Source organism: Patella vulgata, chromosome 4 (genome assembly GCF_932274485.2).
Source record: "Patella vulgata chromosome 4, xgPatVulg1.2, whole genome shotgun sequence".
NCBI lineage: Eukaryota > Metazoa > Mollusca > Gastropoda > Patellidae > Patella > Patella vulgata.
Window position 1 is genome coordinate 57,193,659 of NC_065882.2, and position 144,179 is coordinate 57,337,837.

The 144,179-nt window shown below is 35.1% G+C and overlaps 13 protein-coding genes across 23 annotated transcripts in view; 5 read left to right on the forward strand and 8 right to left on the reverse strand.

The window, feature by feature from the left end:
• Positions 1-1,718: 1,718 nt before the first annotated feature.
• Positions 1,719-6,109, forward strand: LOC126817951 (uncharacterized). Its single transcript, XM_050545125.2, has 3 exons — positions 1,719-2,073; positions 3,324-3,796; positions 4,888-6,109. Exons 2-3 carry the CDS (start codon positions 3,341-3,343, stop codon positions 4,966-4,968), a joined length of 537 nt encoding a protein of 178 aa, XP_050401082.1. The 5' UTR covers positions 1,719-2,073; positions 3,324-3,340; the 3' UTR covers positions 4,969-6,109.
• A 1,260-nt stretch (positions 6,110-7,369) lies between these two features.
• Positions 7,370-11,982, reverse strand: LOC126817069 (cAMP-regulated phosphoprotein 19). The gene is made up of 3 exons (XM_050543855.2): positions 11,805-11,982; positions 10,645-10,752; positions 7,370-9,823 (listed from the first exon to the last, which is right to left on the reverse strand). Exons 1-3 carry the CDS (start codon positions 11,865-11,867, stop codon positions 9,626-9,628), a joined length of 369 nt encoding a protein of 122 aa, XP_050399812.1. The 5' UTR covers positions 11,868-11,982; the 3' UTR covers positions 7,370-9,625.
• A 46-nt stretch (positions 11,983-12,028) lies between these two features.
• Positions 12,029-18,896, forward strand: LOC126817067 (GPI ethanolamine phosphate transferase 3). Its single transcript, XM_050543853.2, has 5 exons — positions 12,029-12,916; positions 13,628-13,784; positions 14,357-16,100; positions 16,372-16,763; positions 18,136-18,896. Exons 1-5 carry the CDS (start codon positions 12,144-12,146, stop codon positions 18,316-18,318), a joined length of 3,249 nt encoding a protein of 1,082 aa, XP_050399810.2. The 5' UTR covers positions 12,029-12,143; the 3' UTR covers positions 18,319-18,896.
• A 998-nt stretch (positions 18,897-19,894) lies between these two features.
• Positions 19,895-24,136, reverse strand: LOC126817068 (neugrin). Its single transcript, XM_050543854.2, has 2 exons — positions 23,839-24,136; positions 19,895-20,694 (listed from the first exon to the last, which is right to left on the reverse strand). Exons 1-2 carry the CDS (start codon positions 24,126-24,128, stop codon positions 19,962-19,964), a joined length of 1,023 nt encoding a protein of 340 aa, XP_050399811.2. The 5' UTR covers positions 24,129-24,136; the 3' UTR covers positions 19,895-19,961.
• A 253-nt stretch (positions 24,137-24,389) lies between these two features.
• Positions 24,390-34,815, forward strand: LOC126819672 (m7GpppN-mRNA hydrolase). Its single transcript, XM_050547838.2, has 9 exons — positions 24,390-24,560; positions 27,143-27,294; positions 28,239-28,366; positions 30,019-30,117; positions 30,410-30,562; positions 31,827-31,939; positions 32,348-32,615; positions 33,500-33,581; positions 34,247-34,815. The coding sequence occupies exons 1-9, from the start codon at positions 24,481-24,483 to the stop codon at positions 34,366-34,368; spliced, it is 1,197 nt and encodes a 398-aa protein (XP_050403795.2). The 5' UTR covers positions 24,390-24,480; the 3' UTR covers positions 34,369-34,815.
• A 1,513-nt stretch (positions 34,816-36,328) lies between these two features.
• LOC126819674 (nicotinamide riboside kinase 2) lies at positions 36,329-48,962 on the reverse strand. Its single transcript, XM_050547842.2, has 7 exons — positions 48,813-48,962; positions 46,016-46,106; positions 41,269-41,326; positions 40,942-41,065; positions 38,456-38,527; positions 37,196-37,299; positions 36,329-36,907 (listed from the first exon to the last, which is right to left on the reverse strand). The coding sequence occupies exons 1-7, from the start codon at positions 48,857-48,859 to the stop codon at positions 36,810-36,812; spliced, it is 594 nt and encodes a 197-aa protein (XP_050403799.2). The 5' UTR covers positions 48,860-48,962; the 3' UTR covers positions 36,329-36,809.
• A 142-nt stretch (positions 48,963-49,104) lies between these two features.
• Positions 49,105-63,128, forward strand: LOC126819673 (coiled-coil domain-containing protein 124-A). Of its 2 annotated transcripts, none has more exons than XM_050547840.2 (5): positions 49,105-49,238; positions 52,887-53,062; positions 60,585-60,741; positions 60,957-61,086; positions 62,604-63,128. In XM_050547840.2, exons 2-5 carry the CDS (start codon positions 52,904-52,906, stop codon positions 62,791-62,793), a joined length of 636 nt encoding a protein of 211 aa, XP_050403797.1. In that variant the 5' UTR covers positions 49,105-49,238; positions 52,887-52,903; the 3' UTR covers positions 62,794-63,128. The 2 variants fall into 2 exon arrangements, with proteins under 2 accessions (XP_050403797.1, XP_050403796.1); XM_050547839.2 differs by lacking the exon at positions 49,105-49,238 and adding an exon at positions 51,777-51,924.
• A 2,136-nt stretch (positions 63,129-65,264) lies between these two features.
• On the reverse strand, positions 65,265-70,976 carry LOC126819162 (uncharacterized protein F21D5.5). The gene is made up of 8 exons (XM_050547037.2): positions 70,179-70,976; positions 69,742-69,923; positions 69,202-69,291; positions 68,373-68,493; positions 67,941-68,068; positions 67,505-67,636; positions 66,993-67,095; positions 65,265-66,550 (listed from the first exon to the last, which is right to left on the reverse strand). Exons 1-8 carry the CDS (start codon positions 70,582-70,584, stop codon positions 66,309-66,311), a joined length of 1,404 nt encoding a protein of 467 aa, XP_050402994.1. The 5' UTR covers positions 70,585-70,976; the 3' UTR covers positions 65,265-66,308.
• Positions 70,977-71,885: 909 nt separating this feature from the next.
• LOC126819159 (uncharacterized) lies at positions 71,886-86,107 on the forward strand. 4 transcript variants are annotated; one of them, XM_050547025.2, is made up of 6 exons: positions 71,886-72,004; positions 73,885-74,029; positions 75,167-77,860; positions 80,060-82,303; positions 82,660-82,820; positions 84,526-86,107. In XM_050547025.2, the coding sequence occupies exons 2-5, from the start codon at positions 73,900-73,902 to the stop codon at positions 82,815-82,817; spliced, it is 5,226 nt and encodes a 1,741-aa protein (XP_050402982.2). In that variant the 5' UTR covers positions 71,886-72,004; positions 73,885-73,899; the 3' UTR covers positions 82,818-82,820; positions 84,526-86,107. The 4 variants fall into 4 exon arrangements, with proteins under 4 accessions (XP_050402982.2, XP_050402981.2, XP_050402983.2 ...); XM_050547024.2 differs by having other exon boundaries at positions 82,660-82,797; XM_050547026.2 differs by having other exon boundaries at positions 80,060-82,228; positions 82,660-82,797.
• A 416-nt stretch (positions 86,108-86,523) lies between these two features.
• On the reverse strand, positions 86,524-94,863 carry LOC126819164 (annexin A7). Its single transcript, XM_050547040.2, has 9 exons — positions 94,710-94,863; positions 91,474-91,549; positions 90,996-91,090; positions 90,254-90,367; positions 89,494-89,584; positions 88,766-88,914; positions 88,075-88,252; positions 87,479-87,591; positions 86,524-87,006 (listed from the first exon to the last, which is right to left on the reverse strand). Exons 1-9 carry the CDS (start codon positions 94,713-94,715, stop codon positions 86,881-86,883), a joined length of 948 nt encoding a protein of 315 aa, XP_050402997.1. The 5' UTR covers positions 94,716-94,863; the 3' UTR covers positions 86,524-86,880.
• Positions 94,864-97,498: 2,635 nt separating this feature from the next.
• On the reverse strand, positions 97,499-109,333 carry LOC126819163 (annexin B9). 2 transcript variants are annotated; one of them, XM_050547039.2, is made up of 9 exons: positions 109,179-109,333; positions 103,908-103,983; positions 102,706-102,800; positions 102,373-102,486; positions 100,790-100,880; positions 100,448-100,596; positions 99,517-99,694; positions 98,396-98,508; positions 97,499-97,801 (listed from the first exon to the last, which is right to left on the reverse strand). In XM_050547039.2, exons 1-9 carry the CDS (start codon positions 109,182-109,184, stop codon positions 97,676-97,678), a joined length of 948 nt encoding a protein of 315 aa, XP_050402996.1. In that variant the 5' UTR covers positions 109,185-109,333; the 3' UTR covers positions 97,499-97,675. The 2 variants fall into 2 exon arrangements, with proteins under 2 accessions (XP_050402996.1, XP_050402995.1); XM_050547038.2 differs by lacking the exon at positions 109,179-109,333 and adding an exon at positions 107,636-107,659.
• Positions 109,334-111,700: 2,367 nt separating this feature from the next.
• On the reverse strand, positions 111,701-127,159 carry LOC126819160 (uncharacterized). Of its 3 annotated transcripts, XM_050547031.2 has the most exons (16): positions 127,038-127,159; positions 126,741-126,866; positions 126,121-126,383; positions 124,984-125,038; positions 124,635-124,783; positions 123,003-123,197; positions 122,130-122,166; positions 121,646-121,773; positions 120,392-120,541; positions 119,086-119,283; positions 118,108-118,162; positions 117,165-117,301; positions 116,114-116,305; positions 115,572-115,608; positions 114,599-114,729; positions 111,701-113,528 (listed from the first exon to the last, which is right to left on the reverse strand). In XM_050547031.2, the coding sequence occupies exons 3-16, from the start codon at positions 126,352-126,354 to the stop codon at positions 113,376-113,378; spliced, it is 1,851 nt and encodes a 616-aa protein (XP_050402988.2). In that variant the 5' UTR covers positions 126,355-126,383; positions 126,741-126,866; positions 127,038-127,159; the 3' UTR covers positions 111,701-113,375. The 3 variants fall into 3 exon arrangements, with proteins under 3 accessions (XP_050402988.2, XP_055956713.1, XP_050402991.2); XM_056100738.1 differs by lacking the exon at positions 118,108-118,162 and having other exon boundaries at positions 126,741-127,083; XM_050547034.2 differs by lacking the exon at positions 124,984-125,038 and having other exon boundaries at positions 126,741-127,042.
• Positions 127,160-129,331: 2,172 nt separating this feature from the next.
• The window catches only part of LOC130010347 (uncharacterized), an 18,034-nt gene continuing 3,186 nt past the window's right edge, over positions 129,332-144,179 (reverse strand). For 2 of the 4 annotated variants that reach the window (XM_050547032.2, XM_056100654.1), the window contains exons 2-15: positions 143,292-143,528; positions 142,222-142,276; positions 141,623-141,771; positions 140,914-141,108; positions 140,389-140,425; positions 135,529-135,659; positions 134,861-135,004; positions 134,151-134,372; positions 133,969-134,023; positions 133,211-133,350; positions 131,998-132,189; positions 131,209-131,245; positions 130,476-130,606; positions 129,332-130,095 (exon numbers count right to left, since the gene is read on the reverse strand). In XM_050547032.2, the coding sequence (XP_050402989.1) occupies positions 130,039-130,095; positions 130,476-130,606; positions 131,209-131,245; positions 131,998-132,189; positions 133,211-133,350; positions 133,969-134,023; positions 134,151-134,372; positions 134,861-135,004; positions 135,529-135,659; positions 140,389-140,425; positions 140,914-141,108; positions 141,623-141,771; positions 142,222-142,276; positions 143,292-143,528 (1,782 nt within the window). In that variant the 3' untranslated portion in view covers positions 129,332-130,038. Of the gene's footprint in view, positions 130,096-130,475; positions 130,607-131,208; positions 131,368-131,997; positions 132,190-133,210; positions 133,351-133,968; positions 134,024-134,150; positions 135,005-135,528; positions 135,660-140,388; positions 140,426-140,913; positions 141,109-141,622; positions 141,772-142,221; positions 142,277-143,291; positions 143,529-144,179 lie in introns of those variants that run through there. The other 2 variants (XM_050547036.2, XM_050547033.2) reach the window with 2 other exon arrangements.

Sequence of the window (144,179 nt, forward strand, 5' to 3'; positions counted from 1 at the left end):
ACTTGTAGTGTAGGCCATCGAAAGTATAAAAAACAAAACGAAATATAGATCTATATTTTAATTAGATTGGGGAATTTAGTACAATTTGAAAGAAGGAAGGGAGGATATTCGGGTATATATCACACTTGTGTAGACAATTCATATTCTAAAACAATGACTACCAATTAGAAACAAAATACGAAGTGACATTGTAGTGTTTCTATGTTGAATTAAAGATATCTTTCCGCGTACAAACTGTGTGATTTGATGATTTATTTAGACTAAATACATATTCAAACTAATTAATCTTTCAAAAATTTGCTTTAAATCCCTCTCAAAACCGGTATTGGCCGAGAAAGTTCATCTGGATTTTCCGGCGTGGTTTGCCCTTGTCAGTGGTGCAGGACGTAGGGCCTGGCAAGGACAGTTGTCTAGTCGTTCGGATGTGAAGAAAAACCGAGGTCCCGTGTACTCATCGGCGTGCACGTAAAAAGATCCCTTGGCAGTTGGAATTCGATATAAGAGTAGGCCGTAGCGTCGCTGTCCAGGCAAATTTTCCGTCATAGCACACCTATGGCGTTTGCCCGTCTTCATTAGCCCAGTCGGAGCAGAACAGTAGGGCGTTAAAGGAGCTAAATAGCTAAATCGCTAAAATTTGTGACCTACAAATTGACACAAATGAGTAGCAACGCATATATAATTTAATATGAATGTATATAAACTGATTTAAATTCAATCGTTTCCGTTTTTACTTTAATTTCAAATCAGTTATGTTATTATGGTATGCAAAATTCGCCAGAAGTCTCAATCGAATGGCAATATCTAGCGTCTGGTTATTCTAGTCTACATCGCTAGTATTTATTGCGCATGCTCTCCAGATATCACCTTTTGTCTACGATATCACCTTAGGTGGAAGTGGACGTAAAACCCCAGAAACGAACGAGATATCACCTCTGTGGGAGTGGACGTAAAATACAACTAACTCTTACACACACACAGATAAGAATGTAGCGTCACCGTTTGACATGACTTGTGGAATATGTCTGGGCCTCGTTCTTCCAGTCCCTTGTTACAAATGGCGCAGAAACGCATTATGGTACACGAATGGTAAAATGTTTATTTTGTCTTAAATATTGGATATCAGAATCCCATCTTTTCCCGGTAAGATCACAACATGAATGTTGATTTAATTTTACAAATAAATCGTGTTTTCAATGTTGAAGATTTTGGAAGATATTGAGTTAGAGACTGAGCTACTTTAAAATACATGTTTATTTCAAAAAAGGATGCGTTCGATTATGGTGCGCAACTTCTTGGGTTATGGCCCCCTTTTGGATCCTAAGACCATAATGCGCTTCAGTCCCAGTTGTATCAAGAGACTCGTGGGACGAGGCTAGACACATTGCACCAAATCGAACGGCGTATGTAGACTGGAATAACCAGACGCTAGAAATTTGCACTCGCTTGAGACTGCTGGCTTATTTCGCCGAACATAACTGATTTGAAATTGGAGTAAAAACGGAAACCATTGAATGTAAATCAGTTTATATACATTCATACTACAGTATTATATGTGTTGCGACCTACTCTTGTCAATTTCAAGGTCCCAAATGTTAGCGATTTAGCTCCTTTAACGTTAATCAAAATCGAATAAAAAATTGTGAACTCTAGAATGTACACATGGGCAATATGAATAATCTAGGAATTTGTGAGTGCATCCACAAATAGTAATTGGCGATAACACTTCGGTGGAAACGGACGTTAAATGAAGGCCTTTCACACACGCCAAACACACTTATCAGCAGTGAATATTCGCTTGGCAAAACCTCTATGAAACAGATGAGCAAAACAGTAGGCTTCCGTTTGGGGCTAGGCTGTCGTGGGCGATGTTGTCTACGGATGATGGAATACTTATCTGGATAATCGAGAAAACAACCCAAGAGAGTTACATCCCTTGTCAATTTCCGTTGTGAATGACGCCAACACAAGAAAAAAAAAGAGAAAAGGTGTATTTTGTTGGTTTAGGAAAAATAAATGGTCTGAAAATTAAATCTTGATTTATGGATTTAAACAGTTTTTATATGGATTAGTTTAGTAAGTATCGGTAATTTTTAAACAAGAAAATGTGCCGAAAAAGGTTTCAAATGAAATGAATAAAAACGAGACAGCACTAGCAGAATTAACCGTGTAGGCCCTATATACTGCACTACCCCACTAGTAATTAGTATACTATGACTAGGTTGTACAATGAATTTGGTATACGAGTACGACCTAGTGTTTAAAGTTGCAATTTCATATTTTTAAGTTATATTTTTAAAATTTATTAAAATAAAGCCTTAAAATAGATGGTATCTATAAACAGTCCTACCGTGTTAAAGAATAATCCTATTATTAATCATAATTCACTAGAAATTGGCAAAAATATCATTTTCAACTTCAAATTCAAACGTTTGAAGATAGCTATTCCATGGGCAGAATAGAAAAACAAGGGAGGTAATTTTTAAGTGGGAGAATAATACCTATGATCGTATAATAGTGAGTTGACAACCTATTGAGCAAAAGACATAGAAATAATTATGTTTTGTCTTTCTTAGAAAGTATGAAATTATCGCTTTAAGCTTACATACATGTACTGAGACACAGCGAAGCGTAATGAAGCTGAAATGTGATTTTGGCATGATTATAGGGTAGGCTGGACATTTAGTTTACTAACACACTGTACACAGGAAGATTTATAATAACATCGGGGGAAATATAACATAAACAACTTTTACTTTTTAAAATATAAAGTCAGTAACATGTGTTTGGACAGTCACACCTGACCTCATGCAAGGTTGCAATGCTGCTTCCAATGGCGCGGGTACTGATGCCCTCTTAAATATACACAATTTGGCGCATTCTTGGTACCGTATTCAGTTGTCAACCTTGCCTTGGCCTATAGTATCATCGCATCTTCCACAGAACTGCACATATTGTACTGACCCTAGCTTTTTAAAAAGCAGAGTATTATACCTCATACTCATGGTATTTTCAACGTTTCCATTTTGTCAATTCCAATTTTGATGTTCTTGTTGTGATCTGATGTTACATTCAGAAATTCATGATTAAATTGTATCCCAGACAAGATTTAAAATCAACTATATTTATAAAAGTGATGCGTCTCAGTATAGTTATACCGGGCTTTGCATCTTGGTACATTTCAAACTTATTTCGAATTACACCTTAATTAAAAGCCAAAGGACCAATTTCTGGACTATGAAATTTTCTTTTCCGAAGGGAAGCCGAAGCTAATTTACATTGTCAAATTGATTCTAAATGAATTAATTTTTTAAAGATTCTTTCAGTCAGATATTTTATAAATATGGCAACTAGTGGGGGTGATGTAATTGCAAATGAAATCGATTCGTCAGATGATGAAGAAGTCCAACGAAATACTGAAAGAACTATCAAACAACATCAAAAAGATATAACTTCTGAAGATCTCTCGAACCCAGATACACTGCTACAAAAACTAGAATCTGTTGAGCTTACTGAAGAAGATACAGAAGAATTGCTTCATGAAGCGTATAAAGTTAACATGAAATTGAAAGAGATTTTGAGGCGCCAGGAGCAAAATGATGGTATTCAGATGAGAAGGGTTCATACAGCTGGTGGACTTAGCGGTAAAAATGGAGGACCCAAAAAATTCAGTTCTCAGAAATCTCCTCTGCCTCCTATTTCTACAGATGTCGATGGTTTGACTAGAAATGCCTACACATCTCATGCTGGTACAAGAACTGCTTCTCAGAGGAATTCAAATCGAGTCACATCATCACAGGTAAGAATTCTTCTTAGTTGCTTCCCCACGACACCCTAGTCCCATTTTAAAACATGTATAGTACACCAGTAATCAACACATCATTACCACTACCAGTGGTGCAGGACAGGGTACCTGGTAAGTGGTGCAGGACAGGGTACGTGGTAAGGAGCAGTATCTAGTCATGTGGATGGGATAGAATTCCATGTCCTGTGTACAGATTGGCATAAAAGAACCCTTGACAAGTGCAAATCACAGAAGGGTAGAACATTAAACCTGATTTAATGTCTATCTTCTAATATTTATAGTATACAAGACATTAGATCTGGTGAAATTTTCAAAAAGATTGAAATCTTCTGCATGCAATTTGCATCCATCAGAGTCTGAGTGATGCAGAATTAAATTTCTTAGCCCAGGTCTGAAAACCAACTATGTTATGTAAACAAAAAAAACCTTGTGCTTTTCCCTACGCAGCCCCTTTCCAGGTATTGTTGTGCATAAATCTATACTTAAAACATTCTAAAGATAGAATTCACTATGCAACAGTTGTGAATGATTGTGGACTGCAAGAGAGCCACAGTGGGTTAGTATGGCAGTGCCCAAAAAGTTCCTTCAGATTTTCTAGCCTTGTCAGTGGTGCAGGGACTGGCAAGGAAAAAGGGTGTCCACCCATGTACATGTAAAATAACCATTTTCAGTTGTAATTCTATGAAGGGTAGGCAGAAACACTGCTGTCTGGGCAAAATTTCCCCTCAAAGAAAAAATGCATGGCAAAATTTCCCCTCAAAGAAAAAATGCATGGCATATGCCCATTTGATGTTAAACTATAAACCCCATTCCATTCTTTTGGACTGTGTTTTGAGCATGCTCATGGTGCAATATCAATATACTATTATTATTCTTGGAAAAGTCATTTATATAATATGGCCGACATCCATTTTTTTTTTTTACCTCGCATCTATTTATCATCACTTTATGTACCATTTTAAAATGGTGCTTGTAACAGCTGATAAAGACAGATAGGATAATATTTTTGATATATTATGGTGTTTCAATAATCACATTCATTATTTTACTGATCTTTTATTAACTATGGTGTCTTCTATTGACAGAGTAAAAGGAGTCCATCCAGAAGAAAAGCATCAGCAAAGGAAACTAAACCAGATTGGGATTCGAGATTTTCTTATGGCTAATCATTCTATTTTTTTTTTTTTTTTTTTTTTACTATCGTAAACCAGTATTATTTTCCATTAAGGAAGAAACAAAGGGAAAGAATAATAGCAAATTATATGCTAATTCTTTAAATTATTTTATCTTGTCATTAATTTAAAACAGCATTATACTTTACATTGATATATATTACATTCTATTATGATCTTGCCATTATGTAGATCTGCCTTCTAATGTACTTTGTAGTTTAACTAATTGTAGAAAGCAAGTGAGGGAAAAAACAACCAAACCTCCAAATAGTTAATTTTCCCTTTCTCATAATGAAATAGTCAAATTATAAACATATATTATTTGTATGTACATGGATAAATATGTGTTGTACATTTGTCTTAAATATATATATATATTTATGTCCGCATTATTGACTAGTTCAATATTTTTTAAATTTTTGTACAAATGTGATTTTTAGTTTAGTGTATTTATTGATATGTTATAAATAAGTTTCAATATTCTCACTGCTTCACTATCCATTGGTCCCTAAATTAAAGAAGACTGCACTTATTGGGGCACATCCTTCTCCATATGAACAGTTTTTGAGTTGATAACAGCTGAAATGCAAGACTAAATTACCTCCCTTCTTTTTACAGAAATTTGATTTAGTAGGCGTGAACAAATTTATTTCACTAAATTCTCAATCTGTTTCACAGAGCTCTTTTAATATCTCTGTTACAGATGACTGTTTCGACATGTGACGTCACATCACACGGCGTCAATCATTGGCTCAATAGCAAGTGCATTGTTTAAATAAGACGTTACTGATTTGGGCTAAATGGTGAATTTTGCTTATTTTAATACCCATTTACACTAAATAGGAAATGATTTTTACCTACAAACAATTCAAACGTCTTTATTTATTTTTCTAATAAATGCAAAAAATGTTTTAGAATTTAATTTGACGGAAGAAAAAAGTTAATATTTGGGACTCATTAAGTCGCATCCATGTCATCCTTATCAGTGATTGTAGCGACCTAGCGAACATTCACTGCTGATCAGTGTGCTAAATTCTAACATTGTTCAGGGAAGGGATTTTATGTAATAATTTTGAATCTGTGTATTTGTTCATACCCTTTAATAAATTGGACAATAAATGGAGAACTTGACAAATTGATTGTTACAGTCCTTTGCCATGACTGAACTATGCCTACTCAAAAATGCCAGCAGGAGATGAAGATGTATTATTACTAGCTAGGGTATTTTATAAAGTGGCATCTGTAACAATATTATGGCTGCTGCCCAATATTGATTTCAAATTCGTAAACAAGTTTTATTAGGTAGGACATCATGTAATGCTAGAAATAGATACCAGCCAACAGTGAGGCTGATGTCCCCCGCCAAAATGCCAAAATAAATAGATGACACATATTAATTAATAGCACATTTATTTTTTTCAAAAGTATCAAGCAATCAAACTGATTATCAACTATACACAAAGTTTCATCAGTCTCTATCAGATAGAATCAAAGTTATCTTGTCCCAAAGCATGGACCAATGAAATTGCTTAGCTCTGCTTAGCTTTAGTTCCAAATGTTAATGATTGAACTCAGTCAAGACATTCACCTAATGAACATCTACATCAAGTTTAAACATTCTACCTCAATTAAAATCAGGGTTATGTTCCAAAGTCTTGACCAATCAAATTGCTTATCGCTCAGCTTATCCAGAGCAGAAAATGCTCATTATCGAACTTAGTCAAGGTATTGATGTAATGAAACTAAACACCAAATTTCATCACTCTCACTTAATTGAACATTCTAGCTCAATTAGAGAGTTATTGTGTTTCAAAGTCTCGGCCAATCAAATTGCTTATCGCTCTGCTTATCCTTGGCAGAAAATGCTCATTATCGAACTTAGTCGAGATATTGATGTAATGAAACTATACACCAAGTTTCATCACTCTCACTTAATTAGAACTAAAGTTATCATGTCCCAAAGCATCAACCAATCAACTTGCTTATCTCTGCTTACCCTAAGCAGAAAATGCTCATCTTCAAACTCCATCAAGGCATTGACCTAATAAACACCTACACCAACTTTGAAGATTCTAGCTCAATTAAGGAGAGTTATTGTGTCCCAAAAAGTGGGACAGACAGACAAATATAGTTATATATTAAAAACAAAATATAGAGACTGGCTAGTACTGCCATTTCCTTTTTGTTGATCAAAATCACACCATATCCTGTCTTGTTTATGAAACTAAACATCTAGCTGACCAAATTAGGGGCATTCACATCATTAAACAAGAGTGAGGCTAGGCTGTGATTCAGTCTAGAGTTCACTCAGACTGTCATACCAGGCATATTAAAGCCAAAAAGCCAGTTACTATTCAAGCTCTAGTTACAAATAATACACGATACAAAATGAGAGTAACATTCAACATTTATTGTAATCATACTATAATATATACATTTAAATTCTGTCACTTAGCAATACTTAATTTATATATACACAAACATGATTGTTCTAAGATGTTCTTCAACCAAATAAGTCATTCTAAACAACAAATAAATTCCAATCTTTTCTGGAATCTCATTCATAACACATTTTTCAATCAAAACTATAATATTTCAAATTATTTTGTACACAAACATTAATATGTATACCCTTAGCTTAACCCTTAATAATGAATCACAACAGAATTACAACATAATTTGGATCAATATGTTTTAAAATACATCTTGCCGAGACACGCAGGGTAAAAAATAAATATTATGGGTTATATTTGTGACAAATCTGAATAATTCATTGCTGGAATAAAGACCTTTTAAAATTCATACACATTTTACAGTACCTTTCATAAAATTCAAGGAACAATTGTGCAAAAGGTTTTGTCTTATGTATAAAAAATTAATGCCTTTACTTGAAAAGTGACAATGCCTCTTTAGTCTCAATAGCAAAATTTAAATTTTTAATTCTTTTGATATTTATTTATAATTGAATCTTTTTTCAAAAGAAGAAATTTTCTGTGATTCTTTGTAGGAAAAGTGAATAATATCAATGCATCCATACTTTACCCAAGATGATTATAAAATTAACCCTCAGTCTAGTAGTATAAATGAATACCTTTCCGGCTATGGCTGTTGTGGTATATCCACTTACTTCAATTTTCTGTGTTGTGAACAAATAGCAATTGAGCAAAGAAAACATTAAGAATAGGCTTACAATATAAAAAATATGTTTAATGGAGAGAGTTACCTATTGTTTTAGAACACATTTATTTCAGGAGTATGAAACGACCACACCATATTTACAGTATCAAAGATATATTATCAAGAAATGTTACATCAATCTATCTGTAATCATGTTTTATGTTATTCTAACGTTTCTTTCCGCTGTGTCTTTTATGGCTATCTTAAAGGCCGACGCAAAGGGAATCCGAATCAGCTCCCCATTTCCCTTTTTTTCCAGTTATCTTAACCTTATATGTCTTTTTAGAAGCTACTGTCCTGAAAAACCATGTTAAACATTTATCGAGGGCTTAATTAACTCTTCAGTTAACTAAGCCAGGGAAAGAGTCAGACACTTCAGACTAATGTTACTGTTGTGGGAAAATATATTTGTCCATTTTTTAAAAGGAAAATAACCATCTACATTAGATATACATCAATTTTTACTTCCAGCTTACAAGTCAAATTCTCTAATTATAATTTATAAAACATAGATATCTTTGAAAAAGTCACAACGAAAACTATTCTCCATTATCCGCCACGTGTGCAGAGCAACCTTTTGAAACCAAATGAAAAATGTTCACCTACTTGGACAAGTTAACAATGCAAAATTCAATTAACAGCTTTTTAATGCAATATTATTTAATACATTCATCAATTCAATTAGAGAACACAATTAATATCAGTCATAATATCAAACATACACAATAAAATAAGCCATAAAATATATTTATATTTGGGATCAGTTTACTAGTCTTACACAAAATATATTCATACAAGAGTATAAGGGATAGAGATACATATTATTCTAATATAGGGGAAGAGCAAAGGTGCTTCTTTCGTCAATACTAGAACTCATCTTTTGATTGATGTATAAATCTCTATTCTACATGATGTGTCTAACAATAACTTCACATCATAAATCCTAACAAAATTCAACAGAGAGGAGGGATATAATATTTAATTTTCCTACATTCCTAATAATAAAATATAAATGATTGGATGATAGTGGGCATTGTACATGATAAATTTGACATAAAGTTAGGAACAGAATTCTGTTTCAAATGCAAAATATTTTACATTGATTTATCACACTGTAGTATCTTTAGTAATTTGGAAAAAAAAAGTATCATAAACTTATAATCTAATGAAAATATGTTTACTCTCAATAAAATCTAAAACAAAATTCCAATCATAACAAAATTTTATATATTTAGCTTCTATATCACAAATATGAAACCTGACCCAGACAAAATTATTTTACATGAAGTAAAGAAAAAAATCGCTTGGGTTACTTTTTGTTAACAAATATGATATCGCATTAGGCTGATCAGAAAACACCACCATCTTCTAGGTATCAAGTTCTTATTTGCACATCACATTATTTCAACTGTTAGGAAATTTCTCCTTGGAAGTTTGTTCTTATTTTGTAGCTCAAACTAGGTCATTTGTCACATCACTGTTTTCCCTCAATCAGCAACCTATCCACAAGCTTACTAGGCAGTGAAGGTTTCCTTGCAGGTAGATTTTCTGGCGTGGGAATGGCTTCTCCGATCGATTCTTGGATTAAAAGTTTTTCAGACTGATTTAAAGGCTTCTTTGGGTTATTTAGTTTTGCCTTGGCCATGTTATAATCACCAGAATCAAAGTATTTCTGCAAGAGAAATAACCCCAAAAACCATTAGTACATTTATATGCATGTTATATATATATATATATATATGTGGCTGATCATTACAATTTACATACGAGGCATCCTCTTTCATAATCCCACCTCAATTTTAGATTCAATTAATTTTGAAATTGATTGGAAAATTTGAAAAAAAACTACTGGGATAAAATAAATTTATTCGTAAGGTTCTAAATATATGGTTCTCCTTTGGAGACACCTCAACTTTGATGACCATTTTTGAGGTCTATTTAAAAATGACATTCAGTATTTTAGAATGTACATTTTCAGCTGTAAGGTGCTTGACAAAGGTAAAGCACCTAAAAAAAAAACCAAATGACTGAAAATAATACAATTTGGCAAAGCAATCTTGTATTTTGCTGTAAGTTCACTTTAATCATTGAAAATCATAATACACTCTTGAAATTTCAACTCTTGACAGTAACTGTGGATAACTGACAGAACAGACATATCGAAATTATGCTTTATAGTTGAATGTAGATGTATAAAAACTGACATAGATGAATACATATGCATAAATGATTGGTATCACACCATTCAATGTTCATTTATCTTCCAACAATGTCAATTATGTCATTTTATGATAATTTTTCTGTACAGGTTTATAAATAAACCATTTGGTGCTTCTAATTATATAATTAGAGATACATCAAAAGAAACATTTTGACAATCTACAACTTTAATATGGTCGCCTTATGTTTTAAGCTTACAATCAACAGTTACCAAGCAGTTAGCAGTGCCAGAGATATCCACATTAGAATCCTACAGATGTAATATATACTTACCCCTTTTTGGATTAATCTTTTTTGGAGAATCGCAGTTCCACCACCACCTTTCAAATTAGGGTATTTCTTTCGGAGACGTGCTTCTTCAGACTGCTCAACACCTTTTGGCTAAAAAAGGAATTAAAAACTGAACTCAATAAACATAATTTGGAGTTGATTTACGTGGCTATATACAGAATGTTGGCCTCTATGTACATGAACATCTGCAAAAAAAATGTAATTCATACTTACAGTGCTCACATCGGATAGTGATTTCACTATCTGAATATTTGACGTCATGATGTCAAGTGGTCAGGCTAAATTTAAATATTTTGTATGCCTATTTCAAAAGACCGGATAATTATAAGTGATAGGCTCTTGAATAGACTTGTGTAAATAATTAATTTTCGTCCTACATTCTGAAAAATGAACCCTCCCTCAATCAATGTAGGTGACAAAAATGTCTTCTAAAAATATTTTTTTTTATAGTTTGTTTTCACAGGGATCTGAAGCAAATTTTTGATAGATTAATTAGTTTGAATATGTTTTTAGCCCAAAATCACACATTTTGTATGCACGAAGGTGTCTTAAAGTTAAATGGGTGGTAACTGTTGATATTAGGAATGAACTGGCCATTAGACTAGGCTTAGATTCAGGGTTTTAAACTCTCTGCCATGCCCAAAAGACTGTATGTAGGCCTACATTCATATCTGGCAACATCTGAAAACATCAGCAGTAGTCTACAGTTAGAGACAGTCGATCAACATAAAACTAATTTAATGATAAGCATACTGCTCCCTAAATACTAAGCATCCCCATCAAAATGATCAAAATTATATTTTAGTTTTCTACGTTACACTACACTACTATACTAAGAGTCATAGGAATATAATTAAATATTATATTATATTATTATGTTCTAATCTAAGGATTTTTAGACAAAAAAACTTTCATTGCAGCTTGACTCTTATCTGCCTTTTTTTTTTTATTTTAAACCGTAAAAGAGGTTGATTTCAGTAACACTAAACCGGACAATTGTTTTCTACAAATCGTTATTTACAACCAGTGTACAAAAGTTGCAAGTTTTCTTCTTTAGTTCTTGTATGCAACCATCAGGCATCACAACAAACCAATCAGAAATTTAGAGCTGACAGATTGACTTGTACAGAACTAAATTATACCTGTGGCTGTTTGAAAACATCATCTTCAATGGGAGGGGTGCCACTTCCTGCTTCAGTCGCCATACTTCAAGAAGACAAGTTTTGGAAAGGTGAAAATTCACCAGGAGCTTCGAGTAGGGCCTACTTGGTTTTCAACGACTTGACAAAAATGGCGTTTGATGACGTCAATGAAAATTTCGACAGCTGACCAATCAAATTTGACGCATCACCTCGGTGCGCGACTATCAAATATGTCTGCGCCCAGGGCAATGGTAAATATTACATCTATTTTGCCAGGTTGGCGATAACTTTGGAAAGTAACCTTGAAATGTTTTAGTGGAGTTTTATAGGAACAATTACATGCAAACCATGTTTTCTGGCAAAAAGCAAATTGCCATTTTGCTTTGGCTCATAACTATTTACATAATTGGAATTCTTATATTTACGAAAGGATTCCTCCTAAAGCGAGTTGTTATAAACAACAACAGTAGCTGTGATGTGGATTTTTCTTTGAACACAGATGATCATGAGGAAGAAGGTTGCTGGATGCACAAGAGATTCAAGAAAGCAGTAATAATTATAATTGATGCATTGAAATATGACTTTCTGAAGTTCGACGAATCATACAAATTAAATGATACAGTGCCACATTTTAAGAATAAACTTCCATTTATTCAGAATTTATTATACAGAAGTCCTAAAAATGCCATGTTGTCAAAGTTTATGGCAGACCCACCTACAACTACTTTGCAGAGATTGAAAGGGCTAACGACAGGAAGTCTGCCAACATTTGTTGATGCAGGGTCTAATTTTGCAAGTTCTGAGATAATGGAAGATAATATAATTGATCAGATGGTAACAGCAGGAAAAAAGATAAAATTTCTTGGGGATGATACCTGGCTTGGTCTATATCCTGGTAGATTTTTTAAATGGTTCCCGTTTCCATCTTTTAATGTTAAAGATCTGCATACAGTTGACAATGGCATATTGAAACACCTCTTGCCCGAACTTAAACTTAATGACTGGGATGTTTTTATAGCTCATTTTCTTGGAGTAGATCATTGTGGTCACAGATTTGGACCAAACCACCCAGCAATGTCAGAAAAATTATTGCAAATGAATAGTATGATAAGGTGTGTTACTGTTTACGTTTGAATAAGAATTAACTGAACCCGGAGTATACATGTACATGTAGATGTATTTATATAATCATATAATCAAGTCCGGAAATAAGGCACTCTGTCACAGATGTTATCAGACATTGTTGCCGGTCAATTTGTTCAGCACACATCTGTCTTTTTTAAGTGTTTTTCCTAATAAATTTTGCAAAACCAAATACAAGCTTGGACAAAATGCTTGTTTTCTTTACCCGTCTTCATTAGCCCAGTGTAGGAGCAGAACAGTAGGACATAATACCCTATTTCATTTTATTTTCTTACATTATTGATTATAAACATAGTCTATTGATCAGTATATGCCTAGAATTAAGGCCCCTGTAACAGATATTGTTGTGTACAGATTCAGGCATTTGTCAAGTACAATTGGAGGGTCTAGAGCACAAGTGATCTAACTACCAACCATTTTAGTTGGTTGTTAGATCACTTGTGCTCTAGACCCTCCAATTCTTCTGGTGCATGTCATTTTGTTCAGCACAGATTGGCTTTCTTAAATCTTTCATACATATTTTTAATACATGTTCTCCCCAAATTCTATAGTACTAAAATCATTATTTAATAGAAATTTATCTCATTGAAGGATGAATATCAATCCCTTCCTAAATTTAATGTTTTGTTTAGTTGAAAATTGTAATTTTAAAATTTCTGTTATGTTTCTCTATGTGTCAGGAATGTAACTAAAGTATTAGATAAAGATACAGTATTATTTGTATTTGGTGATCATGGTATGACAAGAACAGGAGATCATGGTGGAGACAGCACTGATGAATTAGAAGCAGGGTTATTTATCTATAGTCCAGAGATTCTTACTGCTACAATGCCAAAGGTTTATGTGATACATTATGATACTGAATTAAGTTGAGAAATTTCCCAAATTCAACTTCAATTAATTCTTCTGTTTTCGGATCCTATAGATTTCTGTGCTTGATCATATCCACATTTACACATCTGCAATATAATTATGAAATGTGAACAATACTTAAAGTATTCCTCCTTTACTATGGCAGACTATTCTCTATCAAAGCATCTCTAGATTATTGCTTTATAGATTGAATATATCATAATACTTTTTTTTCTTGTCAATATTGTAAAGATAACCGTTGCAAGGACAGCAGAATTGAAATTACTGGTTGATGTCACATTTAGGACTTGCCCTGTGGAAATGACAATTTGGTCTGTTTTGGCTAGAATTAATTTGGGTTCTAAGAGCCAATGAATTTCAATGTTCTTGAGTTATCTCCCCTTTTTATCAAAGTCCCTTGAAATAGAAATTTTACAATTTCATCCAGATGTATGGTAATTAATATTGTTCTAAATATATAAAAGCTAAGCAAATCGATTTACACCTGATATACATGTGTATTTTCTTGTAATTGTTTCATTTATTGTATTTTACAGATGGATACTAGAGTGTTAGCACAGACAGACCTAGTGCCTACTCTATCTCTTTTGCTGGGTGTTCCAATACCATATTCTAACCTTGGAATGGCCATACCTGAACTATTCAATCATTGTCCTTGGTCCAAAACAGCTACAAGTGAAATGAGACAAGTCTATCATGTGGTCAAGGCATTAAGATTAAATGCTCATCAAGTTAGACAGTTTCTGAAAAGTTACTATGAAATCTCAACAGAATTTCCTCAACAGACCTACAGGGAATTGGAAAATTTGTTTGAACATGCCGAAAGTGATCTTCAGAAACTTCTGACGGCTATGGTAACCGAGGGTGAGACGGGCAGTGTTCTGACCAAAATGATTTACCTTAGAGAGCACTATGAAAAATATATTGAAGGTTCAAGAGAAATGTGTCAAAAGATCTGGGCCAAGTTTGATTTAGTGTCAATATCGTTAGGATTAATTGTGATGTTTTTAAGTATTTTGATTAATTTGTACTTTTATTTAGCTCACAAGAAAGAAGAATCAATATCACCAATTTCTGCATCTGTCATGATAGCAAGTAGTGTCATAGTAGGCTATGCTTTCCTTCAAGCTTTTTATATTGGTGATTTCATGAATCCATTCATGGTTTATCTCTTTAGTTTAGTACTGATTGTGACATTTTTGATTTTAATTAAAAAGAATATTAAATTAACAGAGAAATCAAAGGGTGAAAGGCATGCCACTTTCAAATTGCCTTCTTTTGATAATATCATTGCCACTTTCATTTTATTTTGTTATACGGCGGGTTATTTTTCAAATAGTTTTGTTGTTTTTGAGGACACAGTTACTCTGTTTTTTGCACAATCACTCATCTGGCTTCATGGAATTAAAACCTATATATCAAACAATAGAAATACCAAAGATCAAAAAAGTGAAATGACATTTGTGAGGCACAAAAAACAAAAGTTTGATATTTTTGAAAAATTAAGTCATTCAAACTTCATTATTCTGTATGTGTTGCTGACCTGCAGTTTATTATTTAGACTGTTAACTAATTTTCGAGTGTGTCGAGAGGAACAGATGCCCTGCAATGAAACCATGTTTCTTCAACCACTTACAAACTTTACGCAAGAAGAATCTGGACAGAAAAATATGAGATATTTTGTGTCACTAGCGTGTTTGGGATTGTTTGTTTACATGTCAAGAGTGTGGATGAAACATTATGGTAATTTAAATGGAGATACAGCAACAGTTTTATGTGCAAAATATCTCTTACCCTTTGCAACTGTTTGTGTTGGACTTCATTGGGCTATTCAAGCCCTCCCTCCAGCTGTACTTGATTCTCTGCCCAGTTGGCAACAAGTCATGATGGCACAAATTGTTTATATTTCTGTAATATCATTAATCATCTGTATTCTTATCAACCCATTGTGTCTTTATGTGCTGTATGTGAACAGAGATAATCCATTATCTGTACCAAATATGGGATTTTCAAGCCCACAAATTATTCCACAAGTGTTTAACCAATTGAAAGAACAGTTGTCAAGTAATGGACAAGCTAAAGATGAAAGACCACCAGTTGTGTATGGATTGGGTACTGTGTATACGTCCAGTGTATTGTATGTTGTGACATCTATAGGTGTTTTACTGTTTCTTCTACTCGGTGATGGATTGTCCCCCTCCATATTTCTGGCATCAGTTTCAGTTTTTCTTTTTATAGAGATTTACTCTGCTGATCTTTCAAATGGAGCTAAAGATTCAGGTTAGTACACCTATAATAGAGAATGTCTGAAATAATGGAAAATATATTCCCATAATTTCTTTTGCCAGTAAACAAAATTAAGACATAATTAATGTTATTCAATTGTTTTTAAAGACCAGCACAGACTGAACTGAATTGTTTTTCTCTCATCATCACAAGAAAAACAAATTTTATTTGACAATTAAACATCAAGAAATTCAAAAATGCTTCTCTTGAGAGGATTGATATTTTTTCCAGATGCCATATGTACATGTCATATTTTTCTTTTCAGATATAACAACAGTCAATTGGTCTGCTGTAGTTACACTTGGTATGTTGACATCACACTTCTTTTATGGAACAGGACATCAAGCTACCATTCCTTCATTACAGTGGAATGCAGCCTTTACTGGTTTCTATGGTGATTTCAATAACAACATATTACCAGCCATTCTCATGACCTTCAATACCTTTGCATCAAATATTTTTATGGGTTTAGTTTGTCCACTGCTTGTATTTTGGCCAAAGTTGTACACAAGATTAAATTCACTTATGTGTAAAAAAACACATGTTAAGGAAAAAGGGAAGTGGCAGGGAGATTTTGTATTTTTCAATGATGGTGAAAAGCTTAGACAGGTTTTCTACCAGTTGAGTTTAGCTGTTCTCTTATTTTCAAGCATCAAGGTAACTTATTATTCATAATTAATTTCCTGTTTCCAAAAATAAATTTTAATCAGTTCCAAAAAATATGTAATTTTGCACTCTTTGATGAGGTTGGATGATGAAAGCAGGTTAGCAGTAGTGAAAACAAAATATGAAGCATTTGCTATACTCTGTAATCTCCTAGTAGTCTGTATTGTGATTATCCAGTTTGCTGGCACTGACATGCAGGAAAGTCTCACATACATGCTCAATCTATATGTTTAAAAGAACATTTGGAACCAACAATGGTTGTGTTGTTAAAGGGAAACTTTGTTCACACTGGTGTTTTATACATGTATACAACCATTTTATGTACAACTATTTCATGTATTTATTTGCAAGCTTTTGCAGACATGGAAAGGAATGAAATGGGAGTCAGACACTTTGGTCATTTTGAGGCTAACATGTTGATTTGTACTATGGCACACATGTACATGTAGTGCGAGGGAGGAAAATTTTGTTAAGAATGTAATCAGGTGGACCTGACTATGCAACTCTAAGTGGGACTTGGGCATTGCTTCTGTTTCATCCATATATGCTGCACATGTCTGTCTGGATTAGCAGAAATGAAATGAAATGGGGTTTAACGTCCTACCTTTCTGCTCCTATGCTGGGCTAATGAAGACGGGCATACGCCATACAGTGTGCTATGAGGGAAATTTTGCCCAGGCAGCGGCACTATCGCCTACTCTTTTATCGAATTCCAACTGCCAAGGGATCTTTTACGTGCATTCCAATGTATACACGGGACCTCGGTTTTTCGTCTCATCTGAAGGACTAGACAGCTGTCCTTGTCAGACCCTATGTCCTGCATCACTGACAAGGGGGAACCACACCGGAAAATCTGGATGAACTTTCTCGGCCAATGCAGGGATCGAACACCCGACCTCCAGGCTAGCGAGCCAGCGTCTTACCAACTTAACCACGTGATCCCCTATCTGGATTAGCAAAAGTCTTGTCACAAATATGCCGATAGTATATAACACGTCTAATATTAATATTTCTATATATCAATCAACTTTCAACTCAATTTCGTGCGGTTTAATGATTGAAACCGAGACATTAGGTAATATATTGATACTACATGAGGGCTTTAGTCAGATTGTTGTTTCAATATGTTACACAATGTCTTGCTCAAGGCCATTAAACAACTGAAAATACAGAAACTCACCCGAGTCCTAGTATAAAAATATGTACATGTACCATTGGCACACTGCCCATATAATCGAAATAATGGTATGCCACATCTGTATTTTAAAGTTGATTATCACCCAGACATGCTAATCCATTGCCCACTTGACATTTAATAGTACAAACATGATATGGTCATCACAGGTGTTTTTTGTCATTTTAGCTATTTGGAGCAATGGGAGCAGCAGGTTTACACAGACGTCATCTAATGGTATGGAAAATATTTGCACCAAGGTTTATATTTGAGGCAGTTGGAACCATTGTTTCATTTACAGTATCATTTTTGATGTATTTATTTGTCATGCGCATTGATAATTCTCTTAGCAAATTTGTTAAAGAATTCTAAAAAATACAATATCCATGCATTGAATGTATATTATGAATCTCTTATTTTGCTACGTATCACAACAACATGTACCATGTAATATTTCTACTCTTGTAATAACAATTTGCATTATATTTTTTCATCAGTATTTATTTCAATGGTCATGCTGTCATGGTAAAATTAACCAAAACTAGATAGTATTTGTGTACATACAGTACAATGAGTACAGCCTCATTCTACATGCCCTATTTTCTGTGTATAATTGGTGGATCATCTGCTGTTGATGCCAAAGGATCAAATTTTTGTCAGCTAATTCTATACAGTTATGTTTTCTTTCTTAATTATCTGAATTTCATCTACATGTATACAATTACAGTTCTCACTAAAAGATCAGCTAATCAACACAAATCGATGGTCTGATCTTGTGCAAATAATGAGACATATACAATGTGGCTGTGGTACTATTATACATTAGTACTTTAAGATAACTATGGTACCAAAGTTTATTTAATGGTAAATTTTTATAAAATTGATTTTATACCATTGATTAAATGCAAATATATATATATAATTTTTTTACACAGTTCATAATAAGGAAATGATTAATTAAAATTTTATAAAATAAAATATACAGTGTATTATTCCTATATTTTTTTACCTATATATTTCTACTTAGGGGGAGCATGGTGGCTAAGTGGGTAAGACGCTGGCTCGCTAACCTGGAGGTCAGGTGTTCGATCCCTGCATTGGCTGAGAAAGTTCATCCAAATTTTCCGGCATGGTTCTCCCTTGTCAGTGATCAGTGATGCAGGACGGAGGGCCTGACAGGACAGCTGTCTAGTCATTCAGATGCGACGAAAAACAGGGGTCCTATGTACACATTGACGTGCATGTAAAAGATCCCTTGACAGTTGGAATTCAGAATAAGAGTAGGCCGTGGTGCCGCTGTCCGGACAACATTTCCCTCATAGCATACTGTATGGCGTATGCCCGTCTTCATTAGCCCAGTTCGGAGCAGAACAGTGGGACGTTAAACCCCATTTCATTTCATTTCTACATGTACATATAGAAGATGAATACAAGTGAAACTATCTATAATAGATATTTGGGAACATGCACAGCCTATGTCACCGTAGTCATGTCGTGTCCTACTCGTATGTATTCAGCTTCATAAACAATGGCCAGGTCAGACTCTTATTGGTCCATTACCCCCACCACACCTGCACTGAATATACAACTGTGCTCTTATTGTCCTTAAATGAAATGTGGTATTTGTAGTTAACTGGAGTGATAGAAATGAAAACATCTTACTGTTCTGCACTAACCTGGCTAATGAAGATGGACATACACAATACAGTGTGCTATGAGGGAAATATTGTCTGGACACCAGCACTATGGTCTGCTCTTATTTCGATATCCAACTGTACGTGGTATACACTGGCCCTTGTTTTTGTACGTGAGGCACCCTACCAATGAGCAGACCATATATATTATGCAGGGGAATAAATGGGGATTATTATGGATGCAGTGTCCATTTATTGTTAACAAGACCTAGCAAGTAGCTATTGATGAATTATCAATCAATAAAGTGAATAACTACTTACAAAAACAGTTTATTGCACAGTGTATCTTAATTATACATTTATAGGCTTATCTGTCAGAAATTATGGAATTTTGAACAAAAACTCTCCTTTATCATTATAAACAGTTTTACCCTTTTGGTATATTTGACCGTCTTTATGTAATTTTTGAGGAATGTCAATATTTAATGTCACATTATTATTCAAATTTTCACTCTGCACAGATGGATTTGACTTACTTTGATCCTTGAATTTAGAGTTTGAATCTTTGGGTTTAAAACAAAATATTAATAGTTCTTGTGGGTCTATTCTCTCTTTTTCTTTTTTCAGTGAAGATTTTCTTGTAAGTGATAATTGTTGATTGTATTTGGGGTACTTTTTCAATAAGTCAGAAAAAGGGGTAGGTCTGAATTCATAAAAATTAGTTTTGTTCTCTTCACTTTCCTCCTTGGGGAAAGGTAAATCAGCATTACCAGCGGCATTAAAAATAAATTGCAGTCTTTGGTCTTTTACCACACTTTCCTCCATTTTATCAGCTATTTCTATCCAATTTTTGAACACCTTTTTATCATGCCTCTCTTTTTGTTCTTCTGTAACTCCAATAAATTTTGATTTTACTATCTGGGTGACACCATATCTTGACACCGGAAAAACCTGGGTTAATCTATTTATAGACCATTCATCTGGATATTCTTTATGTAAATATCGGATTTGATCTTTGGCCTTCCATGTTAAAAGGTTTTCTTCCTTTTCTCCTTTAAAATATTTATGTTTTAAAATTTGAAATTTTAACCGTTTTCTGTTTTTTTCATCAATTCTGCAAATAAAATAAAAACATAATATAAGCAATATTTCTCTTGCCAACCAAATGGAATAAAAAATATAAAATTTAAAAAAGAAAAGAAAAAAAAAGGCATGACAATACAGTGTTTTGTAAGCAACTAGTTATGAAATCATATTAAACAAAATAAAATGAAGCAAGCTATTCATGTTACCACATGAATATTCAAGATACCCTTCCTTTTTTGGGTGGGTATATCTCTAGTCCTTTCTTATAAAAGTTTTAAAGACTGCGATTTTATTATTTTTATGCAATAGCTCTAATTTATGTAACATAACAAATGACGTGTTAAAACTATGGAAGCCTATAACTACCATTCATAATTTCTACTTTTTGCCTCTTCAGAACAGGAAAGTCGAAAAGTCGAAAAGTAGAAGTTACGACAAAATGTGAGGCGACAAGACGGTATACAAGCCAAAATCAACTCGAAAATAGGAAATTAAGAAATAACACACCGCGATAATAGCGCCCCCCGTTTTTTCTTAATTTCTACTTTTCGACTTGCATTTTGGCTTGTATACCGTCTTGTCGACTTTCGACTTAGTCATATTTTTGTATTTATTGATGTCAGTAAGAAGGCGCCAACACGCTATACAAGCCAAAATGTAACTCGAAAAGTAGAAATTAGGAAATTAACACACTGCGCTATTAGCGACCTATGATCTGTCGTACTGTCGACTTTTCGAAAAGTCGAAAAGTCGACAGTACGACAGATCATAGGTCGCTAATAGCGCAGTGTGTTAATAGTTAAGTTGTTGTAGTCTCTGCCTTCCAGGTCACATTTGAATACGCGCAATTCCCGTTAACAAAAATGTCTGTATGCGCGTATTCAAATGTGACCTGGAAGGCAGAGACTACAACAACTTCCTAGGCGAAAAGTAGAAAAGTCGACAGTACGACAGATCATAGATCGCTAATAGCGCAGTGTGTTAATTTCCTAATTTCTACTTTTCGAGTTACATTTTGGCTTGTATAGCGTGTTGGCGCCTTCTTACTGACATCAATAAATACAAAAATATGACTAAGTCGAAAGCCGACAAGACGGTATACAAGCTAAAATGCAAGTCGAAAAGTAGAAATTAAGAAAAAACGGGGGGCACTATTATCGCGGTGTGTTATTTCTTAATTTCCTATTTTCGAGTTGATTTTGGCTTGTATACCGTCTTGTCGCCTCACATTTTGTCGTAACTTCTACTTTTCAACTTTTCGACTCTCGTGTTCTGAAGATGCGAAAAGTAGAAATTATGAATGGTAGTTATAGGCTTCCATATAAAACAATCATAAAATGTCACTTCTCAAACAGCATACTGAGATATATTGGATATAGTAGCCTAGGCACTATTGTGAGGCTTAGATCTATAATTTTTAGACTTTATGTGGTTTATTTACAGGAGTCCTGCATCACGGACGTTTGTTTATGACTTAATTATTACACATCAAATTTAAAGTTGGAGTAGTTCCTTTCAGAATGGCCTCTGGACGAACAGAGTACTCGGACCGTTTCTGCGGTCTGTGCTTATTAAGCTCTAATATGAAAATTTCACTCAATCCCACCTCCGTTCTAAAGGTATTTTGGGATCCTTACCTTCTTTTCTTTACCGTAATTCTTTTTTGTTTACCAAAAGGAATCATTTCCCTGACACAAATTTAAAATCATCCAACAGTATTGTCAAGTAGAATTTTGTGATTGAAAAACATAAACAGAATATATTTGAATTGGTCCGCAATTTGAAGCCTGAGTCTTGTATTGGCGGATCAATTCAAACGTAGCATTACGGTGAAAAATAGAAAGTAAAGACCCTAAAATAGTCTTAGACAAACTTCATGTAAGGCTTAGAACAGATGTGGGAGTAGAGTATTACAGGTATTAGCAGTATTGTCATATTGCAGTTTAATAAGAATGGTCAGACTGTCAGAGGACTTTATTTATTCCAAAGCGGTAGCATGATTAACCCAGATCCACCATTATTTCAACTCAGATAATAGTAATTTATCACTGTTCGATAATATACTGTTGGCATTTTTAATTTAAAATCGTAACAATTGTGTCAAAATGTGATTTCCAATCAACTTTGGAATTTGTAACCAAATTACCATTATTTTAACTCATTTGTTTCAAAAATGGCCCTCAAAATGCAATTTCCAAGTAAGCGATTTCGTGCAATAAACGAATTACGTCCCTTTGCTACAACTTCCAAACTTGCTTGGAAATTGCATTTCCTGGGGGAATTTTGAGACAAAAACGTTACGATTCTAAATTAAAAATGACAATGTGGCATAAGTTGAAATAACGGCGAATGCTTACTAGTCCGCCAGTTCACTATTATTCTTATTTTTATGACTGGTGATCATCATGTAAATGCACACAAATAACGAACTCTGACAATAATACTAACGCAGCTCCTAACCAAGGAATATAATGCACCCACTCTGACAATGACACAACAAATGCAACCACCCTGACAATGACATAACACACTCACCCTGACAATGACATAATGGCACCCACCCTGACATAATGCACCCAACCTAACAATGAAATGTAACAACGCACCCACCCTGACAATGAAATCTATCAACGCACCCACCCTGACAATGAAATGTAACGAGGCACCCACCCTGACAATGACATAATGCACCCACACTGACATTAAAATGTAATGCACTCACAGTGACAAGATATACAGTCGTCATCGATCTGAGGTATTTGAATTTAGGTTTTATCATTCGTTATGTCAGGATTTATGTGATATCCATGTATGTCTTGCATTTTTCAAATCCTGGTAGTTGTTTCGATTGATCAATATCTTCTATATTCGAAATATCGTTCTAATGGTTTGTTATATTTACAGTATTGTGATGGTGTGCTCATATAAAAAAATGTTCTGAAACCGTTCTGTTGATACCCAAGTAACAATATTTTGACTCTTGACTTCCCTGTCTGACCGTGACCTTTGACCATGACAAAACATGGCCTAACAGCTTCAGTAGATATTTATTGTATTTTTTATAGCGGCGCATTAGTGCACCCACGGGCTAGTGCCAGTAGGAGTAGACCCCTCTCGAAATAATGGTAGATATAGGAAAATTGTCCTACTTCAAAGTAATAATGATATATACCTTTTAGCATGTTTCTTAATATTAGGATCCCTCAGATTTTCATTCAATGTTATTTGATCTTCTGTGAATTCCAATTCAAGTTCATCTTCGATTTCATCCACCATGTTCCATTCATATTTATCAGCATTACGCTTATTTAGTTTTTCAGGAAGGATTTTTATTTGACCAGGTCTGCTTGAGCCCCGTAAATAACGCACTGGCATCCATTTATAATGATGTAAATTTGAATTATGTAATATATTTACAGAAAATCCCAGTTTTTGGTACACATTCCTTAAAATAGAACCCATTTTGCAAAGGGAGGTAATGCTACGGGTTCTTGAGCCGTCTAAAAATTGAGCACGGATTCTTGAGAATCAAATGCGTAACAACAGAAAAGCAGACTCGTCAACATGCCCATAGTTGATTTGTATTTTTGTATTTTTCCGTAAAGACAAAAGCGTAGTCTTTTAACAGATTTATTGGCATCAATATCGATAGTGACTGTGAAAGCATTTCAAATTATGAATGATCCAAGTCCATAAAAAAAGTATGATGTTGGATTATTTCCGGTTGAAAGCTTCTCCTGTCAATAGAAACAAGAACAATCGAACAATCCGGGAATAAAAGTCATAAAGAGATGAAATTGTAATTTTATTAAAAATGGAAAACCAACCACAAAACCCAACACCAACCAGTACATCATATCCGATTCCTGCTTATGTACTCGACGATCTTTGCAGGTGTTTATACTTTATTTATTCGATAGAGTGGTCCATTTTAAAATTTAGAACTGATCATCGATATGAATTATATCATATTAAGTTAATATCCGATTGACTTTAAATTCCTACACAGTGTTTAAGGTTATGAGTCGAAGAAGTCTATTGATTTTCAGCGATTTCCAATAATTACTGCCAGAGTTATGGCCCTTGATCACTTCATAAAATCTTATGGCGCTCTAGAGGTGAAAGATACATGTAGTATCCAATGGCAAGTGACTTTAAATTTATACATTTAAGGTCATGAGGCGAAGAAGCCTATTGACAATCTGTTTCACAGAGAATTACGAGTCTCGTATAATATCTCTGTCATAGATGACTGCCTTAACATGTGCTGTCACAGCACGCGGTGTGAATCATTGGCTGAATGGCGCGTGCATTGTTTACATAAGACATAACTGCTTCGGAGAGAATGCTGCATTTTAGTCAATTTAATACCCATTTACACTAAATCGGAAATAATTTTTACCTACAAATACGTCAAACGCCTTTATTTATTTTTCCAATATATACAAAAAATGTTTTAGAATTTAATTTGTCGCAGGAAAAAAGTTAATATTTCTAGCTCATTAAGCCGCATCAATGTCATCCTTATCAGTGATTGTCGCGGCCAATCAAATATTCACTGCGGATCAGTGTGGCCTATTGAATTTTAAGTGATTTCGGATAATTACTGCCAGAGTTATGGTCCTTGATCACTTCAAAAAATTTGTGGACGTTCTAGAGGCTAAAGTTTATATCCGATTGACTTTAAATTTATACGCACTGTTTGAGGTCACGAGACGAAGAATCCTATTGATTTTCAACGACGTCCGATAATTACTGCCAAAGTTATGGACCTTGATCACTTTGAAAAATCTTGTGACGCTCTAGTTTATATCATCCAATTGACTTCAGATTGATACACAGAGTTTAAGGTCTTGAGACAAACAGGTATATTGATTTTCAATGAATTTTGATAACTTGAACAGCTAAATCCATGATATTATAAGTTTTGTATACTTAACATTAGCATGGGGAAGAACTTTATAAAAACCAAGCAAATCCTAATAGTTTTCTGATAAAATATGCGACAACTCTTGTTGACTGCCCAGACAATTTAGCTGCTGTGGACGTATGTTTCATTGCCTTGCAACCTATCTTTTACCTATTTCAGAATTATACCCCCTCTCCCACATGGCCAAAATTGAAGGAGAAAATGGGTTAATTTTATACGACTCAAATCTTTAGTAAATTGATAAAAGACCAACTGACATTAACCCAGGGATCTTAGTCGGCTGTTTTTTGTCGGCTTTAGCTGATTGATCTTTAATTTAACAGATTGGTAAAACAATCAACTGGCCACTATGGTATCATAAATCAATCTACTTTCGGCCGATTTACAAATTTGGAGGTTGTGTATACAATAGTGACTTTGCCAGAGGCTGTGGAAATCCTGTAAAAAAATTGAATACTTCATTTGTTCCACATTTTGCTACCTTGTGGCACAGTGTGTGTCGCACATTGTATGTGATGCTAAATTCATAATCTACACTAAGAGTTGTTTTGGATTACAAAGGTAGAAGAGTTCTACTCCTTTTAGAAATGTGAGTTTAATAAAAAGAAACCAAAAAACTGAAAAAAATTATTGAATTTATGATCCGTTTCAGCACCCTAATTTCAAATGGCCATATCTCAGCAAGTTTTTGACCTAGAGAGGTATAATTTTGGATTTGTTAGCTTAAGGCAATATACAAACATGCATTTTTTTTTTATTTTAAATTTGTAGGGGGTCATGTTCCCAACTTTCTGAAATTTGGTCCTCTTGACATTGAATAACCCCTCTAGTAATTTTTACTGGGATGGGATTTTTTTACGGCTAAATGCTCACTTGTCAGTCCCTGTGAATGCCTGTATAATGTAACAAGACATTTCAGTGAGAAAATAAGGTCTTCCTTACCCCGCTAGAGGCGAAACATTTTATCATTATAACCAGCAATATTTATTCAATACATGTATATATATGAGATTTAATGAAACTCAAAGAAGCAATGCGACTGCTGTTATCATTAATGTGATCAACTTTTGGGGGTTGAAACATGATTCCCAACTATTGGCTTATTACATTCAAATTAAATATTGATTTGTCGAGAAAGTTCATCGGGATTTTCCGGCGTGGTCTCCCCTTGTCAGTGGTGCAGAACGGAGGGCCTGACAAGGACAGCTGTCTAGTCATTTGGATGATACGAAAAACCAAGGTCCCGTGTAAACATTCGAATGCACATAAAAGATCCCTTGGCAGTTGGAATTCGATATAAGAGTAGGCGATAGTGCCGCTGCCCAGGCAAAATTTTCCTCATAACACACTGTATGGCGTATGCCCGTCTTCATTAGCCCAGTATAGGAGCAGAACAGTAGGACGTTAAACCCCATTTCATTTCATTTCAAATTAAATATTGACTGATGTCAAAAGTTTAATAAAGGATTTTTAGACATACAAAGTCCAGTAGTGACCGTAAAAGATGTGATATACATTTACATAGCATGATCTTCATTTTTTGCAGTCGATTCATCATAAATGTGCCAGAAGAAGAGAGACAGGAATCCATTCGAGTATTTTTCCAGATAGAATTGGCTCATTGGTTTTATTTAGATTTCTATTGTGCAGAACAACCCGAGTTACGTACATGTGGGATCAAAGATTTCTCAGTACAAAATATCCTTTACGTATTATTATTATTAGATAATACATGTACAAGTATGACGTTATAGCGCACAGTAGTACAAAGAAGGGACATAACTTGAATATCAAATCGGACAACAATAACTAGGCCTATATGCAATGAAACTACTACAATTTAGCATTTAAAGCTGGCCGATATTTGTCAATAAAATATGCCTCATTGGCTTCTAATTATAAATCATTAATATTGCTAGTTAGATTTTAGTTGTACATGGGAAAAACGCTAAATTTGCAACCACCACAAACATCTTTTTCCAAAAACTTTTATATTTTTGTGTATTTAATATCTAAGAGTTGTTATCTTTAACTTTTTATATATCTTTATATATATATATGGTTACTGTATTCTACTAATTTCAAAAATAAAATCATATTAAGGTGATGTATAAATATTATATCTGATGAGATAACAAGGGTTTCTCTTTGATAAAAAAAATGATAAATCAGCCATGTGTACACACAAGTCTGCCAAGTTCACTTGCAGACTAATCAAAATATTGGATTCATTGTTCTTTCTTAGTACTTTGTAACTGTTATACATCATTCAAACAAAGTGTTGGTCAAGTCACAGTAGTTCAATATCAGTATAGTCACAGAAACTGCAAGTTGAAATCATGAGATGACAATATCAAATTGTAACAACATGCGCAGGGCACATGAGCCCACTTCATTAAGAATGTCTGCTTTTTTGTTCAGTCTATTCCTGATCCATCACGAGAACTGGAACCTTTAGTTAGTAATGATTAAGGAGCTGATAATGCTTGAAAACATTGCTTCTGCAATGGTTAAAGAGCTTATAATGCTTGAAAACATTGCTTCAGGAATATGTATGATTGTTGGAACCATTATTTCAAAATAGTTAAATGTGTAGGTCACATGTATGAAGTGTATAGACAAATTTCCTTAACACCGAGAACTATTCAAACATTGCCCTGTACTAACAGGCACCCAAGAGGAAGTGGAAAAGAAATTGGCTGAATGGAAAGCATACAAACTGAGTGTTCCTACCTATGGTGCTATCATTCTAGATCCTGAAATTAAATTTGTAAGTAGTCCAAAGTTGTCGAATTACAAAATTGGGTAGGCAAGGAGTGATGCATAACTTCTAAAAGTGTCATTATAAGCAAGTGTGTTAAATTTCAAGGAGAAATTATAAGTTTCAATATATGCAGTAAATTTGTTGTAAAACCATTTGGCTTCAAATGAAATTTATGTATTATACAGGACACAGGTTTGTATGTAGATGTCTAACCTGTATGATATCAAGTCTTTTTCCTACAACAATTTTAGTACAATGTACTGATAACCTTTTTACTGCAATTACTAAAGTAATCAATTCGAGCCTCCGATCTGGTATTGTTCCTGACTCCTTTAAAGAACAATATTGGTGTCAGTCATTATCACAGATGTGATAGAACTGGTTAAACACGTTCCAAATATAATTTTAACATAGATTATTGCTACGATAGATGCGTAATAAAGGTTTCAACAATCTGAAGTGACGAACGCAAAAGGAAAACACGAGTTATCCCTCTGTATAACTGACTGAAGTGATGAGTGATAACAGATACATTGTACATGGGCGAATTTCTGCTCACTAATAATTCCTTCGAAGACCAAAAGTTGTTGTGTGAGACTGTGAGATCTGACAATTCATAAAAAGAATTGACCGTCACTAGATAAGAGAACACGAAAGAAAAATAGAAAAAGTCTGTGCATTACCATGTTTTTATTAAGTATAGAATGAATAAAAACAGGGGAATATACATCAATTATTTGTGGACACTATACAAATCACAATTTTTATTCGATATTGGAATATATTGGACCATAACTTCATGGATTATGGCCCATGTTTTTAGCTTGTGGACACTCTAGAGGTCACAATTTTCATCTGATTTTGCTGAAACTTAAAATGCATTTTTATAACCCCAAGGATCTTGGTTCCTTTCGATATTTGCGCATATCAGATCGTAACTACCTGAATAATGGCCCCTGATTGTACGAAAAATCAAGTTTTTAGCTTGTGGTCCCTCAAGAGGTCACAATTATTATCCGATTTAAAAAAACGTTTGAATATATCACCGTTACACTGTAATGATGCTTTAGTTCAAATTTCGTGAAAATCGGACCAAAATTGATGGACAAAATGGACACCCCTTGAACGCAAATAGTGTAAATGTATGGTATATCAAGGTTCTGGACCCGCTAGAGGTCACAATTTTGATCTGATTTTGATAAAACTTGATATACATATTTATAACCCAAAGATCTTGGTTCCTTTCGATATTCGTGCATATCGGATCATAACTTCTTAAATTATGGCCTTTGATTATATGAAAAATCTTTTTTTGTTTAGCTTGTTCTCTATCCATCTCTTGCAAAATATGGGCGTATCCTGCCTAGCAGACGTTGGTTGTTTTGTGCATACTTTTAAAAAAAGGTATGGTTATTGCTGGTACAGGAGGTAGACTATGTTACTCAGTCATATTTCTGAGTCTAAAGTAACTCCAAAGAAGAATTCTGTGTTCAGTACTACTACCAGTAGAGGGGTATTACATCAAATATTTTGGAACTTTATCCAAACATTAATGGCCATACCAAAAGTGGTCCTCAATAACAAAATAATATTGCTCACAGATTGAGTACTCAAATGACTCCTTGCATGTAAGTATAGATGTTAATATTCTATTTCAGTGTTTGCTGGTTCAAGGATGGTGGGTTAAATCAAGTTGGGGATTCCCTAAGGGTAAAGTAAATGCTGCAGAGGCTCCACATGATTGTGCCAGTCGAGAGGTAGGTAATGAAAAGTACCCCTGTTGATAAAATTTGTCAATCAGAAACAGAATATACAGGTTTTACACAACACAACAATGTCAATTGTTCCTGCCACCCTGTCACATGGTGGAAGGCTATTAACAGTGCTTAATTTCATGATAAGACTGATGGAATATACACATGCTACTATGAAAAGCTTTAAAATCTGTTATTAAATGTTTTAATATGATATCCGGTATTTATTAAATGAGTTTATTTTGTTCTTAAAGTCCTTGTTGATCGATTATATGCTTACCTATTTCTTGTACAGGTAATGGAAGAGACTGGATTAGATATAAGTAAGCTTGTTGATAAAAATGTCTTCTTAGAAACTCATATGAATGGACAATTAAACAGACTATATATTGTACCAGGCGTGCCTTTAGATACTCATTTCCAGCCCAAAACAAGAAAAGAAATAAAGGTATGTTGATGTTTACAACATGTTTAGTAATACTTATAGATGGGAGATTTGTAAAAAGATATTAATCCTTGTAGATAACATAGTGCATATTTAGAATGACTGTATATTGAGAGGTTGAATAAATTTCTGCTAGCTTTACAAGTTGTGGTCTAAGGGGAGATAACAGGTAAGTGGAAGAGTTATCTCCCCACCTTTGGGATATCAACTGCAAGTCAACCACTTGTGAAAATATATTGCTTAAGAGAATGTTTTAAATACTATTACTATGCACTGGTACACTATTGTTTTCAACATTAACTTTTATATGCACACACTCTACAGGTCAGGTTTTGATCTTTTTACTACAAAACTTGCCCAGAATGTTGAAGGAGGAACTCAATTGAAATTCAGTTACTGCCCTGGTCACCCAAACTTTGGGGATGCTAGATTTTTAGTTCAGATTCCAGAATGTTCTGAATTGACAGAATTGGAATTCAGTCCTGTAACAGTTCTGTCAGTCACAACATCTGAGCTAGTGTGAGTAGAATTGTGATGGTTGGTTGAGATATAGGGGGGTTGGATGGCTGAATGGTTAGCGTGCGCGCGCTGTATCATAAAGTCTGTCATTGAGTCAACTGGCGTGGTTTCGAATCCCCGGTTGTACGTGGCAAGGAGTAGGGTCGCCTGTCCAACCTCGTGGGTTTTCTCCGGGTCCTCCGGTTTCCTCCCACTGCGAATGACCCCTACGCGCAAGCGAATTATGTAAATAAAATTAAACCATATGTTAGTCCCGAAATGACCTAGTTTGTGTCGAGTGGACGTTAAACCCCATTTCTCTCTCTCTCTCTCTGGTTGAGATATTTTCTTATGCACTCAGCGTATGCGTTTTACCCAAAATCTCGCTTTTCAATTGATTGGCACTATTTTTGGGATTGAGATAATTCAATTGCAGAATGTTCTTTCTCAAACTTGCTTTGATTGTTCATCTAGTTCTAAGGAGGGTCCCTGTCGAAATTCAGCATTGTGCAGCAATTTATCTCAGGTTACTGCCCCTGTCACCTAAAACTTGTAAAATACTCTTTCTGGTCATCAATTTTTTGCACAGTTATATTTGCCCCTGAAAACTTGAAAGTCCAATTCAAAAAGCTGCTGGTTGGCATATATTCTGTGTCTGCCAAATTCAGTTAAACTTAAAATATTCAATACCTAAGAAGATTATTTGTCTCCAGTATTACCAGCAAGTATGTACCAATAAATTTATATGTTTTTACTGATTTTATTTTAGAGTATGCAGTGGTTTCCAGTGGATGCTCTACCTTCTAATAAAAGAGATCAGACATGTCGTACACAATTATCAATGAATCCTAATAATTTCTTTATGGTCATACCTTTCGTAAAGTAAGTTATTGTATTTCAAAAATGAACATGAATGTGTTCATAATGCTCTGTACTCCACAATACATAGGGGGACAAATCCAAATAAATTTGGAAGCATATAGGTATAGCAGATTTGGGGTTCACATCAATGTCTAATTAGCATGTACTCCCTGCCCCCCTATAATTTTTGTCAATTAGAAACGTGCAAATAATTACTGGACATAAGGGGATGCAATTCTTTACTAGTCATGATTGTCAGGACTTCTTTTTTCGCAGCACATAATTCTAAAGACCATGAGGGGTGTTGTATGTCCATCTGATATTATACGGTCCTTGATTTGACATAATAATATGCATTGTTTCAAATCCAAAGTATTACTTATAATTGAATGTTTGGTCTGTTACTGTATGCGTTTATATCTGATGTAGGCCTTTACGAAAGTGGATTGCCAGTAATACTGGTGATGCAGTGACGGAAGGAATAAAATCAAAACAAAGAAAAAATCAAGATACTGCTGAACATAGACAAAGACAGAAACGCTTTGCTCAACAAAATATGAATGAACTGTTAGAATTTTTACCAAATCGTAAAGATAGCGGACAAGAAGACTCAGTTCTTCAAAATTTATTTTCTGGTGTACCTAGACAGCAACCAACTCAGTCACCTAGACAAAATCGACAGCAATTTCAAATACTGGTGAGTGCTTATCAAACAGTTATGTATTTTGTACACATATATGTTCTGTGTGTGAATATTTATAACCCTAAGAAATAGTAAATTTTAATTTTTTTTCTAAGTATATTATTTTGATTTGTTATTTGTTGTAAAATTATATATTGAAATGGAAGCCTAGTTTTTGTCATTAAATCGTGTTATACCGAGACACTTGACTGCATCTTGATAAAAGATAAGTATTAAAAACAAGGTTGACTACTAAAATAGTTCCGTCTGTCTGTCAATTTAGTAGATGAATGTCTTGCAGAGATAAACAATTTGGAACTCTATAACTTTGCTTGTATTTGACTGAGGAATGCTGATTATCTTGCTTGGAGTTCTTAATTCTTATTGTGATGGGAGGGATGAAATGACCTTTAAATATGTCCATACCAGTAGGAATGTGGAATTTGTGCTATTTAAACATACATTATGCAAGAGCTAAATCTGTCTATTGCAGGTCTTCTTTTAGGCCTGAAATGTTATCTAAATTATTAATTAGACATTAATTAACGTATCCAGACCATAATCAACTCTCAATGCCATTGCTGGCCTGCGATTTTTACTGGATTTGAATACATTTTGTGATGGATGATTTAACGTCAAAATGGATAATCAAGACTGTGTTTTTTATCGTACCAACTTTAGTAATGATGATCGAGGCTAGGCCTAAAATTCAATCGCTAATATCTTGGTTCAGAGTGGAGCAATTTGATATTTTCAGCATATCCTCTTTACTGTATCTATTTTTTTAACTATTATAGCGAGAACTATCAACTCTTTATCTAATCTCCCATAATGCCCCTTAAATGAAAATCAGCTTTGCATCGTTTTGTTTATCCCCACGCTATTAATATTTTTTCCAGAACAGAGATGGTACTATCAATGGAAATCAAAACACTCGTAGAAATCTAAACAATCAGTTTGACACAACTAATATCAATAACAGTAAGTACACATACTTACAGTTAAACTTTTGGGAGTGATTTGAGTCATTTGACTTTTGGGAGTGATTTGAGTCATTTGACCATATCTATTGATAAATAAATGTATGTATTTTCACTTTTATTATAAACCTTCAAAATAACATCTATTAAATAACATTATTAATTTGGTAATATTTATTAGCAAGAATCCTGTCATTAACCCCTTCTCTTATTACACCAATGTTAAAGCTAGCGTCCTTTTCCATATCAAAGGTGATTTCAAGTTTCCTTGCTTAATTTTTTTGTCACTAAATGTCAACTTATGAACCCTGCTGTTGGCATCATTCCTCAAACAAGCATCTACTGAACACCCCAACATCTAAATCTTTATTTTGTGAATCATTTACCCCTCATGTTTGGAATAAATTATCAATAAACGAAAAGTTTCGGTATTGTTAAAACTGAATTATTTTTGAAGGTTTTTAATTGATTATATATTTGTTTCATATTGTTTTAACCACAACCATATATCATTACTATTTACATTCCAGTTGGATTTTGGCACTATATAAGTTAAATGAATTATTATATTTAAATATGTATATTACCAGTTTATTGTTTTCACATAAAGGTAAGACCGAATAATTAGTTGCATTATATTTAATAACATTATATTGGTCTTTTTAGGTAACACACATCCCAACCCAAAAGAAAGGCACAGAAAATCTCATCAAAAGGATAAATTAAATTCTGAGTCATGGTTGAACTTTAGACTGGATGCTGATTCACTTTTGGCCTGTATACCTTAATACAGTACTTGGAAATTACTGTGATCAAAATTTCATTATAAGAGAAAGTGATATGTGAAAATGTTGACAATAGACTATGGTATAAATAAGCAGAGACTTATTGGTTGCATAAATGGCGAAATATACTTGGACAGTTTTCCATGATAATCACAAGTAATTAGATCTACTGATAGTTATGTTTCTATTTAATGCAGCCTGTGTTTTAATGTATGGACATATACATTAGATTCTATCAAAGTTGTTCTAAGATTTTAACTCAAGATTGAATCAGTGTTTAGATTTTTCGTTTAAGAATTGGACTACAACAAATAGCCAATGCTTCCAGTGAAAGAATTGAGTACATGGTACATCTACAAACAATAAGAACTTTTTGACACAAATAGATCAAATTAGCAGAGATTTGTTATAAAAATGTGGTCTTTTTATATTAAAGAAGTTTGATTAATATTTTGACCTATTTTACTTTACAATTTGTGTAGCATGTAAGAATTAGTGCTCCTACGGTTAGGACTTTTTGTTATTCGAATAACCGTAGCTAATAACGGGTTTATAAATTGCCAATTGGTATCAATTTTCAACATAAAACAGGCCATGTCAGGACGTGCGAGTCATTGAGTCACTACTTATGATTATGTTTTGAATGGTGGTTACATTTTTTAAAAATGCCAAGAAGTATTTGGATTGGATTAACAATAGCGAAAGCCAGAACAAGGTTCGTCGACTTTGCCGTATGACTAAAAGTATTATTTTTTAGCAGTCGACATCGAGGGTGACACTTACATTCTAAGATTTTCAAACATAAAAGGACAACTTTTGTTGTAAAGAGGAATATAATGGGACACAACTCTTTGTAATAGTGGACATCTCCGAATAACCGTACTGTTCATTAGATAAAGAGCTGGCAGTTCTCACTATAATAATTAAAAACTAGATACTGTAAAGCAGATGTGCTGAAAATTTAGCGATTGAATTTTGGGCCTAGCCTCGATCATCATTACTAAAGTCGGTATGATAAAAAACATAGTCTTGATTATCCATTTCTTGAATGAGCACTGAGCAGCAGATCGGATCTTAATCCAGTAAATATCGCAGGCTAGCGATGCCATTGAGAGTTGATTATGGTCTGGATAAGTTAATTAATGTCTAATTAATACAGTGAACTTTGCATAAGTCGGATCTAAGTGGACTGGCCAATTTTATCCGAGTGAAGCGAAGATCTGAGTTAGCCGAAGACTGAAATTCAACCTTAGTATGATTAAAAATAATCTGTAAGAGCCAGATAATAATTGATTCAAAGGCACATTTCAAGCTATTGTTCATGTGTGCGAGTAGATAACTTCTGTTTTGTTTGCATCTTTGAAAAATGTCCTAAATTTTCCCGGAAAGTGTCTTGTACAGCAGACAGCGAGTTTCGAATTTTCCGGGTAAATTCTATTATTGCGTTGATTCAAATAGGCTGATTTGAGTCCAAATGATAGGGGAAAGTATTTTGGGGCTCTGTGCATGGAATACCTAACCACGTTTTAGACCATCGGTATGAAACTGGCTTAGTCAAATTTTTAACATACTGCCGGAATTAGCAAAGGAAAAAAGCCGGAATTAGATCAAATGGACCGAACATTTTGGTCTGAGTTGAGCAAAGACCTGACTTGGGAAATCCGTCATACAGACAGAAATTTAATAAGAAAAACATGCAGGATCAAAGGGTCCAAACGATTTTATCCGAGTTGAGCGAAGATCCGGCTTATCAAATCTGACTTATGCAAGGTTTACTGTAATAGGCAGATTTAGCTCTTGCGTAATTTATGTTTAACCGTCCAATTCTAACCGTTAACGGTTATCCCGACTAGCTGTAGGAGCACTAGTAAGGATACAAACTACAATCGTATGCCTCCCTCCTTGAGATTATACAAGACTAAAAAACTTTTTTAAAATGTTCTGCAAGTAAAAACTAGTCAAGAAGTTTTTAATCATTTTTATTCACCTTGCATAAAAAAATAGTTAGCTTTCAAATCCATCAACAATTTTGCATACAATTACGGAGAGAAAGTTCTAGTATGTTAATATTTGGAATAAAAAATTAATATGGGTGTGTTTCAGTAATCTGTTTGCAATATGAATGTCTTAAAATGTTTCCACTGCTTTTTAGTGGTTGGAGTGGTACATGTACCATTCTTATACATCTGGCATAATAATAAAATATCAATTGATATTGAGGCTCTGTGTTCCCATGACAAAATGTTTTGCATAAGTAATGAGTGGACTAGACACATTGTATATATAAATGCATCGAAACAACTTAATCTTTCATTTCAAAGCACATAGAAAATAAATATCTAAAAAATGTGACAATGCAGGGGAAGAGATTATATCTCAGATTTACATTTATAAAATATATTTTGATTTAATTTTTTGTGTAATGCAGGCTAACAAACACATAATTAACTAAGATATAGTCTTCTAATTTTAGGCAATGTTAGGATATCGGTCATTATGGAGTGCATTGTTTTTTCTTGGTCCTCACTACCACTATGATAAACTGAAAAAAAGATCATATTATAATTTAATCCTTTTTCGTGGAATTTAATCCTTTTTCATGAAAAATAAAAACACATTTAATATGTGTATTTATTTAGAGTCTTGTGAGCTATATTACTCAAATATCAAAAAATCTATCTAAAAAAAATTATCACATTGTAATAAAGGAATAAAAACCAAATATTAAATTTGAAAAATAAAACCTATATTTGTTAAAACGTGAATTGGTAATATAGTAAAGAAAGTTATATTTTCCTTAGTTGATGTCAATTAAAATATTTTCACTTACCTATGTCTTTATAGTGTTCTATATCTTTTTTATTTTTTTCATACATTGGCCATACTACTTTATCAAAATAACCTTCAGGATCAGATGGTATATAATTTCTTCCTCTAAAAAAATAAAATACTGTTAGATAAACTAAAAGACAGGTTGCTAGGCATAGAAACATATGCCCACAGCAGCTAAGTCGGTAATGAAAGATTTATAATACACTAAAATCTTATTAAGAGTAACAACTAATTAAGCAATTATCAGAAAATCATTAGAATTTGTTTGGCTTCTTGTTCTATCCCATGTTAACGTTTAGTATACAAAACATTATATATCCTGGACTTAGCTGTTCAAGTTATCAAAAATCATTGAAAATCAATATACTTGTTCATCTCAAGACCTTGTATCAATCTAAAGTCAATCGAATGATCACTTTGGCCTTTAGAGCATCCGCAAGATTCTTCAAAGTAATCAAGGGCCATAGCTCTGGCAGTAATTATAGGTGTTTTCATCTAATGACCTTAAACAATGTGTATAAATTGGGGTCACGGTGGCTAAGTGGGTAAGACGCTGGCTTGCTAGCCTCGAGGTCGGGTGTTTGATCCCTGAATCGGCCGAGAAGGTTCATCCAGATTTTCCGGCATGGTTCCCCCTTGTCAGTGATGCAGGACGGAGGGCCTGACAAGGACAACTGTCTAGTCGTTTGGATGGGGTCCTGTGTACACATTGGTGTGCACGTAAAAGATCCCTTGACAGTTGGAATTCTATATAAGAGTAGGCCGTAGTGCCGCTGTCCAGGCAAAATTTCCCTCATAGCACACTGTCTGTATGGCGTATGCCCTTCTTCATTAGCCCAGTTCGGAGCAGAACAGTAGGACGTTAAACCCCATTTCATTCATTCGTTTGTGTATAAATCTAAAGTCAATTGAATATTAACTTTAGCCTCTAAGGTGTCCACAAGATACATGTATTTCAAAGTGATCAAGGGCCATAACTCTGGCAGTAATTATCAGAAATTGTTGAAAATCACTAGCCTTCTTCCTTCGTATGCCGGACGGACCATTGGACAGGGGTGACGACAATATATGACAATATTTCAATGTGGGCGTATAAAAAGATTTTCTCAAATATTTATATTAGTATTAAGAAGTTTTTGATAAAAGTATATCTTTAATTAAATGTAGCTTAAATGTCTTAAAAGAATAACATCGTAAATCCTACCAAAATATAGTTTTTGATTAAATGTAGCTTCCATGTCTTAAAATAATAACCTACCTTCGTCTTTGTTTACAAGTATCATAATCCATTGTAAAAAAATATTTCTTATCAAAGAGTTCACATAATGGGCTGAAAATAAGAGTCATGAAATTGATATAGGTTTTTCTTATGCGACAATAAATATGCCACAATCTTTGTGGGTGTATGTTTCGTGGCTTGACAACCAATACTTGAGTAAGTTATACAATACGTGCATGCATATTCCACAAGCGGTTGCCATGCAAGATACGCCCACATTTTGCAAGAGATGAACAGAGAACAAGCTCAAAAAAAGAAGTGATTTTTTCGTACAATCAAGGGCCATAATTCAGGAAGTTACAATCCGATATGCATGAATATTGAAAGGAACCAAGATCTTTGGGTTATAAACATGTATTTCAAGTTACATCAAAATTGGATCAAAATTGTGTCCACTCTCTAGAGGGTCCAAAACCTTGATATACAATATATTTACAATATTTGCGTACGAGGGGCAGCCATTTTGTCCGGCAATTTTGGTCCGATTTGTATGAAATTCGGACTCAACCATCTTAAGGGTTTGACAGGGATATATTCAAACGTTTTTTAAAATCGGATAAAAATTGTGACATCTAGAGGGATCATATCCTAAAAACGCGACTTTTCGTACAATCAAGGGCCATAATTCAGGAAGTTATGATCCAAAATGTGCGTATATCGAAAGGAACCAAGATCTTTAGGTTATAAATATGTATTTCAAGTTTCATCAAAATCAGATCAAAACTGTGACCTCTATAGGGTCCACAACCATATGTTTACGCTATTTGAGAACGAACGGCAGCCATTTTGTCTGTCAATTTTGGGCCGATTTTCACGAAGTTCGAATTCAGTTGTCCTTAGGGTGTAACGGTGATACAATAATACGTTTTTTTAAATCGGATAAAAATTATGACCTCTATAGGGTCCACAAGCTAAAAACGCGATTTTTCGTACAATCAGGGGCCATAATTCAGGAAGTTACGGTCCGATATGGGCAAATATTGAAAGGAACCGAGATCTTTGGGTTATAAACTTATATTTCAAGTTTCAACAAAATCGGATAAAAATTGTGACCTCTATAGGGTCCACAACCTTGATATACCATATTTTTACGCTATTTGAGAATGAACGGCGGCCATTTGGTCTGTCAATTTTGGGCCGATTTTCATGAAATTCGAACTCAGTCGTCCTTAGGGTGTAACGGTGATATAATAATACGTTTTTTTAAATCGGATAAAAATTATGACCTCTATAGGGTTCACAAGCTAGTAACGCGATTTTTCGTACAATCAGGGGCCATAATTCAGGAAATTACGGTCCGATATGCGCGAATATCGAAAGGAACCGAGATCTTTGGGTTATAGACTTACATTTCAAGTTTCAACAAAATCGGATAAAATTTGTGACCTCTATAGGGTCCACAACCTTGATATACCATTTTCTTACGCTACTTGAGAACGAACGGCGGCCATTTTGTCTGTCAATTTTGGGCCGATTTTCACGAAATTCGAATTTAGTTGTCCCTAGGGTGTAACGGTGATATAATAATACGTTTTTTTAAATCGGGTAAAAATTATGACTTCTATAGGGTCCACAAGCTAAAAACGTGATGTTTCGTACAATCAGGGGTCATAATTCAGGAAGTTACGGTCTGATATGCACGAATATCGAAAGGAACCGAGATCTTTGGGTTATAAACTTACATTTCAAGTTTCAACAAAATCGGATAAAAATTGTGACCTGTAGAGAGTCCACCAATAATTGTGGATGGACGGACGGATGTCCGGACGGACAGGGGCGACGGCATAATATGTCCACATGAAAATGTGGGCGTATAAAAATTGTGACCTCTATAGGGTCCACAAGCTAAAAACGTAATTTTTCGTACAAACAGGGGCCATAATCCATGAAGTTTCGATCCGATACATGCCAATATCGAAAGCAGCCGAGATCTTTTGGGGATAAACCTATTATTCAAGTTTCGTAAAAATCGGACAAGAATTGTGACCTGTAGAGAGTCCACAAACAAATTGTGGACGGACGGACGGACAGGGGCGACGACAATATACATTGAGCATGTACTACTGTCAAACACGTTTTTTCCACACTTCATTCATAACTTTTTATGAAGCAATGAAAGGAAATGTGGTTACTTTTCTGCACCGGATGGGCTAATGAAGACGGGCACAGGCCATGCCACATGCCATGGAGGGAAATTTTGTGTAAACGGGACCTCAATTTTTCATACCATCCGAACAACTATATGGGACCTCCAGGTTAGTGAGCCAATGTCTTACTCACTGGGCTAACACGGCTCCCTTATTGTGAAGCAGACAGCTGGGCATCACATATTATGGAAGTATAACAAGAGGGTACCAAGAACACAGTCTTCTTTCTTAATTTGCCCTGTAAATTACATAATTTAGAACTAGAAGCAGTATGATGAAGACATTTACAGAAATATCTATAACAAACAGTAATATTACCTATAGTTAAATATTGTAAAACCTTCAACAAATAATATAGTAGATGTATTATCATTACTCTCACTGTCTTTTATCCATTCTTTAATCTCTTTTACCATTTTAACCATATCCAAGGCACTCAATTCTGTGGTGAGGAAAACATTTAAGGAAATGTGCAACAAGAGTAAATCAATTTCAATTTTTATACATTTTTTTTTTCTTTGCATGGAACTATATCAATCTGATACAGAAAAGTGTCAAATGTTAAATTGAGAAACTTGGTCTCCAATAATATTCCCATGATTATAATTTCTATAATATTTATAATATTTTGAGTGTATGACATACTTTCCCAGTTATTATGATTGACCTCCTCTACATACTCTAACCTTTCATCACCAGGTTCCTAAAATAAATATAGAGAATAATTATGTTTAATACAAAAAAGATTACACAGCAAATTACAGAGTAATGCATTATTTCTTTCACCAAGAAAATAAATGTTATTTATTTCGTATTATTATGCATAGTCAAAAAAACCTTTAACTCACAGGTCTAATTATAAATATTATGGAGAATCCAAGCACTTATCTATGTTAAACATACATTATGCAAGAACTAAATCTCCCTATATTGTAAGTCTTTATTTAGGATTCAGATGTTAAAGAAATTATTAATTAGACCTTTATTTACATGACAAGCTCAAAATGAACCTTGTAGACGCTCGGATGGCTTGGATGCAGCTTGGATTTAAACAGTCGTCCATTTAAAATTAAACCAATAAACGGCTGACCAAGCTAAAGTTTACCGTTAGTCGCGGACGTCACTACCGGAAACTGGTGATGAAAGGCCTGCCAAGCGAGAGTACCATTGCCATTGAGAATGTTACTTGATAATTGAGAATATATGGGTGGAGTTATTGTCTGTCAATCAAATGATCGGAAATTCTCATAGACGGTGCAGACACAGTTGATGCCTATTTCTAGTCCAAACTTCCAACAGTGACAACTCCATTCAAAATAAAGTAATTTGACTGAAATTTTCAATATTTTCTTTTCTATCATCTATTTTTGAATTATTATAGCAAGAATGGCCAACTCTTAATTAAACTCTTAACTAATGTATCTTTAATTATTAGTCATTTTGCACAGCATCTGATCAAATCTTTCAAGTGTGATGGAAATTTTAACATTGTGTTCCAGTGATAAAAATTTATATACAACCTAATTCGAACATTCCGATGTAGAAGTATAGTCAATTATTTTTACACCAATTTTTATACGCCCACATGGAATTGTGGTCGTATATTGCCGTCGCCCCCGTCCGTCCGTCTGTCGTCCACAACTTCTTGTGAACACTCTACAGACTACATTTATCATCTGATTGTTTTGAAATTGATATATGTTGTTTGCATTAGTGAGATGAAGAAGCCTATTGAATTTCAGCAATTTCCGTTAATTTCGTCTGGAGTTATGGCCCTTGTTTCACTTTGTTGAATCTTTTGAACGCTCTAATGACAACAGTTAACATCCGATCTGTTTGAAATTGATATGCATCATTTAAATTAGTGCAACGAAGATGCCTATTGAATTTCAACAATTTCCGTTAATTACACCGTGAGTAATGGACCTTTTTATACATTGAAATGTGGTTGTATATTGTCGTCACCCCCGTCCGTCGGTCCGGTCTAGAGGCTAAAGTTAATATCCGATTGACTTTAAATTTATACACAGTGTTTAAGGTCATGAGACGAAGAAGCCTATTGATTTTCAGCGATTTCCGATAATTACTGCCAGAGTTATGGCCCTTGATCGCTTCAAAAAATCTTGTGGACGCTCTAGAGGTCAGAGTTAATATCCGATTGACTCTAAATTTATACACAGTGTTTAAGGTCATGAGACGAAGAAGCCTATGGATTTTCAGTGATTTCCGATAATTACTGCCAGAGTTATGGCCCTTGATCACTTTGAAAAATCTTGTGGACGCTCTAGAGGCTAAAGTTAATATCCGATTGAGTTTAAATTTATACACAGTGTTTAAGGTCATGAGACGAAGAAGTTTATTCATTTTCAGTGATTTTCGATAATTACTGCCAGAGTTATGGCCCTTGATCACTTCAAAATATCTTGTAAATGCTCTAGAGGCTAAAGTTAATATCCGATTGACTTTAAATTTATACATAGGGTTTAAGGTCATTAGACGAAGAAGCCTATTGATTTTCAGCGATTTCCGATAATTACTTCCAGAGTTATGGCCCTTGATCACTTTGAAACATCTTGTGGACGCTCTAGAGGCTAAAGTTAATATCCGATTGAGTTTAAATTTATACACAGTGTTTAAGATCATGAGACGAAGAAGTTTATTCATTTTCAGCGATTTTTGATAATTATTGCCCGAGTTATGATCACTTCAAAAAATCTTGTAAATGCTCTAGAGGCTAAAGTTAATATCCGATTGACTTTAAATTGATACAGAGTGTTTGAGGTCATGAGACGAAGAATCATATTGATTTAAAACGATTTCCGATAATTACTGCCAAAGTTATGGCCCTTGATCACTTTTAAAAACCTTGTGACCCTCTAGAAGCTAAAGTTATCATCCGATTAACTTCAGATTCATACACAGAGTGTAAGTTCTTGAGACAAACAAGTATATTGATTTTCAATGAATTTTTATGACTTGAACAGCTAAATCCATGATGTTAAAAGTTTCCTATACTAAACGTTAGCATGGGGCAAAACTTTATAAAAACCAAACAAATTCTAATGGTTTTCTGATAATTACTTAATGAGTTGTTACTCCTAATCAGATTTTAATGTATTATAAATGTTTCATTACCGAAAAAAGTAAAAATATGTTGACTGCCCGAACGAGTTAGCTGCTGTGGGCGTATGTTTCGTTGCCTGGCAACCTATCTTTTCACTTTGTTGTACCTTGTGAATGCTTTAACGACAAAAGTTATTATCCGATCTGTATGAAATTTATAGGTATCGTTTAAATTAGTAAAACGAACAAGCCTATTGAGTTTCAGCAAATTTCCGTTAATTACATCTAGAGTTATGGCCCTTGTTTCACATTGTTGAATCTTGTGAACGCTTGAACGACAAAAGTTATCACCCAATCTGTATAAAATCCATATGCATCATTTAAATTAGTGAAATGAAGAAGCCTATTGAATGTCAGCAATTACTTCTAGAGTTATGACCCTTGTTTTACTTTGTTGAACCTTGTGAACGTTCGAACGACAAAAGTTATCATCCGATCTGTATGAAATTGATATGTATTATTTGAATTAGTAAAACGAAAAAGTCTGTCGAATTTCAACAATTTCTGTAGATTACTTCCAGAGTTACAGCCCTTGTTTTAGTTTTTATACGCCCACATTCAAATGTGGACGTATATTGCCGCCCCCCGTCCGTCCGTCTGTCTGTCCATCGTCCACAATTTCTTGTGAACGCTCTAACACCAAAAGATATCATCCAATTGTTTTAAAATTGATATATGTTGTTTTAATGTGCATATTTATAACGCGCTATATCCACAAACTAAGTTTATGCTCAAAGCGCGACACAATTACTATCCCGGTCTCCAGGATACAGGTAAAGCCTGATTACCTCCCTTTACCCCTGAACTCTTTTTAAAGAGTCCCAACATATGCTGCCATAAGGAAGCGCACCAGTTTTTCGTGTAATACATACACCATCCTAATTATCCTAATGTTTTCATTAGTGAGATGAAGAAGCCTATTTAATTTCAATAATTTCCGTTTATTACGTCTAGAGTTATGGCCCTTGTTTCACTTTGTTGAACCTTGTGAATGCTCCAATGCCAAAAGTTAACATACGATCTTTGTGAAATTAATATGCAATATTTAAGTTAGTGAAATGAAGAAGCCTATTGAATTTCAACAATTTCTGTTTATTACATCTAGAGTTATGGCCCTTGTTTCACTTTATTGAACCTTGTGAGTGCTCTAACTCCAAAAGTTAGTGAAACGAAAAAGCCTATTGAATTTCAGCAATTTCCGTTTATTATGTCTAGAGTTATGGCCCTTGTTTCACTTTATTGAACCTTGTGAACGCTCTAATGTCAAAAGTTATCATCCGATCTTTCTGAAATTTACATGCATTATTTAAATTAGTGAAACGAAGAAGCCTATTAAATTTCAGCAATTTCCGTTTATTACGTCTAGAGTTATGGCCCTTGTTTCACTTTATTGAACCTTGTGAACGCTCTAACTCCAAAAGTTATCATCCGATCTTTCTGAAATTTACATGCAGTATTTAAATTAGTGAAACGAAGAAGCCTATTGAATTTCAGCAATTTCTGTTTATTACGTCTAGAGTTATGGCCCTTGTTTCACTTTATTGAACCTTGTGAACGCTCCAACACCAAAAGTTATCATTCGATCTTTGTGAAATTTATATGCATTATTTAGATTAGTGAAACAGAGAAGCCTTTTGAATTTCAGCAATTTCCGTTTATTACGTCTAGAGTTATGGCCCTTGTTTCACATTATTGATCCTTGTGAACATCCCTCACTTCATCCAGAATGCGGGTTATATAACAACTCTTCCAGAATCAGATCCTAGCGTAGTAAAGACATTTAAAACGAAATTTTGAACTATAAAAACGAAACATAATAGGATCTGTGTTTTAATCAGATTGAGGTCCGTGGGGCTGGTGGTGTAGATTTCCACATGTTGTTCTTTAAAATGTAAGCAAAAAAAACATTTATTTTTAAAATTCAGAAACAATGCTCTTCTGTCACATTTTCCATGTTTTTTTATCCTAGACAATGGTGTCTTATTGTTCAGAAATGAAAATTGCATATTTCACCGACCATACAAATTAAAACTACAAATAATTTGGAATGACAACGAATTTATAATAAATTTTCTCAAAAATTAAGACAAAAATGTTTACAGTTACACAGCATATAATTTTATCTTTTACTTCACCAGGAAATAAAAATTACTTGTCAAGTTGATTTATATTTGAAAGTCTTTCTCAACACTCTTTTCACCCATTTGTTAATATAAATTTGATCCAAATGATGGTTTGCAACGAAATTCATACAATAATAAAAACAAACCAGAAAATAGGTGTCTTGACAGACATGTTTAGATCCTGAAAATTTTGTAAGCAATTTCTGGGTCAAAGAGGTTTTACCACTGTTAGTACACCTGAAAAAAAAAAAAAAAAAAAAATATAATTTCACAACAGTGCATTGTATTGTGATAGTGCAGGTATGGCCTAAATGCTAATTTGGAGAATGATATAGCATTTTCCAACGGCAGATACAGATAATGCGAAGTGTGAAGGGGGGTGGAGGGTCTGATCAATAGCCGCCTAAAGCAACTCAGCAAAATGCTAGCGCTGAAGGGGGGTCATGTGAGAGGTGATATCCCCATTTGATGTTCAAAACCACTTTTTCTGTAGTTTCAGCAGTATACCGAGGCATTTAGGTTTAATTCTTGCTTGAGTCAACTCAATTGTCTGCTTTTCATTGTTTCAAAATGCTTGTATAGGACTCTGTAAACTGCGAGTCTGAGCCTATGAATATGGATACAATCACTATAAAATATCCCAATAATTAATGACTTATTGATGTGAACACATACATGTACACATCCATTAGAAAAAAGTTGAAGACTTGTATGATGTTAAATTTGATTCAAAAATTTGTCACTACGCCCTTTTTGATCTTCGAGAGAGAGAGAGAGATGGGGTTTAACGTCCACTCGACACAAACTAGGTCATTTCGAAACTAACATATGGTTCAATTTTATTTCCATAATTCGCTTGCGCGTAGGGGTCTTAAGCAGTGGGAGGAAACCGGAGGACCCGGAGAAAACCCATGAGGTTGGACTTTTTGATCTAGGAGTTGGACAAGAAAGAAAAGGGCATTTTGTATGTTGACAATCTTTCTTTTATGGTAAACAAACCATATTTAATTGTCAACATGTCTATACATGTAGCTTGTCCCATCCCTAAGATAAGACATCAAAATCAAATTAACCCAATTCAAATTTTAATATATTTTATTTAATTCAAAGGTTGAACTCATTATACATTTACTACTAGTTATTATCAAATTTTTTATTAGCTTTATAACTTAACAGCAAATAAATTGCAACTTTAAAACCTGTCATGTCATATTCATTTTTCTGATGCAATACAAGACAAGACAGATAATCAATCCTCTCTTAGGTAGGTTAGTCGCCTTAACAAGTTAATTTCAAATTGTGTTGTGGAGTTGACAAATATTTTGTTAATGTCGTCTTTAAGACAATGCCTTGTTGACAGATCTCTTTAATATAAATCATCCCCTCTTGAAATTTTGAAATACTGTAAGGGAATATAAAACTAAAAGCAGAAACCATATCTCTAATTCTATTTAAATAAATTTAATCTTGATTTATTGTGAAATCAAACTGAAGAAGATCCTGATTGGGGGTCTTCCCATATCGCCGACTCACCGAGTTTTGGAAAGTCGACCGAGGCACCCTTTGATTGGATTAAAACGCATTAAAAGCGTTAATGAGGCAGGAACCAGTCATTATTAATATAGTTCACTGAAACTGATTTTTACCACAGACCTTTATTGACTTTTTTGCCGAAACAATTATTAAAATTTGTGAAAAGTTTGTTGACTCCCCCCCTTACACTGACATTAATGTCCCACCCCAGTGTAATTTCTCTGCTTTTGAGCCATTGAATGTTGATGATGTAATATCAGTGGTGCGTCGAATGAAGTGTAAGTCATGTGTTCTGGACCCAATTCCTACAAAACTACTAAAAGAGTGTCTGGATGAAATAGCACCAGCTTTGACGATTATTATAAATGATGTGCTCTCCTCTGGTATTTTTCCGGATGGTTGTAAGGAGGCCACTGTAAGACCTCTGATTAAAAAAAAAAGAAGTCTTGACCGTAAATGCACTCAAAAGTTATAGACCAGTGTCAAATATTTCATTTTTAGCAAAATTGCTTGAAAAGATCATTTTATCTCAAATAATAGATTATCTCACTCGAAACTCACTGCTTAGTAAATTCCAGTCTGCTTATCGAGAGGGGCATAGCACTGAAACCGCACTCCTTAGAGTGCATAACGATGTTATAGATATGAACAAGGAAGACTGAATTTATTAGAATTTTTGGACTATGTTGGACTGCGTGCAAAAATTTAAAATTGTGTTATGTTATGTATTATAAATTTAAAAAAAAAATAAATGCTCCCAAAATTATCTGCTTAATGAGGTTTATCCTTCAGCTTGGGTCTATTGTTCTTGTCCACTCATTCCCATAACGTCAACCAAAATTTTTCCTCTAAAACTCGGTGAGTCGGCGATATGGGAATGAACCCCTGATTGTTTAAGTACTATGTCTTCTTTAAATAAACACACAAGTAACCTATAATGTACCTTAATGATATACTATTAAAAGCCTACTATATTATTGTTATTAATTAATATTAAAGATACATTATGGGAGATAAGATAAAGAGATGGCAGTTCTCGCTATAATAGTTAAAAACTAGATAGTGTAAAGGTAATTTGCTGAAAATTTCAGTCAAATTGATCCACTATGAGCCGAGAAAGAAGCGGGTGAAATTTTTGCATAGTCTCGGTCATCATTACTAAAACCATTAATATAAACAGCATAGTCTCGATTATCCACATTTTCTGATTTAATTATCAATAGCCGTTAGCGGCATATAGGAATCTAATCCAGCCAACATCGAAGGCTAGCCTTGACATCAAGAGTTTATTATGGTCTGGATAAGTTAATTAATGTCTAATTGACAATTTAGATAACATTTCAGGCCTAAAGAAAGACTTGTATTAAGCAGATTTTGCTCTTGCATAATGCATGTTTAATAGTAACTTACCCACTTATTCCAATGATTGTGCAACATTCATTCAAATCTGAATTCATATTGTCTTAGAAGTTAGGCCTAGATATATCAAATCTATATATGATAATGGAATGTATATTCCCTTTCAATTTCCTGTTAGTTAAAAATGAATCACACGCCAGTGGTTTACTGATTAACCGGTAAAAAATAAACGATTTTCAGAACAATTTATTCCCAAGGACGGTCAAAGTCACGGCCACTGATCACGCGTCACTTATTGACATTGTAATATAATCTTTATAGTCTGAATTAATAATAATGTCATAAAATATAATCTGGTGTTGGATTATTATTAACAATAATTTATATAAATAGTTTTAGTCTAACTGCTTTCATGATCAGAAAAATCGTTGCTAGTACTATTACTATCAGCTGACGTGAAATCTTGGTCTTGGTTTGGTAAGGGTATGGTATTTGATTGAGTATTTAATCGTTCTAAAAACGAATTCAGCAGCTTTTTATTTAAGTGATCAGTCTGAGTTATTTCACGTATTGGCGGACTGTTTGGTGCCACAGTGTCGCTTTTGTTTAAATCAATGTTTTCAACGTTTAAATTCACTTGATGGGAGGCTTCTCCTTTTTCCTTATTTCGGTCCTCCATGTTTGATTTCATTTGTGACGGATTGATTTAGAAATGCGGACAGGTTATTGTTTTGCTTGTATATAATATAGTGCGGGCCAGCAGCACTTGCTAATAGTTCTTTAGCAAAATAATAAACATGTTGGCTATGTGAACACCTCGAACTTGAACTGATGCCTTGTGTTCAATGCACCACACCTCCTGCTAGCTGTGGTAGTGATTGGACTAAAGCGGCGTTTACACAATATATTTAACCAATCCATACAACGGTCGGATGCAACATATTGGACAACTGTTTACATGGAATAATGGTTCTATTCATTGTATGGCAACATTTTGTTTCTTCTTAGTAACTAAATAAGGCGACACTTCTCATCCCTGTCTTCTTATAGTTTTCATGCTGCGGGTTCCACAAAGTCCATGCTTCATAATACAGATGTATACAGAGTTATTAGATAATCTAATTCAGTCGCGGATAGGTTTAGAATCCATTTTAGAGGACGTCAAAGTACTCAAAGCGACAGAAGAAAACATCTTTAATCAGGAATTCAGGTTGCCAAGTCAGATATGGCGTCGTACACCATACACTGTCTAATATAATGTGATTTTATTTGCTATAATTGCATCAGTTGGTCCGATGGTAATAGAACTGATCCAATCCATACAATAAGCTATCCTTCTGACCATTTCTCAGATGAGTTTGTTTGATGTGACCGTTGAATCTGACGGTTGTATGGATTGGTGGTATCGGGTAAAAGTCACTTAAGGGTTCTAAATCACGAAGTCTTAATTAATTAGACTAAAATATTTTAAGATTGCAGTATTTTCAATGGCTAAGAGTTAAAATGTGCAGTGGGATTTTAACCCTGAGCTGAGGAAAGGATGCATCAGTTAAATATTTTGGGGTTTAATGTTATGTCCTACTTTTACTTTTCTGTGCCGACTGGGCTGATAATGAAAATGGACAGGGAAATTTTGCCCAGACAGCAGCATTTCGGCCTACTCAAATTCCATCTGTCACTATTCGTCTTATGTGCATGCCAATGATTATAGGAACTTAGACTGAGACATCATGACTCCATATTTTGCCTGGTTATAGTGAGCCTGTGGTGCCTTACTCATTGAGCTACCACAGCTCCTTTATTTTCTTTTTTTTTTTTACAATAAAAATACTTTAAAGTGCTTAGAAGACAACACCTAGGCTTTACATTTAGGTGGCACATATTATTGGACTTTCAGATATGAACAATCTATATGAGCTTGTGTTAAAGTAGCTAAGTCACTAACTTAATATCATCCAAAGTCTTTGACATTGAAAACATAAATTATTTGTCAATTTAAATCAACATTGATGTTGTGATCTTACCGGAAAAATATGGGCTTAAAGGAGCTAAATCGCTAACATTTGGGTCCTAGAAATTGACAAAAGTGGGTCGCAACGCATATAATACTGGAATATGAATGTATATAAACTGATTTACATTCAATGGTTTCCGTTTTTACTCCAATTTCAAATCAGTTATGTTCGGCGAAATAAGCCAGCAGTCTCAAGCGAGTGCAAATTTCTAGCGTCTGGTTATTCCAGTCTACATACGCCGTTTGATTTGGTGCAATGTGTCTAGCCTCGTCCCTCGAGTCTCTTGATACAACTGGGGCTGAAGCGCATTATGGTACACGATTCGTGTACCAATGGTAAAATGTTTATTTTGTCTTAAATATTGGATATCAAAAGCCCATCTTTTTCCGGTAAGATCACAACATGAATGTTGATTTAATTTGACAAATAAATCGTGTTTTCAATGTTGAAGATTTTGGAGTTAGAGACTTAGCTACTTTAACTGATATCCAGTATTTAAGACATTTGTAACAAGGGACTCGAAGAACGAAGCTAGAATATTCAAAAAGTCATGTCAAACGGTGACGCCATAATCTTATCTGGAGAGCATGCACTATAAATACTCTCGATGTAGACTGGAATAACCAGATGCTATTGCCATTCGATTGAGACTTCTGGCGTATTTCGCCGAACATAACTGATTTGAATAATTAGAGTAAAAACCGAAACAATTGAACGTAAATCAGTATGTATACATTTATATTACATTATAATATGCGTTGCGACCCATTTGTGTCTATTTCTTAGGTACCAAATATTAGTGATTTAGCTTCTTTAAATAAATTTTTGTCAATTGTTATTTTCTACATCAATATTTGCAATTGCCAAAAAAAAAAGATATTGGCCTTCTTTCTTAGGTTTGAGGACCTCAAATTGTGATTCTTTTTATCTTTGACATAAAGCATTAAATTATCCACGGAGATACACATTGGAAATATTGACTATCCGGTTCACCCGCGTAATTCACAACGAAGTAAAATTTGCAACTGTTTCGTAGTTCGAATCCGATCCGCAAACCCGAAATACATTTCCACAAAAACAAATAAATGTCTCGATGTTGTGAAAATACAATGTTGAAGTTAAAAATATAAAAGCTTCTAAATAAAAAGGTAATCTGCACTCACAATGAGATAATTTGTTGGTTAACAAATATTTATTTTATAGGCTTTAGGTATATTCCAGACTAGGCTATAAAAGTAAGTTCAGACAGACCTGCTGGCTTCCTTTGTTTTGAAATGCATGATCGGGATTATTATATTTTAATTTACAACTTCTTAATTTTGTAAACTATCCCGGATAAAGTCTAAACAAGACGGGCATATTTCATGCAGTGTGCTATGAGAGGAATTTTACCTAGGCAGCGCAGCAACGGTTTACTCTTATTTCCATTTTCAGTTGTCAGGGTATCTTTGATGGCTGTGATAAGTGAAATCGGACTTTAAATAAAATAATTCAAATAAACGACTGTAGAGGCCTATTCTTTAAGTGCTGCTAGTGTGTATTTACATGTGTGAGACCTTAGTTTCCTTTCTAGGTCTTTCACCTCCGACAATGGACAAACTTTATCGTCCAACCCTGACCTGGGACCTCCTGGATAGTGAGCCAGCACCATAAGCCACTGGCACTGTGGATCAAAATACTAATAATAATAGTATTTATATATATTTTTTATTTAAACAATATTTTGTTCACGGGATACCTAAACAAACCAATGGCTTATAGAATAATAGTATAGTATATTAGAAAATGATGACTGTCAGCGTTAATATTTGCATAATTATGCTGTCAGTCTGTCCTTTTTGCTTAGTGCACTTTCTACAGGCTGTACAGTTTTCAATATTCGCCACTGTCTTCCTGTTCTCTTCTTGCGGACTATTAATTTGTGACCAGATTCAGTTTGCTAGAAACCAAGGGGTTGTTGTAGATGGAGTTGAGCTTATTTTTTAAAATTTGCAAAGATTGTTGAGCTTATTCTTTAAAATTTGCAAAGATTGATAGCCCTCCAAAATTTGGACCTGATCAGGAGGCCTATATATCTATATATTTTGTTTACGAAATTTGATTTTTTCAGTGTGAGAAACGCATACCATGCCCAAAAAGTTTGCAGGCATCAACAGTAAGGCTGCAGAGGCACGAGCTAGAAAAAGTGCTCAGAAAGAAGAAGAAAAAATAAAAAAAGCAGCAGCAGCCGAGGATGAGCTATGGAAAGATGATGATAAAAATGTTAATAGAAAACTACAGAGAAAGGTTTTTAATTTTTAACAAATAAGCTTACAGTTATGTAGAGACAGCATTTAAAAACACAATATAACACATTTAAAAAAATGAACAAAATCATACATGTATGTCCGAAATGAAATGGAAGCCACGGTGGCTGGGTGGTTAAGACGCTGGCTCGCTAGCCTGGAGGTCGGGTGTTCGATCCCTGCATTGGCCAAGAAAGTTCATCTGGATTTTCCGACGTGGTTTCCCCTTGTCAGTGGTGCAGAACGGAGGGCCTGACAAGGACAGCTGTCTAGTCGTTCGGATGAGACAAAAAACCGAGGTCCCATGTATACATTGGAATGCACGTAAAAGATCCCTTGGCAGTTGGAATTCGATATAAAGAGTAGGCGATAGTGCCGCTGCCCGGGCAAAATTTCCCTCATAGCACACTGTATGGCGTATGCCCGTCTTCATTAGCCCAGTATAGAAGCAGAACAGTAGGACGTTAAACCCCATTTCATTTCATTTCATTTCCAAAATGAATTGGGTTTTAATGTCCTACTTTTCTACACCAACTGGACTGAGCATAACTGCTATATAATTTGAATAGGAAACAGACTTATAAACCCATTTCCAGTGTCATTCATAAAAGAGGGTCACTATTGAATACCTGATGGAAGTTTAGGATAATCATTTAACGATGTAAGGACAATATCTCTACCTGTAAACAATCCAAAACATGCACTGATATTTGATACCATATGATGATACAGTTAAACCACACAAATTTCGTGTGTTGAAATAAAAATGTTGAGGCAACATGGCACCATAATATACAGTACGCTATCAAGTAGGCCTAATGAGTAAGGTTAAAAACAACAATTACATCCCACTTCTACTCGTTGCCACTGGCAACCTTTGATAAAACTGTCCTGTTTAATTGCAATACATGCTTAAAAGTATCCGTGTATCAGAAATGTACAGAAAGAGTACTGATCATTTCTGATACACTCAGAAATGTACAGAAAGAGTACTGATCATTTCTGATACACGGATACTTTTATACCTTTTAGATATCTATCAAGCAATAAGTAGCGGACATTTAGTCCGACCCTGATCGTTAGTCCGACCCTGATCGCAATTGATAACGAGGCTCTAACCAATGTACATGAAACAACTAGTCAAAATCATAGTAACAAAACAAAATGGGGGGAACTACATGGCAGTTCAAAAACATATACAATGACATTAAATTAACATAACAACATATTACAAAAATCAATTATTATACATACCAATTGGCATCTATTTCATAATTTGGTTTGATTTATATTAATATGCAAAATATATAAATTAGAATATTGAATAATTATTTTAACTAATTGTGATGATAGAAGGCGCAGTTCTCTTGCTGGACACTTCACAGGCATTGAAAATAAGCAGGATGAAAAAAAAAACGCCTAGAAAATCATAAACTTTATTACAAATAAATTTCAACGGAAGAACCATCCGCCGATGCATACTTTCACCAGGAATGACCCACGTTTCGCATTTCCTTTACACTACATTTAATAATATCGCAGTCCTCTACGCCATAGACATTGTTTTGACGATGTGGTCTAAACAAACACGTGATTGTTTTACGCTCAGAGTATTATAGCAAGACGCACGCGTGAATACTACTCAGGTCGTCTCTCAACTGCGAAATCATTCTACCATGAAATGTAACGAGAGGCTCAGAAAGGGATAAATAATGAAAGAACAGAAAGTATTTGTCACTTTTCGGTTGAAACGACTCGATAATAAATACTATTTTTCACATTTTGCTTCACAATAGAAATGTGATGTAAGTAACTTATTAGCACCTTTCCTCGGTGTATCGGTGAATATCAGGACAGTTTTGGTCGAGGAGCCGCCTCCTCGGCTGGGCCCCTCGACCAAAACTGTCCTGATATTCACCGATACACCTCGGAAAGGGTGCTAATAACTACTACATACAACACAAGTCAGTGGCTTATAGAGTAATATTTTAATAGAAAGGGTTGTCTTCTACTTTACTCACAAATGGATTCCAGGATTTGACATTTAGCTTTAACAACTTTTCAAGTTAATATATATATACTCTTCAAAAAAAGTAGGGGATATTGAAATGCAAATACCTATGCAGGTTGCGATATGATAAATAGCCATGGACACTTGACATGCTTTGAGAGTATGTTCGCAGATGAAGAACTTATCGCCCCAACAGAACCACTGAGCTGCACATACGCCATGCAATAGCGCCATACACGTGGGAGGGGTTCATTGTCAAATTTGACACTTCAAGAAAGGGTTGATGAAAACTGCAACATGCTGGTTTATCTATACATGTTTACTTTCCTGTTGGTTCTTGCATATGATTTACTGTTTAGCATATCTTTGCTTTAGTGTGTTACGTTTAATTTGATTGGGAGACGTTTTCGTCAACGTCAACCGACAACACTGCAAGAATTGGCCGTGGCACTGCAAGAGGAGTGGGTCAGATTTCCCCAAATCGTGATTGGACGGTTGATTAGGAGCATGCCACATCGAATTGCTGAATGTCTGGGGACTGGTGGAGCAATTACTCATTATTAAGACAAAAATCAAAAACGTTCATTTTCACTTTTGACGGTGTATCTCTTTGCGAGTGAAATGGGGCCTTCAGATAAGCTGCCCATATGAACTGTTTATGTTCATGTGTAGGCAATTGGCCTGTTATTAACATACACTGGTTACCTCTATTAAAAACAGCAGTGCATTTCCGCAGTTTTGTATTGTTTCTGAATATCCCCAATTTTTTTTGAAGAGTATATATGCCACATATTATAAGCTCATTATATGTCCAGTGTGTGTCTGTGCATCACCTACAAGCCACAAGTTGCAATTTCATATTTTTAAGTTACATTTTTAAAATTTATTAAAATAATGCCTTAAAATAGATGGTATCTATAAACAGTCCTACCTTGTTAAAGAATAATCTTATTAAGAGTGTGTCCACGGGAGCACCATGCAGAAATTGAAAAAAACGATAAACCGGGGGGTCAGCAAATTTCAACCATACTTGGTCTATGGGGACCCCTGGGCGACAGAAGTCACATGATGAAGTGAAAAAATTTTGAACGGACAACTTCCGGTATAACTGGAAATTGTTGTTTTGGGGCAAAAATTGACATATTTCGACCAATTTGTTACCCTAATTTCAAAACGCTCCTACCCGAAATGTTGTGTCTCTAAATTTTTGATATTGGTCAGGTATAATAGGCCTAGTAGTCGTCTTAAAATCCTGCAGTCGTTTGGGAATGAATGAATCGTGTGGAATTTTCTGTGAGTGATCATAAAGTGGTCATTTTACATATGTTTAAAACTATGCTATCCTAAAACGCATGTAGCTGCTTCTTTGCAGGTCTGACATAGAATTGTTTGGTGTGGTTGTGAAGGGCATTTCTCAAAGTAAATGTCAAAAGAAAAAAACTGACCGGAACGCAACCCACTACAGTACTGTAATATTCTGTAAATGTGTAAAAACAGTATTTTCCACGAAATTCGCCTTTTCACTGATGACTGACTACTATTTTTAAAAGTTCAAATGACCGTTGATTATGAACATTAGTACTATTTTTTTGTTACTTGAACGTTCCTTGTGCCAAATATACTATCTTGGTTTAAAATCATGAAGTTTTTGTGACAAAATCAGACGTTCGCAGTCATCGTAGGAAAGGGGCTTAACTGGTGTATAATTTTGCAGGATCAGGCAATGATTATTCTCATCTGTATTCAGTAGTTAGTAGCATGGAAGTGCATAAATGTAAGGACTGGCATAGCAAGCTTTTATATTAGCACAATTTAACCAAAGCAGCACCTTTTCAGCAATGACCAGCGATTATCTTCAAATGACTACTGATCATCACCATTACTTGTAAAATTTCGTAATTTCAACGTGAATCGTGTCAAATAGATCATTTTGTTTAAAATCATAATATTTTTGTGACAAAATCTGACTTTCACGCTTGCTTGATAGCCATAGGGAAGAGTCATAAGTGGTGTGTAATTTTGCAGGGATCAGACCACTGTTATTAAGATTTGTATTCATGAGCAGATCATCGTATAAATTTGACTGACATGACTATCATAAACTTGATATCTTTTAATTTGAACACCTGCTCATGTAAAGATGAACCATAAGAAGAAACATTCAGAAGTGTTCATGTAGGGACATTTAATGTCTGGTATTGAAATCTCTGAATCATGGCATAGATCACAACAGGATTTATGGCACTCCAGGATAATTTTGACCGCATGTACCAAACTCCTACACATACCTACGTTCGAGCAGAAGTGCTCACTTACTTAGATTCCTGCGTTCGAGTGTAAATTCTCTCTGACCTTTCTTCAAGGTTTTTGGACCACAGAGTACTGTTTTATTTTGTAGTACTGTTTTTGACCTCTTCTCCTTCAGGGATTTCAATATGGAATTATCATAGCCTCCCGATCTGTAATGCCTCTCCATGAAAACGTCCAAATGTTTCTATACAATGATCGGCTCCTAAATACAGATACGAATAAGCTGGTCTGATTCCTAAAATATGTTTGACCAAAATAACCTATTTGGCACAAGGAACATTGGTAGAAAAGGTGTTGTATAGTCGTCTTGCTGATTGTGTGACTACGACTTACTGTCACTGGATCATCTACAATCCCCTCGTCCTTAAAACCTGTTACAAGAGCGAACATGTACATCCCTCCGAAACACGTCTTTTACCCAAGAGCTAAAATATGCTTACACTGAATCGTGTATCATATTTCACCTTTCATTATATCATATTTATAGAAGACGATTTGTTCTGTTTAAATTGCATTGGACATTCATGAAACTTGTCCCTGGTCTAACACATAGACTTTAGATTCTAAGGTCTGTCATTGAGTTAAGTGGTGTGACAGCATGCCGGTGACATGGTGTGGTGTTGTTTGTCCAACCTCATGGATATTCTCTTTTCCCACAAGTGTATTACTGAAGTAAAATTGTACCATATGTTAGTCCCAAAATGACCTAGTTTGTGTTGAGTGGACCTTAAACCCCATTTCTCTCTCTTAAGTCAAAATCACCCTTACTAACAAATATATTAACTTTGTGATGATGTCCATAGATACAGTATGCATCACCATATTATGCTAGTCCCAAAATGACTTAGTTTGTGTCCAGTGGACTTTAAATCTCATGTTACTTTGTTCCTCTCATGTCTAAATCATCCTTGCTAATGACTAAATGGAATATATTAAATTTGTAAAGATGTCCATACATATACTTCATCTGGGGTATTGATAGACGGGACATTTTATCCTAATTTTTGGTGTTTTTCATATATTTCTCTTGTTTTTATTATGACTGTTCCGGTCATTTTTATTTTTTATTTTGTTAGTAGGAAGGTTGTTAGTTGTGGGTAACATTCAACTTTGGTCCTAGTCCCTGCAAAGAATGAGTTATAGCCTCTTAAACATTGGTTTTCATTAAATTCAATTTTCAGAGAGAGTTGGGTATCCGGCTAGTACCAAGGTATCATTAGCAGTAGAAACTTCAAACTCAGTGTGAAGGAGGAACCTGAGTGGTCCTACTAATGCCCAAAATTTTGTCTTTCCAAATCAATTATTGTCCGAATAGCAGGTCATTCAAATTTGGATCCAAAATTGCCTATTTTTGGCTTATTTTTCGATTAAAAAATACTTTTCCAATTTTCCAGGTCAGTATCAACTGAATCAATCTAATATTTTGTGGGGATGTATCTGGGTACTAACCCATCTCACAGAAAAAATTTGGTCCAAATCCCTGACCCAAGGGTTATCACCCCCTGCATGGTGCTCTCCCGACACCTATAATTCACTATTGCAAGTTGAGAAATTGGCAAAAATATCATTTTCAACTTCAAATTCAAATGTTTGAAGATAGCGATTCCATGGGGGGGAATAGACAACAAGGGAGGTAATTGTGTTATTATTTCCGGGGTTAAAGGTTTTTAAGTGGGAGAATAATACATATGATCGTATAATAGTGAGTTGACAACCTATTGAGCAAAAGGCATAGAAATAATTATGTTTTGACTTTCTTAGAAAATATGAAATTATGGCTTTAAGTGATCATACATACTTTACATACTTATTCCTTATACCCTAAGGATGATCCCTATTGTTTTTGGTGCATGCCCGACCGATCGTCTTGAAACAAATTTTATACTCTTTTTTTATACCCTAAGGCTGACCTCTATTATTTTTGGTGCATGCCCGACCCCCTGGGACAGAGCCACGCCCAATGTTTGTACGTCTTGTGTTTCGCCTAAACAGATCCTTTTGAAACTTTGCATACCTATTCCTCATACCCTAAGGATGACCCCTATTATTTTCTGGTGATTGCCCAACCCCCAGGGGCAAAGCCACAACCATATTTTCTTTGTGTCTCTGTGTGTTGCCTACAGGCCATGATTCTTAATGGATCATCTTTGAACTTGGGATATAGCCTAAGAAAGACAACTGCATGTCCCGACCCCCAGGGGCAGAGCCACGCCCAAATTTTGTGTTTATCGTTTACAGGACGCAATTCTGAATGGATCAAGTTAGTATATGTATTCCTTATAGTCTAAGGGCGTCAACTATTGATTTTGGTGAATGCCCTGACCCCCAGGGACAGAGCCACATCCAATTTTTGCCTTTAGTGCCCAAAGGCCACAATTCTGAATGGATTATCTTGGAACTTGGTATACTTATTCCCTATACCCTAAGGACGGCAGCTATGGATGTTGGTGCACGACGATCCCCTTCTCCACCCCCAGCCCTTTCGGTGGTGACACTCTGACTTTTTGTTGATATTTTGTCTGTAAATGATATACAGGTTGCAATTATTACCAGACTTGGATCCGATTCGGAATGATCCAGCATAGGGTTGTAGCTATATATATATTGGTCCATGTCCAACCCCCAGGGACAGAGCCACGCCCAGTTTTTGTGCTTTTTGTCTACTGGCTGGAATTCTAAATGGATCACCTATATATATTGGTCCATGTCCAACCCTCAGGGGTAGAGCCACATCCAATTTTTGTGCTTTTTGTCTATAGGCTGGAATTCTAAATGGATCATCTTGGAACTTGGCATATTTATTCCTTATACTGTAAGGATAGGAACTATTTAATTTGGTGCATGTCCCGACCCCCAGGGGTGTGGTACTACACCCACTTTTTTGCTAGTTTTTATCGGTAAATACTCTACAGGTTGCAATAATTAACAGATTTTGTTCAAATTCAGCATATTAATCATTTCAATAACAGGGTGGTACGTATTTATATTGTTCCATATCCAACCCCCAGGGGCAGAGCCACGCCCAGTTTTTCTATTTATCGTCTACAGGCTGCAATTCTGAATGGATCATCTTGGAACTTTGCATTCATTTTAAAAAGTACCATATCAATCAAAGCAGGAATGTGGATGTATATTTCAGCGTCAGCAATGCTCTTGTTTATGTATGTAATTCAAATTCCCAAAATGGATTTTTTTTTTTAAGGATGAAAAAGAAAAAAAAAGATTAGAGCAGCTTGAAAAGAAAAAAGAGATTCAACAACTTCATGATGAAGAAATGAGTTCATTAAAGAGTGCGAAACCCACTGCTCCATCTAAAGTTACTCGTCATGCAATAGCTGCTAATATTGAAAAACCAAGTAGTAAGAGATATTAAACAATATTTAATCCTAGTTAGAATCCTTTAATTAAAACTAGAAGATAAAGAGCAAAATTGGTGATTCTGTTTCATCTTGAAATATTTATTTAAATGTAACATAATTAAATGTCCAAAAATATGTGCAACGACCGACCGTAGACTTAATCCTTACATTATTTTTTAACAATGAACTTAAAATATTTTCTTGTATTTAAAAAGATAAAACCAATCCTCGTCGACATATCAATGATGAAGATGATGATGGTCCACCAATTGAAGAAAACTTGAATCGTTATATGGTTGATGGTGATGAAGCTAGAACAGTAGAGGAAGCTATTCAAATTTTAGGGTAAATTTTTTATTTCTGTTCTCAGTCATTCATTTTCAAATGCCCACATCGAAATGTGATCGCATATTCTTGCCCACATCCTGTCGGCACATTGATCCGGCATCCACAATTAGTTGATCAATATGAAAAATGATGTGGATGAGAGGATGACCGAGAGACTTAAGTTATTATTCAATTTACTTAAAATTTATAGAGCATGTTCATGGAAAGAAGAAGCTTGTTTATGTACATGGACATGTTAGTGTCTTGTGAATACCCCTTTGCCTACAAAAGAATAGAAATGTGACAGTCCTTTATGAACTGCTCTGATGACTGTGAGTATATGTCAGGCCCGTAGCCACAGGGTGGCTAAGCTTCCCACCCCTCTCCCCCCACAAATTGAATTAGCCCCCCAAATATTTTGCCGACAATAATGATTTTTAGGAGTGTTCTAATGGGTAGGCATCCCGTAGGCTCGTAACTGTCATCATCACCTCTTGATCCTCTTGTCTTGATACCATACATGTGTTGTACATAACTACTGTGAGGCATGTTGGTCTACTGCCACTGAACATGTGTACTCACTCATCACATTCTTGATGGTACCAGAGACTGCATAATTTATTGCCATTTTCCTGGGACCTGCCCTTTTATACCCGGGTTACGGGTTTAAAAGAGGCCCTGGTTTATTTGTTCGCCTACAAGGCGCCGGTTCAAATGTTTGCATTTGCCTACACCTGATGTAGGGTGCCTAAGGGCGCCTAAAATGTAGGTGCCTATTATGCAGCCTATACTGTAATTCTATGAATAGAATACCTATAGCCTATAGTTCACTTGAAATTTGATACTACAGCTGTATTGCCCGACTTCTCCGAGTAAATCAAAAGACACTCTCTACTACCCTCAAGATGATATCGGCGGGAGGAGTCGAAGAAGGAAGTTTCAGAAAATTCAGCCATAAAACCCTGCCTGAGGCACTTCAATTTGAGGCCCAGGAATGCACTCAGCAGATGTGAGGAGAGAGCACCAAATATTCAAAAAAATTTTGGGGAGTACCCTCAGACTCCCCACCCTGACTCGTGACTTCGCCTCCTCAGCCCCTCCCAAAAATTCCATAGCCCCACCAAATTTTACGAACTGGCTACGGGCATGGTGTATGTTTCATTGCAGGGGAATTAGTGATTACTGTTCTAAATAATTTATTTTGCTTTCAAATATAAATATTACCAGTAGGTTGAAAGAACATATAAATGATAAACAATAAAGTGTGTCTGAGAAATGTGTAGAGACTACACGATATAAAATACACCAAATGTTTATCACTGCAAGAACTGCAGCATGCAGCTATGGTACAAAAGGGAGAGGTTTTATCATTGATAGTTTATTTGTTAATAGATGAACAGCTATTTCAGCCATTTTTTCTTGCCAGACATTGTTAAATTTGCTATTTAAAATCGGTGAAAAACCCATTTCTGAAATACAGTTAATTATGTGATATATATTGTGTCAGATAAAGATATCCTATAATTTATTTCCAGAATAAGTGAACAAGAAGAATCTGAAAAACATCCAGAGAAACGAATGAAAGCAGCCTTTAAGAAGTTTGAATCTGACCGTTTACCTGTTTTAAAGCGTGAAAATCCTAATTTGCGATTAACACAAGTGAAACAATTACTTCAGAAAGAGTGGATGAAATCCCCAGATAATCCTTTGGTTCAAATGTTATAATAAAAATGACATTATATTTGTACCTTTTATAAAGGAAATTTTGTGAATGTATGAATTGAAACTTGGGTTTAAAATACAAGTAATTCTATATATTGTTTATTTAAATCAAACTATAATTTATATTTTTCTCTTTTGCATCTGCACAAGCAAAAATAAAAATTGAAGACTTGTTTTGTTGTTTACTGTCACAGATCAAAACAGAAATTATGTATCTGTTAAATTTCACCAAAAAGCGGGAGACAAGCAGATTGTTTTACTAAGTAAATCAATCAGAAAAATATACTATAGACCAGGTGAGTGGTGAGGTCTAAAAAAATAAATCTTCTTATAAATAATTCATATACATTTGTTGTTCTGAAAATAATTGATGTGGCTTTTCTACACAAGGATGAAGAAACCTAATTCATGATAATGTATACAATAGATATACATGCCTGAAATTATTATGACCTACCAGGGGTAGACAAATGCATATTGAAATTATGGCTGGGTTGTTCATATGTGAAGGTGAACATTGTTGGCTAAAAATAGTATTGCAATATTAATCTTCTGTGAATCGGGTGTTTAGATAATTGTTATGTTACTAACAAATTTAGTGGTGGAAACAAAATGGAACCCAGAGTGAGCACTGATGTTGATTGTAGTTTTAGTGCATTAACTATTTCCATGCCCCTGATAAATTGGATTGATGCCTTTAAATTAAGCTATTTTCATGCATATAAAATATGCTCACGAACCAAAATGTTGTGGGATTGATCCTAGTGCTGGCCAGTAAAGTTTCTCTGGATTTTCCAGTCCAGATGGAAGGAAAAGTTGTTCGGATTGTATGAGATTCTGTGTACATGTTGAGTTGGGATGCAGGTAATAGAACCATTGACAGTAGGAAAATGTTATGAATTTCCCTCACATCACACTGCATGATGTATGCCAATCTTCATTAGGCTGGTTTGTGCAAAAAAGTAGACTGTTAAACACCATTTCATTTCATACTCGGCATACATTTTGACATTTGAATTTGAATGAAATATACGATTGTGATGACACCAGTGTCACAGATAATCTAATGATGTATCAGAAATTATGTCTACTTTAAACTATTAACAGATTTGTCATAGGTTGGAGCAATATATATCAGCAATTTAATAAATGAACACACAATTTGCTATTTCAGAGGCGAGTTGAAAGAATTGTCACCATCCTTGACAATAATAATTGTTCGGGAATAGAAATTTGTATTGAAATTAATGTGATACATTTCAGATTTAACACATTAATTTCTTGTTTTATGTTGCAAGGATACCAATAAAAGGTCACAAACAAACTTACCTTTCATGGTATTGTAAGTAACAACGATTAACTTTGCAAGCAATTGGCCTTACGTGTATATAATAAAAAGACATAACTTACACAGACTAGCTTTAAGATGTACCGGTTTGAAAACAAAATGTTGCTATACAAAGTCACTAAAAGCTCAAAATATTCTCACTTATCCAGCGACTATTATATTCTTAGAGCACACAATTTAAATATTGTGAAAAAACACAACAGTGGGGCTGATTTCCCCCTTCTCAATTCCAAAATAAATAGATGACTCATTAATTACTTGAATATTGATCTTTTAATAAAGCATAAATCGTTCCTCAATCTGTTTAACTGGAGTAGAAACTGTTCATTATGGAACTATCCATCCAGTTTAATCTTTCTCCCCTATTAGAATCGGACTTATCGCATTCCAAAGTCTGGACCAATCAAATTACTTAACTATACTTAATCTGAGCAGAAACTGCTCATTATCAAACTCAGTCAAGGTATTGGGTAGGGCCATAAATATGGTTACACTCTGCTTTATCAAAGATAACTACTGGAAAGTTCTTTGTGAAACATCTTTATTTCAATATCTCAACAGAAGTATTAAAAAAAAAAATAATCATTAACATCACAACCACACTCTTCACCAAACAAAATAAATCATACACTTTCATTTGAGGCTTTTTACATTTATTTGCATCTCTGAATTTTGAAACCATCTATTATTAACTCTTGATTAAAAGACTGGTTCAGAATACAAGTATAAAGAATAAAATTACCGATTGTCATTTGTATTTATCACAGAGTATTTTACCATGACTTGAATTCAGTAGGATTTAAACAAAGGTCAATCAAAGATTTTGGTAATATTATAGGCAGTATTTGCTGTCTTTAACTATTCCCATTTATATTGACTGCAGCGGATGCCGAATGTTAATATAAGGTCAGTTTATGATAACTTTGAAAATACTGAACAGAATAGAGCAAATTTTGGACTTGCGTTTCTCTTAAGAGATCTCAACTTTTACAATATTGTAGTTAAAGGGCTAATCCCGATGATTGTTTGGAGAATAAAACTGTTTAATTTTGTTTTAAAATCCCTTAAAATCCTCTACCTACGTGCTGAGCAACTAACTCAATATTTGTGATAAGTTTTCAAATAACTGAAACCCGTCAGTCTTCATCTGGAAATGGAGACCGGTGTCCCAAGCTGTATTGTGGGTGTCTAGATAAAACCAGACATTTTTTGTATAAAAATAATGTGTAGGTGAAATTTACTTTTCGTTATCAAATACAGCATTTGGGTCATTCACTGTATAGACCTCTCAATGAGCGTGAATCCATTATCAGGTCAGCCAACGAAAAAATTGATCCGAAATCTTAAAAGGGTTACGTGTCCGGATAAGCAGTTTTGACGGTCACATCCAAATGACTCAATATTTTGAGCTGAAATTTTGAGACAAGGTAAATACACAATTCCTCTATAGTTTGGCGTTTAAATTTTATACATACTCAGACTTTTATTTTTGAGACTCAAATAAGGGATAGTCCCTTTAAGTTTTGTGTTGTAAATACATGTAGTTTACATAATGTTCATATGCCTGTACATGTATGACTTTGAGGAGAGTGATTACATGTATATAGGCTTTTTCTGTTTCCCAATCAATAAAATAATGTTTATAAAGGACAATCAGTGACTTTAAACAATTTACAATGCCATTTATTATATTCTATTATCATGACAGCCTAATTATATTTACCCGTAATAAAATAAAACAGTATTATCATGAATAACCTGTATGCCACACACAACCATTGAGCTTTGCATATCTTCAACAAAATTCAGACACAAAAAAAAAAACAACAACTAACATATTATGATCAATAAACAATTAAACATTAACAAAAATATATAATATTAACATCACTAAAATGAACAGGTATAAAATTTGATATGTTGTGAACACTATGTTTTCCATGAAGATACCCAAAGATGGAATAAAAATACAAATGAAATAGTGTATGTATAACTCTGGAAAAAGTACATGATATAAAAATGCAATAACACGAGAAAAAGTAAATGATATAAAAATTGAATTCTACAACATTACCATACTAACAGTTTAAAATGTGCATTATGACAGATACCGGTAACACTGAAATGATGAAACATCATATATTTCATCGTGTTTTCAGGATTTTTATACTTATGTCCAGTTTTTAAATAATGTTTCATGATTTGCATTGTCAAATATTGGTTTGAAATCAATTTTGACAACTTCAGAAAATCCCTCAGATTTCGATGGTTCCTCAAAGTTTTTCTTGTAAACATTATAGCCGACATCAGGTATTCTGCGAACTTCACTTTCTGTTTGATTTTGTCGAACATAGTTAAGATGGTGAGCTAATTCCATTGGTGTCTGCATATAAAAACATCTACATGGTATCCCTGAAATTTAGAAACACGATTTTATAGGTACATACAGAAATGGCTATACAAAGCCACATATGGATCTCATTCACGGAATACATTTCATGGTATCCAAGGACAAGGGAGAACATCATTGTCCTAACACGGAGAATATTATATGTTTTTATACCAAACATTTATCCAAATGACAGATATTTCATCGGTAGCTTTTTCATGAGTGACATTTATTCTGTCTATTTTAAGATATAGTTCTTTAAAATCAGAAAATATGAACGCTGGGGAAATGGAATAGCACACAAAAGGTACTGATTGAAAGGTAAATAATAATATTTACCATACAGGACAAGTATGTCTTTGCTACAACCACCAGAAGTCTTAATTTGAAAAGTTAAATGGTTACTTGTATATATTTCTTGTACATTTTTTAAGACTACATATATTTCTAGTATTATTAACCTACCTTTGTTTTTAGCCATATCTATATATGGTTCTCTGGCAGCAACTGATGGGTTTGTATTATCTGCTACAACACTTTTACCTTCATTCAGAGCATTTTTAGCTGCCTGAATAAGAAAATATAACAAATGTTGAATATCTACACGATGGACCCATTCAATTAGTAGCCAACCAAAACTTCCCTGTCATGTGGCTCCTACAGAGCAGTATTACAAAGAAATGAATAATTATTCCAAACAACCATGTTCTTTTAACACATCTACTGATCTTGAGCAATGTGTGATAAAATAGTTGATTTTAAAGTTAAGGTCCACAGAGCCAATGTTAAAATATAACTGATATATTGTTAAACTCTGTGATTAGAAAATAAGCTATATAATATCTTGAAACCAAAATCCAATTGTACAGAGCTTGTCCAAGCAACACCAATCAGATCAATTCAAAACAACACATTATTTTGGTCTCAATTAACCAGGTTTAATTCCTTGAAGCTTGCATTACACATAGAAAACATACCTTAATACATTTTTCTTGTGTTCCCATTGTATCTCTGTTGACAGTAACATAACCATGTGGTTCAAAGTATCTTTTACGGAAGGAACTTTTACCTGATGCTGGACATCCCACCATAATCACAACTTCTTGTTTCTGATCAAAAAAATTTGAAATTTAAAGACATACATAAAATGCAATTTTGTTGTAACATTAGCAAGCTGATTGTCACATATTTATAGGTTCGAATTCTAGATGTTAATATTGCATGGCACATCTGTTAAATAACCAGGAGATAAGAAAACTTATCAAATAAAATGAATAATTCTTGCAAACCACCAATCAGAATTTTTTGATTGTATTGCATGGTAAAATGTCAAGAATTATAACAAAACCATGATTCCCTGTCAAGAAAATAACTACCCTATAATTTTATGTCAAGAATATAACTCAACTGTACCTTAGATTTATATTCTACTTTATCATTTGATGCTGGGTTTTTCTTTAAATAATCTATTGGATTTAGACTCCTCCATTCAAAAGGTGCTGCTTTTTCACCCAGAAAAAATTCTTCAGGGGTGTAAAATTCTGAAAAATGTTTACTTTATTATGAATTACCCAAATAAAATTGTCGATGTCAATAGAATTTATCTTTTGAATTGTTTTGTGAGAAATGTATGTCTATAGATAAAGTCAATACTGATATATAATTGCTTTTATGTTCCAGTCAACAGAGTAGGCTGACTTCTGCTCTTATGGTACAGAGCTTATCCAATATTAATAAAAATAACACAAATGAAAATGAAAAAGGGTTTAATTTCCTACTGTTCTGCTCTGATTTTACAGCTTTGAAAAATGGTTGACATTTTTCTATAATAAGTTAGTAACTTACTTATTCCAATATTGGCACCAAACATGCGATCACCACAAGAAAAATCTTTTGGCTTGCCTGGTGCCCAGTTTTTTGCTCTGCCAGCTGCATCACCAACATAAAGGCAATTCTCAAGATCAACCTGAAATGAACCAAAATTTCATAAATGCAGCTATACACTTACCATTAGCATAATAAAATTTTCCATGGTTTCAATACTTTCATTGTATAAATCTTGTTTATAATAAATGTACTACTCCTTAAAAATAATCTTTGTAGAAAAGTTAATATTAAAGCCTCCAATTGTGGACAATGGACCAGTTTGACCATATGAAAAATCATCTTGTTCTAAACAGATATTTACACAAAATCTGGGAAGAATTTGAAAAACATGACTTTACTTAAGTGGGCATATCGTGGAGTGTGCTAAAAAATAAATCGACACATTTTCATATTTTCCCCTTTTATAAACTGTCTGATAATAATATCACAAAATTAAGAGTTAAAGAAGAGTATTTTATAAATAAATTCAAACCCAAACTCAACCAGTGATTTTATTTCATTTTAATTTATATGAAAAATTATTGTAACTATCTCAACATACTGACGCTACATAATGATGTAATGCCATTATCCATTATTGCCTTGAAAACCTAACGGCAAAACATGTAGGCATTTAAACAAAATTTCTTTAATGATATTTTCTACTTAAGTTATATATATAGGACAGAATTTAAAAACATGCACACTCTGAAAATCCTTTTCACTTTTTGGGCTTTGAAATCCACAAAAATATTTTATGCTTCTGATATAGTAACATTTGTCCATTTAAACACAAAAATTTCCTTACGGTCACACCTTGGTTACATTCCTCTACCATAAAATCCCACATTCTGGTACTGGGTTTTCTAAAATGATTTTCACCTGTGCAGATAAAAGCCTGGAAAATATAATATCATACAGTGCAGGGTATTTCGATACACATAAACACAACATCAACAATAGCCTGTTGACAATGTTCTAAGAAAGCAACCATGTATCTATAATTCACTCCCACAACCATGGTATATTACATATATCATGCTTAATTATTGCATATTTAACTATGATTTACCTAACAACTCTCATATTCCTCCAACCATGGTATATCATATAATTAATTATAACTATAAATTATCTATAGTACTATCTCACAAAACTTTAAAAAATATTTCATAGTTCCACTAACATTGTATACATGTATTTCATACTTACTATTATTTCAAGCCAGGGTCTCAGAAAAAGCAGTGTTATCACTTTTACCAAGTCCTATTGTTCATAACATCCAAATTCTTTTTATATTGCATGTAATATTGATCAAATGAAAAATAGATGCTGGTGTATTACTTACAAGAATAGGTATACCAACTGAACTTATGATAGATTCTATTTTATCTTTTATTTCACTTGGTTTAACTTTTAATTTTTCTATTCCGGCTTGATTGGTGAAGAAAACAATTCTGTATCCATCTTTGTGTAATTCTTTTAATTTTGTTGGAACGGAATCATCCCACATCTCCCAATCTTTAGCACCTAGATTGGGAATTAAATCTCATAAATATTTTTCAATCTTAAAAAGTATTTTTTTTTTTTTATATATTTCAAAAACATCTGTATTACTTATAAAAAAATAATAGACATACTTAAAAAGTATGATGCCATAGATAATATATAATACATTATTTAGTCCGACTAATATGTTGCCACTAGATATTAATTAGCACATCCAACAACATCGAACTAATTATTTATGGCAAACACGGTCGCTGATCATAAACAAATAATCACCTGTTGCAAACTTCCGTCCGCTCTGAGTTCGGATGATTGTGAAATCTATGTCAAATCCCGCTATCTTATCCCGTCCGGGCAGTGTGTCCGATGTCAGGGCTATCACCGGACACGCCCCTTTAACCTCTTTACCGTGTTGAATCCAATGAAGGCCATCTCCTAACTCTGTCTCGCCCCGGGCTTTCTTAGCTTTCGTTTTAGTATCATCTACTGCTTTCCTCTTGAGTTTCTGAGATCTACTTGACATTGTAATGAGTGTTGTCCAAGTTATAAAATGCGAGTTTTCTGTTAAGATGCCCCTAAAGCTCTTCGTTTGTACCGCTTGATAACGACTTGGAAGCGATCGCTCGGTTATCAGCTTTATAAGCTGTCCGACTTTGAAAGGCGTGAACGTGAAGAGACACATAAGACTTGACGTCACATTTGTAAACAAGGAACATGAACAAACTTGATTCGAAGGGATACAACTCTGTCTTATAACATTCGACAATTTACGAATTTTAAAAAGTATATATTTCTACATTATGAAGAATAAATAACTAATATTGTTACTATCATCATGTTATATAAAGTCCATGCTATCATCGTATCATGCAACCTTAATCATTGGCGCTGCTGACGTCCAAGATTCACGTGTCGATTTTTCTGACAAGTCGGTTGACGTGAATATTCTAGTGCACGTGTTGGGAAAATAGTCTTGATTATCACACTTGCTGAGTTAGGTCTGAAAAATTTGCTTCGCGGAGCAATATATAGTTTGTAATTTTGTAAAAAATGCAACACGTCGACACAATTACTTCCATAGTAAAATATATTAACAAAATAAATAGAATCTAAATAATAATAAAAATTAATCATTAAAAGAGTTTGATTAAAGTTAAACTATTTTTAAGCAAGTTAATCACTTGTGTTTTGTTATAAATAAATAAATCAATAAATATAAATTTTATGAATATATATTTATGAGTTAAAATGACTGTTTAACCAAATGGGTTCATTTAATTATAATAAGTCAAAACATCTTCCATTTTAAAAAAAACTGATGAAAATGAACTAAAATTTCCCAGATTACAAAAAAGAGAAACATATTTTCATATCAGACCCGAAATAGGTATATATGCAAAGGTCATTGCCTGCTTTCATTTTATTAAACAAATAGGCCTAAACCATACCCTCCACTCCCACTCCGACCCCTCCCAGCAAAAGATTTTAAAAAAAGAATAGGGGGACGAAGAAATGTAGTATATTTATGGACGATTTTTGACTTTCTTGCCAGGATTTTTTACTTGCCTTTTCAGTTATCGGCAATTTTAAAGGGATGTGAAGAATCATTTTATAAAGCGTCATATGAAGTCTTACATGATAGAGTCTTGTGTACTTCATTGGTGGATTACAATCTCTCGCTCACCGAAATGTAATCCAATACGTCTCAGAAGCTTATTTTAAGAAGGTAGTCTATTTTGCCAGGGGATGTATGTGCAGAAAACGGTTCTAATTTGCAAGAGATAATTTTTACCAGAACCGTTTTATAAATGAGCCTAATGCATTACTCCAGATAATAAGTTGGAAGGGCGAAGTATCAAGAACAAAACCATTTAAATCCAAATATTTTGAGCTTCCCATAGTATCATTTATCGCAATACAAGCAGCAACAGTGTATCCTGATGTCGCTTTCAAGAAGCCGACCTTCCCCCTGATATTATTTCTCCCAGAAGTCTGAGATTGACGCATGCGCATCGAAACCATTGCAAATGGCGGCAGTTGTTATTGTTCGATGTAGCTCTTGATACTTGGACAGATCTAGGACAAAATTCTCACCTCTTCAGGTAATTGGAGCCCCGAGCAGTATTGAATAATAACAATCAAAGATTTATTAGTCAAATTAGCCATATATAGATCATAACGGATTTGTCTAGCTATATGCACCGGCGCCGTATTTGGGGCGATTTTCAACCGGGATCGCCTCTCCAGATCGACGACGAAATATTTTGCGAACCATATCTAAACAAGATGTGAAAAAACAGCCTGTCTTTGCATAACTATTTTATACGATTCGACCTTGATTGGCGTCGGTGAATTATTGACAAACTGTTTTTTTGTGGCATTTGTCCTGAAAATGCATCAGAATCTGAATTACTGTGTTAGATTTGTCATAAATTTCTAACCGTGAACCGAATGCGTCGTCGACAATCATCATGCATGGCTTGGGGTTACACACCTTCTAAAGTCATTAGATTTAATATGTCTATTACATCTGATTTTGAATTCTAGAGGCCATGATTATAGACAGAGAAGACAATCTACAGACTCTGCCTCGGGAATTAAATTGTTCCTGGAAATAATTTATTTTCAGTGATTGATTTCCTTATTATTGTTACCGGTATCACTTGTTATTGAATCCCAAACTAAGTCCCAAGCATACCCTAGACACATTGACTTCAGTTTGCATTAAAAAATCATTTCAGAAAGAAGGCACCATATTTTATAATAGTTCTTGGTTGACAGTAGAAAAATAATGCTGTTCAGATAAAAATGAAGTGATATTGGTTTGCACAAAATAAAACAACATGGCTGTAATTTAATTAGGTCAATTAAACTTTCTCTCATTTTTATATTATTTAATACTATTCGTGGTTATTCATTCTGAAAACTATTACATGTGTCTTCTGGTTTTTGTTTGTTTAGGTTATGCATGATATATTTTCATTCCCATACACCAATAAAATAATCTGAATTTGGTCAAAATCATATTGTGTGCACATACCGTACATGCATCTGCAGGTGACAGTTGAACATAATTTGTGTTTTACTTATTTCGTGTACCAATATTCAGTTGGTTTGATAAAAAAGAAAATTTCTGAAATATAGTTTGCTACCATTGGTTTTGTCCAGAGTGTTTTATTTTTCTTTTATCAAGATTATCAAGTAAATTAAAATTAGGGCATACACTCACACTTAACATAGTCACTAAGTCTATAAGCAAGCTCATATTTGGACAGACAATTACATTAGGGATTGACTTGTGAAAAAAAACACAATTAGCTTAAAAATCCTTTTATTTACCGTACCATGTTAATTGAGTTCATGAGATAAATCTTACGAACATTAACTTTGTTCCACCATATTTCAGCCGTTACTGGGGATCATGCACACAACATGTACTGTGCAGATTGTTTCAAATGAAACTATTACTTGATTAACACCTATGATGTGTTGTTGATTAACATATTGTGCCAGTGTTTGTGTACTAAGTTTATGCAAAAGTACTACTCAACAAGAGTTTTTTTTACAAAACCATAATTTGTTTTTGTATTAAAAAGGGGATGCTATACTACCCAACGAGAGATTTGTATAAAACCATACCTTTTTTTGTATTATAAAAGGGTATGGTATCTTATTATGGGCTCTGGAAAGAAAAGTTTTGTTTACATACATCATGTGCACATATGGAACATATTTTACTGGATTAATCTACTATTCACGTCTGATTTTCACTGGACGTGTCATGAGGTCGATCTGTGTCATTATTGTCTGCAAATGTCTACTATTCAGGCCATGAAGTTTGGGAGAATCACATATGTACATGTATTAAGAAGATTTATTTCCATGACTTATTATTTTAACTGTTTCTACACATTTTACGCATGCATATGTACTGTAACTTTCATGTTTCAACTTTATTATTTTTATCAAATTGTTTTTATAGGTGCATGGTTGATGGATGATAGCGATGGGTCCGCAGGAGGACTACATCGAGACTGTCGTCACCTGCGAGGGGGATTTTCACGATCCAGAACTACACAGTCGTTTAGAGCAGTTCAGATTAAACCTGAAAGAATTATTATCGACAGGTATTATTATTATTATTATTACAGAATATTTATAGTGCTTCCTTTCATAGAACATGTTCAGTTGCACTTTACAAAGTGACAATGTAATCACAAATAAACAACAAGATTATGGACATGTTAACAGTTGTATACAGAGTCTGTTAAAAGCCTGATTAAATAAATGGGTTTTAAATTGTTTTTTAAAAGAATATAGAGATGTACAACATCTTAAACTAAATGGTAGATTATTCCATAAAACAGGTGCTTGAAAACTAAAAGAGCGCTAACCATAAGAGACTAGTTGAACAGTTTTTGGCTTTAAAAGTAGTTTATCTGATGTACGTAATGTCATACTATGATAACATGCATGCAGATTTGTTGAATAATAGCTTACTTGTTAAAGAGGGTTAGAGACATAACATCTCTGTTTTACATAAATATGGATTTGAAATGAAATAAAATGGGGTTCAACGACCTACATGTACTGTGCTGCTCTCATACTGGGCTAATCAAAACAAGCATACACGTTGTAGTGTGCTATGAGGGAACTAGTCAGGCCCTCCGTTCTGCACCACTGAGGAAGGGAAACAACATCGGAAAGTCCCGATGAACATTCTCGGCCAATGCAGGGAGCCAGCATTTTACCCACTTAGCCACTGTGGCAGGATTTGACTATTTTACTTACATGTATGGTAGGCTTATTTTGATTAGTCATGGGAACATGTGTCCCAATTTATATTAAACTGTTGTCTGTAGCCGATCACAGTAAGCCATTTGTTATATTTTCTGATAAAGATTGTAAAATAAAATGAAAGAAATTTTGACAAATATTTGTGCATAAATGGATGGGTGTGATTTAAGATCCCAGTGAACCAATTGTTTAAATTTTCAAACTGGAGGACCATTTTCTTCCTCACTTTATAAATTAGCCGATACACTTTGTTTGACATGAAATTATGGTTTGAATTTTTGTTTTATGTTAATAGTTGTGATCATGACACTTTGCGGACATGGGCCGTAAACAGTTGTTGACGAAAACGTCATGTTGCTTCCTGCATCTTAAATTGAGAATTTGTTTTTGTAGTGTGCAGGCAAACCAAATTCTATTATTTTAAAGTCTCATATTCCATTGTGTTATCTGATTTTTTTTTTTTACAGATTCTAACAAGGTTATTTTGAAGAAAGTTGAACCTTGGAACAGTGTACGAGTGACATTTAATATCCCAAAAGAAGCAGCCTTACGCTTAAAGCAGCTAGCAGAGCAAGGAAATGCTGCTTTACGGAGTTTGGGAGTATTGGCTGTTCAAATTGAGGGTGACCAAATCATATCGCTTACTATTGCTGGGCGAAATAATGAGAGAGCAGAAGTTATATTAAAGACAAATGATACAAACAGACCTGGACCTTCTTCTGTTTCTGTGTTTGATTCAGGACTTCACAGTTCGGATGAGGTATCTTCACCTGGGGCTAGTAATGTAGAAACCACTAGGAAAAATATAGCAGAATATCTTAGGAAAGGAACTTCATTGTTTGATACCTTCTTTAATCCCAATCAATCTGTGCATGGCAGTGAAGTGTTCAGATCACCGAATGTTGTAGCAACGTCATGTGAACCTATTCCATTCAAAGCCAATAATATACTCCATACAACGTCATCTCATAGTACAATTCCTGGAATGTCTCCGACACATGTTAGTTTTCCTCCTGGTCGCAGTCCTACTGGTTATCCTGCTACTCACAGTCCAAACTTTCCATCCCCATCTTCAAGCCGCAGTCCTGTAGGTCAACCAGCTCTCAAGTTCCCATCCCCTCCTGCAGGTTCACGTGGAATTATACCCCTACCACCCCCACCTCCCCCACCACATTCTTTTGCTAATATGGGTTTGCCCCCACCGCCTCCATACCCTCAGACTATGGCCCCGGTCAATAACTTACCTCGTCATGGTAAGACTGTGACAGCCGCCAGCCCTCTTTTAGTCAACCTCCTTCAAACAGAACCATTAGTGGCAGGGCTGAGCAACATGGCTGGTCAAAAGATGCTGCCCCCAAATGAAGGGGGTGGTGTTGTGAAAAAGAAAAGGCGACCAAGGAAACCTAAAGATACCAACAAACCAGCCACTCCTGTAGATGGAGAAATCCCAATTGAAAGTATTCCCAATCCTGCTTTGGATGTGACCGGTTCGATATCCAGTTCTGATAGTGTGGTATCTGTAAGTCATTCGGAGGCAATTTCAAGAATTCCCTTCCTAACACATCAAACTTCTATGAGTAATCATACACAGGGTGCAAAAGACAGTGTTAACTTTAGTAATTTTATGGAAAATGATAGTGTGCTTAGTTCAGGAACCAGTAAATTGAATACGGATGACCCCTTTCCGCCAGAGGTTACTGCTGGTAAAATTGTGAACCCATACACTGGTAAACTAGAACCCATTGACAAAATATCAGATCTTAGTCCTAATAAAACAAAACCAGTCGGGCGATCGATTGAAGACCCTATTATGTCTGAAAAAATATCCTCTAGTGTACATTTGAGTGATAGATCTATAAGTGATATTAAAAAGCGAATAATAGGACCTTCGGTAGGACAAGACCCATTTATAGACTGTGTGGCAGCAACTAGAACATCATCATTAACAACGCATAGCATCTCACCAATATCCAATAATAATCCCCTCACAAGCACTGTAAACAGTGGACATATTTATGCTGATAATAGTTTGTCTAGTGTAAGCTCTGTCACAATGGATATCTATGCAGCTGATTGTTCTAGTCAACAGGTGAATACGACACCAGGTAGACCTGGGAGAGAGGACATATGTGGTCAACCTGCTGTTCAATTAGAATCAGTCGCATACTCGGGAGCAGCTTCAGTGCCAAAGCTTGCAAATTCACTTTCTAACAGTTCTGTGATGCATACTTTATCTGCAACCTATTGTTTAGGGACTACAACCAGTCAAGCAAGTAAAAAGCATAATGCTTTAGTTGTGTCCTCTACGCTGACGAGCAGTACTGTGTCGAGTGCTTTCAGTTCGCAAGATTCTTCTAGCGAGATATACACACAGGGAATTCAGTCACACGCTAAATTAGACTCTTTACCTTCGCTCAATTCACCGAATGTTCGAAATACCGAGGTACACAGCATTACAGGAAGCCCCAATGGAAAAGTTTCATGTGAAGGGGATGATGGTTCGAACCATAGTGGCATAATTAACGACATCAATCCAGAAGGTGCCACATCAACTGTGTCACCTCTTGATTCTAGTGGTAATAAAGTTTACAATCATGATTCAGGTGTGGGTAGTTCATCAGAGCGATCAGATGACACCCCTTCAGAACCTGGTGATGAGTTCCGATCGACCATGACAACTCAAGTTCATGTGGAAGTGGCAAGTGAAGACTGTTTAAAAGGTCTAAAATATAGTGCAGAGTGTAAAAATTCTAAAGTAATGACTGTCGGTTATGTTATGAATCATGAACAATCATCAGCAACTCCTCAAAACATAGCCAACTCCATAGGACTCTTAAATAAGGACCCCCTATCAAAAATGGCAAATACATGTATGAAAGAATTCGATCAATATCTTTATGGGGGTAAACAGAATAATATTGCATTAAATAGTCAAATTCCATCGCTGAATAGAACTGATAAAGAACAACACTTCAACCATATAAACAAAAAACTTAAAAATGGTCCGTCGATGTTGAATGAACATAACTCGACGTTAGATGTTAAAACGGATGAAGTAAATAAAGCCAAATCACAAGGTTTTAATCCGTCTATAAACAGTGGTGTAACTGTTGGAATGGGGACTGGCATGATGAAGGATAAAGCTATGTATCTGAAAGGGGGTCAGTATTATTTTATATAAATACGTTATTATTGTGTGTCATTGAAAGAATTTAAAACCTTACCAAGGGCCTGAAGTCATTCCAGTATTGGTCTCCCTTAACTACATGTACATGTATACAGATCTGACCCATGGTCTGTCCCATTTTTTTTCATCAAGAACCCCCCCCCCCCCCCCACTAATTCTTCAAGTTAAATGAATTGCCACTGTAACATTTTGTTACAGTGTAGATTAGATTTGTAATGTAAGTCATAATTAAATTAAAGTGGGACTGGGGTGCATGTTAAATCATAAGATCTGTCATTGAGTCAAGTGACAGGGTTGCGATTCCCCACTTGTATGTGACAAGGATAGGGTGCCTGTTAACCTCCGGGGTTTTTCCACAGGTTCCATGCACAAGCAAATTATTGAAATAAAATTGAACCATATGTAATGTACATGTACATGTATGTTAGCCTTCTCTCTCTCATAATTTAAGCAACATACATGATGTAGTATACATATCTTAATTATCAAATTAGTTGAGACACACAAATTACTGTACAGTATGTACATTTACATGTAATATTCAATATGACAGGAAATGTACATGTAACCATTTTTTAGTTGCCCAAATATTAAGCTCCATGTACGTGTAAATACTGGCAGTTCATTACTTATTATACTAGCTACATACAATGTAGTCTCTCTTAACCATTATACTCCTATCAGGAAACGTGAGGTTTAGGATTGAATGTTTTTCTATTATTGCAAGTTTGTGTCTCATGCAACCAGATAAATGATTGGTATACAATGAGAAATCCTTAAAAAGCTAATTAAAGCTGTTGTTTTGTTACAAATGTACATGTACATGTACACTGACATGTTCAAATTGATTCCAAATTTCCAAAAAGTCAAATGTGGTAATTGGTCTGCTCCCAATACTATAAGCTTATTCTAAGAGAATGGAAGCATTAATCTTTGTTGTGTTACATGTATAATAACAATGGCTATGTCTATCCTTACATGTATACAGTATACATGTATACAGTATACATGTATACAGTATACATGTAAATGTACATGTAAATGTATGTGTTAATGTACTATAATCAATAGATAATTTAATTTTACTGATGTACATGTAATGCACAATAATGATTGTTTAATGATACCATCAATAAGCGTGTGATAGGTACATGTAGGTGCTGTTTAGTCAGGCTTTGTAGACATCTGTCTTAGTAGTCCTCAGTACATGTAGTATTCCATAAGATTGCTTTTGCTTTGCCCCCATCAATGTCGATGTGGGTCAAGGAGTCCTTTACGTGGCAAGTCATATTTTCCTACATCTTAAATTCATATAGTGAAATTATTGTACTGGTTGATGATATTGACGGAAATGACCAAAAAACTACATGAACTGTTGGTTGGCCAACCCAAGTGACAAAGCTGTTGTGGGCATACATTTACATGTCTTTTTCAATATGATTATTTAGAAGCAACTACATGTACATGTTTTTACATGTAATGCATTCACATGAACATGCACTACAAGTACATGTATGTGTTGCCTTATGTGTGATGTACATGTAGCTGGGGGCCACAGTGGCTCAGCGAGGAAAATACTTGCTAACGAACTGGAGGTCTCTTGTTCGATCCAAGTGTTGGCTGGGAAAGTTCCTCTAAATTGTTCATCAAGGGTTCCCCTTGTTAGTGGTTCAGTGGAAAGGGCCTTGCAAGGAAGATGAAATTGTCCAGTCATTCGGGTGGGATAAAAAAAACACAGGTCTCCTGTACTGTATACATGTACATGTACAGGTTTGCATGCACACTGATGTAAAAGAACCCTAGGTAGTAAATGTAGATAGTTTGAATTTGATGAAGAGTACAAATGTATGCTGAAATGTCGTTATGTGGGCAAAATTTCTCCCAGGACGCTGTTGGACGTTACGCCACATTTCATTTTACATGTATTTACAATGTGGTTGTTTTATCTGATGTTTTTGTATTATCAATTGCCAGAATACAAAATACGTACAATGTACATGTAAGAAATATCTGTGTGAAGCTATTTCTGAAAATAGAGTTATGCTTCTGATGAAATGCAATACATTGTGCAGGCTTTGTGTTGCTGTGTTTGATAGAAAAGAGAAGAATATGAATACAAGCGGTTGCCTCATTAGAAATATTATTTTAATTTATTTAATTTATTTCATTACAGACACATCCATAGCAGAAAATGGTCCTACTCGATCCAAGCACAGTGAAAAGAAAAAGGGTTTAAATTCACAAAGTCGGTCAAATAGTCCACGTCAAGCTATTAAAGAGGCAGATACTTCGATCTCGTCCAGTTATAATAATTATACAAATGATTGGCCTGATCTTAGTAATTCCCTGTTTGGAATGGGCCAAATAAATACAGATCACTTTGATTCTCATCATTTTGAGGGATTAGAGTTTGACTCACCACCTAATTCCGAAAAATTTGCAGGATTTACGGAACAGGATATTTTACAAGCGACGGCTAAAGGACTGGCATGCAAAGCGTTGGACGGGACAAAAGGTTCAAATATCACCAGTAAATATTCTAAACGATCATCTCCCGTTAATGTCAACATGCTCAATCACTTGTATGCACCAGGACTTCCACTTCCGAGACGATTAACAGAATCTGTTCAAAGACTTGTGAAACCACTACCCTCTAATGATCATAGTCTACCTCATTCACGTGCATGCAAGTCTCCAGGCAGTTCCAAAAGTTCAAACGGATCTGCCTCACCCCGAAGTGGTCCAGGAGGGGCAAGATCACCTGGTGCAAATGTGAGCAAAAGTGGGAATGGGGTTGGGCAAAGTGTTAACAATTTATCGGGACAGAATAGTGCTACTTCACAACAATACACCATGGCTGGTAATCTAACGAATACTACCATTAATAATAATTCACACACACCGCAATTGATGGCCACTAGCTGTTCAATTAATAATCTGTCATTATCCTCATCTACAGACTCTCATAGAGCAATAGGTGACAGTACATACCAGGCATATAATAACTTAACTACTCAAGACAATTATAATCAATATCATTCCAACAGTGGGTCAACTGTCACGAACTATGACCCACAAATGATGGCGAGAGACCAACTAGAAACATCTAATATTGGTCATTGTGCTACATCTCCCGATTATTTACCATCACAAGTAGAAACTGTGCCTTCTAGTGTGTGCAATATGTCAGTAAACAGTGATATCGGTGCAGGTTTACCCACGAGTCAGGACTCTAGTACGGAAAACCAAGACAATAGATTATCAGCAAATTTATGTGCCATGGAACAAAACAAATCCTATGATCTCAATAAAAGTGCTTCAGAAAAAACATGTATGACTAGTGGTTCTCCTGTAGAACATAATCAGTCAGTAGATATAAAAACAAAGTTCACCGAAGGTAGTGGGATGCATCCTTCAGTTGAAACGATATCTTTGAGTGTCAATAAACATGTTAGTGAAAGTGAAAGTAGATCTGACAGTTTGTGTGTCCCACCATTTGTCTCATCAAGCTTACAGCATTCCACATACAATCTCTCAGGTAGTGCATTAACCACACAGACTAGCGTTAGCTTTTCTAGGCAGCATGGTGTCTCACTAAGTAGCATTGATATTGCAAAAACTATCCCCTCCCCTCCTCTCACTAAAAAATTGGAAAATGTTCAAAATTTATCACAATTCTCAGATAGTACGAGTGCACAAAATGTGAATACATCTGTCAAAGAACCTGATAATGAGAATGTGAATAATTCCGATAAACTGTCACCTATTGTCAACACTGATCTATGCAGTCAAAATACTTCTGATATTAACACTCCGCCAAGTATCACACACTCAAACACAAACTTTACAAATGTTGTGGCTTCTGACAAACAAATCAGAACTGTGGTAAATACAAGTAATGAAAGTACTTTGGTGCCAGTAGGAGATTTGTCTAAATCTAACCAATCTAATCATATTAATGAAGAAATTCTAGTGAACAGCATTGATGCCAGTGAAACTACTGCTACTACTATTCCATCTTCTACTACCAATAACCAAGAATTAGAAAACACACCACCCTTAGTTGCACCAAGTGAAATATTTACAACTTCTTCTGTTGAATCTGAGTCACCCATGAGACGATTAACGCGCAAGCGGAAGTCCAACAACAGTGAAAGTGAATGTACAGATCCTAAGGAAGCTAAAATGCTGGATGAAACACAAGCAGAAGGTAATGAGGGTAGTAATCCTGCATCCCATAATGCAATGGTAATTTATTCTAATACAATGGGGGAAGAGAATAGTGAAATAAAGTCACAGGATAAAGTTGGTCTTAATGATGAAACTTCAAATATAGAAGATGGTAAGGATGATGATATAATGTCTAAAAGAGGACGAAGACATAAGCCTTTAGCTCCAGCTACAGTTATTGGATATTGTAAGAATTTATTATTTTTATACCAATGACAGTTCTTATATCCATGTAAACACCCCACAGGACAAAAGTGAATTGAATTTTGTTTGCATCATTGATGATTGTACAAAATAGAGATTTTGTTCAAATCTACAGAATGTGGTGAAAGCAGTTAAAAAAAAACACCACACAAAATTTTGCGGGGGTTTGACATACTATTTCTTTGTCCTGTAGTGTGTCTTTAGCCAGGTTTTAAATTTTTAGCTGTTATGAGAAGAAACCAGCTATTAATTTGTAAGACCTGTGTACACTGTATGTATTTGCAAGTATGATTTTCTGACCACTGGTAATATTTATAGTTTTATTATTTTTGCTTTCAGCATTTTTTGATACTCCTGTCATACAGGGACGAACACGAAGTCAGTCATCAACAACACCTGCTACAGAAAAAACAGACCAAAAAGAAGATGTCCCTGTTACTACACCCAAACGTTCAACACGCTCTATCAAACAAAAGGGTACGATTCACTGCCAGTAGCAAGTTAGTTTTAGTTGTGCAAACAGCTTGTGCATATAACATATAACAGAAATATTTTTAAAGTAACAATGCATTCTATACCGTCGTTGCAGACCGGCGCCCACAATTGCTTGTGGATGCTCAAGAGTCTAAAGTTAACCTCCGATTGACTTTAAATTTATACACGGTGTTTAAGGTCATGGGTTAAAGAATCCTATTGATTTGCGGCTATTTCCGATAATTACTGCCAAAGTTATGACCCTTGATCACCTTGAATAATCTCGTGAATGCTCTAGAGGCTAAAGTTACTTTTAGTTTTGCAAACAGCTTGTGCATTCAGGTTTCATATAACAGAAATATTTTTAAAGTAACGATGCATTGTTTGCATTTTTATATGCTCACATTGAAATGTCGTCGTAGACCGTCCTCGTGGCAGTCCGGCGTCCACAAGGACGCTCATGGGTCTAAAGTTAGCCTCATATTGACTTTAAATTTATACACAGTATTTAAGGTCATGAGATGAAGAAGCTTATTGATTTGCAGTGATTTCCGATAGTAAGTGCCAGAGTTATGGCACTTTTAAAAATCATGTTGACGCTCTAGAGGCTACAGCTAATATCGGATTTAATTAGATTTGAAACGAGACCCATCAGTTCTTGTTCTCCCACAACAAAATGATGACAGGCTTTTTTTATAGCGAGCAGCATAGTTTGATGAAATTTCATTGCAATATTGAACGATTTTTGGACCGGTATTCCTATTTGAGATTCATCTTTCACATCATTGTAATTTACAAGAGATTCCTATTGTGCTAAAATCACATCACACAATGAGACTTGTATGCAATAGAAATAGATTTACTTGTAAGACTGTGAAATAATATACATCTACATTGTTTTGGACCCAAGATTTGGGGAGCTGGGGATGCATGTTATAAAACTACTTTCAATGTAAGTCACATATGGTTTATCTTGGAAGTTTCTTTACAGGTACTCTTTATGTTTGGGGGGTTGGATGGCTGAATGGTTAGCGTGTGCGCGCTGTATCATAAAGTCCGTCATTGAGTCGACTGGCGTGTTTTCGAATCCCCGGTTGTACGTGACAAGGAGTAGGGTCGCCTGTCCAACCTCGTGGGTTTTCTCCAGGTCCTCCGGTTTCCTCCCACTGCTATAAGACCCCTACACGCAAGCGAGTTGTTGAAATAAAATTAAACCATATGTTAGTCCCGAAATGACCTAGTTTGTGTCGAGTGGATGTTAAACCCCATTTCTCTCTCTCTCTCTTTATGTTTCTAGCATGTTGAAAATTTGTAATGTTTCAATCCTCTTATTAGTGTTCTGCTGATTTTACTTTTTGAATTTTTTCAAGCTAAATATTACATGTATATATACATGTATTTGATTCAATTCAAAAGGAATCTTTATTGAATACATATTAATACATATTTCCTATGGGAGACAAAACATAATCAAATTTCATTACTTTTAATTGAAATTGAATAATGAAAAAAATCAAAAAATAGCCTTGAAACATGTTTTGGGTGAGTCTGAGCACTAATCTGCTGATGGTTTTGTTATCTGCCAGTGGTGGTTCTTTTTGCTCAAGTTCAACCGCTGAAGAGGATTGTCCAATCATCATGCACAGAACATAAACTTGTAGAATATGGTTCTATTCTATTACATGTAAATACTGTCTGTTGTACTCATAATGATTTTATTTATATTTCCAGATCAATCTGAAGCTCCTGCCAGTAAAAGGCGTCGATCGAGAGATCATAGATAGTTAACTAGACTGTGGTTCATTTATCGTACCATGTTGGGTTCTAAGCCCTCCCCATCAACTTTGTGTGTATATAACATATATTATAATTCATGTGATCATATGGATATATAACTTAGAAGAGAGGATTACAGTTGTGAACTCTGTGCTCATACGAAACGTAGACGCAAATACAATGTAATTCCAGTATAAAACTATTATGTGAAATACTACTGTAGTATAAATATCGATAATTCAGAGTGTAAATATATGTTGATGACTATTTAATGTTTTGCTATCAAGTTATTATTATTATTATTAAAAAACATGCGTTATTCTCCATTATTGTGCTCTATTTCTGTTTGTTCTTTTTGCTTATCAGTTTATCACAAGTGCTGTCTGTACAAACTCAATTTGTACATAATATATCATTTAGATTATCTTCAATCAAAACCCGTCTTTTATTCTCTTCATTTTTCAGTCTATTTTGTGATGTCTGATTCTGTGAAACCATATGTTCTTGTCTGTTTTTTTCTTTTTTCTTCATTTAATGTACAGTCTCATTTTATGAATATTACTATTATTGTTGGATTTATTTTTTTTTGTGATAGTTTGTTGAGAAACCCCCTTTTAATGAATTTAACTTTCAAACTGCCATGGTCATGCATAATGAAATGAAGATATAATACTGTCTAGGTTTATACTTCTTTTTATTATTATGTAGAGAGAAAGCGTAGAGCAAACACATGCTTTAGAATATCAGGGATTTGTTGTTGGAAAACTGTATTTAAGAGGTTAATCTTCAGTCATTACAATAAAAGGAAGTTGCATTTCATTTACTATTGCAAAAAACCCTTTCCAAGCAAAGAAATTAAGAAATCACCGATTTTTTAGATGTTCAGAATGTACATCTTTTCTTACAACAGCTCCCTGATTCATATATATCATGTATATAATAATAACAATAATGAATTAAATAGGTTTGTTCAAGCTGAGATTTTCATTAAATAAAAAATGAAATTAATGAATGATTTCTGTTCTAAACTATGTAGACTTTGTTGATACCTGACCGTACAGATTATAATATAAGTATAGAGTTATATATACAAATAATTGATTCTCTGATTGCTAGTCTTAATGTACAGATTAACTAATTATTAAAGTGATTTTCTATTAACTTAGAGAAATTTTTTTGAGAGTTTATCCATATTAACATATTGTACATGTATATAGGTAAATTATATATACTAATAATGAAATACTAAGTGTAGGTAATCTGTTGTGTTTATATACACTTGTTTTTCCCCCTTTTTGTGAATTTATCTGATCTGCAGTGACTGGTTTTTGCTAATTGCATTGATTAAAATTATCGTGAAAGTTGGCCCTTGTTGATCAGGGTATATCACACTTGATTATTTTGGTAGGCTTTAGGCTTACTTTTTGCTAGCATTATGTAGTTTTCTGTTTTCACAGGTCAGTGTTAAACTGTATATTTTTTATTTTTATATACAGTATTTGTGAATAAAGTATAGATCTTATTTCATAACATAATACTCATATGCTTTAAGTTTTGTTTATTTCTTGAAAGTATCCGTATGAAACATATGATAGTTCTGACAGATTTAATGGGTTATTGCATTATGCAGTGTATCAAATTTTACATGTATGTCACTAAATACAAATTGCTGTAGGCTCACAAAACATCCGTTGTTAAATTTAATAAATAAGCCACCTTAGTCAGACCTTTTTTAAAGGAAATTGTAGAAACCTATCTTCTCTTTCTGCAATTTGTTGTGAAATTATTTATGTAGTCCTTGATAGACTGCTTATAGGTTTTGAGGGTTTATGTAAATATATAAGGACTTGGTATGAAACATCATTTATTGCCCTCACCCCCACTCAGCTAAATTCTTGTGATTTTTGGTTTTGCCATCATCTAAGAGAAGAAGGTCAAGGAAAAACAAGGGCATTTGAAATCAAATACATTTATTTTTTTATCCAGTATAATTTAATATACAATGTACTTACAAAACAAAACCCATGAATAGGAAAATTTCTTAAAAATAAACTGCAAGAGATTTTCAATCTACAGGTCATTTCTTTTTTTGTGTTCCCATCACCATGTACACTTAATGGTTAACCAAGTCATACTGCATCTAAAGTTACTTTAAAAATAAGAGAATAAGTCGATTGCTCTTCCATTGTTTGGGATATTGACTAAAAGTGATATTTTAAGAAAATAAATTTCATTGTAAAAAGATGAAATAATTAAATCAGTGGCTTGCAATACTTTAGTAAAGGTAGTTTTAACAATTGCGAATTTAATTTATTCCGCATTAACAATGGCTAATAACATCCTGTTATAATCTCCACCACATTCACTGGCAATGGCATCAGATAGAGCCGTTTCATATCTTGCAGCGTATGCTTCTTTTATTTCTTGTAGATCAATCTGAGAAAGAAAAAAAAGGGACGTATTTACAAGAGGTTCAAACCTAGTCTGTTGATCTTTCAAAGTACTATGGGAAAAGAACTTCACTACCCTGTCATAAAAGGTTTTATAAGATAACCTGTCACATAAGTGATAAATGGGGAAGGTATAGAATCTGTAAACTATTTCATTGTTTTGAAGGCTTACAAGCGACTTCTTAATATATCAATCAAAATAACCCTCATTTTGATTATGGGACTGTCTTGAAAGAGATTGTACAATTCATTTGAAGATGGTAGCATGTAGAAACTTGAATAATAATCTTGTTTTGATATGTCAACTTTCGTGTAATTTCGACAAGAAGCAATGACGAGTTACCTCCCCTGGAAAACTAAGCCCCCTCCGCTCAATTCCCAATATAGAGAACAATCTAAACTATCGGGTTTGCACTTGAAAAAGAAAAAACTATATAGGCACTGTACAGCTTACGTACTTCACTTCTTGAAACTATTATTCTGATAAGATCAGTGTCTTTGGTACCCAAACCTTCAAAACTCTCTTTTAGTCTTCTGGCAAAATATCCTGGCATATTTTTAGTTGACTCCACTAAAAGAGACAGACACGAAAAAGCATATTTATCACAAGCTGTTGTTTTACAAACAATAGTATTAAAAATATTTCTATGGCAGACTGGTCATATTAGTCCACGAGCCATTTCTCATTGCCGCATTGGTTTTTAGTTTGTTGCACCCGCCTGTCAATTTGCCGACTTTCCCAGTGTCTAGACCTGAAGGCATAGGCGTCGATCGGTGACATATCGAAAGCCACTAAATACCTTTTGAGTTGGTAGTGCCCCTTTACACTTCCAAAAAAATAATGCGTTAGTTCTCTGATGTTCGACAAATAAGTGAGTCTAAGGGAATTTTGAGTACGATAGTTTCAGAATTTTTGTTGCTTGATCACAATATAAAGTGTCTGTAACTGAAGTAAAAATTATTCTACCGAGGTTATCACATGCCGCTTCTTCGTTTCACTCTTCATATTTGGACGAATTACGGAATAAAGTTGTTCCGAAATGCATCAACCTACCTATAGCTAAATAACCATTCTGTAGACTTCCATCACATTCACTATCAATAGTTTCTTCCATAGTACAACCAGTCAAATTTTCATAGTGAATCATTGTTTGACGAAGTTGTTGATGACTTCTCAAACATAAAATGGCGTTCAGTTCAGCCTCCTCTGTACCCCAAACAGCAGCACCAGCCTGATAACAGACATGAATCAGATTAGATAATGTTCAATCAAAACCTATCGGGCGAATTTTCCTTATTTATATGTATAAATACAGCACCAACATTAGCCTACTTGGGTGGTAGACTAAACATTCACAACAAATGGTTATTGTGTAATGTGGGTAAGATGCTGGCTCACTAACAAGGAGATCCTGGCTGGATTCGATTTGCAAGTTGGCCGAGCAAATTTCCCGGTATGGAAAAGGTGCAGGACAAAGAATCTGGCATGAAAAAGTGTCTGTCGTTCGGATGGGATAAAAAAAAATTGTTGGCGTACACGTTAAAAAAGCCATTGATCGTTGAATTCGAAATAAGAAGAGTAGCACCACTATACGGGCAAATTTGTTCTCATTGCAAAATGAATGGCGTATGCCGGCCTTCGTTATCCCGGTTGGTGCAGAAAAGTGGGACGTTAAACTCTACTTCCATTTATTTCCCACTATCATATTAATCATTATATTATTTCTTTAATAAAACATTCTTACCTCATAAAACTTTTGAGCATCTTCGGTCGCCTGTTCATAGTCCACACCTGGTTTATCATCTCTACCAGCAGCACACAATGATACTAGTAATCTCTCAAAATATCCTGATGTTTCACCTTGTAGGTCATCTTCTAATTCATTTCCAACTTCTACAAACCAAATATACATTATTTCAAAAGCATCTGAGAACCGACTGTATCATACGGTCTGTCATTGGGTCAACTGGCATGGTTTCGATTCCCCGGTTGTACGTGACAAGGAGTAGGATCGCCTGTCCAACCTCGTGAGTTTTCTCTGGGTCCTCCCACTGCTGAAGACCCCTACGCGCAGGCGAATTATTGAAATAAAATTAGTCCTGAAATGATCTAGTTTGTGTCGAGTGGACGTTACACCCCCCCCCTCTCTCTCTCTCTTGTCAACAAGAAAGTACAATAATGACACGCTTAAAATGGCCCAGACTCCTTGCGTAAGTTATAAACCGGGTATTTTATTTAAGCTTTCATTGAATTAAAATGTTTGGGTTTGTTTACGTTATGCGTTGAGTCATTACAGCCTTTTCTATAAAACTAAAAAACTACCAATCACGGTAGGCCTACCACTCTGCGGCTCCAAATTTCATAATGGTAGTTGATTTTGCAAATAGAAATTTCCCAGAAAAAATGAATGAGTTATGATTAAAGTGTAGTATATATTATGATATCTGACCAGTGCGGCAGTAGCTTATTTACCTTCCTTATATTTTTCTTTAATTTCGTTTATTTCATCATTACTGCGTGTACACATAATTTCTATAATGGTTGTTTCATCAGTACCAACACCCTACAGGATAACACAATAATAATAATAATAACAGTTTATTCACAACTATACATGTACAGGCATGCGTATGGAAGTTACAACAAACGTTTCACATTGTGAAGCATAACAATATCTATCTACATGTCTTACAAAATAACATTAATTTTCAAGATGGTGTATGGTAGAAAACCTCCCAACATAGTCTTGGTTACCCGCCGAGACGTCTAAAATGTACCAGATTTAGTTGTCCGAGACTACAAATCATAACACTTTTAATTCTTTACTTTCAATGATAACTGATATATATTCATATATTATGATAAATATAACATCACAGGTTCGTATAGCAACAGCAACTTGACCGTAACGCCACGAAACTTGGTACAACAATTAGTTCAAGTTCAACTATCGTTCAGAAAACAATTATCTATATCGAGTATATTAGAACTGCACCGCTTGTAGAAAGTAAATTTGTATTCTGTAATACACAAGCTGGAGACTTAAGCCAATAAGTGACTATAACATACAAATTTATGGCCCGTGTTTGTATACAGAGAATTTTTGTCAAGTTATGGATAATATTACTTGTTCATTCCCAACAAAACAAAATTGGTAAAGCCATTGTGGTTTCCCACCAGAAGGACCAGACAGTTATCCTACTATTACCATTTTGTAGGTCATATTACTTACTGTCATAGCATTATGTATCTGCTTAGCATCATACATGCGAGGATGTTCAAACATAGCAACGCATATTTCTTCAAAATCGCCCTTTAATTCAGATTTAAGGTCTTCAATCAATTCCTGAAAATATGTCATTCTTTTATAAATAAAACAAGCAATAGTGTAATATATACATAATATATAAGGTGGTCGATTATTTTGGTCTACTGCATTTAAATAAAAATTGAAGGAAACTCGACGTCTGCCAGGAAAATATTGTTTAGCCTACTGTCCGAAATTTCTGACAATAAGAATTTTATGAATTTTTCCTGTCGGTGCTAGGGGGCGCAAACTTGAGGATTGTCGTGAGCGGCATGTAATTGATCAGTATCGTACACGAACAAATCTCAACACAGACAATTCAAAATGTTAACGCTCTCATTTTATAGAATGTCAAGAAGAATTACAGTGAAGATTTGTAGATGTGGCAAAAATCAGAGGCGGTTTTTGAAGGGAACAATGCCCTGTGGAAAGTGCACAAGTTAATTGATTGGAATAAAATGATGCTGGGAAATGAAATGAAATAGGGTTTAACGTCCTACAGTTATGAAGACGGAAAATGATGTTGGGGCTTAACGTACACTTGGTCCATTAGTTTTGATTATTAAGGACCTGGACGGCCTTTATTAGTCCGAGTCTACCCACACAACAACTTTTAGTACCTTCTGATAAATCTGGGCGACCAGAAGAGATACTGAAGAAATCTCACCTTTCCATAAGCCGCTTTAAACGATTGTGCTATTTCCAGTCGTTGTTCATTATTAAAACCAACAATGGTACTTATCAGTTGTTCTTCGTCTGTGCCTGAAATATACAAGATATAACATGGTATTTTGGTGAAAACTTCAACAGGCCTAGATTCTGGTCAATTATGGATGTTCGTTTAGACTTACTTTGGCTTATAACAACGGACACGCACTGCACCCTTTGAATGAGAGAGAGATAGAGAGATAGAGAGAGAGAGGGGTTTAACGCCCACTCGACACAAACTAGGTCATTTCGGGACTAACATATGATTTAATTTTATTTCAATAATTCGCTTGCGCGTATGGGTCTTTAGCAGTGGGAGGAAACCGGAGGACCCGGAGAAAACTCCACGAGGTTAGACCTTTGAATGGGTGTTTGATCTAGGACAGGCACTGCGCCAGGTAAATACGGAAAACTTGTAAAATAATTAAACACCATACCCCATCCAGCCATGGAGTCCCTAAGGGACTCTGTAATAGCAGCGACATCGAAGTCATAATTCTTTCTGATGGTACCCTGCAATATAGAATGAAAGTCAATTAGTGATAAAATATATAGTTTTGTGTGCAGTGTGCGTGCAGCCATTGTAAAATAATATATATATATTATACAGCTCCCAATAGTATTTTTTTCATCGAACTACAATTTCTTGTTGTCACGGTAGCCTAAGTTGAAAACTAATGGGATGCATGCTATTAATTCTCATTTTATTTAGATTTTGAATGAGCAGACATGTTCTGCTGACATTATACCAAAATGAAAATGATAGATACACAAATACATATTTCATAAGTTAAAAATAAGGGAAGTCTCCAATATATGCCCCGGGGTTTATATAATCACAAGACACATCATTCGTCACGGATCACTTATTTTTACTTTACTCTTCATTGACGTACACCAATACGTGTCGATATGATATATATAGGCTATAAATAAAACCTTAAGGGTTAGGTACAGTAACCTCAAAGAATCTAGATTAAAACTAAAAGCATCCCACCCAAAAGCCTCCACTCACCTGAATAGGGAAATAACTCCGCGAAAAACAGATGTGCGGCTCGATTCCGACAGCACCCCCCTCCCCCTACATGATTACATGAGGTTGTTGAAGTCTCGTAACGTATCTGGTATAACGAAATAAAAATACATATGGGGGCGGGGGTGGACGGTTACTAAGATCTGTTTATTACTGCGTGGGTTATAATGTCTACCAGTTAAAGGTTATTTAGTTTTACAATTAGTCTGTCATCCGATATTAGAAACTCTTATCATTATATGAGCCACACCCAGTTGATTCTTAATGAAAACAATTACTTTGTTATCATGTGTAGGATAATACTACAAAGATTCGGATGTTCTCTTTCTGAAGATAATAACATAGACATAGACGTCAATAGTTATAGCCGACATCAGAAAACTGAAATTGTGATTTTGTCAGGGAAAAGGCACTACTATACCCAAGCGCAACGTATTATATAGAGCACCTTCACCGTACGACTTATACGAGATTTAGGGTCCATTAACATTTGGTTTTATTCATTTCGGAACACAAAGATAACATTGTCAAATAGAAATTGTAGATAGACCCTCCCTCATATTTGGAGTAATCTTTGATAGTAATCTTCTTGATAATGAAGGCTCACACGCGTGAAGTTATGACATTAAAATGTTTTGTAAACCATATGTAGTTTAGACAATAAATGTGATACACCATTAACATACTTTTCTTGACCTTTGTGTCATTTTACTCAATGTCACTAATATGGAAGTCAACAAAACTGGGATTTAAATTAGAAATGTTTACCTAAGCACTACATGGTGGTGCTTCCTATGTTAGTTTTATGAAAGGACCCAACAATAAACTTCTATAAGACAGGTGTAAGTGAATTTAGTTAAGTCACAATATATAGGGCCTTTGATTTCGGTTTTATCCAACGCCAAATAAAGTTATGGCGGGAAGAGAGTGAGAGAAAGAGAAATGGGGTTTAACGTCCACTCGACACAAACTAGGTCATTTCGGGACTAACATATGGTTTAACCCGGAGAAAACCCACGAGGTTGGACAGGCGACCCTACTCCTTGTCACGTACAACCGGGGATTCGAAACCACGCCAGTTGACTCAATGACAGGCTTTATGATACAGCGCGCACGTGCTAACCATTCGCCCCCCACCCCCCCAATGGTGGGAAGGGTTATGGGTGTGTATTGAAATGGACACCGCTTCTTCCGTATATTTCAGAAGCATATAACATAAACCGTTAAAGATATTTTTATGAGATTTTGCACACACAAACATCAACCTAGTGCCTTTCGCTATTTAGACATTTCTAAGATTTAATCATTTCTTGTTTCCATGAATAAAAAAATTCCCCATCTTTTTTGCCCACGAGGGCACGGAACGTTGATGATTAAATATTCTTGTTCTGATTGATATCTGTTAATCAAAGTGGGTGCCTTTACTGACATGTGCCATGATATTGTATGACATATTACTAGTTACTTCTAAATAAGTAAACTGTCTGCGATATCAATATGAAAGTAGATACCAAACCCTATCATAATTACACCTCGGTTTTATACATTCACATTACTACACTTTATGGATTTAATATTCAACTCGTCGATTGAACATAAATTGTTTATGTCACTGATTACCTTGACAGCTGTGCTTTAATAGTAATTTAATTACCAAACAAGAAGTATGAACAAATCACAGTTTCAATGCACCACTTGCTAGAAATTAGAACACAATACCCAAAACTAAATGAACCATACATTTTATTGACTTAAGCAAGAATATGCATTTTATAAAATAATCTATTACTCGAGCTAGGTCAATTTTAGTTTTAACCAAATATTTTGGGGCACTATTATAAAACTTGAGCAATTATTGTTCTGTGAAAAATACACGCAAAGAGTTCATTTTAGTCTTTTCCTCTGAAATATTCCATTCCATATGAAAAGAGTAATGTCTGCTTATTATATATTTTCAAGGTTAAAGTCATTACTCCTATTTTAACAAACTTGAAGGCTAAATTTCTAAAAAAAACCCTCCTAGATTAATAATGGAAATGATATCATTTTCAGATAAGCCCTCCTTATTTAAATTCTTTCACACTCCCACCTATCATATTAACACAGCTAGCTACATTTACTATAATATGACCTAAAATATAAACTTGTTTTATATACATGTAGATATTTACATAGGCCTATTACCTACTATACTAGTATGTGATAAGTGGGCGTGGTGACTAAAAGCTTGTCGATGCGGTATTTACAATTAAATGTTGTCCTGCTTCAGGCTACGCAAACTTAACATGACCCTTATATATATATTAAGTCGAACTGCACCCATTTATAAGCAAATATCATTGTTCTTCTGGTTTTTTTTTTTTTTTTTTTTTAAAATCACATGCCCAAAGAACAAAAGTAAAAGTTAGCTAGATGTGTCCATCGGTCCATCTTTGTAAGTTATGCATGAATGCCCCATCACATCCTTTCACCTTCATTAACGGGCCACATTCTACAAATACTTTAATAGATATGTATTTACCTATATCTTCTAATATCCACGTATATAGCAAAAAATAACAGTATTTAATGGTTAAAATTACCACCATTTTAAAATTAAGTTCAAACTTTAAAGACAGAAAAAAATATTCGTTTACTTACCGGCATTTTGTTAGATATTATGTCAGAGAGACCTCTTTACTTGCGACTGGACCAGACGAACTAAGTCACGTGACACGTCTAACGAACGAAGGGAAATGTGGGCTGTCAACATAGGTGGGTGATCAAGCTTGAACGAATATGTATTACTCATAATAGAAAGAATGTACATGGGTCACTGAACCATTTTGATGAATTAACCCGACAGAGTGATGTCGTTGTTGACCACTATCAGTGGTCTTTCGCTCAATATTAGAAAGTGTTTGACAACTGTCGTAAATTTCTTTCATTTTGACAATAGTCCTAATGATAGTTACGTAAAGATGCATTCACGCAATGTTGTTTCATTACTCATTGTCACATGATAGCAATTATCTTTTCAGTTATCCTTAGAACAGTGATATATATATACCAAGAAAAATATTTTTAAAAGCAATGAATAACAGATATCATTCGGGGTTACCAGATTCTTTTAAAATGTTTTTATTTTAATTTTAACAATTGTATCATAGAAATAAACGAATAATTGATCATGATACATTAGAAATGCATCAGAAAACGAATCAGTTCTCCCTCATGGCAATGTCTGACTCTCGTTGTCATGGTTGCATGCCAGCTAGATGTTTCAGATATTTAAGGATATTTCAAGACTAACAAATTGTATATTTTTCATTATAAATCATTTGTGTACATGGAGCTTGCGAAGAGGGAGGAAACCCGAGAACCGGGAGAAATCCTTCAAAGTTCGGCAGACGACCCTAGTGCCTGTCGAGTGCTAAAACGTGAGCTCGAACTAACACGTTCTATTTCAAGCGTTAGAACCTGTCCACCAATTCCAAGAAAGGGCAGTAACACATGCTGGAATATTTCTTCAGGGTTTTGATATTCTTGTAACAGTAGGCTTACTTTATACCACCTTCGAATCTGGGTATCTTCAAAATGATATAAATGATAGTCTAGACTATCAAAATGATATAAAGAAAAATATGGATACCGTTACCCATATTTTAAACTGACGTGTTCTCTAAGGCGGATGTATTGTAATTACATGAACGACTAATTATTACATATCTGAACTCTGTTTTCAAGTACAACAATTCTGTTTTTTTAAAAATGATATAAATGATAGTCTAGACTATCAAAATGATATAAAGAAAAATATGGATACCGTTACCCATATTTTAAACTGACGTGTTCTCTAAGGCGGATGTATTGTAATTACATGAACGACTAATTATTACATATCTGAACTCTGTTTTCAAGTACAACAATTCTGTTTTTTTAAAAATTATTGTTATTATAAAAAAGCTGAAATTGAACTTAAGAGCTTTGTTTGTTCTGGTATCACTCCTTCTCTTCAATCCCGTTATTCATAACATTCAAGGGGATCACGGTGGCTAAGTGGGTAGGGCGCTGGCTCGCTAGCCTGGAGGTCGGGTGTTCGATCCCTGCATTGGCCGAGAAAGTTCATCCAGATTTTCCGGCGTGGTTCTCCCTTGTCAGTGATGCAGGACGGAGGGGCTGACAAGGACAGCTGTCTAGTCGTTCGGATGGGACGAAAAACCGAGGTCCCGTGTACTCATTGGCGTGCACGTAAAAGATCCCTTGACAGTTGGAATTCGATATAAGAGTAGGCCGTAGTGCCGCTGTCCGGGCAAAATTTCCCTCATAGCACACTGTATGGCGTATGCCCGTCTTCATTAGCCCAGTTCGGAGCAAAACAGTAGGACGTTAAACTCCATTTCATTTCATTTCATAACATTCAAGTGATCTGAAAATAAGACTTCTAAGGAGTATGAGAGACAACTCTTCCAGAGGTTGGAGTAAGACTACTATATTTGCCGGCATGGAAAATATGGAGAGTCCGGTTACCATAGCCAAGACGTGCGCAGAAGTTAATAAGGTCTGCCATGGATTTAAGTGCCGTTCCATCAGACAAGGAGTAAGATCGATGGCCTCAAATTGGTGTTTAGATTTCTCTCTATTACACAAGACCCACGCGCACATTTTAATTATTGAAGTAATAATAGACCATCTTACTCCCGGAAGCTTAAGTGAACGTACTGCGGTAATACTACACATCGGTTTCGTGATGGCAAAGTTACAACACTCATGTCTGTTCAGTAATAACTACTTATGCACATATTCATCAAGTTTGTTCATTCTGTTTTATTGGAGAAGCTTGTCGAAATGGGGTCCCGGCTACATTTCCCTGAAGTTATATGGAGCTTTTACACACTGATTCAGATTTATTATGAGTGTAGAAAAATCTTTCTGGGATTCATTGATTGGTAAAAAAGGAGAATTTTGATCCTTGAAGGCAAAAACTTGCATCCCATACAGTCCGAAGATGACGATATGTTTTTTTTAAACGTTGGAGCTATTGTTCGATTAGCTCCAAAGGTAGGATTCTCACGAAACTTTGGAAGTATAGGGAAATATCGCGCTGATAATGTGATATATATCCTTTTCTCAGGTATCGTGTCTTTTCAGTGGGCTTTTGGGGTTGACTGAAAACGTTTGTTTTTACTAACACTTGTTATCTCTGAGGTTATCTCTTCACTAGCCCAGTCGGCACAGAACAGTAGGCTGTTAAATACCATTTCATTTCATAAGGGCCCCACAATTTTAATTTCTTTAGATGCATATCAAATTATTCCCTGCATGATTTTCGAAACATTTAAAAGGACCTTCTCTGGCCTAACTCACACTGATAATATGCAAAGAAGCTTCTCGGATATATCATCGACATGGGATGGATTATTGAAAATGAAAACAAGCTTGTATAATAATAGTGTCGGAGAGAATTTATTGCTGCACATATCACAATTTCAATACTGTATGTATTATATATCTTATATAGATAATAACTTTATTTAACAATATGATGCAAATAATAACAATTCTCAGATATAAATAAACAAAAGTCTACATTATAAACAAATAAAGAATGTAAAGAATAATAGAGATCACTGAGGATTAACCACAGCTTGTAACATATTTTTATAATCCCCGCTACATTCATCAGCAATAGCATCTAATAGGGGTTTTTCATAAATACTTTCATACGAATCACGAATATCTGCTAAATCAATCTGAAACAAAAATCAAATATCTTGCATTTAACTTAAACCCATAGACTTAATTGAGTCTAACGTATTCAACGCTGCCTTATAGTCGAGCAATGACTAACAATTATGAAATATAGGAGTTGCCTTTTGGTTATTTTGGACCTCTTTGTAATTTCTGCGTTGTGCCAGACTGTTATTAGGATGGTCAGATAACTGTGTTCGCGACAATAAATAAGATTGACATGCGAATGTTTGGATAATTCGTCTGATTTAACAGTATTTCGTCTTAACGAGATTGCGAGATAATTCGTCACATGTTAGCCTTATCCATACGTTGTCATACATATAATCATTGAATTATATATTCTTTTCAGGTATATGACGATATCCTGCAAGTACCCATGGTCAAGCCAATCCGATTGGCGCGGCGTCAATACTAGCCTTGCCACGGTGGTCGTGATAAGTACCGTTTTATCATTGCGTATGCGACTTTACGTGCCAGTATGTGTCTTAACACTTCTCACAATCACTGTTTCTAGTTTCTCAAATTTTCACCACCAAGCATATCAGTACCCGGTGTTTCGACGCATTTTTTGTCGTCCATCAAATTATACCTACCTCACTACGAGAAACGATAATACGAATCAAATCATTGTCATTTGTTCCAAAACCAGCAAAACAGTCTTTTAATCTTCTAGCAAAGAAAGCCGGAGTATCTTTTGCACTTTGAACTAAATATGAAAGAAATAAAAAAGTAAAAATCAATATTGTGTCAACTATATCTGTATTTTATCACCTATGCAATAATGTATTGACAGTATTCTACGGATGATAATAAAGGGTATTTTCGAGAAATTATCATTTCGTAGAACACTATACAAATGTTTACTCGATTCCAAAATTTCCATTTTCCTCATTAGAAATTAACAATTAATATAATTCTTCGAATTTTGTGTCTTTAAACTTGATATAATAATGACTAGTATGATTGCGAAACGAAATTGTATGGGGTTTAACTCCCGCCATTCTGAGGTTAACTTTTATTTCTATTGTTAAATCCTTGCATTGGTCGAGAAAGTACATCCAGATTTTCCGACGTGGTTTCCCCTTGTCAGTGGTGCAGAACGGAAGGCCTGACAAGGGCAGCTGTCTAGTCCTTCGGATGAGACGAAAAACCGAGGTCCCGTGTATATATTTTAATGCACGTAAAAGATCCCCTGGCAGTTGGAATTCGCTATAAGAGTAGGCGATAGTGCCGCTGTCCGGGCAAATTTTCCCTCATAGCAACTGTATGGCGTATGCCTGTTTTTATTAGCCCAGTATAGGAGCAGAACAGTAGGACGTTATACCCCATTTCATTTCATTTCTTTTTCTATTGTTAAATGTGCAATGTGAGTGACGTTTCGGACTGTTCTTCATTCAGGTCCGGCCTAACACGTCTCCATTGAACGTGGTAGGCCTACGCTTTGCTACAGAAAGAAACCATGATAACTTTCTTTATGTGAAAGACAGTTTGCCTACTAATCTAAACAAGACGCCCTTGCAATGAAAAGAATTCAAATACTTGTAAGATCCGAAAAGCACAGCTTGAGCCATTGCCGTGTTTATAAGCGGTGATTTTAATGCTTTGAATCCATGGTAAGTAGGCTCACTTCAGAATTCAGAATAAAACATATTTAAATCAGCATTTAGGAAAACGAAGTCTCAAGAATATCGTTCTGATGATTTACAAATCTTACCAATAGCTAAGTAACCATTCTGTAATGTCCCACTGCATTCATTTTTAATTGATTCTTCTATTGTTGTCCCCGTAAACTCTTCATAATTCACTATGATTTGACGTAACTGCGGGAGACTTCTCAAACACAAAATGGCGTTCATTTCCGCTTCCTCCGTACCCCATGCACCGGCGCCAGCCTAAAGGAAATATATGGCGACTACATCTTAAAACAAAGTTTATTGTAGGGTAGCAGGTCATAAACTTTGTCTAATGCAATGAGTGGGAAGTGTATGTCCACCGGGTGGTACAGATAAAGCGACCGCGGACTTCACCTCATACAGTCGTCTGCTGTTGGCTAACATATTCTCATACTCCTCGCAGTGTTTCGTTTATTTAGACCTAATCCAACCTAACACTGCTGTAATGAAAGCAAATTTGTTTCAAATTATGACTGGTCAATAGTCCGATTAACAACCAATAGCTTAAAGCGTAACAGTATCATATTGGACCAAATGTTTACATAACGTTACGTCAAGATTCACGATTTTATTATGTCCAGTTAACCAGTGCATAGCAGAATATTGCAGAAAAACTAATTGCGTGACAAATGAGCCTATCAAAACGAATACAATGTAAACAATACTGTTTGGAGACGAACAATACTACCTTAAATCACTGTTCAAAGTTTTAGGGAAGACCCCAGATTAAACAAAGGGCTGTCATGTTGCTGTACTTGGGATAGATTTGATTGAACGGGAAGAATAGACAAATTCCCTCAAAAGCTTAAGTATTAGAAGCCAATCCAGCAATGGCCCGAGGCTTTGTACTGGACTACGGAGAAGGCCCAATACGATGCGAACTGGAGGACATCCCTTTCTAGGTCTTCATGATATAATTTTGGATTAGCCTGTAATATCTATATTATTTATAGAACCAATAATGGTACGTGCCTCGTGGAATGCGGTAGCGTCTGTTATTGCTCTATCGTAATCAACATCCGTATTTTCCTCTCGTCCTGCGGCACACAACGATACCATCAATCGTTCAAAATAACCAGACGTATCACTCTTTAGATCGTCTTCTAATTCATTCTCAAACTCTGGAAAGGAAACGGAAATATAAGAAGTAGCTCTATGTCGAAAACCTAAACTAAAAACCGAGAGGCGCTTCTCTATGAAAAGTCTCCAGAATGCCGAACGTTATTAATGAGGAAAGTAGCCTACACAATATAAAGTGACATAATAACCCAATCATACAATCACACAATAAGTAACTGAATGTTAGTAACCCACCTTCCTTATATTTTTCTTTGATTTCGTTTATCTCATCATTTGTGCGGGTGCACATGATCTCAATCAACGTAGACTCATTTGTTCCAGCACCCTGAAAATATCATTATGGAGCAGATAGAGGTGAGTGTTCCCAAGTCCACCCACCCACATTCTTAACGGACTGTTTTTTTTATTCAGAATATATTTACATCTATTTTATACAATATTGGGACAACATAATAGCTTTCTGGTGTTACAGGTAACATGTTGAACGACAATAACAGTTTGCCAGACAATTAACGTATGTCAACAGACAGCTTTTATTAAGATGACCTTCATGGATTTGCCCTCCGCCCCCCCCACTCCAGTTTTTAGGACAAACATTGGTTTGGGATTACGATTCTGTACCGCAAATAATAAGTTTTGTGAAAATTGGTCATTAAAAAGAGAATTCTACAGTAGAATGAGTAAAGCAGAGTAATTTCAACAGTCGGGGCCAATAAAACTGGGAATACTTTTGTGAAAATTTTCAATGCGGAACCATACAACAAATATTAACTATTCCTAAAACTTGAAGGCATATCACCAATCGCACGAGTCATGGGAAATAACTTTTGAACTAGGTTTGTCAGCAATAATTGAGCCCTATAGAGTACGAACGAGTACGGAACTGTACGTTTATGGGGATTCAATCAGTAACTCTGGAGGAACCCTCACTCTAGCACCCACTATTCTTGAAAACCTGGTAAGTAATTACCTCTGCAGAGTGGGTATGGGGGTCTGGGCATGTGGGCTTTCAAAACATTAATTAGACTATTATGCAACTCTAACCAACGCTGTAAGCATTAAATACATAGTTTACTTTTGACTTCAACCATAGAACGTCAATATCTATAACATTAAGCAAGAAAGCAGTGAAGAAAATATGCGACATTTCATTGACCCATTCCACCCTTTTAAATTGTAGGCCGGTTGAGGACGTTCGGGAATTTTCCCCGCAGTCCACAATCGCCGGTTTATATGAATGAGTATTTTGGGGAATACTAACCCTAACCCCAACTCTTTTAAGACGGGTAAAAGGTAAATTAGACCCAAGATCAGTCTTCTAAAAAGGGTTAGGGTTAGTATTCTCAAAGATGCTCATTTAAATAAAGCGGACTACAGAATCCCCCTTTTAGATGGTTGAGTAATTTGTCCGGAAGTAGACCCCATTACGCGAGGATTATCTAAGCCTAATCTATAATGGGAAATAACCCCCCCCCCCTACTTTAAGCGTTAACCCTTCTGCCCACACCAGTTCAAGGATAAGTTCAGATATGCAAAACAGTACCTGAATTTATCGAGGAATGTCGATTGTGCAACACGTTTCAATAACATTATAACTGAAATCCGGCGCCCCTGTGTTGCAGATTTTTGATAAAACGGCGTAATCATTATTATCAGAATTTGGAATTGAATCATCCTACCATTAGCAAGTCATTCCAGCCGATAACAGTTGATTGTTGAACATATTATGAGATAATGGGACATTACACATGTGTCAATGATATTTACATGTGATAATTTTGTTTCACACTTTTAATGTAAATTATTTAATTACTCACCGAAATAGCGTTGTGTAATTCACGAGCATCATAAACTCGGGGTGGGGTCATCAAGGCAATTGTCACATCTTCTAAATCACCTCTTAATTCAGATTTCAACTCATCTATTAAATCCTGGAAAATACAAAGACCTATCAAAAATTACCAGAAACATGCACAATTAATGTCAACACTATTAAATAAGAAATTTTATATTAAAGATCATACTGTATAACAGAGCTGTTTTAAGAAATCGCACAAACAGCTCTGATGCAAGTTCGCATTTTTGTCACTAAAACTTCATCCTTTCTTTTCAGTAGTATTACTATCAAGGATATAATATAGACAACAAACCTTTCCATAAGCAGCTTTAAAAGCTGTTGATATTTCTTGTCTTTGAGCATTATTATGATTAACTATAGTAGATATAATCTGGTCTTCATCAGTGCCTGAAATCCAAATAAAGAGTAACATAACAAACTATTCGTGAGAGAGAGGGTTTAACGTCCACTCGACACAAACTAGGTCATTTCGGGACTAATATATATGGTTTATTTTTTTTATTTCAATAATTCGCTTGCGCGTAGGGGTCTTTAGCAGTGGGAGGAAACCGGAGGACCCGGAGAAAACCCACGAGGTTGGACAGGCGACCCTACTCCTTGTCACGTACAACCGGGGTATCGAAACCCCGCCAGTTGACTCAATGAAAGACCGTATGATACAGCGCGCGCGTGCTAACCATTCGGCCATCCACCCCCCCCCCCCCCTCCCAAACTATTCGTACAACAATATCTATAATACTCTTACTGGTTTAGTTAAACTATTATTTTAGTTATTTTACATAGGCCTATTTGTATAGGCATCATGATGATCTTTTTTTTTATCGATTTATAAGGAATGTGTTTGGAGTCCGGTGTTTTGTTTCGCCTCTTACGAGAAAACCATGACTCACACCAGTATGATACGTTTGGGAAATATTCTCCCATTTTCTTTGGATTTCTTCCCTTATAATGTTAGTTTGTTTTCATTTCGACAGGGTGGGGACTGTACAACGCAGAAATCTGGCCCCCTCAAATCTGATCTGATTTAAAATATAAGGTTGATGTGTCTGTGTATATTGTGGTCTGTACGTAGATTTGTCTTGTGTAATGGTTTATATGCCCCCCCCCCCACACACACAATCTAAGAAACTTTCTAACATCATGATGTTTTGCTAGGACTGACAATTGTATTCCATATGGTTATAATCCCTAGATTATAATAATTCCCATATACGCTTTCCGGGATTCACCCCATTTACCAAAATGGATCCCTTGATTAGTCAAAACTTTCACATGATCTGAACGCCGATTTACAAAAATATATGCAGGATGCTAGTATATAACATGAAAATAAACGACATGGAATTAACATCTAGTCTAAATCAGATTACATCGAAATAAAAATTGCTGACTGACATTAACCATAATGTTATAATTCTTATTTACATATTATGTAAATGAAACAAATGTCAAGAATTCATACTTAAAAACACTTAATGTAAAAAATATATCTACCAAATCCTTTCATAGCCCCTCGAAGAGATTCTGTAACACCAACTGGGTCGAAGTCATCATTAGCAAAAATAGTTCCCTGCAATAATCAAATACAAAATATGCACAATTTGCCGATGAGAAACATATTTGTGAGTATAAATGAAAGCCCCAGAGGTGTATCAGGTTGACTCGATGACAGACTTTATGACCCAAAACACACGCATTAGACCCCACCCCACCCCAACGGCGATAATGGTAAGACAGACGTTCAAATAAGAAAAAAAGTCTGACTAATTGGTTTCTAACTAATAGGACTCGAGAGTTGGATTAATTTTTAGTTGCTAGAATTCAAAATAAAGAGTCATTATGGACGCCCTATTGCCAAGAGATTAACGAAAAGAGATTAGTATACGGGTTATTTCAAACCTGGATTATGGACACGTAAATAAATTGTTACGTAATTTCATAAAATGCTTTTTACCCTTACAAATTATGGCCATTGTAATTCCTTAGGAACAGCAGGTTGTATTTAAGCAAAATACCTTTGATATTAGTTTGTGTTTTTTTTCTATAGATAATGACACACCATCACAGTTAATGCGGCAATATTCCAATAAATATACCTAATAAGCATTTTAGGTATTTCTCTGACATAACAAATAAAAGCAATCAATACCATTTTATGAAAGTAAAATTTGTAGAATTCTTCCTTTTTTGAATTTAATTTCTCATCAACACAATACTTCACTAATTTTGAGATTAACAGGGCGTTTTGTTTCTACGTAAGTGATAGGGATTTCAACTTTCGCGGCTCTTTTAATCGCACCCCAACGTGTACACGATGCCTTTCGGTTTTTTTGTTCAGTCCGAACGACTATGCAACTCTTCTTGTCAGTGGCAACTTGGCTTCGAATGCGGGACATTCTAGTCCAGAGCCCAGTTCGCTCACAAGTCAACTGCTACGGCCCCTTTTAACAGAAACATTTACATGTAATGTGGGTATACCTTTTGTTTTGGTCGTTGCCCGACTATAGCGCAAACCAATTTAAAAATATAGGCCAATTCGTTTATCCATCTGTTTGTTTCCGCACCACAGATCGCTTTCTAAATTTCTGGAAATGTATGGGTATATTGTTCCATGGATTAGTTTAATTGATTTAGAAAGTATTAAATAATTCCAGCTACCATATAAGTCTACAAGTAAGGTCATGATGTTTATGTCTTATCAATAATGTACCATAAAACTGTGTTTGTTTGAAAATGAATGAATGAAATGGAGTTTATGGTACGTCAGCTCCAACCGAGTTATACGCAACAAAGTTTTGTTGGAGACAAGCAGGATATCGTACTTCGCCCGGGGTCCAAATTCGCCAGAGGCCCAATTCGTTCGGGCGCAAATTCTGTGGCCTAAAACACTAATTTTATACCACATATGTTGGGGTGGAGCACAGCACCGAAGCGTGATGGGCGAATATACACATATTGATTTTATTTATATAGAAGATTTTCATACCCGCCCGTATTATTTGGAACCACGATGTCGTGAAGTAATTACGCTATCTACTACTGCAGCAGGACAATGGTTTTAAATCATGCTTTGTCCTACCAAATTAACAAATTGTACTCTTAAAAGACTTTATAGTAAATGTTATCTGTATTTTATACAGCAAATCTTATACTTTATATAGTAAATATGAGTTGTACCATAAATAATAAATATCATTTGTACCTTACATAAGGTTTGATAAAGTTATATTTTCTAGATGTATTTAACAATTACAATGGGACTGTATACCAAGACTAGGCAAAAAATCTAACAATAATCAAGCTGGCGCTCTGCCAGGAGGGAACAGGTGCCATATGACTGTATAAAACCAGAAACTTAGTAAGGTCAATTTCAAATAGCTTTAACGTGGCCAGATACAGTTTAATAGTATACCTTTACTTATCTAATATTTTACGAAATTACTCCATGGTTCTGTTGGTGTGTGCTGTTGTTAAAGGAACCGAGGCAATAGAACCGCGGATTTTTTAAAAAAATGTCCCTACTTATTTAAATTTAAAACGAATCGAAATAATACCATTTACCTACCGTCGTCGCAAAATATCGAGAATCTGCGTCATATTTTTGTAGGCTAAAAAGACGTTTTACAATATGATCCAAGGCGAAACACTGTAAAATATAATTCCTTTAATTAAGAGCACACTATTCATGATTAATGGTAAACAGACCATACCCAATAAAGAAAAGAAATCTTTTTAAAACGCATAAATATTGCTTAATAAAATTATTGAAAAAAAAGTGTAGGTGCCGAAAACTGTAGGTGTGTTAAAAGTACTCCCTAAAATATAGGTTATATCCCTACACTTTTAGAACAAATAAACGCGGTAAAGTATGAGTATTATGAGTTTAAGGTTAAAGATGATGTTTTGTAGTTCATTTGTTTGTTGTTTGTTTTTTTTTTTTTTAAAGTATTGGGCCAAATTAGACACCGCATGAAACCGCGCCAACGAATTCGTTCCTAGCGCATACGAGAAATGAACATCAAGCAAGTTGGGTAAAATATATAACAAAAGTACAAAATCCTAAATGCAAAAATCATGTACAATTTATTTTTTATAGTGTATGTTTTGTTGAGACGGTGTTAAGCCAGAATTCGCATCAAATGGTGCATTCTTATAGCCCCACTTTGTTATTTTACTGTTTAATATGACTAAAATCGTGCATTTATAGAGAAGTAAGGGGTCAGAAAGGAATAAATATAAATAATTTGAAAACAAATAAAAAAAGGTAGGTTATGTAGCGGATGGAGACGGGTAAATCGGTGATAAGAAAACGTAAGATTGAAGTTATGGTTTACGGGTATCTGTGATGCACGCGCACCACCAAAAATCATACCCACCCTACACCAACAAACACAGAAGCATAAAGAGTTGTCTTACCGTTGTTGGCTGCACTATTGTTGAAAAATAAAACTATGTGTGAAATCGTTTTATTTAACGCCCGCTTCCACCGAGGTGATATCGTAGAAATAAAACTATGTTTCATGGTTAATTATAGACAGGCCAGCTTTCATCCTCATATTATTATTCCAACAATGAATGATATAAACATGCGTGTACGTACAGAAAAGTTTAAATCCCCACCCATTTCCTATTAAACGTTTCAACTGACCCCAAAGATAATAACTTATTTTTTAAAAAAATGATTTACTATGCTTCGGCTCAAAGGGTCCAACAATAAAACGAGATGTCTTAATTGTTAATAAACAACAAAACCGGAAAGGAAATAAGAAATGCATCCCCGGGGTTGTCGGGTTCGTTCCCGGTCTTGGCCGACGAATGGACTGTCGAGGAAAAGGTCGACCCATGTACTCTTTGGCGGGAACAGTGTTGACGGTGAAAATGTGTTTCCTAAATACACTGCATGGAATATACCCATCTTCATTTGCCCATGAGTTAAACTCCATTTCATGTCATTTCATTCCATTTCCATATCAAATTTGGATACCAAATAGCCAGATGTTTTTCATTCGAGCCCCATGTACAATGAACCACCCCAAACCGGGTACTCAATGACGTATCCATACCATTTCAGAGAACCGTTATAACTTGTCACTATACAGGTAATAGATTATAACAGAAACAAGATACACATTAAAGAAATCTCCTTCATTGCCAGGATATTCATAGTTAATCTCTGTCAAATCTATCTAATGAATGTTATTTATAGAAAAGATAACACAAACCAGACACATTTCCTGCTTTAGAATCTTTCTATACATTCCACTGAAAGTGAAACTAAGGACTGTCACGAGACGAAAGTGGTGATCACGAGTTGTATTTTCACATACTTGGCAGGAAACCGGCCATGAAGAACATCCTTGACTCAAGCTCTCACTAGATTTCCAGATATATCATGGTAATATTAGTCATCTGTGTCTTTATTCATAACTTACAGCCGTGATATTATAAACAAACTCCTGATAACTATCTACTTCTTTATTAAAGTTTACATCGATTTTAAAGATGCATTATGTAAGAGCTAAATCTACTTTTTGTTTTTTGGCTTCAGTTCTTATATAAATTATTATTTAGACATTTATTCATACGACAAGCCCATAATCAACCCTCTAGATCATCGGATGGTCAAGATTTAAATGGATTTTAACAACCGCGAGATTTAAAAACTTAACGATAAAATGGATAATCAAGACATAGTATCAGTTGTCAAGTACCGTTGCTACGATAATAAACGAACTACTCTACATCTTCAGACAGTCATAACTTCGCCTGGGGGATCACGTGGCTAAGTGGGTAAGACGCTGGCTCGCTAGCCTGGAGATCGGGTGTTCAATCCCTGCATTGGCCGAGAAAGTTCATCCAGATTTTCCGCGTGGTTCCCCCTTGTCAGTGATGCAGGACGGAGGGCCTGACAAGGACAGCTGTCTAGTCGTTCGGATGGGACGAAAAATCGAGGTCCCGTGTACACATTGGCGTGCACGTAAAAGATCCCTTGACAGTTGGAATTGGATATAAGGTAGGCCGTAGTGCCGCTGTCCGGGCAAAATTTCCTTCATAGCACACTGTATGGCGTCTTCTATTATAGCAAGAACGACCAGCTTTGTTTTATTTAAATCTAACATAATGCATCTTTAAGTTATATGTTTTTGTAAACAAGTCAACTGAAAGATAGATCTACCTAATTACACTAAACATGCTTACGTATACCCTCTTATATATGTTCTCTTCACAACAAAATCTGGGGTGAGGGTGTGGGGTGTGTAGAAAAAAGTGTTATCTTAACAGTTGTCTATACATATTAACTTATCACATCAACAAGTTCAAGACAAACTATAAACAGCTAGTGATATAACGTAATGAAAAAACACCAACAAAACCCAAACAACAAACTATTTTGACGACTTCACATCTAACAGTCAAGGACATGTTGAATCTTTTAAATATCCGGATGAGCATGAATCCTTTATTTGACAAGTTGGTATACGAGCGATATAATGTCACGACAGTGTCAAACAATGGCAGTGTGTATACAGTTTTGAATATAGAGCAAGTGCGAATAATCATGTTAGGCTTTATATTATCATTTCACATGTAAATTTCACAAAACGGCCGATGAATGTTTAGGTTTCATAACGCCATTGTCATTTGTGAATAATACACATCAATTTAATTTTGTAATTAAGCCAATTATAAACAAGCTTTTGATTTGATCGAATCAACACGTTTAGAAATATATATATATATAGGTACCAGATTACGTGTACTTACCGGCATTTTGTATTGGTTTATTTATAGACTATGGTGAAGTAAATATAGTATATATCCTGCCCAGTCCAACAGTAATGTAATACTGACACAAACTGGTTATAATGCACAGCATACTCCCATTACCAACAACCCCCACCACCAAGTCACATGACTTTTGTCATAATAGAATAGCCAATGATTGAATAGAAAAGGATAAGTTTAGACATGTAACCAATACTTGTGAGAAGCGTGCCAAGTTTTCTTATCAAAATATCACTCCTCCATTGATCGGGTTGTAGAGCGTAGAGAAATAATCATATATACCATCGACAGTGGCCCAATACCCCCTCCTCCCTTACACCCACTTCAGTTTGGGACATATTTTTTTTATACTTGACACTCCAATAACGGGTGTTTTCGGGTTATTTACATCAAAAATTCGCTTTAAAATGAATTCAAGTAATTAAAAATTGTGTGCCCCCCCCCCCCCCCCGGCCCGTTAATTTCTGGGATTATTGTATACGTCTATCAATTTGTAGAGGAATGATTTTAAGGCAGTTTGAAATCGATTGGCAACTGGAAGTCAATGCAATTATAATGATATTACGATTTTGTTATAGTTTCCCGGGAGTTTTCAGCGCAGTTTCCCCACGTCAGTGGTGGGGCAAGGACAGTGTATAGTCGTTCGGGGTCGACGAAAAACGCTGGTCCCGTGGACATATAGGCCTGACGTACAAGAACCGTTGACAGTTGGAATTCGATGAGTGGTATCACTGTCTGGACACTGTAGCACACTGTATGGCGTGGCTTTATGATTTTGTGCGATAAAATCGACAAGGCACATAGCTAAAGGGAGAGAAGTACAGCCTATTGTGGAGGCAGACCACCATTAATTTCCCCATCGACTTTCCCTTAAATTTTCGTTGGGCTGAACGTTTTCTACTACACAGAACAATCAATGGTCATGTTTTTGCTTCAGATTTTGTATGAAGCTGACCACGGAAATTTTGAGATACACAAACTTGAAATAGCATACTAAAAAACACGTAACTATCTGCGGTACATATCACCGTAACATGGCAGAAAATATTAACTCAAGCCCTCTTCTTGCATTCTAGACCAACATTGGAAAAAACAAAATCAACAGAAATGATCATTCAAAAGAAGGCGGGTAGGAGATTCCTATAAATAGACAAACTATAATTGTTTGTGAAATTTAATGGCTGTTCAATGAGCGTTACAAATGCCAGGTCATATTTGCTGTGATGTTTATATTGCATGGAGGGATATAGGGGACCCTATATTATGAAAACGGATAATTTTGCATTGAAAATACGATTTGAAAGAAATTTCACTATAGAGGATGGGAAATGACTTTAAATATATTTACTTATAAATTAACAAGCTAACAGTGAGGCTGATGTCCCCTGTCGCAATCCAAAATAAATAAATGACACATATTAATTAATTGCACGTTGATTGTTTTGAAAAGTATCGAGCAATCAAACCGATTATCAATACTTAGTCTAAGCAGAAAATGTTCACGATCTCCATCATTTCACCCCTCTCCATCAGTTATATTCAAAGCTGTCTTTTCCCAAAGCACCGAGCAATGAAACTGCCTAGCCCTGCTTAGCTTTAGCGGATAATATTAATCATTGAACTCATTCAAGATATTCATCTAATGAACATCTACACCAAGTTTAAACATTCTACCACAATTAAAAGCAGAGTTATGTTCCAAAGTCTTGACCAATCAAATCGCTTATCGCCACTTAGCCTAAGCAGAAAATGCTCACTATCGAACTTAGTCAAAGTGTTGGTATTACGAATCTATACTCTGCGTTTCATCACTCTCACCCAATTAGAACCAAAGGTATCATGTTCCAAAGTCTCGACCAATCAAATTGCTTATCTCTGCTTAGCCTTAGTGGAAAACGCGCATTCACCTAATAAACACCTACAACAAGTTTGAACATTCTACCTCAGTTAGAAGGAGAGTTATTGCGATCCAAAGTCTCGAACAGTCAGATTAAGCATCTACTTAGCCTGAGCAGAAAATGTTCATCAAACTTAATCAAAGTGTTGATGTAATGAAACTATACACGAAGTTCCACCACTCTCACTCAATTTGAATCAAAGTTATGGACCGCAAAAATCTCGACCAATCAAATTGTTTATCGCTCTGCTTTCCCTAAGAAGAAAATGCTCGTTATCGAAAGTAGTCAAGGTATTGATATAATGAAACTGTACACCAAGTTCGTTCGTTCGTTTCTGGGGTTTTACGTCCACTTCCACCTAAGGTGATATCGTAGACAAGGATGGTACACCAAGTTGCATCACTCGCACTTAAATAGAACCAAAGTTATCTTGTCCCAAATCATCAACCAATCAAATTGCCTGTCTCTGCTTAGCCTACGCATAAAATGCTCATCTTCGAACTCCATCAAGGCATTCACCTAATAAACACCTACACCAAGTTTAAATGGTGATATGAAATCAAACACAAAACCTGATTTTTATTATAATATTAAGAATTAAAATAATATAGAAACACATTTATGTCTACTGAAGGGCAATTAGGTTAGATTAGATAAAACACTGACAGTTCTCGCTAGAATAGTTAAAATAGATAATAGAAAATAGAATATGCTGAAAATTGCAGTCAAATTACTTCACTTTGAAACTAGATATTAGCGATTTAATTTTAGGCTAGCTTCAATCGTCATTACTACCGTTATTACGATAATAAACAATGTCTCGAATATCCATTTTTACGGTTATTTCATCCATTACAACAAGTGAGAGAGAGAGAGAGACAGAGAGAGAGAAAGAGAGAGAGAAAGAGAGAGAGAGGGATGGAGTTTAACGTCCACTCGACACAAACAAGGTCATTTCGGGACTAACATATGTTTTTTTTTTAAAATTTATTTCAATAATTCGCTTGCGCGTAGGGGTCTTTAGCAGTGAGAGGATGCCGGAGCCGGGATGTTGGACAGCCAACCCTACTCCTTGTCACGTACGCCAGTTAACTCAATGACAGGCCTTATGATACAGCACGCACGTGCTAACCATTCGACCATCCAACCCCCTCATCACAACAAGTATTCAAACCCACTAAATACCGCAGGTCTTGATACGTTAATTAGTGTCTTATTAATAATTTAGATAACATTTAAGGCCTAAAGAAAAACCCGCAATAGGCAGATTTAGCTCTTGAATGATGCATGTTTAATTCACTAGAAGATGAGAAATATTTATTATACCCTTTTTATGACAATTTTTGACAACAATATCTTCCTCCATTCAACATAATATATTAATGAATAATGAAGTGTGCAGATAAATGTTGGATGCTTTGTACTGAAAGCCTTCAATAAAATAGGAATACAATTAATTAAAACTTATTTATACAATTAAGTGACATGACATTTGGATTTTCTGTATTTCATGATAACAATATCTTAAAGGAGCTAAATCGTTAATATTTTGGACCTAGAAATTGACACAAATGGGTCGTAACGCATATAATAATGTAATAGGAATATATATAAACTGATTTACATTCAATCGTTTCCATTTTTACTCAAATTTCAAATCAGTTACGTTCGGCGAATTATGTCTGAAGTTTCAATACAATGAAAATTTCTAGCGTCTGGGTTATTCTAGTCTACATAGTATTTATTGCGCATACTCTCCCGATATGAATATGCCGTCACCGTTTGACATGACTTGTTGAATGTCTAGCCTCGTTCTTCGAGTCCCTTGTTAGAATGGGCCTGAAACGCATTATGGTACACGATTCGTGTACCAATGGTAAAATGTTTATTTTGTCTTAAATATTGAATATCAGAAGCCCATCTTTTCCCGGTAAGATCACAACATCAATGTTGATTTAAATTGACAAATAATTCGTGTTTTCAATGTCGAAGATTTTGGATGATATTGAGTTAGAGACTTAGCTACTTTAAGTGACTTACCACTCATATTATATACAAAATACAAAAGATAGTGTTATTTTATCAGATTCAAATTATAAATCATAATCTACAACAATGTGCAATGTCTTATATTTGTATTTGTATGTTGTAACGTCCATACTCATGTCTGATCATGTAGTTGCGAATAAACTATTATTTATGTGGGCACCCAAATCTTTTGTGTGCTTATGCCCTGTGATTACATACATATTAGACTGACTGAAAACCAGTCTACAGATTATAATGAACTTTGTAACTGTGCTGTTGGATCTAACTCTGCAACATGACTGTCGTGGGTGTTCTTCTGTTCTGCAGTTCCAATGCTAGTCTTTTCCATCATTTCCTCTAATGTGTGTAAGTACGCCGATACTCTGTCTTTGTCATTTTGATTCTGTAAACAGCATAAGATAAATATTGTCATTGATGTTTGCAGGAAAATGACAGACACCCAAACAAACGTAATCTGTTATTGAAATACAACGGCAGTGCGAGTGTCGTGCGTGGGCTGGGCATGCATATCTTTCATGAACACCTGTTATTACGTTCCGTTATGGGATTTTTGCCATGTGGGCCAGTTGTTACTCGATATTGCCGAATTTATCCGTTGGTGTTTGTATTTGGTCCACGGTTTAGGATAGACTGTGCTGGTTTAGTATACTGTAGTCAAGACACGGCTAAAATGTTATTGAGAGACAATGTGGTCAATATGGAAAGGGCGGGATAGGACAATAGAGACTTTAGGCAAGCTGAATTTTTCCCATCCGTATCACGTATCCGTATCGCATACGTGATACGTTGCGTCAATGTAGTTTTAGAGTTTTGGCAGATTTTCGCGTCGCGTGCGTATCACCATCAGCAATTTTTGGTTTCACTAATGTATCATTTCAGAAGATTATACCCCTTTAACATAGAATAAAATCATTTGCGGATTTGCCAGGTCCCACCTCCCTAAATTTAGCACGTAGATCAACCAGCATGCAGACAGACCGAACAGTATGAAAATTCCGAGAAAATCCATCAAATATAATGATTAAATTACGGTCTTTATCATGATTAAAATCACATTAAATATACACCTTCGTGTTCTAGGATACACATAGATTCATAAAAACGCAACGGCATAACATTTCATGAGCTAAAAGTAGCAAAAAAGACGGTAAAAAGACAACAATGTTATACGGACCTTTTCCGTATGAAAGCTGGTCGATACGTACTGCCGTATCCGCGTGTCGTATCACGTATGAGAAATACACAAACATTGATGACGTCACACGCAAAATCCATACGGATACGCGATACGGACCAGGAATTTACGCTTGCCAAAAGTCTCTAATGTCTTATTCCAGAACACTTATCATCTAGGCCAAACGGTTCATATGGATGGACACAGTTCCAAGCTAGCAAGGTGTACCCGTTTTGGCTAAGTTTGACAGAAAGTATATACACGTATTAAGATCTTACTTGAAAAGTCGCTATTGACAGTGTTGCTTTCTCGATAGCTTCATGATAACCGTGTTTCTCTTTGAGGGCCAGTGCTTCAAATTCAAGTCGTTTTGCTCTTTGGGCGCTGGTACAACATGGGAAAGATGATACTGTACAAAAAATATAAATAATTGTATGAAATTATAGGATTAAATATATACTGTTCTGGTACTGTTTCTGTACACATATACCAATATAAAATGTGGTTCAAACATATACCCATAAAACACGATTACTGACAACAAATAAACAGATTGATTAACAATTACATTTAAAGATGCCTCTCCGCGTACAAACTTGGTGATTTGATGATATATTTGGACTAAGAAAATATTCAAACTAATTAACTTCAAATCCGTCTCAATACATTGTATTCGCGAGGAAATACCCAAGATATAAAAATCCTATTTTTAGAAGTCATGTTTGTCATGTAACTTGATTCTTGGATTGTCTTCTGCAAACTTCTTTTTCCACCGTTTAATTGCAGAGTCTGCTGTACGTTTAAATCCCACAGTGTTCCCCTAACCGCCTATCCATTTGATCAAGAAATAACCAACGCTTCCTAAGTCAAGCTGGCAGTCAATAAGTCGTCGGGTTGCCAGTTAGTGATACCGTTACTTTTTTGCCCAGTGCTGGTCTCATGGGTGTTTTTCAGGGAATCCAGTATTTTTCTAGTAAGATTTGTCGTCTCTACTTTCCATTTATACCAGATTTGCCATACTTTTATTGGAGATAACTACCCTATAAATACTTTAGTGAGAATGTATCTTTAAAAGACAAAAACACGTGAAACACCCCAGAAACAAAGTATCACCCGCGAATCTAGAAAATGTTTCGTTTAATACGATCTGCTGTACTTGTCTGCGACATCACTCTGTGTGGAAGCGGACGTTCAGCCCCATTGATTAACACTAACTAACTAACTAACTAACTAACTAGTCTCTGTACTTACTTGTTTCACAGACACCAATAACATAATCAGGAAACATCTACAAAATTACCATAATAATTAGCCTATATCTTTCTGGATTTAGAAATAAAGCAATTAAAGTAAAACTTCGTTTTCGGAATACCGCGCATTAATGGATATATGGTTATTATAAGAGCCAAGTTTATAACTTTTATACATTAAGATTTAATTAAAATATCTGTTTAGTTTTTGATTGTTTAATTTTTGTTAATGAAGTTGATTCTTTTAAACTTCGTTTTTTATTTTTGAACTCTACTTGATGTAGGTGTTCATCAGGTAATACCTCGACTTAGTTCAATATAGAGATTAGCCGGTTGATTTGTTGGATATAAACCTTTGAATAATAGCGCCTGATTTTGATTGTTTCTGTGTGTTTGAAGTATATGTTTGTGATATGCGCTTAGAAACACTTCACGTGTAATGAAGCGCTATATAAATCGAACAATAATAATAATAATAATAATCTTTCATACCATAGCACATAATGCCTAATCTAACTGAAGAAATATTATGAATAAGTATACCTTGATGTCTACACCTTGAAGCTGTAATAAGAATAAATCTGGTAAAATGGCTACCCCTTCTTCTTCCTTCGTCATATATAACATATGTAATCTGATAGTTATATTTGTTATATAGAGACATGCATTCTTATTCCCATTTTTAACAGACAATTCAGCAATACCCATTAATTCTTCAAGCATGATGGGGGCATCCTACAAATATTAAAAACTATTAGCATAGTCTCTATGGCCAAGACAAAAATATTGTCGCGTTCGTTTGGTGTCGTGGGGGATCACGTGGCTAAGTGGGTAAGACGCTAGCTCGCTAGCCTGGAGGTCGGGTGTTCGATCCCTGCATTGGCCGAGAAAGTTCATCCAGATTTTCCGGCGTGGTTCTCCCTTGTCAGTGATGCAGGACGGAGGGGCTGACAAGGAAAGCTGTCTAGTCGTTCGGATGGGACGAAAAACCGAGGTCCCGTGTACACATTGGCGTGCACGTAAAAGATCTCTTGGCAGTTGGAATTCGATATAAGAGTAGGCCGTAGTGCCGCTGTCCGGGCAAAATTTCCCTCATAGCACACTGTATGGCGTATATGCCCGTCTTCATTAGCCCAGGTTAGGAGCAGAACAGTAGGACGTTAAACTCCATTTCATTTCATTTCATTTCGTTTGGTGTCGTATTTTCAGAAATATCGGGTTTCCATCTTAAAAATGGTGTTTAATTACGTCGAATTATCTCGGCGTTGGTCAGCGTCACTTATTTCACAAAACAGGTGCATTCGGAATATATCATTTTATGGCTCGCAATTAACCCGTATTATCTACCGTATGTAAAAGGAAAAAGACCGAAATCAAATTCTCGAAAGTTGATGCTAGGAAATTCATGCGGATACTCTCGGTTTTCTGCATTTGAAAAATAACCTGGTAATCTCATTGATTTCGAAATACATGAATCCGAAGGCAGGATATAACAACATTTCCTGAAGACTACATGTTTTCCAACAATTTTGAACAATTCAAGAAAACCAAAGTGATTACAATAGGGTTGAACAATAAAATACTTAACCTATACCTTTTTTGATAATTTGTCCTCTAATGTTTTAGGAAAGAACTCAATGAATATTTTATCTAATACAGGTTCGAGCGTTATCTTCGGTTTGTCAGTTACTGATTCGTCTCTTATACAGCTGGTACCAATCACAGAAATAGCTGAAAATATAACTTATAGATAGAACGCCATTGGAATCATCAAGGACATCTGTATGTTTTCTTCTAACTGAATGACAAGTATAGAAATGTCGCGCATTTATACAAAATACAATACAAAATTGTGTTTTTCCAGGTCAAGGTATGTATAATATCGAAAATGAAACTTTATCACATCAAACATAACGCTTGATAATAAAGATGTATAATGTTTAGAGGTGTATATGAAAATATTGTACCCCTGATCCTGAAGGTCAATACAAATTCATAATTCTGTCATACATGATAGCAAAAGCAAAACATTCTCGTTGTGCCGATGCTCACACCAAAAATTCTTCAAAAACTCCGGCCTTTTAATGGCGTTAATAAGAAATTGCGATATCAGAATGGTAAGGGCACTAACTCCAAAACGGAATATCGGAGAAAGCTAAAACAAAAAAACAAAAAAAAAATCGATAGTGCTTTTCCGGGTCTGAAATTATCACGCCAAATTTTAAAAATATCCGTCAAAAAGTCTAGCCTCTATCGCGTAAACAAGCATTTTTTGAAGTCGGACCAACGGACATGGACGACGATTATAAACGCCCAGAAATACTTGTGGGCGTGTCCCAAACTACTTGTGGGCGTGTAAAAATGTCATATCTGTGTAATAGTACGTGGAGATTACTAAAATGTGTAAAGTTGACGGAACTTCCATCCAATAGCAATGTAGTATCATGTGTTTAGAAAGAGGACGCATATTCTGGAATGACATGTCTTAACTTTATCCCAGCTAAACTATTTGTCATTAAAAATACACATCGACATACCGTGAAAGAGATATCTCCAAATTCCAAACCAAACATCAGACGATTCAGATAAATTCTAATAAAGAAAAGAATTATTCTATAGTGTTGAAAGTTTTAACAGCTGTAGTTATACCATTTCTATTTGTAACTACAGAATAAAACTGCCTACGGTTGATCAACTCTATGAGTTGTCAAGTGGACATGGGTAATTTTAAAATCAGTTATAGCGACGTCGGGTTCTCCATGGTCTCAAGTGCCATATGCAATGGGAATGCGTTATGAACAAATGTCTGATCTACAAATGAGTAAACGATGGGTTGTAGAATGGAGTAACCAGGCGCAATGAACCGTCATTCAATTTGGACTGCTCACTTATTTCACCGAACATAACTGATTAGAAATTAAAATGCAAAATAAATAAATAAATGAAGTGAATGTTAATCAGTTTATATAAATCTGTATTACATCAATATATGCTTTTCGACCTTTTTGTTCATTTCAAGTTTCCAAAGAGCTTTAGCTCCTCTAACGCACTACTATAAAACTCGGACTTGTATTTGGAAGTTGTCCTTAAGCACATGGTTTAAATCAATCTGTTTCACAGAGATCTTTTAATATCTCTGTTACAGATGACTGTTTCGACACGTGACGTCACATCGCGCGGCGTCAATCATTGGCTCAATAGCGCGTGCATTGTTTACATAAGATGTTACTGATTCGGGCTAAATGGTGAATTTTACTTATTTTAATACCCATTTACACTAAATAGGAAATAAATTTTACCTACAAATAATTCAAACGTCTTTATTCATTTTTCTAATAAATGAAAAAAATGTTTTAGAATTTAATTTGACGGAAGAAAAAAATTAATATTTGGGACTCATTAAGTCGCATCGATGTCATCCTTATCAGTGATTGTAGCGGCCTAGCGAAAATTCACTGCTGATCAGTGTGGGTTTAGATAACTGGTAATAGCAAAGAGAGAATGACCGACAATACCTGTTTTATTATGATTAATCCAAATAAAATACGAGCCAAAAGGGGATTATCGTGGTCTTTAGTATCCCTTGTCCGTAGATAACTCAGTATGTTATCATGAAATTGTTTTGCTGTAGTACTGTTAAACTGCCCACTAGCAATCTCAGACTCTGCTGTTTTAATAACGGGCTCAATATCAGCATCAAGGACAACTTTACCCTAGAAGGAAATGCAATATGTTAATGAGACAAAATCCACTGGACAAAATTGAAAAGTAGTAAGTGGATTACCCCAAATAAAAACAGACTTATACATGCGCATTATCTTCTATCCTAGTACCAATTTAAACTTCATGGATGGATGTTCCTTGTTTACACTGTCGATGTTCACCGCGTAGTCCTCTCTCGCAACAGGCATGGTTTAAGACTTGGTAGCATTATTGATCAACATTCAAATAAAATATATATTAATATCAGACTGCTACGCATTTCTTATGCTGCAGGTACCCCTTTAAACGTTTATCGGAAGCAAAAAGTCGCCCTCATGGTAAGTATTGACACATTATTCACCTGGGGTCGGTTGTTCAAAGCTCTGTTAACTTTTAACGACTCGTTAACATGGAGTTAATGAATCGTTATCTTTAACGGAGAGAAGGTCTGTTGCTGGAAGCCCTGTTAACATTAACATGTCGTTAACTTGCCTTATATTTAACGGGGGTGTTGGGCTCCGTTATCTGTTTTTAACGATGTAATTAGTCGGCTGTCTGTCGAAGTATACCCTTAGCAAAACGTCATAGATTACCAATGTAATTTTCTATAGAACATTCTAAAGGGTTGAGCGATGGGGGGGGGGGGGCGGGGTATTCCATGTTCTATAGGATGAAATTCTATAGTATTCTACAGAACTTTGGGGGTCTGTAGAAAATAATTGCCACAAATATTCTATAGTGCAAAGTTTTCCTACAGATTTATGCTAAAATTTCTAAAGGAAAAAATAAAGTATTCTATAGTTTTTTTTATAGTATTTTCTGTAGTAAATTCTACAGTTATCTTTTTGTCTTTAATCAAGTTTTGTGAACAGACTGCACAGTTGTCCCACTGTCTTCAGTTTCTTGTTAATGCTAACTTTTATGAAGTACATTGAACTTAAAAATTTAAAATAACTAACGGATAAGGAAATTGACTTTCTAGCAACAGAAATTTAAAGGACCTTTAACAAACGACACGTTAGCAAGATAACGATCCGTTAGAGTTTAACGAATCGTTAAAATAACTTAGTTTTGAGCAACCGGCCCCAGTACATATTGTAGAAAATAATTAATGCTTACGTCATCACCATCAGCTGATTCCGTAAGCTCCTTTAATGTGATTCTTGGTTTGGGATTTTTTTTAGCCGGGTGTCGATTCTTTCTTTTACGTCTTTCTTTTTCTTCCATTCTTTTAATTAATATTGTCATTTCTTCTTTATCTTCATCAGTCTAAAAATTCAATAAATTGTTTACTTCGTTAAAAATTGTATTCCAATTTGTGACGGAAGAAATGTTTTAAAAGAATAAACACGATCACGATACAAATACATATGATACGGTATATTTTACGATTATAGATGGGATATTACCATTTGAATATTACCTATAAAATAATGCAACAAATATGTAATCGTTGTGTTTGCTAAGATTCTTTAAAAATTAAATTCTTCCTTATTCATTTTAACAGAGGATTTGAATTAATGAATATATTAATAACGACAAGTATAGCGCTTCAAGGAAACAACACCCACACACCAGTATGTTAATGTGTAATTCAAAAGAGCAATAACCCTTTTTATTAAAATTATTAAATTAAAAACACGAATTAAACATCAATATTGGCCCATTTCCATCAATATTGATGTCGTTATCTTGCCGTGAAAATATGTGATCCTATTATCTAATATTTATTAAGACAAAACAAAGATTTTAAAATCAGTACACGATTCATGTATTTTTTCATGGTTTCGCGTGCCATTTGTAATGACCAAAGCAAAACATATCCTACAAGATTTTAGTAATGACTCATTCATAAACGACAAAATAATAATTAAAAAAAGGTGTAGAATGACCTAAGCAGGCATAAACGCCTGACATTCAATTGGAACTGTTCACGTATTTCACCGAACATAATTTATTAGAAATTACGATAAAAATTAAAAAAAAATAATATAAATCACTTTATATATGTTAGGCGCATTCTTCACCCCTCGGCCAGATTGCAATCTGCGCTGCCGAGTTGCGCAGATTGGACCACTGATAGATGCGCGTAACAAACTGACGCACATATTGTCAACTTTGCGCTGATTACTGCTCGATGTTATTAAAGATGAAAGTAGTGTGCTAGACGTCCCATGTAAGATCTGTCCTCTATCGACTTTGTACTGTAAAGATTTTTCAAATAATTTTCAAAATCACTGCATAATTATCGTGCGTGCTAATGTTTCGTATATTAGTTAATTTTTTGTTTATTTAGGGTTCCAAATAATAGAGCCATACGCACTTTAAAAGCTTTGGTGATGGGGATAATCAAACCAATTCAAAACGCCTTACTTCCATTAATTCTCTGGCTTCTTTTCCACGTTGAATAGCAAGACTGTAAATATCCTTGAATTCATATGCCTGGGCCAGTAGTTTCAGTCTTTCAGCTTGTTGATTTTGGCCTGATAATAAAGCTGGGACTTTTATAAAAAAAACAACAAGATTAAAAATGTGTCACATTGTTCGTAATTGAAATACATGTTAAGTAAAATTGAGTCTGACAGAATATGAAGTGTAGAATATAAAATGAAATAAAACAAAAAAACAAACCGAAAATAATCTGATTATTACTGCTTTATTTTTCTAAGTGATGATATAAAGATGCGATTTGAAATCAGCAGATTTGAATATGACCATAACATAATTCTAATTGAACGATCTGAATATTTTTTGACCAAGTACTTCTGATTGTGTATGGCTTTAACTCTATGTATATTTAAGTTTATCCTGGCTTGTTGGGGCTTTAATGTTCGTTATAATGAATGCATTTACTTACCGTTCTTCATTCTTATTAGAACAAAATCTGGGTATTTCTGAAGCAAAGATGTTTATTGCTATATATTTTACTGTTCATTATTACTTCTATTTAGATCTATTGTTTAGGCTAAGGTTGTCATTTTGTTACTGAAAAAATAACATACCGAGACAATCCGGGTAGCGTGTCAAACCCGGGACATAGTAATTATTGCTTGCAGAATGCCGCAATGCTCATCCGAAAATGCATAGATTTTCAAAATCTTTGGCCAGGGAATTGCATATATGTTTGTTTATTAGATAACAACTGATTTGTTCAGACAGCAGCGACATGTGAGGTATATAGGTCTCAGACTAGTGCGAGTTATAAATAGACAATTTTTCCCTTAATTTTTTTTCTCCCCTCTTCCTGCATTTTATGGTTGACTTTTTGGTCTAGAATTGGAGAAAAGGGATCAAATTTGCAATTTCATAGCAGTTTTGGGTAATACTGATGATATTACAGCGGAGGGATAGGGATGTAAAGTGTCGTTCAGCAGAGCAATCATTGTGTCGGAAGTGAGATTTTCACTCCAGTCAACTTCAAATCCCCGTAGCAAAGATTGTCTATAAAGATTGGAACCAACGGAATGTTGAGCAAAGAGCTACAGCCTGTGATGTTACAGCCATTTAACATTGAAGTCAATGGGCAAATAATTACTAATCTGAAACCATAGAGTCCATGACCTTGACTGTTCGACTACAAGTAACTCCGTGTGAACTGTGGAAACCACTACATCAAGTTAGTGTATGAATGACCTGTACACCCAATTATCGTCTAAGAACATCAGAGGGTGTAAGCTGGGGATGTACACAAGTTTTGTAAAGAGCTAAACAATTCACAACTATAGCTTACCATTATGGGAATTGACTGACAGTTTAGTATCAGGATATCCATAGCAACGGGATGACATAAAACAAACATAGAATTATCTTTACATATGTGATCCATTAGGTTTAAAGTTCTTGTAGTAATAAAATATGAAGCCGTGTTATTGCCTTCTATGTAGGCTTTTTTGGCCATATCGTAAAACTCTTTCAAGATGAACATCTGAAATATCAAGTATATTCAAAATAAGACTGGTAAAATATAAAATGATTTAAAATAAGCTTGTATTCTTGACGATCTTGATTAATATACATGCGGAATTGGAAGAAAGAAGTTAAATCGCCTATAAAAGCGCCACGTATAATATAAGTACACAGATGAGATGAGATATACTTATTAAGATCACAAATGAAATGAAATAGGGTTTAACGTCCTACTGTTATGTACCGACTGGGCTAGAAGACAGGCATACGCCATATACAGTGTGCTATGAGGGAAATTTTGCCCGGACAGCAGCACAGCGACCTAATGTTATTTCGAACTGTTGAGGGTTATTTTAAGTACACGCTAATGTTTACAAGGGACGCTGTCCCTTGTGAACCCCCATGTCTTGCACCACTGACAAGGGGGAACCAGGCTGGAAAATCCCTATGAACTTTCTCGGCCAACACTGTGATCAAACACGGAGTATCTCAGTTACCGAGCAAGCGTCCTACTCCCTGAGTCACAGGGTTCGAGTTAAAGTCACAACAGCACCCAGATTGTTCATTGCTCACATGATATCTAAATAGACCAGAGGCTGAGTACGGGGTGGGGGTGGGTGGTGTCCATCAAATGGGCACAAAACCAGATCCAACTTTTCTGTAGTAAAATGTTGTGTAGAATACGATGCCGAGTGGTAATCAGTCCGCCGTTGGGGCGACTGTGAGATATTCGGCAGTCAAGCACTGAAAGTAGATGCGCAGCCATTCTTGTATCATGAAAACATGCTGAAAATGATCGAAAATAATTACTTTTTCAATAAAAATGTAAACTTGCTAAATTAACCTTTGTTCTTTGTGGCCCCGGAGGTCAAAAAGGTCAAATTTTCCGTATTTGTATTAGGAAGATTTAAAGCAATAAAATGTCAGCGTAAAATATAAAAACTAAAGCGCAACCTATTCTAATTAATAATAGGAACATTGAAAACTTATCTTTAGGTGGTCTTAGCACCGTACATTTACTTTTGAACGTCGAAAAAGATCTTGCATAACAGAACCAAAACACTTCGAAACCCGTTTCAAAAATACATAAAAACTGCCAAACCAAATTTCCCCGAAGTGAATTTAGCAAGTTTACATTTTTATTGAAAGTGTGATCACTTTCGATCATTTTCAGCATATTTTCATGATACAAGAATGGGATGGGTGCGCATCCACTTTCAGTGCAAATGACCTCATTTGACCTTTGACCCGAATATCTCAAAAACGCCCCAACGGCGGACTGATTACCACTCGGCATCGTATTCTACGCAACATTTTACTACAGAAAAGTTGGGGTTGGTTTTGTGCCCATTTGATGGTAAAAATATTGTTTAATTAAAGTTTTTGTTTCGATATTCTAAAATTTTGAGTAAATAACATATTAAACCTTTATTAGTGAAAATAAAATGTATCTTACACAAATGTGTAATTTTTTAACGGTTAGTTTCTCTTTCAACCTATTAGTTGTTTTATCGAACTCAGCCAGGTAAATAGCATTAATTCCTATATCTGGTTCATGATCAACTAAGTCAAAAAACGTAATCATTGTATCAACCACACTGACAGCTGCAAAAGATACAATATTTTATCATTGTTTTAATAAAAGAAATGATGTATTTAATAATAATAAGGTTAACCAAATTTAACAATCCATTAAACGTAAAGTTGTGAGAATCGTCTATGGCAATACTTCACTAAAAATAAATTAAAAAAAGACTTTTAAACACAATTTCTCATAATGCATTTTCTTTTTCTTTAAAACATACCTATAAAAACATAGCGCATAACAGCAAATAATGAAACGATGTTATCTGGTGGACTCTGAAAATGAAAATGTTTAGTAGTTACTAGCAATAGTGTTATAAGTATGTCATGCTTACTTTTGGCAGAACACCATATTTATGTCCACGTTGGGTTAGGCCTGGATATATTTTTGTATTTGGCGCGGGAACCATGTCGACTAGGTATGTACTCATCTTATTAATCACTGGCCATTTAGTGGGGTAGATTAAGACAATATTCAATAAGAATCTTTCACTTGGTGATACAAGAACCAAATTTAGCAAAAATGATGTTCAGCGTGGACTTTTAAAGAAAATTACGTTATCCAGCTGAAAATCCAACATGGACGCCAGTTTTCAAGATGGCCGCCTCGTCAAATACAAGAAAAATTGTTTTCGAAGTGGAACTTGAATGAACAGAAATGTGTTAATGATCCAAACATCAAAATGCATAAGTTCTGACTGGAAAACCAAATGGTGTCAATTGAATTTAAATATGACCGCCCGTTTGACACTTCTGAATTTACCACCTCACAATTGAGAGTTGGCGTAAACTTTTTGGCATTCTTCAAAGTAGAGCTATCTGATCAGTCTCCAGCAATGATGTCATATAGCAAGTGCATACATATATATGTTTCAGTCGTCATGATTAGGTATTTAATATAGTTCAGGCACCACATCGACGGACAGATTAAAGATTGGCTTTGATTCTAGGATAAACATTTCGCGAGAGAAAAACACAAACGAATGATATGGTTTATCATTGCCATTTAATTAAAAATAGTTTATATGTATTTTTCTTGTTATATGATTGTTCGATTTGGAGCTAACCGATGAATAAACAGTAGATCATTAAAAGTCACCAGCAGAATTGGCTGCTGCTTGAGACCATCGACATGAACATAAAGTATTCTAAAATAACAGTAGTCCAGTTTAAGTTTCTAACAGGATTTATCATTTGACCCCTGGATAGGGTGGGACCTGCACATAACCAGTTACTATAGATATTTATGCAACGGATTGTTTAAGGCAGATATCCCTTGGGACAGTACTCTTTGTTTTGTGTCTTTTTCTTATGGCTTATGTTATAAAATAACTATTTGTTCGTCGATGTCGAATTACCTGAGAGGTGAAGCGCATCATCTCAATGATCATGAATATTTTCCCCGTTTCTGGCTCTAATACCAACACCTCGTTCAAACTTGAAGTTAACCGTTCTTGAAATAACTCCCCACTTTCACGATCAAAACGCCCAAGACTTAGTTTCCTAACGGCGTCATCTATTTCTTTATCCACAGATTTCTTGGCTCTCTGAACAATCATCATTTGGCCATAATTAAGGAAAGGATTATCCATTTTTGCTTTATCTGGTAACACTTAGGTTTCTATTAGAATAAAATAAAATAATATGTTTATCATCGCTTAAAATAATCTTACGTCAGTAATGCAAACTTGAGTAGATTAACTGACAGAAGAATGTAAGTAAAATCAAGCTACAAATCAAAACCGAAACGAAACGAAACCATTACGAAACAAAACAAAAAGAAATGTAACGAAACGTATCAAAATCAAAATGATACACTAAAAATAGAGACCAAACCTTTCTACAAATGTAAATTAATAACAAAAATATCGAGGATTTCTTTTCGTAATGCTCAATAGGAATTATAGAATACAAATAAAGCAAAATTTCCTGTGCATTGCCCATTGTTTAAATATTTCTACATAGTAATCGTACTTACGTGTATATAGTACACACACGGTACCAGTATCAGACAAACACGGTAGATGATATTTTTAGGGGTTTACAAGTTTGCCTTCCCTGTAGGACACAGTTCAATTAAAGTACTGAATTAGTGAACCATAATCTAAATATAAATTTCTCGGAAATCATTACCAGTGCATTATAGTCAACAAATAATAATCAATCGGCTTATGTGTGGCAGAAACCATCTTGAATATTTAACTATTTCATGGAAATTGTAACATAAAATGAACTTGTATATCTCACCCCATGGTTGTTATAAATATTTACATACCTGTTGTACAGGGTGAAACAACTAGGTGTCTGTTAACGAGCTGGGAAGTTAACCTTCCTTGTAAGACACAAAGCAATAACGTATTAATACTATTAATAAGAATAGTATTACTACTATTATTTTCCAAGAAAAGCGGGTCATCTTGACTTATGGGGGGGTTGGATGGCTGAATGGTTAGCGTGCGCGCGCTGTATCATAAAGTCTGTCATTGAGTCGACTGGCGTGGTTTCGAATCCCCGGTTGTACGTGACAAGGAGTAGGGTCGCCTGTCCAACCTCGTGGGTTTTCTCCGCGTCCTCCGGTTTCCTCCCACTGCTAAAGACCCCTACGCGCAAGCGAATTATTGAAATAAAATTAAACCATATGTTAGTCCCGAAATGATCAGTTTGTGTCGAGTGGACGTTAAACCCCATTTCTCTCTCTCTCTCATCTTGACTTATGGGTATATAGTGCTTGTGAATTAGTTATGCATTTTGCTGAAAGATATTTTGTTTAAATAGAATTATGAACAGCAAAAGAAAAGAAATTGAAACAACCCCTTAAAAAATTGAAGTTTATTACATTCGAGAACTGGATAGAAAGGGAGAATCAAGTGACCGTGTTATAGATATTACTGTATAAGCTTTATTGTTCGTGATTAGTCGTACCTTGATACATATCGAGACAAATGCTATCTATTAACAAGTACGATTAGGCTATGGACCAGGAACTGACCATGTTGTTGGATAAAATTCGACAATCGATTTCAGCAAATCGTTGCAGAATTGTTCAAAGAAGAAGCATGCCCATTTTCAGGTCAATCGGATTTGAATTGACGGAGCCTTAAGCTTTTTCAAAGAGCATTACCCCAAGAACAAGAAGAAAAAAGAAGAGCTAGAAAAGATGAGTAGCGATTAGCGACTAGTTTCTGGTCCAAAAATAAGTTTCATTTATTAAATTTGTTCACTTCTTGTTCGGAAATGGTAGGCCAAAGACATGCGAAGGAAGCCTAAACCAAGTTTAAAAACGACAGTGGCAGTACATTATAGCAAATAAACCCCGAAACAAATAAAAGGACTACTGATGTCACAATAAGCAGTCGGCATCAATAACTGACTGCGCTAAACCCCTTTGATTAAGACCAAATAAATTAATGAATGGGTTGATCTGGTATGTTATTTCGATCAGTCATTGTATACGATTAAATTTTTGTTCCTTAATGCTTGGTTCACACTATCACGATTGGTGTTGCGATTGAAATCGTGGTTTTAATAATGGAGTAATCGTGGTGATCCTATTAGGTCTTATCATATATTGAGGTCATTCATAGCAAGAATTGAACGTTGAGGCGGATAACTCGGTCTTGTCCAACAAATACACTGAGTGTTATACATTTTATTTCAGATTTTGAATGATTTATTACATTTTATAATTTGAAACACACAAATTTAAAAGAAATTTAAAAAACCCAACATCAATAAAAGAAAGAGAACAAAACAGCATTGTTCACTCACTAGAATATACAATAGCAAAAGCAAAACATAATCTATACTAATATTTGTGAAGTTTGTCTGTCTGTTTGTCTGTCTGTTCGGGGTTGGCGGCTACACTAGGTCTGCCCCGAGTCTGAAATTTGGGGTATAGGGGTAGCTCGGACCGGGGAGTAACATAGGCCAGGTGGCGCTAGTCTACCACTTCCGGCTTCAGGGTTAAGACCCCCGAGCGAAACCGGGCATTCTTCTAGTTAATTCATATTGGAATTTGAATAAAACCAGTTAAGGGGTGAGGCTACCCCAAAAATGCTTTCTCAAATTCTAAAGGTAGTGAATTGAAGATGGCACAAGTAGTTAGGAAATGTAATAAACAAGGGAAAACTAACATTGAAACTAAAGAAAAAAAAGTTGTTACCAAGGTAACACATTTTTGTGTGAAAAAGTATGAAAAACGTAGGTACACCATATCTCTGGCACTAATACAGATAAATGTCCCATTTTAGGACTGCATATTCTTTTATGATAACCCCAAAACCAGACAGAGTTTTGCTCTAAATTTTTATAGTTTCTTGGAAAATGGTGTTTAAAACATTTGCCTCACTACAATATTTTGTCTTTGGAGAAATATTTTGATAACATTTGAAATATTAATGATAGATTCTGTGGTAAGATATTAGTTTATATATCCTGCAAATTTGGCGGTACACCATACAGAGATATAGTGTACCTACATTTTTCATAATTTTTGCCAAAAAATGTGTTACCCTGGCAACATTTTTTTAAATGCTAGTTTTCCCTTGTTTATTAAATTTTCTAACTACTTGTATTATTTTCAATTCAATAGCTTTAACATTTCAGAATAAAAATTTTCAGATAGCCTCCCGCCTTAATAGAAACACCAGGGTCGTTTCACTCACTAGCACAATAACAAAAGCAAAATATAATTATTATTAATAATTCTATATATTGTGTCAGTCTAAGTATTCACTGTGTTGAATATATAAATAATAACTAAACATATAGACACAAATTTACTGTGTTTAATATATAAATAATAACTAAACATATAGACACAATTATATAAATAATACCTAGACATATAGACACAAATGGTATCCCCAAAGTTCTCTATATTGCATTCATCTATCGTTAAATATTCATAATCATTTATTCATAATATCAATTTCTATATTAAGCCATTTATTATAACCAATTCCGAATGTTCATTGATGCTTTTATGAGAACCTAGAGCTCTGGACGTTATAATTCAATAAAAGTTGAAATTTAATAGAATAGGGCTGTACCTTTCGATAGTATATTCCAGTTAATCATTGAAGCCTATAATGATCTGAGATCATTATTGAAAAATGTTACAGACAACGATACAGACAACCCATACCAATTTTAACAAGATATATGAATTATTGTAGTTTTTCTGCTACGTGGCACACACAACCTTTGATGTCTAATTGGTTATTATCTGATGCAGTATCGTCTAGCCATCCAGTAGCATTTGTTTGGTTTCTTCATTAGATTTTGTCGATGTTTTCAATGAACATCGACATTCTTTCTTTGTCCGTTGTATTCTGTATAAAAAGAAACAGATAGTTAGGTAATATACAAGGTCACCAGCAGTATCGTCGCAGACCCTGAAATACAATAGCCCCTAAATCACATAAGACTCTATGATCCTAAAATATTATGTTATGTTGTATTTTGGTCAATGCCTAAAACCAAAACCTCTTTACTGAAAAAATAACTTGGTTTCAAGTTTTAGAAATTTCTATAGAATTTCAATTAATTGCGATTCGGTTTCTTAGTAATCTATTGTATTCCAAACATATTTTCGGAAAATTGGTTAGTGTGGCTGTGACTGATCTTATATGAGAGGAATTTTACAAACAAAAATGAAATCCTCTATAGAATATTCTAGGTCCAGTATTAAACTTGACCAAGAATACCTTACCTCAAATGTAGCCTGTGCTAGTTTAGCCTTTTCTAAGGCCTCTTGACATCTACGTTTCTCTTTTAGAGCCATGGCTTCAAGTTCAAGTGCTTTTCCACGCTGTTTTCTGGTACAACTGGACAATGCCAACGCTAAAAGCATAATATAATGCTTATAGTTTATTTTATTTTCAAACTACAAAAACAAATGGAATGGGGTTTAACGTCCTACTGTTATGCACTGACTGGGCTAAAGAAGACAGGCATCCGCCATGCTGTTTGCTATAAAGGAAATTTTGCCCGGTCACCGGAAGAACGACCTAATCCATACCCCTATTCCAACTGTTAAGTTTTCTTTTACCTGAAGCCAATGTGTACACGGGGCCTGGGTGTTTTGCCCCATCCGAAAGACTATACGTTGTCTCTTGCCAGGCCCTCTGTCCTGCACCACTATCAAGGAGAACCACGCCGAAAATTAATGATAGACCTTTTGGCCAACACCGAGACTTCCAGGTTAGCGGGCTGAGCCGCCGCGGCTCCCACCTCAAAGACAATGATAATGCATATCTACATATTCTTCAATAAATTATTTGAAGTGGTAACGAAAATGGTTATTATATGTAGTATTGTAAAATTATCCTACAACGAGATGAAGGAAATGGTTGAAGTGGTAACGAAAATGGTTATTATATGTAGTATTGTAAAATTATCCTACAACGAGATGAAGGAAATGGTGGAAATAAACATGGACTTACTTGATTGACTGGCACCTATGACGTAGTCCGGAAATACCTAAGACAAGGAATATTTTTTTTTTTTTATCAAATAATGTCTACATTACATATTTCTTTTTGCTCTTTTAAATTGTATATCTTTGGGGCTGTGTACCGAATTGTGTTGTTTACATCCTGTTTCTGGAATGTGTATTTTATCTCGAATGGGGTGATTAGTTTTCTTGCATTGTATGTTATTATATTGGCGAATAAATGTTATACACCAACGATATCGTAAAGATACATCAATTGACTTAAACTGCCCATAAGTTTTGATCTTGGTTTTTTTATGAAGCAGGAACACAGATAGTATGACGGTGATTGGACGGACACCCGGAACTAATTGTACCGGGATGTAAGATGCTAATCGGATTTACAGAAAACTAATTAGATCACTTATAAAAATATGATCTTCCGGGTGACCTGAGAATATAGATTATAGCATTAAAGTTAAACTTCAGAATAATCCAACGATAAATTAACCGATCATCAATCAGTGTGCTAATATTAATAATCATCCATTTTGAGTCTAACATTATCTTACAGAATGACTATAAATTACCAAAATGAGCCTCGCTCGATGTATCTCATAACTGGCAACACAGTTGGAATTAATTTTTAGATACGTGACTATAAATTTAGAATCTCAGAAATCAAAGAAAAATATCATTATTAATTTTTGATTCTACCGAGTACCTCTATCCGACACTCTTCTAGTGACTTGTAAGGATTAGACCATATAGATAAAAAAATACAGAAAAATATATTCACCTTAACATCTACACTGCTAATGTGTAGAATAAATAAATCTGGTAATAGAGCCATTGCTTCCTCTTCTCCCGACAATAAATGTATATGTATTTTAACCATGATATCTGTTATATATATACACGCATCATTCTTTCCATTCTTTAAAGCCATTTCCGCAATCGTCATTGTTTCCTCTAGAAATTGTATTATTTCCTGCAAATAATAATAATATTACCAAACTCCCACAAAAAACATCAGAAAAAGACAACGCGTAGTCTTTATAAATTCCAGCAGCAAGATAAAAAGTAATAAAGATTCGGTATGAGCTTTGCGAGGAAAAAATAATTGCTAGTCTGAGGCCAAATAAAGTCACCAAAAATAAAAACTGATCTTAGTAAATCAAAACTTTGCTAATGTATTATGTAAAGACAGATTTTTTTGAGTTGTTTTACATGTATAATGTATTGTATTGTATACATCGGTAAATGTTTTATAATAGGCCTACCTAAGACATAAAATTGTTACATTTTGTCTTTTCTTTTATCACACTGGCAGATAAAAATATTCCAGTTGGCGGACAAAAATGTGAACATTTTTTTATATAAAGATTATCATCCATTTTGGCGGAAAAAAATTGAAAGCCAGTGTGAGCCCTGATCGATGGAGTTATGGTCCGATACATGCCAATTTCGAAAGGGATCGAGATCGTTGGGATATAAACTTACATATCAAGTTTCGTCAAAATCGAATAAAATTGTGTCCATAAACAAATTGGAAACGGACGTGCGACCCCACGGACCCGCGACTCACGGGTGGACAGGGGCGAAGACAATATACGTATAAAAACTATCAGATCTTAGATTTTCACAATTGTATATCTACGGAAATGGTGTCATATTCGGCGCAGATTCCGGCAATTGCGATTCTTTAGAGGTGTCAATACTTTCAGGTACCAATTCAATTTATCCAATTGAAATAGGCAAGGAACTAATATCTGGGATCAAATTATACCTTTACTTGTTCCACCATTTCGTTAAGAACGTGGTATTATGTTATCTAGGAATCGAAATGAAATAAAATGGGGTTTAAATACTTTCTTTTCTGTACCGACTGGGCTAATGAAGACGGGCCTGCCATACAGTGTGCTAACTGAGCAATTTTGTATATTAATGTACTTTTTACATCTAATAAGTATTATTTATTGTTTCCACTAGTAGAATAAAATATGTCTTACCTTGCTTGACATTTTTTCTGAGGCAATTGTCTTTTGGTAACATTTAAGGAATAAAATATCCAATTCAGCTTGCAGCAGAATAGAAGGCCTCTCCGAAACAGATTGATCTCTTTTACAACAGGACTCAAATAAAGCCATGACTGAAACGTGATATTTTGACAATATTAACAGCCAATTTGTAACTGTTATGTATCCCTTTGATTCCGATTTCTCAATTGAACATGTCAGACAACGAAACAAACACCTACCAGTAGTTTAATTGTCCGTGCTATTTATAGATCTTGTCACTAAATTAGTGTCTTGTTCTTCTGCCTTTTCCACCCGGAATCGCCAGAAAGTTTTGGGGAATAACTTCCAAAACCCCGGAATTGCCAGAAAAATTTGGGGAATAACTTTCAAAATCCCTGACATTGAGAATTTGATAACAAGGACAATAGCTCAAAAACTAATTGATGGGAAACTATATAATTACTCGGTTTCGATGACAAGGGTAACTAATCTCCCGTTTGGATTTCGAAAGGATTAATCCTTACAACTATTCAAACATTAGCAGCAAGCTTGAATTAATAATCCTAAAAAGAGATCATAAGAACAAAAAAGTTGACTTTCATGGATAGGTATCTAATTCTATTTTTCATTTGTCAAATTGAAGTAACGGCAAATATAAAAAATCAAGCTTAACATGAAATTTTAAGAGGGCACTGACTGTGATTGCTGAGGTAAAATACGAAAACAAAATGTTAACATTTCCAACCTACCATGACAAAGGTATTTGATGAGTCCAAACCAAATGTGACCGGATTCAGACAGTTTCTACAAAAAAAGAAAATTAATTATCAAAATTGCATTATTGATACAAACGGTAATCGAAAGACATACATAATCCCCAATAATCTAATCACATAAAACCTCTCTAGTGATCCTGTATTTGTTTTTTTACCTTCATGATAACAGTTAATCCACATAATATTCGAACCAAAACCTGTACGTCAGTAGAGAAGGGGAGACTATTTTGGTATTCTGATGATGCTCTGGAAGCTAGATATTTGAGCATATTATCATGGAACTGTTTTCCTGCAGAACGATTAAATTGTCCGTTGATAAGTTGTAATTCGACGGCTTGTATAAGAGGCTCAAGGTGATCATCAAGTACCGCATCTGTCTAAAAAAATATAGAAACAGTACAGAAATGGAAACCATTTAACTAAATCTGAGAAAATTGTGAATAGCGTCGAGAAGATTTTGAAAAAATGCAGTGTCATATGGCGCATATGTGGACCTGAATATAACAATCAGTTTTATCAGCTACTAACTCACTGATAACAATAATAATGGCACAACTTTATGCGTAAAACAGTTTGTTCTTTAAGGGGCACACTGCTACTGGAATATGGGGCCATTTTGTCTATTTCGATACGGCATTTAACGATTTTTCGTCATAAAATCCCCAATATCGATCAATGTGGTAATAATGCTATAAAACCTCTAATTGCATACACGAAGAGACCCAGAAAATTATAATTTTAGATAATTAAAACTATAGAACAATTTAAAGTAATACAAAAGAGATCCAATAATAAATTGATTTGTATTGGGCCAATAAACAACCACATTCAAATGTTAAGGGCATAATAAAAGCATTGTGACTACATCATGAGCTATGTCTTCATTTTCCTTTTCTGTCGTAATTGTTTCTGGTTGTTGTTTAACTGACGGTCTATTCTTCTCTGTTATCCTTCGTTTCTCTTCCATTCTTATTACAAATTTTGTCATGTCTTCTTTATCTTCATCAGTCTATAATTAGAAATCGACAGAAATGCAAAAGCCCACCGGCAGACAAACTTCTGTAACCGTGTATATTGTGCACAACAAATTCCTTTAATATTTTAAGGTAGATCGTGCACAAATGGGTCAATGGAAAGTTTTAAGGATACAAAAACAATCGACAAGTAGGACCGGATTAAGCTTGCATCGGGCTACTGGCTGTAAATGTCACTGGGGCCCTTGCATCAACACGAAAATGGGGCATATTCCGATGCATTCTTCCTGGTTGCCGGCGAAATTTATATGCCCACCTTTGTTAGACTCCTTCAATATTGGGGCTCCTGTCTACAGCCAAATCAGTCTCTACCCCCGTACTCCGGCCCTGTCGACAAGTGGGGCAACATATCTCTTATTTATAAAAACTATCATCAGATATTGCAAAAACTGCTAAGGGGATAGGGTCAAACATACCTTATTGATTAGTTCCATGGGATGATTGATCATAATAAGTAATATGTGTCTATTTTATCCGGCAATATCATAAATTGTCTTACCACCATTAAATCTCGAGCTTCTTTCCCTCTCTGGATAGCCAGACTATAAATATTTTTCATTTCATAAGCCTCGGCTTGTAGTTTCAATTTTTGAGCATTTTGAGATTGGTCCAGGGTAATTAATGGTGGAACTATTTGAAAATAATAACAATATCATAACATTTTAAAAAGAAAGGAGCTGTCATAATATTTTCATTTAGATAGACACCAAAATTTTGCGAGAAATAAAGAAACTAAATCAGCGGATGTTATACAAATTATCATAATTATATAATACTGAACGTATTTAGAACTGAAAAACAAAGTGGTATAAAACAGGGATTTATTAATATCCATATTTACCACGGCCATTTTCAAGTCACCATATAATATATATTTCTGATAGATAACTAATATTATGATTTACTGTTTGAATGGCGTTTAGTAATTGAACACATTAAAATAAACACAACAGTTCTATGGATGCCATTTACTGTATTTTATTAAAGCTACGTTTCAACAATGATTCATTTTTTTTATCTTTTTTTTTAAATTTGTTTTTATTGTTATAATAGATATATACAATTTATATATAAAATATATACAAAACAACATACAACAGTTTCAGAACGAAGGATTGATTTATTCATTTTACACTAACTAATGTTTATTTGGGAGAAAGGAAGGTCTATGGTATTAGAGTGGGGCAAAGCGGACAGAATCCTAAAGTGAAAAGTGTGCCAGCAAAATTAGGGAGATGAGAGGATAAGGAGTGGGGGGGGGTCTGAAAGGAAATATCCAATTTTCGAAACAATGTGGGCACGGGACAGGAGTGGTGGAAGAGAGACTACATTTATTTGCTGACGGGGAAGTGTAGAGATGGAAGTTTAAAGGAGCTAAGTCTCTAACTCAATATCATCCAAAATCTTCAACATTTAAAACACGAATTATTTGTCAATTTAAAACAACATTGATGCTGTGATCTTACCGGAAAAGGGTGGGCTTCTGATATCCAATATTTAAGACAAAATAAATATTTTACCATTGGTACACGAATCGTGTACCATAATGCGTTTCAGCCCCAGTTCTAGCAAGAGACTAGAGGAACGAGGCTAGACATATTGCACCAAACCAAACGGCTTGTGTAGACTGGAATAACCAGACGCTAGGAATTTGCACTCGATTGAGACTGCTGGCTTATTTCACGGAACATAACTGATTTGAAATTAGAGTAAAAACGGAAACGATTGAATGTAAATCAGTTTATATACATTCATATTACGGTATTATATGAGTTGCGACCCACTTGTGTCAATTTCTAGGTCCCAAATATTAGCGATTTAGCTCCTTTAAAGGATTTACCTTTCGTGATCAATTGAATGTGTGCTTTTACAAAGTCTCTAATGCCGCTTAAGTGCGTACACATATCAAATAAGTGTGTTTGTGTTTCTGTTTGTCTTTGACAATGGTTATATTTGGTGTTTTGTATATTGAAATTCTGAAATCTTTTTCTCTGTTTTTGAGGTGTAGGTTGAAGTGAAAGGAAAAAATAGGCTTCTTCATCTCACCAAAGCAAACAACATATATCAATTTCAAAACAATCAGATGATAAATGTAGTCTGTAGAGTGTTCACAAGAAATTGTGGACGATGGACGGACGGACGGACGGACGGACGGGGACGACGGCAATATATGACCACATTTCCATGTGGGCGTATAAAAATATTATCTAAATTTAAGGTTTTATTTTCAATGTATATTTTAGGGGTATGTGTTATGTTATTTAGCAATTGAGAATATATTGATTTTGCTGTATTTTAATATGATAGTATGGCAAAGGTAGATATTCATAATATATTCAAGCTGTTCTGGAATTGAAAAGGTACTAATTCCACACCAGTAGTGGAAAAGCCCAGCCCATGCATGGTCAGGATTGTTATGAGTGAGAATGCGTTAAGTTGTTGTAACGTCAATGTATTTAGTTTAAGGGTTATAACTGGTATCTTGAGACCCCCCCCCCCCCCTTTTCTAAGGGTAATTGTAGTGTTTTCCTGCTTATGGATTCTACAGAGTTGGGCCAGCGTACGGAGTAGATTATTTTATTGATGATTTTCAGATGGATGTTGTCTATCTATATATATATTTGTGACTGTCGTTTGTCTGTCTGTCTGTCTGTCTGTTCGGGGTTGGCGGCTACACTAGGTCTGCCCCGAGTCTGAAATTTGGGGTATAGGGGTAGCTCGGACCGGGGAGTAACATAGGCCAGGTGTCGTTAGTCTACCACTTCCGGTTTCGGAGTTATGACCCCCGAGCGAAGCCGGTCTGTTCGGGGTTGGCGGCTACACTAGGTCTGCCCCGAGTCTGAAATTTGGGGTATAGGGGTAGCTCGAACCGGGGAGTAACATAGGCCAGGTGGCGTTAGTCTACCACTTCCGGTTTCGGAGTTATGACCCCCGAGCGAAGCCGGTCTGTTCGGGGTTGGCGGCTACACTAGGTCTGCCCCGAGTCTGAAATTTGGGGTATAGGGGTAGCTCGGACCGGGGAGTAACATAGGCCAGGTGGCATTAGTCTACCACTTCCGGTTTCGGAGTTATGACCCCCGAGCGAAGCCGGTTTGTTCGGGGTTGGCGGCTACACTAGGTCTGCCCCGAGTCTGAAATTTGGGGTATAGGGGTAGCTCGGACCGGGGAGTACCATAGGCCAGGTGGCGTTAGTCTACCACTTCAGGTTTCGGAGCGAAGCCGGGTATCCTGCTAGTAGGAATTATTTTGAGGACATTGGCTCAATGGCGCGTGCATTGTTTACACAAGACGTTACTGATTCGAGCAGAATGGCGCCTTTTACTTATTTTTATAAACATTTACACTAAAATAGGAAATAATTTTTATCTACAAATACATCAAACGTCTTTATTTATTTTTCTAGTACATAAAAAAATATGTTTTAGAATTTAATTTGTCGGAGAAAAAAGTTAATATTTGTGGCTCATTAAGTCGCATCGATGTCATCCTTATCAGTGATTGTCGCGGCCTAGCGAATATTCACTTCTGATCAGTGTGGTATGGGGGATGTCTAATTTTTGAGTCAAAAATTTATACGTTAAATAAACTAGATTTTTGTTATCAAAATCTGGCTTTTCTTTCCTTAATACTCGAGCATATATATCAATCCCGTGGTAGTCAGAATTTTCTAAGAATAATTTAACATGTAAAAAACGACCTTTAAGAAAGTTCGGAGGTGTAACATTTTCACATTTGATATCAGACTTTATCAGAGTCGTCACCCCTTGCTGGACTTTTGTTCTATTATTAACATATAATATCTTATAATTGTACATTATGTTCTAAGTTAGTAATCTCACCATCTGTGAGTAAACCTGTTTCTTGCAAATTTATAATATGACAATTATTGTAAGCTGATACTAAATCAGATAGGTTTTTTTTCGGGTATCGGTGAATATTCAAAGAAAAAATTGATATAGCCATGATTGAAGCGTAGGAGGGGGGTGGGTGTAAGTGGATTTGACGAGTGGGATTAACAATACCTTATAGTTAGATTTCAGGATCACTAATATAAGAATATTCAGTAATTCGACTGTATTTTCTTCAACACTTATATCAATACACAAATAGCTCAAACATAACTTTTCACACTAATGTGCATGTATGAGATATTTGTATACTGTTGTACGGCTTAGGTATTATAATCATACAAGAGTCAATTAAGTGGTCTCTATATGTTGTTTGATTGTTAAGGTAATTTATATATACATCCAGGGTTAACACGCCCTATTAATTAAGTGGTTTTCATCTCTGTATACATTACGATTAGACGTTTATATTATTGCATATGGTTTCATTATTATAATCAAAGGGTCACCGTCTTAATAAAAGATATTTTGAAGTGATCACGGGCCATAACTCTGGCAGTAATTATCGGAAATCGCCAAAAATCAATAGGATTTTTCGTCTCATGACCTTAAACACTGTGTATAAATTTAAAGTCAATCGGATATTAACCTTTGCCTCTAGAGCGCCCACAAAATTTTTTGAAGTGATCAAGGGCCATAACTCTGGCAGTAATTATCGGAAATCGCTGAAAATCAACAGGGTTCTTCGTCTCATGGCCTTAAACACTGTATATAAATTTAAAGTCAATCGGATATTAACCTTAGCCTCTAGAGCGGACCGACGGACGGACGGGAGCGACGACAATATACGACCACATTTCAATGTAGGCGTATAAAAACAAAAATAACACTAAGTCGAAAGTCGACAAGACGGTACACAAGCCAAAATCCAAGTCGAAAATAAGAAATTAGGAAAAAACGAGGGGCGCTATTATCGCATTTTGGCTTGTATGGCGTGCTGTTGCCTCACATTTTGTCGTTACTTCTACTTTTCCTCTTTTCGACTTTCGTGTTTTGAAGGGGCGAAAAGTAGAAATTATGAATGGTAGTTATAGGCTTCCATAGTATTGTGCTTGGTAACGACAAGAGAACCATTGTTGAAACGTGGCTTTAATAGAAGTAATTGTTATCCATAAAACTGTTGTGTTTATTTTAATATTATGATTGTGTATTAAAGTGCGAGTATGACCAGGAAAGTCTAGCTTAGTTATATTCTAGATAAATTACTGAACTCGAGACACATGGATTCATTGATTAACTTTCAAACATTTCCGATTATGTTTGTTGAAATCTTTAATCTTAGAGTGCCATATCATAATATCACAGCCAAAATTCACACCAAAACATTGTTAATTATCATGGACATTATTTCGTTAGTTAGAATTCTGATTTTTTTTTTGTGGAGATCGTAGATAACTAGAGGTTTCTAGTCCACTCGCTCTTTTTATATGAAATAATTTAATGTTACTAACTATCTTTAAATCTTAAGAGTACAAAATCTGGATATTTCTGAAAAAAGATAGAACAGGTAAAAGAACATATCTATTAAAACTCTTTACATGTAAAACATTGGACTGTTACTTTCACATAATAGACAGGGCATTTTTTAGTACAGTTACGTAGTGAAATGCCCCACTGCTGAAAACAATTGTCCCCCAGCTTTGTACAAATAATCTAGAAGCCTTGTGGCAATATTGATGATGTGAAAATTGTACGCTTTTACGACTTGACAGATGAAAAGTAGCATGTTTAGCTAAACCTCACAACAGTAACAAAATTCTCAAGGGTTCACATCTCAAAATTCTTTCAGGTATGCCGAATTCAATAATTCACCCCCACCCCGCTCCCCAACAAGCTTTGGGTAAATCTTTTGACCACAGAGGGGGGGGGGGGGTAGTTATATTAGCATATTTGTGATTTCGCCGAGCTGTTCCACTTTTAATTTTCCATAAAACCAGACACTGTTTGGAATAAATTAATTGCATATTTGATCTTACCATGATAGGAACTGTTTGACAATCTAGGATAATCATATTTATAGCAACTGGTGGAAACTCAATATATATCACTGAATTCTTGCACACACGATACATCAAATGTAAAATTCTCATGGTAATAAAGTGCGATGAAGCTGGGTTGCAATCTATATATGCCGATTTAGCTATATCATAAAACTCTTGCAAAATGTCCATCTGAAACATAACAATATAGGTTGCCATGAGATGAAACATACGTTCACACCACCGACGTTTGTGACATTCTGTAGGTTAATACACAGTAAAAGTGTTATACAGTAAAATATCATTGGTGTATTGACAACAGTTTACAATATAATCAAGGACAGTAATCCTCGACGTAATCATATGTCCTGATACGTGTTGTTCACGTATACATTCCTATCTTTTAAAATAAAGATAAGAACCAAAGCTATGATTTTTGCAAATTATTGAAAGCTGTATCACCCAAGATCATACAGACTTGTATCGCTGGGAACAATGAGCGAAATTTTATTTGTACACAGACGGTGAAACATATACATGTATATGGTTTGGATAATCAACGCCGATCTTTGGTCTTCGAAACCTTTTATAACTTGACCCATTCACATGCCCGCGAATAGTGCAAATTCTGACCGGTCCATTGAAATAAAAATGGAATGGGATATGTAGTCTGGAAATCGGACTTTTTTTGTCAGAAAATACTTACACGTTTCTTTAGTTTCTTAACAGTTAGTTTCTCCACCAATTTATCAATTGTTTTGTCGAACTCAATCAAGTAACCAGCGTTTATACTTATATCTGGTTCTCCATCCTTTACATCAGCATATTCACAAATGGTATCAACCACGCTGATAGCTATAAAGCAAAAGTATTACCTATAATTGGTGGTTGTACGTCAATGGTGTTTAAGCAGCGACGTGTATAGTTGTCTGATTCCGTGTACATGTACACGATGGGTTTCCTTAGATGGGTATCGACTTAAAAATTAATAGTGACCGAGATATTTGTCTAGTGATCCCTTTACCTTTATAGTAAAATGACTAAAATCAATCATTCGCAATAAAAAACTGATTAATCGATAAACAAACCGACGTACGGACGGGATTGACAACAACATACAAGATGACAGTGTTTCGGCAGGATATCCACCCCACCCCTTTAAAAAAAAAATAAAAAAAAAATACGTAGGCTTGCATGACAATTTCTGTTTATTAGCATTTATTTTTATTACAAAACTTGCGTTTTAAATTCAATCTCCTTAAATATTTTGTGTCAGTAATTAAACTATTATGCGTATAGAGTTACCTCGGAATATATAACGTATGACACCAAATAATGATGATATATTGTCTGGATGGTTCTGAAAAACACAAATGTCATGTATTGTTGATTGAAGCGTGCCCTAATAACCCAGTTTCATTTATAATTTATTAAATAGAAACAATTTAAAATGCAGGTATAAAGCTTAAAATTAATTTTATAAAAAGCTCAGACTATTTTCGCCGATTTACTTCCCGAAATGACCTAGTTTCTCTATCTCTCTATCCTTTATAGGCTGTCCAAATAGCAAAACACCAAAATTATAATATATAACATTTGCATCCACCAATAATCCCATGGTCAATACGTATAAGAAATCATCAATAAGCTTAGTGTATGGTGGCTGAAAGCGTCCTTTTAGATCGGCGTGTTTCTAGATACAACGCGAGAGTGGCTAGCTTAACGGCGACCCGCGACTTTCATAACACAAGATGTTGCTCCATCTGTGGCAGAAAGCGTTCTACCCAACGAAAATTTGGGAAAAAGTTAGAGCTGGTCTAAGATATGAGAATTAACATTAAATCAATGGGGAAATATTTAATGATATAAAGGCGTGTACATTTTAAATCTAATTCCAGTATAACTAAACAGGTTTTGAAAGTACACGTGTCTGTAACACTCATAAATTTTAATTTGCCCTAGTGTCACTGAAAATGTTGATATAGCTCGACAGCCCAAACCCATCCAAAATCTCCTCCATTCTGATTTTATATACAAGAAGTAAAATGTAGCTATTGCGCATGTAACTAACTATAAACTTCCGAGGCGAGAGTCGCCGTTAAGCCAGAGCGATGAAAAAGTCGCCGATTTTTTCGGCGACTCTCGTGCTGTGAAAGTCGCGGGTCGCTGTTATGCTAGTACGACGAAAAAGTCGCCGATCGGCGCCTTTTTCGTCGTGCTGGCTTAACGGCGACTCTCGCGTTGTATCTAGAAACACGCCGATCTAAATGGACGCTTTCAGCCACCATATTGGTGTAAACAATAAAAACGGTTTCATTTTCTTTATTGACCAAGAAAGCTGTCCGCGCAAAATTCAATTTATGTAAGCGCATCACCTGGAAGGCGAAAAAAGCCATTCGTTGAATTAGGAATGTCTTTCCCATTCCAGAATCTATAACGTTCACTTCATCCAAATTAGCAGTTAATCTTTCCTGGAACATCTTCCCACTTTCACGATCAAAACAACCAAGACTGAGTTTTCTAACAGCATCACATATTTCTACATCCATGGATTCCTTAGCTCTCTGAACAATAAGCATTCGTCCATAATGAAGAAACGGGTTATCCATTTTCTATTGGAACAAAATAAACAAAACACATAGATATAATTTCTACCATTTAAAGAAATATTTTATTAAATTACGGTACGCTGTGATATTGACAATGATTTAATCGTTGTGTTGTGGAGTATGGATCTGTCTGAAATTAGGTTCAAAGGCAGAGCTTACGTTGAGATATAACTGAAACCAGCGGCTGCCAGGCAGGATACGCCCACATTTTCGAGAGATGGATAGGGAACAAGCAAACAAGAAAGTGATTTTTCCTACAATCAAGGGGATCACGTGGCTAAGTGGGTAAAACGCTAGCTCGCTAGCCTAGAGGTCGGGTGTTCGATCCCTGCATTGGCCGAGAAAGTTCATCCGGTTTTTCCGGCGTGGTTCTCCCTTGTCAGTGATGCAGGACGGAGGGGCTGACAAGGAAAGCTGTATAGTCGTTCGGATGGGACGAACAACCGAGGTTCCGTGTACACATTGGCGTGCACGTAAAAGATCCCTTGACAGTTGTCCTTAGGGTGTAACGGTGATATAATAATACGTTTTTTTAAATTGGATAAAAATTATGACCTCTATAGGGTCCACAAGCTAAAAACGCTATTTTTCGTACAATCAGGGGCCATAATTCAGGACGTTACGGTCCGATATGCGCGAATATCGAAAGGAACC

Excerpts from the sequence above, each read along its gene's own strand:
- LOC126817951 (XM_050545125.2), top strand. The coding sequence starts at position 3,341 with ATGGCAACTAGTGGGGGTGATGTAATTGCAAATGAAATCGATTCGTCA. Across the intron at positions 3,797-4,887 it reads ATCGAGTCACATCATCACAG|AGTAAAAGGAGTCCATCCAG; the intron begins GTAAGAATTCTT and ends TTCTATTGACAG.
- LOC126817069 (XM_050543855.2), bottom strand. The coding sequence starts at position 11,867 with ATGGCGACTGAAGCAGGAAGTGGCACCCCTCCCATTGAAGATGATGTT. Across the intron at positions 10,753-11,804 it reads ATGTTTTCAAACAGCCACAG|CCAAAAGGTGTTGAGCAGTC; the intron begins GTATAATTTAGT and ends TTCCTTTTTTAG. Across the intron at positions 9,824-10,644 it reads AAAGATTAATCCAAAAAGGG|AAATACTTTGATTCTGGTGA; the intron begins GTAAGTATATAT and ends TTTCTCTTGCAG.
- LOC126817067 (XM_050543853.2), top strand. The coding sequence starts at position 12,144 with ATGCAAACCATGTTTTCTGGCAAAAAGCAAATTGCCATTTTGCTTTGG. Across the intron at positions 12,917-13,627 it reads CAAATGAATAGTATGATAAG|GAATGTAACTAAAGTATTAG; the intron begins GTGTGTTACTGT and ends TCTATGTGTCAG. Across the intron at positions 16,764-18,135 it reads TCTTATTTTCAAGCATCAAG|CTATTTGGAGCAATGGGAGC; the intron begins GTAACTTATTAT and ends TTGTCATTTTAG.
- LOC126817068 (XM_050543854.2), bottom strand. The coding sequence starts at position 24,128 with ATGGGTTCTATTTTAAGGAATGTGTACCAAAAACTGGGATTTTCTGTA. Across the intron at positions 20,695-23,838 it reads ATTAAGAAACATGCTAAAAG|AATTGATGAAAAAAACAGAA; the intron begins GTATATATCATT and ends TTTTATTTGCAG.
- LOC126819672 (XM_050547838.2), top strand. The coding sequence starts at position 24,481 with ATGGAAAACCAACCACAAAACCCAACACCAACCAGTACATCATATCCG. Across the intron at positions 30,118-30,409 it reads ATGATTGTGCCAGTCGAGAG|GTAATGGAAGAGACTGGATT; the intron begins GTAGGTAATGAA and ends TTTCTTGTACAG. Across the intron at positions 32,616-33,499 it reads GACAGCAATTTCAAATACTG|AACAGAGATGGTACTATCAA; the intron begins GTGAGTGCTTAT and ends TATTTTTTCCAG.
- LOC126819674 (XM_050547842.2), bottom strand. The coding sequence starts at position 48,859 with ATGAATTCAGATTTGAATGAATGTTGCACAATCATTGGAATAAGTGG. Across the intron at positions 46,107-48,812 it reads ACAATCATTGGAATAAGTGG|GTGTACTAACAGTGGTAAAA; the intron begins GTAAGTTACTAT and ends TTTTTTTTTCAG. Across the intron at positions 38,528-40,941 it reads TTTACAATATTTAACTATAG|CCCATTATGTGAACTCTTTG; the intron begins GTAATATTACTG and ends TCTTATTTTCAG.
- LOC126819673 (XM_050547840.2), top strand. The coding sequence starts at position 52,904 with ATGCCCAAAAAGTTTGCAGGCATCAACAGTAAGGCTGCAGAGGCACGA. Across the intron at positions 53,063-60,584 it reads ATAGAAAACTACAGAGAAAG|GATGAAAAAGAAAAAAAAAG; the intron begins GTTTTTAATTTT and ends TTTTTTTTTAAG. Across the intron at positions 61,087-62,603 it reads GAAGCTATTCAAATTTTAGG|AATAAGTGAACAAGAAGAAT; the intron begins GTAAATTTTTTA and ends ATTTATTTCCAG.
- LOC126819162 (XM_050547037.2), bottom strand. The coding sequence starts at position 70,584 with ATGTGTCTCTTCACGTTCACGCCTTTCAAAGTCGGACAGCTTATAAAG. Across the intron at positions 69,924-70,178 it reads CGGACGGAAGTTTGCAACAG|GTGCTAAAGATTGGGAGATG; the intron begins GTGATTATTTGT and ends TTCCCAATCTAG. Across the intron at positions 67,637-67,940 it reads AAGTAGAATATAAATCTAAG|AAACAAGAAGTTGTGATTAT; the intron begins GTACAGTTGAGT and ends TTTTTTGATCAG.
- LOC126819159 (XM_050547024.2), top strand. The coding sequence starts at position 73,900 with ATGATAGCGATGGGTCCGCAGGAGGACTACATCGAGACTGTCGTCACC. Across the intron at positions 82,304-82,659 it reads AGCTACAGTTATTGGATATT|CATTTTTTGATACTCCTGTC; the intron begins GTAAGAATTTAT and ends TTTTGCTTTCAG. Across the intron at positions 82,798-84,525 it reads ACGCTCTATCAAACAAAAGG|ATCAATCTGAAGCTCCTGCC; the intron begins GTACGATTCACT and ends TTATATTTCCAG.
- LOC126819164 (XM_050547040.2), bottom strand. Across the intron at positions 90,368-90,995 it reads TTAAAGCGGCTTATGGAAAG|GAATTGATTGAAGACCTTAA; the intron begins GTGAGATTTCTT and ends ACATATTTTCAG. Across the intron at positions 87,592-88,074 it reads GAATGGTTATTTAGCTATAG|TGGAGTCAACTAAAAATATG; the intron begins GTAGGTTGATGC and ends TGTCTCTTTTAG.
- LOC126819163 (XM_050547038.2), bottom strand. Across the intron at positions 100,597-100,789 it reads CAAAGAAAAATATAAGGAAG|AGTTTGAGAATGAATTAGAA; the intron begins GTGGGTTACTAA and ends TTTCCTTTCCAG. Across the intron at positions 97,802-98,395 it reads TTATCGTTTCTCGTAGTGAG|ATTGATTTAGCAGATATTCG; the intron begins GTAGGTATAATT and ends TTTTTGTTTCAG.
- LOC126819160 (XM_050547031.2), bottom strand. The coding sequence starts at position 126,354 with ATGGATAATCCTTTCCTTAATTATGGCCAAATGATGATTGTTCAGAGA. Across the intron at positions 120,542-121,645 it reads AAGCCAGAGAATTAATGGAA|ACTGATGAAGATAAAGAAGA; the intron begins GTAAGGCGTTTT and ends TTGAATTTTTAG. Across the intron at positions 116,306-117,164 it reads AGGACAAATTATCAAAAAAG|GATGCCCCCATCATGCTTGA; the intron begins GTATAGGTTAAG and ends TAATATTTGTAG.